The sequence below is a fragment of the Triticum urartu genome, chromosome 3A (assembly GCF_056163025.1).
Source record: "Triticum urartu cultivar PI428250 chromosome 3A, HENAU_Tu73, whole genome shotgun sequence".
NCBI classification, from domain to species: domain Eukaryota; kingdom Viridiplantae; phylum Streptophyta; class Magnoliopsida; order Poales; family Poaceae; genus Triticum; species Triticum urartu.
This window is the reverse complement of record NC_141875.1, coordinates 631,739,581-631,883,759: the sequence shown is the minus strand read 5'-3', so window position 1 is coordinate 631,883,759 and position 144,179 is coordinate 631,739,581.

Here is a 144,179-nt window from a genome sequence, read left to right as displayed (position 1 = left end):
ACCATCCATATTACACTTGTATCACCATCTCTTCGCCGAACTAGTGCACCTATACAATTTACCATTATATTGGGTGTGTTGGGGACACAAGAGACTCTTTGTTATTTGGTCGTTGGGTTATTTGAGAGAGACCATCTTCACACCTCCCACGGATTGATAAACCTTAGGTCATCCACTTGAGGGAAATTTGCTACTGTCCTACAAAACTCTGTGCTTGGAGGCCCAACACGAGTCTACAAGAAGAAGGTTGCGTAGTAAACATCAAGCTCTTTTCTGGCGTCATTGCCGGGGAGGTTAGTGCTTGAAGGTATATCTTTAGATCTTGCAATTGAATCTTTTAGTTTCTTGTGTTATCACTAGTTTATTCTATAAAAGAAAACTAAAAAATGGAACTGAGGTTGCCTCATATGCTTCATCTTTTTAATATCTTTCGTGAAAATGATGGAAAGGAAAATTGCGCTCATCAAGTGTTAGAAGAAGAAGTCTATAAAATGTTTGGCATAAAATCTTTGCATGATGAGCATGATTGCAATGTTGTTAGTATGAATTCTTTTAATATCCATGATTCTAAGGATATGCAAAGCCAGAAGCTTGGGGATGCTATGTTTAATGAAGATGATATTTTTAGTCCCCCATGTTTTGATGTGCAAATTTATTATGATGATAGCATGCCTCCTAATTATGATCATTGCAATATTTATGAAAGTGGTTTGGAAGAGTGTCAACTTTAGATAATAATTATCCCACTATTTTGGAGGGTGTTGAATCTTATTATAATGATAAAAGTGGATTTGGAAGGTCATGACTTTATTTAGTAATGATTCCACTATCTTGGAAGAGTTTTCAATTGATTTTGATGAGAACAAAGTTGCTACTTATGATGATTATTGTGTTGGCACTCATGTTATAAAAAGTAGTGATGATTATATTTATAAAACTTGTCATGATTATGATTACCCTTTTTCTGAACATTACACTTTTAATGTGGAAACAATTTATAGTATTCGAGTTTCTTATGATACTCCCATCATTCCGAATAAGAAGAGTTTTGCTTATGTGGAGAGTAGAAAAAATTCTATGCTTAGGAATCATGAAAGTAATGCTTTATGTGATGGTTATATTGTTGAATTCATTCATGATTCCACTGAAAATTATTATGAGAGAGGAACATATGCTTTTACATATTGCAATAATATCAAGTTTCCTCTCTATGTGTTGAAAATCTTGAAGTCATGCTTGTTTTGCCTTCCAATGCTAGTTCATTCTTGTTCCCATAAATTGTTTGCTCACAAAATCCCTATGCACAGAAAGTGGGTTAGACTTAAATGTGCTAGTCATATTCTTTACGATGCCCCCATTATGTTTTAATTCTTACCTTTTATGTGAGCATCATTGAAATCATCATGCCTAGCTAAAAAGGCATTAAAGAAAAGCGCTTGTTGGGAGACAACCCAACACCTTTACGTACTGTTTTTGTTTGTTCACATGATTATGCTACTGTAGTGATCATGTTTTATAGCTTTTGTTTCAGTAAAGGGCCAAGTAAGACCTTTGGGATGGCTTACAGTGATAGTTGATTTGATATTTGTGAAAAACAGAAACTTTTGCCCTGAGGAAAAAATTCTCATTTTCAACAGGAGTGTGATAAAATACTGATTATTTTTGCAGAAGATTAATAAACCAATTTCACAGGTTTTCCTATTTTTTCAGAATTTGTGGAGTTACAGAAGTATTCGATAGTTACAGATTACTGCAGACTGTTCTGTTTTTGACCTATTCTGTTTTCTATGTGTTGTTTGCTTATTTTGATGAATCCATGAGTAGTATCGGAGGGTATGAACCATGGAGAAGTTGGAATATAGTAGATATAACACCAATATAAACTTATAATGAGTTCACAACAGTACCAAAAGTGGTCATTTTATTTTCTTATACTAACGGAGCTTACGAATTTTTTGCTAAGTTTTGTGTTATGAAGTTTTCAAGTTTTGGGTGAAGTTTCGATGGACTACGGAATAAGGAGTGGAAAGAGCCTAAGCTTGGGGATGCCCAAGGCACCCAAGGTAATATTCAAGAACAACCAAGTATCTAAGCTTGGGGATGCCCCTGATGGCATCCCCTCTTTCATGTTCGTTCATCGGTAACCTTACTTGCAGCTATATTTTTATTCACCACATGATATGTGTTTTGCTTGGGGCGTCATTTTATTTTATTTTGTTTTGATTTCTGTTTGAGTAAAGTACCCAAGATCTGAAAAATTTTAAATGTTAGAGAGTCTTCACATAGTTACAAAATTATTCGACTACTCATTGATCTTCACTTATATCTTTTGGAGTAGTTTGCCATTTGCTCTAGTGCTTCACTTATATCTTTTTAGAGCACGATAGTGGTTTTATTTTTAGAAATTGATGAACTCTGATGCTTCACTTATATTATTTTGATCGTCTATAAATAGCATGGTAATTTGCTTTGGTTATGAATTTAGTCCTAATATGATGGGCATCCAAGAGGGTTATAATAAGTACATTCATATTAAGTGCATTGAATACTATGAGAAGTTTGATTCCTTATGATTGTTTTGAGATGTGAAGATGGTGATAGTAGAGTCATGCTAGTAAGTAATTGTGAATTTGAGAAATACTTGTGTTCAATTTTGTGATTCCCGTAGCATGCACGTATGGTGAACCGTTATGTGATGAAGTCGGAGCATCATTGATTTATTGATTGTCTTCCTTATGAGTGGCGGTCGGGGACGAGCAATAGTCTTTTCCTACCAATCTATCCCCCTAGGAGCTTGCGCGTAAGAATTCGTTTTGATAACTAATAGATTTTTGCAATAAGTATGTGAGTTCTTTATGAGTAATGTTGAGCCCATGGATTATACGCACTCTCACCCTTCCACCATTGCTAGCCTCTCTAGTGCCGCGCAACTTTCACCGGTACCATAAACCTACCATATACCTTCCTCGAAACAGCCACCATACCTACCTATTATGGCATTTCCATAGCCATTCCGAAATATATTGCCATGCAAATTCCACCGTTCTATTTATTATGACACGTTCCATCATTGTCATATTGCTTTGCATGATCATGTAGTTGACATCGTATTTGTGGCAAAGCCACCGTTCATAATTCCTTCATACATGTCACTCTTGATTCATTGCACATCCCAGTACAATGCCGGAGGCATTCATATAGTCATATTTTGCTATAAGAATCGATTTGTAATTCTTGAATTTGTATGTAAATAAAAGTGTGATGATCTTCATTATTTGAGCATTGTCCCATGTGAGGAAAGGATGATGGAGACTATGATTCCCCCACAAGTCGGGATGAGACTCCGGACGAAAAAAAGAGGCCAAAAAAAGGAGAGGGCCCCAAATAAACAAAAAAAGAGAGAAAATGAGAGAAGGGGCAATGCTAATAACCTTTTACCACAGTTGTGCTTCAAAGTAGCACCATGATCTTCATGATAGAGAGTCTTCTATGTTTTCACGTTCATATAAAAGTAGGAATTTTTCATTATAGAACTTGGCTTGTATATTCCAATGATGGGCTTCTTCAAATTGCAGATTACTCCAGACTGTTCTGTTTTTGACCTATTCTGTTTTCTATGTGTTGTTTGCTTATTTTGATGAATCCATGAGTAGTATCGGAGGGTATGAACCATGGAGAAGTTGGAATATAGTAGATATAACACCAATATAAATTTATAATGAGTTCACAACAATACCAAAAGTGGTCATTTTATTTTCTTATACTAACGGAGCTTACAAATTTTTTGTTGAGTTTTGTGTTATGAAGTTTTCAAGTTTTGGGTGAAGTTTCGATGGACTATGGAATAAGGAGTGGCAAGAGCCTAAGCTTGGGGATGCCCAAGGCACCCAAGGTAATATTCAAGAACAACCAAGTATCTAAGCTTAGGGATGCCCCTGATGGCATCCCCTCTTTCATGTTCGTTCATCGGTAACCTTACTTGCAGCTATATTTTTATTCACCACATGATATGTGTTTTGCTTATAGCGTCATTTTATTTTATATTGTTATGATTGTTGTTTGAATAAAGTACCCAAGATCTGAAAATATTAAAATGTTAGAGAGTCTTCACATAGTTACATAATAATTCGACTACTCGTTGATCTTCACTTATATCTTCTGGAGTAGTTTGTCATTTCCTCTAGTTTTGCATAATATGATAGGCATCCAACAGGGATATAATAAAAACTTTCACATAAAGTGCATTGAATACTATGAGAAGTTTGATTCCTTATGATTGTTTTGAGATATGAAGATGGTGATATTAGAGTCATGCTAGTAAGTAATTGTGAATTTGAGAAATACTTGTGTTAAAGTTTGTGATTCCCGTAGCATGCTTGTATTGTGAACCGTTATGTGATGAAGTCGGAGCATGATTTATTTATTGATTGTCTTCCTTATGAGTGGCGGTCGCGGACGAGTGATGGTCTTTTCCTACCAATCTATCCCCCTAGGAGCATGCATGTAGTACTTCATTTCGATAACTAATAGACTTTCGCAATAAGTATGTGACTTCTTTATGACTAATGTTGAGTCCATGGATTATACGCGCTCTCACCCTTCCACCATTGCTAGCCTCTCTAATGCTGCGCAACTTTCGCCGGTACCATAAACCCACCATATACCTTCCTCAAAACGGCCACCATACCTACCTATTATGGCATTTCCATAACCATTCCGAGATATATTGCCATGCAACTTCCACCGTTCTGTTTATTGTGACACGTTCCATCATTTTTGAGAACTGATGACAGTGAGATTCTCTCACTGTGTTTTATATTAATAAGACAAAATTAGGGGGGTTAGAATGTCCAGCACTGTATAAGTTACATAGAGAGGGGGGGTTAGGTAATTATCCTAACACAAACAGAAGGTAAAATCAAAGCAAGCTAACTATGGATAGAATGTAAGGGCCCTACTCTTGCTTTGATCTATGAACCAGCATGGCAAAGTCCTGCTTGAATCTGCTCCTCCAAGAATCAAACGAAGGTTGAATTCCTCTGAAATGTTTATCATTCCTCTCTTTCCAGATCCCCCAAGCTGCCACTTCAAAAACTTCTAAGAACATCGGCCTAGCCCATCTGGCCTTGCCCTCATGCAGCATTCTGACCCAGTCAGTGTCATTTGGCCATTGTATCCCCAAAGCATCCCAGCATCTCTGACTGATGTGGCAGACGAAGAAGAGGCGAACAATATCCTCCTCAGGCGGATGATGGCAGAGTAGGCAGTTGTAGTCATCATTTTGGACTCTAAAATGACTTCTCCGGAGCATATTTCTAGTGTTCAATCTGTCAGACAACAGCAACCACAAGAACACCTTCCATTGCATTGTACATTTGGTTTTCCAGATCCAGCCAAAAGCCTCATCCACTTGAATCTGGCTGAAACAATGGGCATAGTATTTTGAGGATCGAAACTCACCCACCCAAACACAAGACCACACATCCTTGCCATCAGCCAGTGAGGTATCCAAGGTCTCTGACTGCAGTCCAGCAACCTCACTCCTAGCCTCCAAAGATAGAGGCAGGTGGAACACATCACCCAATCTCTCAAAGGACAAGAGATGCCTCAGTGAGATATCTGGCTCCTTGGGAAAGGAAAAGGCTCTCGGGTACCTGTCTTGAAAAATTTCAGTAGTCCATTTATCTTTCCAAAATAGGATCATGTCCCCTGCCATTACCTCCGATTTTATGACCCCTCTATATATCAGATAGCTAGATGAGGTCTCTCCACCAGAAAGATCCACACGGATCAGAGGCATGCGGTATTTGTAGGTGTCCGAGACCAAGCTTACCCAAGGAACATCCCATTTGTTATAGAACTTGTGGAGCTGTTTCAATAGCAGCCCTTGGTTTTGGGTCTTAAGATCAATGACCCCCAGACCGCCCTTGCTCTTTGGTTTGCACACCATATCCCATGCTGCTAGCGAGCTGCCCCTATACCCATCGTCTGACTTTCTCACCCAAAGACATGACCTGCGCAGCTTATCAAGGTGCTCGATGATCTTTGGGTTTATCTTGATGGAGCACATGGCGTAAATAGCCAGGGAGGTGACCACCGATTTGAGCAGTGTTAGTTTGGAGCCGTAGTCCAGGAGCGACGCTGCTGCTGGGACCCTCCTCTGAACCGAGGTCACCAGCGGCATCAGGTCAGTCACACTCGAGCGCGTGGTGCCCATGGGCAGGACCAGGTACGTAAACGACATGTTGCCAATAGAGCAGCCAAAAATGGCTGCAATTTCCCCCGCCTGCACCGGATCAGTATTGATGGGAACCAATCTTGACTTGTGAAATTTGATCTTAAGACCCATCGACTTCGCATAATCAACCAGGATAGATTTCAACACTTGCGCTTGCGAGGTACAGGCAGGGAGGACAGCGATCGTGTTGTCATCATACTGAATTACAGGATAGTTACTATTAGAAGTGGGCAGGGGCAAATGTAGTAAACCTGTCCGACTGGCATCATTAATCGCTGACTGTAAAAGGTCCGCTGCAAGAACAAAGATCAAAGGCGACAGTGGATCTCCCTGTCGCACCCCACAAAGGCAGTCAAACTGTTTTCCTCGGGTTCCATTAAGCAGCACCGAGGAGCTTCCGGAGGAAAAAATACATTTGATCCACCCCAGCCACTTCTCATCAAAACCCATATGCTGCATAATCTCAATCATCGGTTCATGCTGGATGGTATCGAAAGCCTTCGCAAAGTCTAGCTTCAGGATACAACATGCTCTTCCAGATGCTTGCCATTGGTGAATGTACTCAAACGCCCAAGCCAAGCAGTCCTGGATTGATCTCCCTTTGAGGAATCCGTACTGGTTCCGATGAATGATCTTGAGCACAACTTTCTACAAAACGGTTAGCCAACAACTTAGTTATCAGCTTCAAACAACAATTAAGTAACGTGATGGGCCTGAAGTCATTGGCAGTCTCCGGCGACTGGGTTTTTGGATGAGTGTTATAAATCCTGAGTTTAGGCTCTGAAGATCAATGACACCTTCATAGAAATCTTTGCATACCCGATAGAAATCTTCTTTGATAATGTGCCAACATGATTTCAGAAAGCAGCCATTGAATCCATCGGGACCTGGGGCTCTATCCGATGGCATCTCGCAAACAACCCTGTCAATCTCATCGTGTGTGAATGGTGTGGTTAGCTCCTCTAGGCCTTCCACTTTTTTAATGATTCTAGACAAATCCAACTTCATTTCGTACTCCCCTTTCTTGCCCAATCTCTCCCTGTAAGTGCCAAACAGTTCTTTTGCTTTACCCATATGGTCAGTCACCACCGTACCATCCTGAAGTTTAAGCGAAGCTATGGAATTTTTATGGTATCTTTAGGATGCTGCAGAATGAAAAAATTTGGTGCTATCACCTGCACAAGTAAACTAACGGACTGTGTACCTCTTTTTCCAATGTTCTCGTTTGTAACCGAGGAGGGTAACCAGATCGTTTTTGAGAATCAACCAAAAGTTGGCTTCCAGTATTGTGAGAGGTCTTTTGTCTTCGTTATTGTCAAGTTCCAGAAGAGCCCAGTTGGAGTTATCGATACACAGATTCAGCCGAGAAATGTGTTTAGTCCACCATTTAAGAGCATATCTTAAGTTCTTAAACTTCTTGCACAAAAGTTTAGCCGAGTTTGGTGCATAGCAGTATTTCTCCCAGGTGGATTGCACCAGATCAAAGAATCCTGGGTGGGATATCCAGAAGTTTTCAAACCTAAACACCTTACTCTTAGGGACCAAGGTTTCAATCGAAATCATACATGGAGTGTGATCAGACACTCGCTTGGGAAGGGGTCCCACTGTGGTGTTAGGATAATTAGAAGTCCAGTTGGACGAGGTGAAGAACCAATCAATTTGTTCGAGCAAAGGATCAGTCTGCATGTTATTCCATGTGTACTGGCTACCCTTAATCGGTAGCTCAACAAGCGCCTGTGAGTGAATGAAATCGTTAAAAGTAAGCATCTCATTAGTATCACCCCCCGGTTTGTTTCGATTATCAGGCGCTCTAATGTAATTGAAATCACCACAAAGTAACCAGTCCTCATCATTAGGTATATCCAGATCAAACAGCCATGACATGAAGGCAATTCTGCCTGACCCAGTGCATGGCCCATAAACATTAACGAGTTTCCAAGACCTGGCTGTTTGCATAGAAGTAAAATGAATGCCCAAAGCAAAATATTCAGAGAAAAACACACTGCCCGAGAACACAGAGTTGTCCCACAGCACAATTAAACCACCAGAGGCCCCCTGAGAGGGCACCACCTCAAACTTATCGAATTTTTTGGGACATAAAAGTTTAACAAAAGCAGCATCAAAGGTAGCATGCTTAGTTTCTTGCAAACAAATAACTGAACAACAACTAATATTGATAGCATTATGCAACGCCAGTTGTTTCTTGTCCGAGTTGATCCCTTGGACATTCCAGTAGAGAACTTTCCACGCTTTAAGCTGCATCAGGATCCATGACATCGCTCTTCTGCCCACTCTGAATAGCAAGTAGATTCCCTACGCTTAATTGGCTCGGATGAACACCACACATATTAGCCCCAATGGACTGAATATCATGGATAGAAGTAGGAGGTGGGACAGCATCAGATACCTTGTCATGTCTCCCAGTGCTAGGTTTACCACCAATGGAGGGGCCAGGAAGAGATGGATCCCTCCGAGGCTTGACCTTGGATGTTGTAGCTCTCTTGTCAGTAATGGGAGGGACCCTGAACCCGTCGTATTTGTTTGAGCGGGCACTGCGACAAAGAAGAACAATATCCACATGGGCTGGCTCCTTGAGCATCATACGTCCGATCGGGCCCACAACACTATCAACACCCTCAGGCATATCCAGAGTCACTGGGGGGACAGGCATTGGTTCCTCCATAACTGGCATAACAGAGTTTGAATCTTCCAACACAGCAGACAGGACAAACACATTACCCACACTAAAAGCTGAACTGAAGATGCGTCCAAAAACATCAGTTTCCAGCCTCACTTGGGCGAGCAGAGCCATGCACACACGGTCAAGCTGAAACTGAATAACAGCGAAAGGGTTGAGTGGGAAACATGTTGTACTGGGAGACGCAACAGGTAATATATAGCGAGTATAGATCCTCTTGAGCATGCCACCCATCCACGAAAGCAAATCACTGCCAGTAGCAATGAACATAGCAGCTACTGAACCTCCCGCTCTGACAAAAGCATGAATAGCATAAGGAGCACCACTGATGAAATTGTCAGCCAAATCCTCCACATAAGAATATTCAGACCAAACATTAGACAAATTGTCCACCAGGTTGTGCTCTTGTGGCACACCATCCATCAGAGACGGTTCATCGTACTCAAAGTAAGTTCTGAAGCTGAAACCTGTGTAGGGAGGGAGTGAAACTGGCCATGCACTCTAGCCATTGTCTTTCACCTGACCCTGGGCTTGCTCATTGCCATTCCAAGAAGCCGCATTAGCCGCTTGCTGGGCCTCCAACTCATTAATCCTGGCCTGCTGCATGATAGTATAGTATGGCAAAGCATACGGATGCGGAGACACATTCAGAAGTGGTGGACTATCTTCAGTCCCTTGCAGACCCGACACTGTGTTTCTGCCGTTCAACACATATACAGGGATGGACCAAGAGCGACCCTGTCCTGGCAACATTCCACCTCTAGTGACAAGCAAACTATGAGCACTACAAAAAAATACACTTCCGTGATGATACATGTTCGTCACAGTAGGTCGCGTTTTCTGTCATGCATGTACATCCATGACAAATTTATGACAGAATCAAGATAGTCATACCTGTGCTGTCGTAGAAGTGTTCCATGACATTGCCAAAATTACCATCACGAAAGTGTCCACTTCCATGACGATAAATCACGCGTCACAGAAGTGCTTTCGTCAAGGGTGACCGACATGTGGCATCCACCGTAATGGAACGCCGTTAAGCTATCGGGTCGGATTTTGGTTCTGATAACCCGTTAACAGCCACCACCAATGCCGATTTCCACGTGTAAAATTCTCATTGGCTGATGGATCCACGCGTCAGCTCCGCGTTGGCATAGGTGTCACTCATCCAACGGCCGAGATGGGCCTATGATATGTTGACACGTGGACTAGCCCAAAAGTGGCCCACAAAGATTAAATGGGCCGACCCAACCGAAGACCCATAAGATTTAGCAGACCATAATGGGCCGGCCCAGCTAAAGGCCCCCAACATTTAGCGGACCATAATGGGCCGGCCCAGCTAAAGGCTCATACAATTTTGCCGACCATAATGGGCCGGCCTAGCTAAAGGCCCACAAGATTTTGTGGACCAAAATGGGCCGGCCCAGCTAAAGGCCCACTAGATTCTGCCGACCATAATGGGCCGGCCCAGCTAAAGGCCCAACATTCTTTGTCAAATCGGTCCGTCAACGGCGTGTCCTAAACTTGTCATCAACGCGGCCCATGGTCACTTCTGGCCCGTTAACAGTCCGCTAAGTAATTGGGCCGAATTACGGCCCGGTGTATTTCCGGCTTGTTAAAGGTCCGGCTTCATTTGGGCCCATTTACAGGCCATCAAAACTTTCGGCCCATAAATGACCGTGAAGGATTTGGGTCATATTCGGCCATGTCTGACATTCGGCCTGTTAGAGGCCCGCTATAGGTTTGGGCCACTTTCGGCATGTTGTCATTTCCGGCCTGTTAACGCCGGACGTAAACCATGGTCCATATGTGGCCCAACGTCATATCGGGCCCGTTAATGGCCCATATAAAAATGACGATAATCTATCCCGACCGAAGTTCCGGCCTGTTAAAGGTCCGTGTATTAGGTCGGCGCATTGACGGCCCGTCCGAGTTTCGGCCTGTTAAAGTCCAGTGGGTTATTTGGCACAATCAGGGCCCAATCTCACTTTCGGTCTATTAAAGGCCCCTGTATTTTATGGGCTCGAGATATTTACACCTGTAAACGGCCTATTTTTACTGAGGGCCCAAATTATGTTTAGGCCTGTTAAAGTCCCACTATGGGCACAGGCCTACAAGAAAAGTATGAAAGCTTATGCTGATTTAGGCCCAGATATTTTTAGTGGGCTACATGCCAATTTCGGCCCGTAATTGTTTTTATCACAATTGGAATGGGCCTGACGAATGTTGGCATGTTGGGCTCCTACGAAGGTTTCGGCCGAATACGTTACTAAGATAAACCTACACTATACAAAAATAGCGTCGTAATTACTGCAGCCTGAGGCAGCATCATAAATGTTGTATCACAACAAAATAAATTCCAACCATACAACAAAAGGCATGTTGGCATAAAGTTTATAGTCCTTCCAGATAAAAGCACCATCAGATGTATAGAAGCACAAATCATTTGACCTGAGTGCTAATGTTTCAGGCTATAGAATCTGATGGAGCAGCACGATCTCCACCTTTTGCCGCCATTGCTCTTGAACAATGAAGCGAATGTCTGATAGTCTGGTTTCAAAACCATTCATATCTTGACGACATTTCTCAACCACTATTCTTGTTTCCGAAACAACGTCCATTAGGTATTGGACTTGTGTCTGCAGCACAGATATATCACTCTTTCTAGCAAGAAGATTTTGTTCAGTAGGCGATTAGGGCAAGGTTACCTTGACAACCAACCCAGAATTACGCAGGAAGGTGCTTTTTGCACTGTTAGTGGAGAGATACTGACGCACTGCAGTAAGAGGTGACATTGTGCCTGTAGTAGCCTGGTCACCTTCAGGTGGTTGTGGCTATTCAATCATTTGTTCCATAGCTTCCTGAAATTTTGAACTTGTAGATTAGTGTACTAGATAAGTTACTAATGAGACAAAAACAAACAAAGTAGGTTAAACGTTTATACATAACTTATTTTGGTGAACTACTGTAATACATGAGCATGTATTGTAGCGCCAACTACATTATAAAATCACTTTCGGAACATATGTCCATGTAGCATGCCTAATGTATTGTCTATTTCCTCACATTCTTGACATCTAAGGATAAAGAGACATGGTTTAAAGTAGGATGAACATAGTATGACATCATTCATATCATGGGCAAATAGATATAAAACAAACATGTTATTTTATCGTTGTGTGCGCACGTGAACATAACAACTAGATTACAGATCAAGACCAAAAGAATATCCTTCATCTCTTTTAAACCATGTAAGGTGAAATGATACGTTAAGAAAACTGTGAATAAAAGTGAACAGAGTAACTGACATTGGCTGCAAACCAAGTAGTTAAATGAACACATCACAGTACCAATCAGTTCAAGGCAGGAGGAGTAAGGACTTACAACAGCGGCTTGAACTGGTGTGCTCATGCCCTTCATCTTGCTGGTGTGGCAATCCTTGAAGATTTGCACTGCATTCGGTTCAGGTTCTTTTTGGTCCGCATGGGATTTCCTCTGTATTTGGAACAAGTCAATATAGATACGATAATATGGCACAAAAATAAGAAGGAAGTAGCAGCTATTTACAAGAGCCTCGCAGTGTGCAATATAGCTACGAGATCCTGTGGTCTATTGGAATTTCACTTTAGAACGGTTGGTTTTGTTCTTCAAACAGTTAGCCTAGAAGAATATACACTTGTAAGGCACATACATAAATACAAGTTCAATATGTGGTCTGATCAAATACATATAGCCTACCTGATACTTTGGATCAGACCAGTGTTTAACGAGGGCTATCCAGTCTTCATCTGTCATATATTCCACTTGAGATGTTTGGGCGATTTCATTGTTAGCCTTGCCTTCAAAGTGAGATTTTCTAAGGTGGTACCGATACTGTCGCAGAGCAGACTGAAAAACATGCGTGCATGCTTGTCTAGTTGCATCATCTTTCGGATCAAACTTGAACCTCATCTGTTGAAAAAAGAATGTGAGTCTTATTACGAGGAAGCTAGAAAGTATGGGACAGAGAAAGACAATATTACTAATTGCGATGAATAACATTACTTACGGATAAATGGTCAAGGAAGGTGTTAAACTGGGTATTGTCTTTCTCATTCCTGTACTGGATCCATGTTGGGAGGATATGTGCATGACACCTAATGGCAACGGCTGCCTCTGATACTAACTTGGTGACTCTGTAGCATCACGTGGCCTTTTTAAACCTGCCTCAAAATGGATCTCCATTCTTCCACCTTTAGATTTTGTCAATCTGTCAAGCATTATCCCTGATGTCTGTTTCCGCTTGCGCCGTTGTGCTAGTTCAACAACGAATATGGAAAGTGTTAGTGTACATCAAACTGTGAGAGTGCATATAAAGGAGCATGCAACTTCAACTTGACTCGGTCAGGTACCGTCTTGGTGTTGATGCTCATGAGGTTCATATGATCTTGCCAAGTCCTGTTGTGTCAGCAGTGCTTTGGAAGTAGTGTTAGGTGTGAAGGAAGCTTGGGAACTGGCCAGTTCCGGAGCAAACGAACGAGTAACTGGTTGAGATGCTGGTACAGTTGAAGCAGATGCTACAGCTGGTGGATCAGGTGATACTGTGTTTGTAGATTTAGCCGGTGGACTTGGACCTTCTACTGCACTATAAGTAACAGCAGAATCTCGATGGCAGAACCTTTTCCCTTTCACCCGACGAGTAACATTACTCCCTACTATATTATTTTCCTTGCTCTTTTTTGACTTTGCCATGTCAAGCTGTACCCACAACACAAAAGAATAAAATCACTCTTCAGAACTCATTGATGCATGATACAGACAAGCAATACTTTGATGTAAGACAACCGTATGAGGATGGAATATGTAAGAAAAACAGGACGACGACATGATATATTCACAGCTACGATGTGCAAACTAAGCAGAAGGATTTTTAAGAAAATAGAAGTAATGCAAACTAGGCACCATATGAAAGATGCAACCAATATTACTCTGCCATGTTAAAAGTGTCTTGTCATAAGTGGCAATTCGAAAAATTAGAAGCAGTACAACGTAGAAATCAATGCAAGATGCAACTACTATCAAACTGCCATGTTAAAAGCGTCCAATCATGAGTGACTGATGCGGGATACAGAACAGCAGTACTTTGATGTAAGAACATGGTATGATAGATAGATGCAGTGTATTCTAGAAACAGAAAGCCATGTCATATGCACATGTATAACGTATAAAGTTAGCAGGTGAAATTTAATCAAAATGGAAGAAATACAGGCTAGACAACATATGCAACATGAAACCAATTATCACACTATGAACTTAGAGCAAGCAGCTGCGATGGTGGAGTACGGGAGATGAACTCATCACGTAGACTTGGGACTTCAACTTCATTAGCAGTAGTAGTGGCAAATCTAGAGAGTCTCTGTTTGTGTCGGTGCGGAGGACCACAAACATCCCCTAACTTACTCTTTTCCTTCCTATTTTCTGATATTGCCTTATGAAGTCAAAACCACAAGAAGATGAATAAAATTAGCTCTGCATAACTGGTTGATGCATGATACAGACGAACACTACTTGGATGTAAGGCAAGCGCAGGATAGGAGGATGGAATATGTATGAAAAAACAGTAAGAGGAAGGCATTTCAACAAAATTAGAAGAAATGAAAGCTAGGCACCATATGAACATGCAACCAATATCACTCTATCAGGTAAAAAGTGTCTCGTCGTAAGCGCCATTTCAAGAAATTCGAAGCAGTACAAGCTAGTAGACAATGCAAGATGCAACCTACATCACAGTCCCAAGTGATCATTGGAGGTATAAGTTGTAAGCTACACAGATGCAATTCAACATAATCAGAAGCAATACAAACTAGACATCATACGGAAAACGCAACCACGTATAACAGTTCCAAGTAAGAGTAAGCACCTGTGATGGTGGAGTAGGGGAGATGTGCTCATCATGTACACGTATGTTCTAGAAACAGGAACATGTGTCATATTCATAGGCATTATGTGTAAAGTAAGAAGATGCAATTCAAGTTAGAAGCAATACAAGCTAGACATCATACGAAACATGCAACCACATATAATAGTGTCAAGTTAGAGCAAGCACCTGTGATGGTGGAGTAGGGGAGATGTGCTCATCATCTACACAACTACGTTGACTGTCCAGCCTTGTGTTGTCTTGCGAATCTTGTTGGGAGGATGGCGGAGTAGAATCTGTAGAGACCCCCTGTTTGAGTTGCTCCGAAGGACCACCATCATCCACTGCCGGACTAATTTCCTTCAGCTATAATGATTTTGCATTGTGAAGTCAAAACGATAAGAAAAAGGAATAAAATTCACTCTTCAGAACTCATTCATGCATGATACTGACGAACACTACTCAGATGAAAGGCAAACACATGATGCGAGGATGGAATATGTATGAAAAACAGGATGGTGTGACATATTCACACCTATGATGTGGTAACTAAGTAGAAGGCATTTCAACAAATTAGAAGCACTACAAGCTAGACACCATATGAAAGATGCAACCAATATCACTCTGCCAAGTTCAAACTGTATGGCGTTTCAACAAATTAGAAGCAGTACATACTAGAAATCATATGCAAGACACAACCAATATCACAGTGGTGACTTAAAGGTGCCTTATCATAAGATATAGTATGTACCAAAAACAGGAAAGCGTGTCATATTCACATGTATCATGTGTAAGCTAAGTAGATGCAGTTTACACTAATTAGGAGCAATACGAGCTAGACACCATATGCAACATGCAACCAGATATCACACTGCCAAGTTAGAGCAAGCACCTTGGATGGTGGAGTAGGGGAGCGGAGACTTGGACCTTGTAATGCACTATCATAACAAGGAGAATCGGTACAGATGCTCCATTTACGTTGCTGCAGAGGACCACCATCATTGCCTTTCTTACTCTTTTCCTTCCTCTTTCTTGATTTTGCCTTGTCAAGTCAAACCCACAAGAAAAAGGAATAAAATTTGCTCTTCAGAACTCATTGATGCATGCTACTGACGAACACTACTTTCATGTAAGACGAACACTACATATCACACTGCCAAGTAAGAGCAAGCACCTGCGATGGTGGTGTGGGGGAATTGCGGTGATCAACTAGAGAGCTACGTTGACTATCTTCATTTAGCCTTGTTGTTTCTTGAGAATCATGTGGGGAGGATGACACTGCACTCTATAAACGAGTATGGCGTCTCACAGAAACCCACCCGGGTGACTGTCTCATCATAAGTGATTGACGAGGGATACAAAAGAGAATTAGTTTGATGTACGAACATGGTTAATAGACATATGTATGTATCAAAAAACGGAAGGAATGTCATTATCAAAGGTATAATGTGTAAAGTAAGCAGATGCAATTTAACCAAATTGGAAGCAATACAAGCTAGACACCATATGCAACATGCAACCACATTTGACAGCGTGAAGTTAAAGCAAGCACCTGGGATGGTTGTGTGTGGCAATTGAGATCATCAACTGCAGAGCTAAGTTTACTGTCTCCAACTGCTGACACTGCACCCGTTAGAGCGCTGGAACGCTTAGTGCTTATATTTGAATTACACTGGAGCGACTTCTGTCTTTTCATTTCTGCATTCATCAACACTGCGTTAGAGTCTGAAATACCCATGCATAAAAAAACAATAGTGTGAGTATGGGTGAAGTGTGTGCACAATTAGTACAGTGTAAAGGTAGCAGATAGCAGGTCGGTGAGAAATAAATGACGGGAGACATATGATAGCTCTACAACATGCATGGCACACTAAATTACTACAGGATTCTATGAAAATAACAGTCGACTGAAAGCAAATAGGTGAGTCCATTTTTTCTGCACCGTCCGTTGTACAAAGAACGGGAAGATCGCCTTCATCTACCTCCAGCGAGTAAGTGTTGACGATCTTCCTCGAAACACCAACGACCACCAGCCCAGTATTCCTCCCCTGCCTGTGCCCTCTCCTCGACCTCACCGCCGTGCTTGGCACCGCCCCCGGCCATCCATTCAAGCCCCGCCGACCTCCAGATCAGGCGCAAGCAGCTCCTGCGCCCCACACCCCTATGATAGACACCGATGCGCCGCTTCCCCGGGGAACAGGCTGACTAGGTGCTCCAAGCGCCTAAGCGGGTGCTGCTTCTTTTAATTGCAGTTTGACTGACCCTGAATTGAAATCCAGGTGGGCTACTGACCTCTAGCAAAGGTGAAATAGTAAAAGGGAGGAAACCTTGTGCATTTAGTATCACGAAGAAGATGCAGTAAGAAGCGATCAACTAGTTTCTTTCGTGGGATGGATATGGTGTGAGCGGAGACGTAAGATTTGCACGAATAAGGGAAGAGGAGTACCTCTTTCTGCTGGCAGTGTTGTGTCCTCCTTCTGTTTTTCCGACGATCTTCTTGTTGTTCGCCGGAAACCAGAAGTTGTGGAGGACGGTGCAGCCTTGGACGAACCCATGGCCAACTTGTTGAGGGTGGTGCGGTGGCCGTCTGTCGGCGGCGGGGAAGCAGATCCGAGGCGGCGAACGACAGCGTAGCGGGAACAGCTCTGGTGCGGTGGATGGTTGCGACAGTGGAGCCGTAGCAGTGAGGCGTAGGACGGCGTGGTCGGAGTGGTTCTGGTATGGCGCACGTCGGCGTCGGTGTCGTGGAGGCAGCTCTACCTCGGCTTCAGCTGTTAAGTCCTTGAGGGCATTGCGGTTGCGGTTGCATTGGACGACGACGTCGGGGTACCGGCTCCAGCGTGATGGAGGAGGGCGGTGGTGGATTGGCCGCTATGGGGTGAAGGACGGAGGAGGCTGGGGTTTCACGGCTGGTGGAGAGGGCGTTTTCACGCCCATGGAGTATGAATGGGGAAACGGAGGGAGGCAGGGAACTTAGGGGGAACAATGTTTCGGTTTGAGACGCGCTTGTTTGAAATTTGGGGAAAGTTACAAACTTTCCCCCCATCTAAAATTTTGGACATATTGCGGGTTGGGGGTAGGACAGTCATGTCAGGTATCCCAAATGTGGGCGGGATAGATTTCGGCCGAGCGCATGGGTAGGCGCCCATGGCGTATGAATGCTTCTCTGGCGTCTTGGTGAAGTTACAAACCTACCCTGATTTAGACCTTTGGACATCGGGCCGATAGGCTACACGGGCCAGAGTCAGGACAGTAATTTCCTACCACCAAAACATTAGTCTCGCGCGGTTTCGGGTGACCAGAGGCCTATTTGGCACTTCTTTCAATATTTGGGAGCAGAAGCATTAGGCTAGACTCAATGGATTTTTGTAGGAATTCTATAGGATAGGATTTGCAAAGGAATTCTATGTAGGATAGGAATCAATCCTTCACGTTTTGGAGGAAAAAACATTAGCCTAGACTCAATGGAAAAAATCCTATCCTATGCACCAAATGACATATCTTTCTCTATAGGAATTGACATGCATGTCATCTCGCTTCCTATGATTTTTCTATTCCTATCAAATTCCTATTCTATGAGCCAAAGAAGGCCTTAACGTTTTCGGTTCTCTTGAATTGAATTTTTAGGATTTGTCAAACTTCACAAATCTTTAATCTTGAAAATCCTAAAGCTACGATTATTTTGGAATGGAGGGGGTACATTTGAATATACATTGTACACGAGTATATATTAAAAAATATGCAACTTACCTCAGTTCATGCATGGTTCTAGATATAATCTCCTTGGTTGCAAAAAAAGTTAGATATGCGTATGAATATATATAGCATGTTCAAACTCACAACAAAGATTGATGCCCCCTTTTACATCGGATTTACAAATGCCATTATCTCGGGTTCAAATAGATGAATGCACTTCCTATGAATTCGAATCTTCGAAACACCCTTTATGTTGAATTCGACATGTATTCTATTTCATAGCTAGCAATTTTGAATGTATCCATGCAAGTGACAAATGTATAAAGTGCTTCACACTAACAACATGGAGTGCACTAATTAATGTTTATATATGAATTGCAAAAGAATCCATTGCCTGTATTTCAAACCGCTCTCACTCTATGGATCGATAATATGAAATAAACACATGCACATGCTAGAATTCAATTGCAGTTGAAGAAAGAGCCTACTACTGGTACTGTATATTAGTCATAGGGGTGTGTACAAAGTACACGTGAATACCAGGCATTGTGCGTGTGTATACTATCGACGAACTAGCCCCCAAGCTTGTATAACATACTAAGGGCCTAGGGTTACAAATCATATATAGTCGGCTTATCACAAGTGGGGATAGAGTCTCCGCGACTCTGGTAGCTTCGTGTTGTACGCCGAGTCCTCCACATGGGTCTTCGTATAACACGTCTCGGTCCAACCTATATGTGGCGCAGGATGGAACCGACCCATGAGTCTTCATGTTGACCCACCATAACTAGAAATGATGTGCCCACCACACCACACACGCAATCGGCCACTAAGAAAATAAGCATATACAATAGTACAACGGTATCTAGCTCACGATACGTCTCCATATTTTGTTGATGACACTGACGGACTTTGCATTTGATGCGTGCTCCGTATTTTGTTGACGACACTTACGGTCATTGTATTTGAAGCGAAAGCACGATATGGTCACTGGACTTCAGAATAAGCTCATCACGGTCACCACATACATTTTGTCGTGCTAACCAACATGTGGTTGGATGGTTAGAGGACAGTGATTTCTCGAGCCCACCAAGGTTAAAGTCCCGGTGCTTGCATTTATCTTGTGTTAATTTAAGTATTTTCCGGCGACGTACGTTCAGTGGGAGGAGACATTCCACTCGACTACGAGGCACCTATGGTGACTTTGTAAAATCTCAAGATCATATATGCTGGCGCACTCTCTCGAAGGTGCTCATAGGGGTAGGGTTCGCGTGTGTGCGCTTATAGCGGTGAGTGCTTGCGCGTATATATGAGCCCTTGCGTCTTTACCGTGTTAAACAAATACATATCATGATTATACGGTCATTGGCTTACCCATACAACTCCGTATTTTGTTGATGACACAGTCAATTGACCAGTCAAACGTTCCACGCAGTGCAACTAGTGTTGCACCATCGGGGCGCGTAACCGTGGGGCCCACCTGTCAGCCCGTATAAGAAAGAAAGAAATGGTAGTTTGAGTTTGTACTATGTTAATAAAATAGGAGGACATTTTAGGGTGATCATACGGTCACTGGCTCACCATACAGCTCTGTAATTTGTTGATAATACGATCAATTGACCAGTCAAATGGTCCACATTCAGCAGCGCACATTACCATAGGGCCCACCCATCAGCGTGTATATGAAGGACATAAATGGTAATAAATTAGTGATCGGTGGGTATTCGAAGTTGTGAGACCTCTGGTTGGCAGTCACCGGCGGTTGGGGGGCGTTCATTGGGCGATGGGGTGGGGATCCTCGGAGAAAAAGCTCGGTGGGGGGGGGGGGCTAGAGGGATGGCCGGTGTGGCGGCGGACTGGTGCTGGGGAGTGGTTTCGGGGAGGGCGGGCCGGCCGCGGGCGGCGGGGGCTGGCGGTTCGGCCGGTGGTGGCTGGCAGCTCAGGGGGGTTGGAGTTTGATGATAAACTGGAGGCCCTTGATTTCGTATCCAACGGCTGGAAAACTAATGACCAGAGATGAAAAAGTCAGTCGACTGACGTGTAACCTCACCCCGCACGTACACATGCACGCACGCAAGACACGCATGCCTGTAGGCGTGCAACACTGACACGTACACACGCACGCATGCTGGCGTGCAACACTGACACGTACACATGCACTCACGAACACACGCACGTACACACCCATGCATGCAACACTAAAATGTACCCTTGCACGCACGCAACACTCGCACGCCTGCATGCACACATCACACGACGCAAGACACACGTTCAACCTATATGTGCATGCACCCTTTGTTAAGGACATGGATTGTTACGGGTATTAATCAATCTTATCTGTGATAAGCAGAACATTGATGTATCGAACGGGCTATCAACATAGTAGGTTTATCTACATGAAAAACATGACGTCACACTCAATGAACAATCATCGGTTTATGAAATGCCCGCTTCTGACCGCCCTGGCCCACCAAAGGTTCCCCTGATGTGCGCTGCCTGCGTTGGGTCACTGACATGCATGCCATGCACCCAAAGAGCCCACATGTCAGTGGAAGAACGGCGCGGTGTCCTAGGTCAAAGTCGAGGGCGCCACTCGCGGCACGCCCGGCTGAACACGCCTCCGTGCCGCATTCAAACGCCTCCATGAAACCCGCCCGTGTGGAAGCCGAGAAACCCACTCTGGACACACGTTCGTTCATGACCGGGCCGCTCCCCTATCTCCTCCACCATTTTGTCCACTCTTACAATGGCTTACAAAGAGTAGTCATTCCGCATCCAAGCCGGCTAGGTAGCCTGCCAGATACGAGCTATGCAGCTCGCTGATCCACCTCCCTCCCCTCGCCCGACAGAGCGAGTTGCCGCCCCAAGCCGGCGCGCGGTTCAGCAACTCGCCGCTCTAGGCCAGCTCCACGAGGAGCGGTGCACGGGCGTCGTTGCTGCCATCCACGCCGCCGCCTCATACCGCGTCTCCCGTTTCTATGGCCGAGACTCCCATGCCGGCGGCCGCGCCATGCAAGCAGCGACAGAAGCCGAGTGCACGGAGAGCAACGAGTTGGTGGCCAGCGCCTCCGCGTCCGCCGCCATCATCGAGGAGAAGTAGAACACGGGAGGCCGCCGCCGCTTGGGTCCCATGAAGGCCACCGCAGAGGCGCCGCCGCCGTACACAGCAAGTGTCTTGCTGGATCCTTTTTTTGCGAGGACCTTCGTCGACCCCACATGGGCTCCACGGAAGAGGGGAATGTTAGGATGAACTCGAGCCGGTGCCGGCCATGGAGAAGTAGTGGCCGGTGATGAAATCGAACTGGTGCCGGCCACCATCATCTTTGGCACCAACCAATGATATCAGTTGGGTAGTGGGGAAGCGAGCCGTCCTTTTGCGCTGAAGCATATACCTTCGGGGCTCCCGGCAGTGCGGTGATCGTACTGCCGGACATGAGGAACACAAATCGATCGGCGGGCGACCATTTAGGCCACGTATTATATACCTGTGCTGTCCAGAACTAGCACTGCATAGTTGATTTGAATGTAATGAAATCCGTCATGGTTGTATGAAAATCCGGCATTTTATATGATTTCCGTCTTTTTTTATATGAAATATCAGTTTGTCTATGTGTTTGCGTGAATTTCGTCCAGTTGGTTGAGTTGCTGTCATAATGTGTGCGGCTACGGTTGGATGGCGTAATTTGCGGGTCGCCGGTCGGTCTGCGGCCGGCTCGGGCGGCGTTGTGGGAAAAAAACACAGCTCGTGCGAGCTCGTCTCCAACGTGCGCGCTGGAGGATGCATGACAGCATGAGCACCCGAGCCATTCCTCGTTCATCGGTGGCAAAGGCACCGGTGGACAAAAGGGTCGCCAATATTTTGGCTACCCCGGGCAGGATCCAAACAACCCCTCCCAATATATTCAAATCCCTTGTTTGCCGTGGAATTTTGCCATGTGTTGTTTTCATGGACTAGCAAGATGCCCGTGCATTGCACGGAACATCAAGATGCATTTTTTTTACAAACTCTCGCATGCATGCAAGGGATAATTAATGTCCTCCTTTGCTAGTACCACGAGGCAAACACCATTAATATTGCATCGATTAGTGTTAGTGGCCTTGTATATCTGCAAATTGTAATTTTGATAGTGGCCCCTTGTATATAAAAATGGAGGGAGAAAGATGAGAGATAAGGTGAGGAGGAGTGGGGCGTGGTGGTGACTGGTGGTCGGACTAGGCGGAGGCATGGGGATGGACGGCGCATTATGTCTAGGTTTGTATCTCTCTCACACACACCCACGTAGGTGGGGGACGTGCACGAAGAGAAGAGGTGCACGCACGGCGCACGTACTCCCATCTCTTTACCAATCACACCCGCGCGGGTACACGGTGGAGCTCATTTCTGTACGAAAAAGGCAGCCCACGTGGTAATTTGGCACGTGTACTGGTTGTCCACTTGGTGGAGGGAGGATCGTCTACCACGGGTGAACAAACAAATTGTGACTTGATGCGTTATGTTAAATTAAAAAAAGAGGCAAACCATGTGGGGCCTACCTTAGAGGCAAGGCTCTATACACTGGAGTACTTTTGATATGTCCCGTCAACTCGCAGAACGAGAGAAGCTTGCTTAGTATGCCATCTCCGCCGCCCACGTGCGCGGTGGCTCGCAGGATGAGGTGAAGCTTGCTTACTACACTTTGCGCCCGCCACCTCGCCCACGCGCGCGGTGGCTCACAGCACGAGGAGAAAATTTTACTACTCCCTCCGTTTACTCCTCGTCCCTACTACGTACTTTGGTTAGTACTCCCTCCATTTACTTATACAAGGCCACTATAAAAAATACATTTTGCATCTATACAAGGCCACAAATAGTAATCGAGACAAAAGTTACTACTCCCTCCTTTCCAGTTTATGGCTCAATTTCAAAATCTCTCCAACCAAGGTAGACGGTGAGTGGTCGAATTAATTTCGTATTTTTCACAAGTAATTAGTACGCTCGTTTTTCTCAAGAAGTTATGTTTACCGAGGCATTAATTAGAATGAATGCATGAATGACCACTAAATTTCCATGAACTTGTACATGCATTGGTTAGTTTCCTCTTGACACTACTTGCGTCGGGTGATCTAACGCACCTCAAAATCCAACATGTAATGGTACTACTACTAGTATAGTAGAATTGAGACTTATCCAACGGAAAAATGAATGTTTTTTAGATGAGACCTATAAACCCTAGTGGGTACGTACTCCGTAAAAACAGATTTTTCCAAAACTAAGTCGCTCCCTTTCATGAATTCTGTAGTATACTCCTCCGCCGACGCTCCCTTTCATGAATTCCGTACTTCCTGTCGCCGACATGTGGGACATATAGCAACCGGGTCGACGTGTCAAGCACCAAATAACAGTGCAGAATAGCAGGGGGGACGCACCCCACTCGTACCGGCCCAGTAGTAGTAATGAGCAATGAGACATCAAATCACAATGCCGCACTTCCCCAGACGGACGAAGGAACCATTATTTCTCACTTCGGTTCGCCATAATCTCAAACCACGTACTAGTATTGCTTCTGCCTTAAGAGGGACACGCGCATCGCCTTGGTACATCATGACACGTGGGACCGCATGACAGGCCATGCTCCCCCGCCGATCGCTCGGTAAAATCACCTCATTTTTACTATACTTCCTCTGTATCGGTTTACTACATGGCATGCACATCGTTCTAGGTTGAGAATTTAACTGGCTATATATGTGATGAACAGTACTCTAGCCTTTTAAAAAATGTATACTTTTGTACAGTAGTACTATCGATGGATTGCGGCATGGAGCAAAAATTGAAATTAAAAAAAGTGGTACATATAGAGAGCACTCGTCGCCAAATTATGCATATAGTACTATTAAAAAGGCTAGTCACAATAATGGTGTCCAGCACAACCCACCCCTCAAATAAAACTAAGAGGGTGCTTGGATACGTTTTAGTCCCATGACTAAAAGTAGTGGGACTAAAACATGCTAGCCTCACCCATGCTTGGATCCAAATATTAAAAAGGCTAAAATCAAGTTAATGAGCATTTATTATCCTCCAAACCCTCCAATCTAGAACTCGCCTGTGTTAAAGGAGAGGAGTTAAATGAGTAGAGAGAGGACTAATCCACATTTTAGTAGAGGTACCCCTGACTAAAAAAATTTAGTCTCAAGACTAGTTTTAGCCCCTCTTTAGTCAGGGGTGCTTGGAACTTTAGCCTTTTAAAGAGTCTATTTTTAGTCAGACTAAAATAAGTCCCTTGGATACAAGCACCCTCTAAGCATCCTGGAATTGTTTGACAAAACTAAGCACCCTGAAATTCTTTGACAACTAAACTGCTGGTTATATGATGTTGGCCATATATATTGTACGTATATAATGTGAAGAAACGAGTGGTAGTACTATACCAACTAAAAGATGAAATGTAAGAAATACTAGTATGTACGTACTGAAGAGTTAAAGTAACGAGAAGAAACATAACATAGTTCTGCTGGGGGCTCAGCACAACACACCCCTCAAATTAAATTAAGCACACCTGAAATTAAACTTTGCAACTATTCTGATAGACACTGCATTAGAACCACCATAAGCAATGACACTGCCACCTTACTCGGAGTCCTCGTCCACGTCCTCGACTTCGTCCTTGTCCCACTTCCTCTTGGCCGATACTTCTTTGCTTGAACCGCACACTTGGCTATTGCTCTTCCTCCAACCCTTGTAGATATTGAAGCAAAGGTAGCCATCCATTGCAGCGTAGTGGATGTGGTCTATGTCTAGTACATTCCGCTGCCATGCATGAAGATGAAACGTGTAATGAGGTTTCTCCAATTTAGCGTACGAAGGATGAACCATGGCTCCTGCCAGGGTTAGCATTGAAGGCTGACGATAGGACACCAGCCGATTCTTCTGGAGGTCGAAGGTATTGCCAACAACGAGGCCTATCCGACGCAGGACTTCTTTGTCGTTACCAAAGTCTACAGTAACGAATTTCACTGTTTTGTCCTTGAGGAAGTTCTTAAAATCCTGGCACTCAATGTCGGCATGGCATATGTGGTAGACCAAGCAAACGTTATGTACGCAAACCTGCATCACGGCGGGCTTCTTCCTCTCTTCATCCTTTATATCCTTCTCTCGTCCCAGGACTGTGGTGTACTCAACATCTAGCCCAGCGACCCACTCATCATCTGAGTTTTCGAACATGCGGCTGAAGCGAGAAAGGCATCGTTTCACCATCGTGGAAGAATGGGTGTAGATGACGTCGAACTCATCGTCGGTGATGGTTCTAACCTTGTACTCACCGCCGATCGTGGAGATTTGGGACGCCGTGGATTTGGGAGGAGGGTTAGGATTAGTGGAACTGCCGTAATGTGAATGGACGGGACGACTAGGAGCGAACCGCCGTAGTATTGAAGGACGTGCGGGGACGAGTAGGAGTGAACTGCCAGCGTGCGAATGACAGGGTAGTGGCTTTCCATTCTCCCATGATACGGGCTTCCGAGAGCCCTTGGATCTGAGATCGAATGGTTGCATGGCATGATTCTAGACCTATGGGTGAATATCCTATCCTGGAGGGTTATTCTGCAAATTATCAGCAACTTAGCATGCGACCGTTTGATCTCAGATCCAAGGGCTGCCAGCAGCCCGTATCATGGTCGCGCCTACCACGACCGTCGCATCGCTCGCGCGGTCGCGCCCTTGGAGATTTAACGCGGTGCGTTAGGCTATCTGATGTTGGCATGTCATGCATAGTCATCACTTAGTCACTCATACTACAACAAGGTTGGCTATAAGTGTATTTTTCTTACTCCTCTCTATCTCTTTCTTCGTACTCAAGGAAGAAATGGTGCTAAGCGCGTGTATTCATTGCATTTGCCAAGGAGTGACCTCTTCCAATGAAATGGTGTTGCTAAGTTTGCTTCATTTAATTAGCTATAGATTCAAAATTGTCTTTTCACCTAGGTACACGCGCTTAGCACCGTTTCTTCCTTGGGTCACCAAACTAGTCTCTCTCTTCTTGATTAAATTGCCAGATCAGACTTTATGCCTATGTGGCAAGCTTAAGCACTTGTAGGAGCAAGTAAAAGTAAGTACAATAGTGCGCTTTACATCGCATTTTTGCATATGTGGAGGAAAGAGAGGCAAGGAAAAAGTGGAGAAGTGGGCTCTCATGCAAGAGTCAGCCTCTACTACATGGTGGAGCATTGGGAGAGGCACCTGTATGGAGGTGGTCAGGAATCTGGGAGACTCACGCCGGTCGTAGCGCCGCAGTTAAAATGATAATGGCAAGTCAAATCACGGGGCCCCACCTATCCAGCAGTAACTCGATGTCAAATCACACAGCCCTACGTTTGCAGCAGCCTACTCCCTCGTCTTCTCGCGTCTCTGTCGAACCGACTAGGCCGAACTGCCCCGCCGCCTACCGCGCACAAAAAGCCCCGCCCTCGACTTTTAAATACAACTACATCTGCTTAAGAATCCAATGATATACTTTTTGTGGCATAGTAACTCATATTTAGTTAGTCAAATGGATGACCTAGAACTATGTGCATGCCCTATAAACCGAGACGCCTAAAAATAAAAAAACCGAGACGCAGAGGGTAGTTCAGCACGTATCTTTTTAGATCAATATAGTCGGGATTCACCAAGGAGCAAAACCAAGTGGTAGGCTGCTCCTGTCGTGTTGGCGTAGCAAGTCAAGCAGGGTCAGTCCGCACACGAAATGGCGACACACTTACCAGGACCCCTTTGGCCGACATGTGGCTCATCCACCGTATTGTTCCAGATGCGATGCACCAAATTATAGTTCGGAGCAGCGGTTCGAATTGGAGGCACCCCGGTCGTAGCGCCGCAGTAGTAGAAAATGAGCGATGAGGGGTCAAATCACAAAGCCCCACCTTTCCTGCATTAAGCTGGACGGACGAAGCAACCATCATTTCATTCTAGGGCGCAGGAGCATAAAGAAAAGAGAACAATGATGCGTGCGGCAGCTACCTAGGGCACCCTAGGGTAGGGGTCTCCATTGCAGATCCTTTTTTTAAAGCGTCTCCACCACAAATCGGCTTCTCCCTCGTCCTCTTGAAGAAAACCGATGATGAGTGCGGCGGTAGGGTTTGTAGGAGTACTATAGCGTGCGGGGCCACGTCGTAGTAAACGGGTTCGAGCCGACGCCTTAAATATGTGTGGGCTGCTTGGTTTTACGGGAATGAGGCAGCATTTTGGGTTCGGGGACCAGTGGAGATATAGTACGTACAAAAATATTATGGACGTAGGTTCGACCAAAAGGCAATGATGCATGGGCCCTGCATTTTGATATACCAGGGCCGCGTGAAATTTGCTACTCTACTCAAAACTAGTAAGGTACACATGTATTGAACGCATGAGATTTCGAAACCAAATTATGAATAAATACACACTATAGGATGTAAAGCTTTGAGTCATATATGCATGATGTATATGTTCGTTTAGTTCTTATAGTTCATCTCATTCAAAATTAATAAGTTCTATAAAAATGTTAAGATTCATGGGGTTGTGCATTGTACTCCCTCCGTTCCAAAATAGATGACCCAACTTTGCACTAACTTTGTACAGAGTTTGTGCAAAGTTGGGTCATCTATTTTGGAACGGAGGGAGTAAATCGTAAAGTAAAAAACAAATAATGGCAATTCATTTAGAATCTTCTGTATCAATTATGATACAGAAGATTCTAGAACAAAGGAGAAGTGCTTGTGTTTTGAGGTTTGTGCATTATGCTTAAGTTCAACCATGGAGTCTTCTAAATTGTACATGTGGCAGATCTGGTGGAATGTTGATGATATCCAACGGCCAGTAGTGCTCGGATTTGCCTATCTCTGAACTGTCGGGTTAGCTTCATCCAGCAACCATCTTGCAAAGCTATTGGCACACTATATAGTTCTTGTGCCATAGTTGCATGTTTTGGAAAAAAGCTACTAGTGGGTTGTACTATCTATTTAGGAATAGAAGATGTATACATGGAAGTTGTAGGGAAAGAGATGACATGGAGCATCTCAATTCCTATGAGTAGGGATTAGAAAAGAGATGTCATTTGGTTCACATCATAGGAACTTTTCTATTGAATATAGAGATGACATGTTTTTCAATTCCTATGAGGAGGGATTAGAAAAGAGATGTAATTTGGTTCATATCATAGGAACTTTTCTATTGAATATATGCTAATGTTTATTTTCCTTTGAAATTAAGGGAGTATATGAATCCATTCATATGAACCAAGTGGCTCTAAAGCTATAGAAATGATATCATGTTTATTTCCTTTGAAATGTGGAGTATATGAATCTATTCCTATGAACCAATTGGCTCTAAAGGAAAAAAATCCTATAAAAATCATATCATATAGAGTTCCTATGACATTCCTCGACACTAAAGGATGCTTGAAATTGCTGTGGGTAATACGATGGTCTTTCTTTGTAGACTCCTCACCCAACTTTATAGTTACCTCTCGAAGATGAATGAAATGATATATACATGGTATTCTACATGTGCAATTTGGTACACGAAAACTCGATAAAAGTTTGCGAGGTTCGAATTTTCAATAAAGCTATATGCACTGCCTTTTGGAACGGAGGGTGCATACGGCAGTTGCTAACACTCGCGTGGAAGATTTGTGTGTAGAAGGAGTGGCTGTTCTGTTAAATGACATGGCAAAACTGACACTGTCGGATGCCGATCTAACGGTCCTTACGGCGTTCGTCAGGAAAAGGCTTGTGGCAAACGTTTGTCGGATAATGATTTACGGACACATGCATTGCATTGATATGTGCGCCCCTCTCTCTCACGCACATGCACCCTCACGAGTCACGACTCTCCCGAGTCCTCTTGCAGACTCGCATGTCGCACCCACCGTCTATTTGCAGGTAGACGTCACGCACATATGTGCTCTTCACACCCTACCCTTAGAACTTCTAAAAAACAAAAGACGGCGCGCACATTTTATTTTAGCTCACACGTCACACACTTGTACTATTACTCTTGCGGTGAACATTCTTTGGGCATAGTATATTGTACTCTCACGAAGAGAAGCGGTGCACGCACGCGCTAGTTCTCTCACACCCACTCGCGGGTACACGTAGGAGCGCATTTTTTTGAAGCTGGTACAACAAAATCACTCCACTATATATAAAAGCAGGAGCCTTAGCGCTTGCTTTACTAGGGTTCCTCTCGTTCACTCTCTCATGCTCTCCAGATCTAAGCAACACATAGGTGGCCACACTCTCTCTCAGATCACGGCTAGTCACAAATCCGGTCGGACAACCTCGACCGGGGCAGGGGTGTATGTGCATCATTCACGCCGTCGTCGGCGGCGAGGGAGGAGACCAACGGCTGCCCGCGCGTCCCGATCGGCGGCTGTGCCGTTCTCTCCGAGAGAGCGCCGACTTGGGAGGGCCTCCGACCCCTTCTTCCTCCCTGTGGTATTGTGGCCAAGATGCGGCCTCCCGACGCCGTCTTTGCGACATGCCGACGACCCTCAGGTATATATTCCTTCGAAACCTGCCTTGCTCTACTGCCCCAGCTCCCTTCGTGTGGATCCTTTTCTACTTCCGTCCGCTGTTCCAAAGCCACCTAGACTTCTACTAAGGCACGTGCTTTGCACGTATGTTCTGTATGATAGATACTCATATACCTTCTTTTTAGAGAGAGAAATGGGTACTCGTATCTTGAGTAGATATCATAGTGTGTTTGTTTGCATGATCTAAGGACTATTCTGAAATAAGAAGCAAATCACTTGCACAAATCAAACTGAGTTCCAAGTAAGAATTTGATTACAAGATAAAAGTTGTAGTTTTATTATATGTTGTTTCCTGGGTTCCACTGATGTATAGTTCCATAGTTGTTTGACGGTTTACATGCATGTTTATGGACTATTTTGTGAAACTAAATAAGTCATTTAGGTCTGACAGACACTCATGTCCTGTATTAGCTTGAGGTATAGCTTATGTATGACTGAAATAAAATATTACACTTTTTCTGCGAATAATAAAAATATTACATTTCTCGATGAAGAAGAATAAAACTTTAGCTAGAATCAGCCATGCAATGTTATGTTATGTGAACAGTGTAAACTTTGCAGTATAGCGGCATCTAAAAAATCCATTTTTAAAGTAATCTCAAAAAATAAGTTAGTAGTAGAGTGTTTATTTCCCAGGTGACAACGGGGAACCAAAATGTGCTAGCTATTTGCCAACTTGTCGTACTTGCATGTGAGGAGGTGGCAGCAGTTTCTAGACATTTCTCAACTTTAGTAGGTGCAATCCAGATTCAATGGGGACTTCTTTATTTGTTTACTTGGAGAGCAGAGTCGGCCATGTGCACAAGGAGCGGGAGTGAATCCGGCAGCTCTTAGCCGTCAGATCATGTCATCCTTTGTTTGATGGACGACAGTGATATGCATGAGAGGGGAAATGAACGATGGATTTTGAGCCAATTCTTGTTTGGACGGGAGAACCGAAGATGGAGTGGTAAATCCAATTTCAAAACTGCCGCATTATAGTAGTAGTAGATTAGAAGTAAAGCTATTTCATACAGTCGACTCAAAGCGTTGGTTCAAACAGGGAAGAAAGTGGGGAAGCTGTAGCATGAATCTAGGACTTGGTTCTAAGAGGAAACGAGGGAAAGTAGTAATCTCTATCACTGTTTAAATAACCATATATCTTATTTGCGCAAACAGGGATGTCTGTCTCCATATCGTTTCGGGATGTCTGTCTCCGTATCGTTTCTATCCGCGCAATCGAAAGCACACACCTCAGTTTTAGTACAACTGCGCAATATGAGATGGCTATCCCTCGCTGCTGCCGTCTAACCTCCCGTCTTCAAGGTATCCCTACATTGGTAGTAACTAAGGTAGAATGACCAACGCAATCTGAAAGAAGTTGATTCGTACGTTTTACTTCCTGATTGCAGTGCAGGGACGAGCGAAAACAACTGCATCCTAGTCCGGAATGCACTTTCTACCAGTTCATCCATGGACCAAGGACTAGCTGGCACGGCTGCACGGCAGTTTTTTGGACAGGTGCATGGACAAGAGGCATTGTGGTCTGCTTATTTCTGCAAATAGCGGTGCTTAAATTTAGTGGAATGCACAAGCATTTCAGCTGGTCAGTACACTGCATGGTTCAGTTCAGCATTCCAGCTGATACCACAATTATAATTGGTTATTCTGGAATGAGAGAACCTAACCCTAAATGGTGGCAACAAGAAAAAACCAGAGTGAACTCCAGGAAATTTAAGCCTGCCGGGAGGCCCTTTGCTCAGAGAGAAGCCTTGCTTGTTTTTTCCTGATTTGTAAACCTTCTCACAACTTTGTCTTTTGCTGTGAACTAGTATATGTTTGTTATGTTCTATGAATCATTGAGATGTATAAAATTGCTTAACTAATGCTTTTCAAGTTTTTTATGAAGACGAGTTTAATGTGAGTGTTCCACATGAGCGCTGGACTAGCGTGTGAACGTTTGGAATTTATTACATTGTGGCCTCAATTAACTGCATGAACCACTGTAACAAGATACATAGTTGCTTATATGTCAGACAACAGATTGTTGATTGTTAGCTAGTCGATAGCCTAGTGTTGAAGCGAGCTGAGCCAATGTGTCGTGTTTTGCACAACTGCTTACAAGTGGGGTAGCACCAACAGTGTTTACAAGTACTTATGCATATGCCGGCGCACGGTTCTCGAACGAGTGCTCTATTTCATCAAAACACACAATGCTTGTATGATAAACCGTGACAACTTATGTCTTACCATGCCATATTCATGAAAAAACTAGTGAGGACGCATCTGTTTCGGCAAAAATTATGATGGTTCTCACATGATTCACGGGCACACAAAAGTAGCAGAAATTCCCATAGATGGATTCAAACAGAGTACTAGCCCTAGAGGGGTCGATAACAGGCAAGGTTCGGATAATTAGACACAATCCAAACTACTATTAAACACTAGCTGGGGTAACTATTTCATGCCTCGATCTAATTTGGGATGGACACAAGACGGACCTTGCCATGAACATCATCGAGGACCTCCCGCGGCAGCTCAATCCTGTGAACCTTCATGAAGACAACCTTGTGGCCTTGCCACTGATAAACTTGTTTGTGGAGGCATGCCACGTCATCTTCCTGTGTAAGCTTGACAAGAATAGTATTCCTCAAAAATGAAGGAGTAGCTTTGAACTTCTTGTGATTTACTACACCCTGGAAAACACGCCTGACAATAGTGAGGCTGGAATACAACTCTTCATTGGTATAACCGCAAATGGCTTCCAGGATCCAACAGCCTAAGAACTCTGTTTTCCCAGTGCGTATATTCAGGTTGTCCGCCTCATAGCGAGTGACATGTACAACCACACAATCCTTGTCTGCATCAGGGCTCTAATTGAAACATAAACAAATTCTGAATTACTTTTCAGTATAAGAAACACAAGTTATTTAAACCACTACGTATACCATGGCATCGAAGCTAATAAAATTTTGCATTATTAGTCACCACATACTTCCTTTTCTAAAAAAATCACCACATACTTAGATGAAAAACCACAACCGAGATCGGCAAAGAAGGAAATCACCTTGGGCAGCTCAGCGGGGGGGGGGGGGGCGACACATCCTCGAAGGGGGAAAACTACTCCTGCAGTGCCACGGGGGCTGTAACCTCAAACGGGGCGTTGACCATCTCAGTATCTGGGGTCGCCTCGGTGGTTGCCTCCATCTTCTTGGAGCTCCCTGTCTCGTGGGGATCAGCCTCCCGCGTCTGCTCCAATATCGGCAGATCTTTGCTTGGTTCTCCTTGGTCCATCATGAAACTGACGAATACTAGGAGTCCACTGAAAGGAAAACACAATCGCAATGACAATGAAACAAAAAAGAGAGTCAGGATCGGTTACTCCTTTGCAAAAGTTCTTTTTTTCCCTGAACGAAAATATACCAACATCACGGATCCGCTTACCTTCCCTTCGTTCGGAGAGAAGAACAGTGTCAGATGCAAGTGCTGCCTTTCTTGAAGACGGTGATGGAGAAGGGGATTCAGCGAAGAGTGAAATGATGGTCGCTTCGTCCGTCAAACTTAGACTGTGGGGAGGTGGGGTTTTGTGATACGATGGCTCGTTACTACCGCGCTACAACCGGGGTGACTCTCCGCCTACATACTGCCTTCTAATTTGGTGGATGGCATTTGGGCCCGCGCGCTGCATGGCCCGCATGTTGGTGAACAAAAGTATAACAACATTCAGTAGAGGGAGACGTTTCAATGACCTAGGAGGAGCCAGAAGCGGTAGAGTGTCTCCACTGTACTAGTAGTAATTGTTTTTCTGGGTAGCTGTAGAGTGTCTCCACTGTACTAGTAGTAATTGTTTCTCGGGTCCCAAGACAAAACAGCCCATCCACACTAGTAAATAGTAAAATCAATTCAAAAACATGGGTGCTCTTCTTCCTCCTCACTCCCACCCACCTCACGTCAGCTCGCTCCACTCGTACCCCCAAATTCCTCACCTCACTCCTACAGAAAACCCCCGCTCCCCTTCTTCCTCACTCCTACAGAAAACCCACAGCTCCCCTTCTTCTTCCCTCGCACTACAACTAGGCTCGTCATTCATTACTCTGCTCAAATCTGTGAGCGCGACACGACGCCCTCGAGGAAAATGGAGTCGGCTGACCCCAGCGCCTAGAAGATGAGGCTCCCGCTAGCGGCAACGCCTGTTGTAGATCCCGCACCCGGCAGCGCGGGGAGAAGCGGCGGCCCTGCCCCCACCAGATCCCAGGAACCCGTAGAATCTTGGGTGGACCGCATCAGCGATCTCCCGGATGCCATCCTTGGGGAGATCATCTCGCTTCTCCCCACCAAGGATTGCTGCCGCACCCAAGTCCTCTCAATTCGGTGGCGCCCTCTATGGCGCGTCGTTCCCCTTAATCTCGGCTGTCGTCAGCTATCTCTCTTCAATGATTTTGAAATCCCCAGAGCCATCATCTCCTCCCACTAGGGCTCCATTCAAAGCCTCTTCATCCCGTCATGCTACCTGAGCAAGCATACCATGCCCTGCACGGTGGACGCCTGGCTGGAATCCCCTGAATTCACAGAACTACAGCTGCTTGAGTTCTACTATTCCCCTGGAAATCACATACCACATACCGAACGCCATGAACTTGTGCCCCCAGCACTGATGTCCATCTCGGGGTTTTCGTCCTCTCTCCACACCGCCACCTTTGCGCAGTGCTACCTACCAGACAATCTGGTACTAAACCTTTGACTCCCATTTCTCAAGAAACTTTCACTTGTGCAGGTTCGTATATCGGAGGCCTCATTGCACAGCATCGTCCACTCCAGTTGCCCTGCGCTAGAGTGCTTGGTGCTTGTTTTCACAGTTAGAATTGGTTGTCTCCAAATAAAGTCGCCTAACCTTGTAAGAATTGGAATTTCTTTTGACGGAAGGCAACTCATCATCCAAGATGCCCCTTCACTTAAAAGGTTGATCCTTGATTCTAGTTATGCACCGTTGCAAATAACCGTCCTCTCTGCGCCTAAACTGGAGACCTTGGGTGTAATACATGATCTCTGTGCTCATTTCAGTATGGTGTTTGGCTCCACAGTTCTTCAGGTACTTTATATTATCATCTACACTTGTAACCATAAGCTGCATTTTAAATTTCTGCGCATAATTTATATATCATCTTGGAGTACACATTTTGTACTAATATTATGTTCTATGCTCAATGAAGAGTTTCTCCATGGATGGCCTATCAATGGTGCTAGATTCTGTCAAGATCTTATATATCCAAATGAATAGTTTTGATCTGAACAAGATTATTGGCTTGCTGCAATGCTTTCCATGTCTGGAGAAGTTGTATATAAAGGTGATAATTTCACACACATTGGAAGCCCGCATATAGTGTACTAGAATTAATCGTTCAGCTGTTGCTCTTTCGACACTCTTCTTTTAGACCTTAACTGTTTTCAATCTTCATGTCTATTTAGGCAACAGGACGGGGTAAGAAAGTTATAACCAATTGGTGGATTCGTAAGCATCGGGATTTTCTCACTTGTCATGAGATTTGATTGAAGACAATAACGCTAGAACGATATGTAGCCAACCGTGCAAACACAAGATTTGTCACATTCTTCCTGCTGAATGCGAGGTTACTATTGTCCATCAGGCTTAAGTTTATCACCAGCATGGTTTTGACAGATGGGTATGTCGAAGAGGAAAAAAAGGAGTTTCAGTTGGGCAAAAGAGCTTCTGAATGTGCCGGGCTTCTATTTACAACATATTGTGGTCATAATCCAGTAAATTTTACGACCCAGGATGTTCATTCTATGGACCCGACCGATCCATTTGACTGTGACTGCCGAAAACAGTGCTGGAGTTAGATGTTGTTGCCCTTTTCAATCTGGTTTTTTTGTAAACCTGATGAACAATTAACCCTCGTGCTTTTGTACAGTTTGTAAGCTGGAGTTAGATGTTCCTGCCCTTTTCAACTCGGTTGTGACTGTCATATTTTCTTTGAAACAAGGCAAATGGCTTGCCGTTCGTTTAATTTAGAGTGAAATATTGTAACAAATCCAAACCAAGGGAAATAACATCACTCTCGCCGGCTGCTTGAGCTCACTGTGCATTACAGAAGCCAAGTGATTAGCCCCCACCAGCACCCACAAACTTATTTCTAACTAGCACATCAAATGGGCTGTAAATTTTCATAGGAAAGGCTGCATGACCGTGACAGATTTGGATAATGACATTTGGGACCTGCGAGGAAATAGCCTATCCAAGGTGGTGTCGACTTACTAGCCAGTCAACAAACGATTCTGCCTACCAGCCGTTGGATTGACATCCAACATCTGTCGTGTGTCTTCTATCTCTTGTCTTCTTCTTCCTCCAATCGCCCAAACCAAACCACCCCGTCGGCTCCGCCTGCTCCCGCCTCCCATGGCTGGCTGCGCCTCCGCCGCCCTACCGTACGTACCCTCCAACGTTGACCAGTCCCTCCCTCTATTCCCCCACACGTCCTGTTATTCTCCGGCGACGTCAGCCCCAACAAACAACTGTGCCCGAACCAGTCAACCCTCGTACTCCCATCTGCCTGTGACTGGATGGACACATTTTCAACGGCTCCTGTTCGTTCCGTCCAAGGCCTCGCCGTCGTCCTCCACCTTGCGGCCTTGGTTCGCTCGCTGTGTGCGGTGCCGCCCTCTTGCGTTGTCAACGTCGTCAACAACCGAGAGAAACAAGGAGATGACTGTACGTGGAGAGGATGACAGTAGGGACCCACCAGCGTCATGGCAGTACGCAAGCAAGTGCCTCTATAGTATGAGCCCAAAAATATGGTTCCTCCTAATGGTTGGACATCTGGGGCTCACGCCATTGTCAACATAGTCAATAAACGAGAGAATTACACTACGAGCGGCTGACACCAGGGACCCAGCAAGTCGCACAGTTTTTTTAGGAACAAGCAGTTGTTATTTATACTAGTTTTAGCGACAGATCAGGGTAACAGTGGGGCTGTGCGGGGGCTGTGGCCCGTCTAGCCAGGGTTTTATTTATATTTACCACATCATGAGCCCAGTTGTGTTTTTTTCTTGCTAAAAATGGCTAGCCCGGTTCTATTTTTTAAAAGAAATACCCAAACAAGGCCTACTTGCTTTATCGGCCCTGCTGGGCTGCAAATATTTCAAGACGAGGAGAGTTTCATTCGGTTTGCCCAAAAATGGGCTGTACATTTTTAAAACACATCAAACCACGAATTAGTTTCAATTTTTTTCATTACAAGATCTTAAATTCCATTGATTTTTATGCGTGGACAATTATTTGGATTTTATGTTTATATAAATTATTTTTCAAAATAGTTTGAATGTGAATCGATATTTCTGGATTAAAAACAGTTGACCGCACCGAAATATGCAAAATTTCGTATACTTTTTAACCGTGGCGACAATATGGGGTGTGATGCTAACAAAAAGAAGATGGGCTCCAAAAAAATTCTTAAGAATTAGCAAATGGGATGTACATTGTTAGAAATAATGGCAGATGGGATGTATGTTGTTTTCCACAGATTTGAGGCTGACTTGTGCGCCTACTATAGGTTGACACATATGCTTTCATAAAAAAAGGTTGACGCACACGCAATGCCCTGTCTCAACACACGAGAGCAATGACTGTTGGATGTCCATCCAACGGCTGTCCTGCTTCTTCAATCTCTGCTCTTCATGCTCAAGCCACTCAAACAAGCGCCGGTGGGACTGCCTGCTCCCTCCTCCCACAGCCGGCTATGCTGCCGCGCAGGCCTCACGGCCCCACCGTACTCCCATCGCTGGCCTAGCCATCCCTCTACTCACTCACACATGCTTTTATTCTCCGGCGATGGCAGACAAACCAGTAAACCCTCGTACTCCTCCGCATGGGAAACAACTGCCGAGTATTCCTTGGCTCTGTGTCGTTCCCTTCCTAGGCCTCGCCGTCGTCCACTGCCCTGGTGCTCTCGACGCGGCCTGGTCAACATGCTCAATGAATGACATCCATCGGAAGTGGACTGTACGTGGAGAGGCTGACAGCTGGGTCCTCGGCCGCACGCAAGGAAATGCCTCCTTATTACACGCAAAATAATGATTCATCCACCTGACAGCTAGGAGCCATAGGAAGGGCCTCTGTATTTCACGAAAAAAACGTTCCCCCCGCTGACAGGTCAGACCCACCAGCTATATCTTCGCACGCAAGGAAGTGCCTCCTTATTATGCCCAAAAAAATGAATACCGCCCTGCTAGCTGGGACCCACCATATTGTTGGACTGACTTGTCGGCCTAAGTTGACAGGGACAGAGAGCTTTGTCAACTTAGTCAATACTCCAGTGACCGTCTGATGTCTATCCAATGGCCATAGTGCTTCTTCAACCTCTGGTCTTGTTGCTCCAGCCGCCCAAAGCAGCGCCGGTCGTGCCACCTACTCCTGCCTCCCATGGCCGGTTGTGCTACTGCGGAGGCCTTACCGCCCCCATACTACTCCCACCACTGGCCAGGCCATCCCTCCAATCACCCACACCCCCTGTTATTCTGCGGTGATGGTAGCCTCACACCGCAGCCGAACCAGTGAACGCTCGTACTCCTCTCCGCGTGGGCATCCACTGCCGTGTCTTGCACGGCTCCGCGTCATCCCCTTCCTAGGCCTCGCCGTCGTCCATCGCCGTGGTGCTCTCGGCGCGGCGTGGTCAATGTGGTCAACGACCGACTTCCATCGGAATAGTACTATACGTGGAGAGGCTGACAGCTGGGTCCACGGCAGCCGCAAGGAAGTGCCTCCTTATTACGCGGAAAATAATTATTCCTCCACCTGACAGCGGGGACCCACTGGACGGGCCACCAGTATTTTGCGAAAAAAATTGTTTCCCCCTGACTGTTGGGACCCACCGGACGGGCCACCGTATTTTGCAAAAAAAAAACGTTCCCCCGCTGTCAGCTCGGACCCACCGGAAGTGCCTCCTTATTACGCACAAAAAATGAATACTCCCCCGGCTAGCTGGGACCCACCTTGCTGGGAGGCTGACTTGTGGGCCTACTAAGTTGACGGGGACGAAGGGCTTTGTCAACTTAGTCAATATGAACGATTATAGCTCCAGTGACCGTACGATGTCCATCCAACGGCCGTAGTGCTTCTTCAACCTCTGGTCTTCTTACTCCTGCCTCCCAAAGCAGCGTCGGTCGTGCCGCTTGCTCCTGCCTCCCGTGGCCGGCTGTGCTGCCGCAGAGGCCTCACCGCCCCCTACTATTCCCACCGCTGGCCAGGCCCTGCGGCGAAGGCAGCCTCACACCGCAACCGAACCAGTGAACCCTCATAGTCCTCTCCGCGCGGGCTTCCACTGCCGCGTCGTCCCCTTCCTAGGCCTCGCCGTCGTCCACCATCGTGGTGCTCTCCGCATGGCGTGGTCAACGTGGTCAAGGAACGACTTCCATCGGAAGAGTACTGTACGTGGAGAGGCTGACAACTGGGTCCATGGCCACAGCCCAGTTTTTTTGTGATTTGCCAAGTAAGTCGCTTTGTCAGGCCTGTTGGGCTGCAAATCTTTCAAGACGAGGAGAGCTTTCATTTGGCTGGCCGAGAAAATGGCCCATCAGTAATGAGAAATGGGTTGTACATTTTTAAAACACATCAAACCAGCAATTAGTTTCAAATATATTTTTTTCATTTCAAGATTTTAAATTACATTAATTTTTATGCATGGAGAATTTGTTGGATTTTATATTGATATACATTTATTTTTAAAATCAGTTTGAATGTGAGTCGAAATTTCGGGATTCAAAATAGTTCGGACCGCACCAAAATATGCAAAAATTCATATAATTTTTTAACTGTTGCCACAATATGGGCTGTAATGCTAAAAAAAGAATATGGGCTTCAAAAAAACCTTAAGAATTAGCAAATGGGTTGTAAATTATTAGAAATAATGGCAGATGGGTTGTATGCTATTTTCCACAGATTTGAGGCTTTCCTAAAAAAAGGTTGACGCACAAGCACTGACTGTTGGATGTCCATCCAATGGCCGTCGCGCTTCTTCAATCTCTGCTCTTCCTGCTCCAGTCGCTCAAACAAGCGCCGGCGGGACTGCCTGCTCCGTCCTCCTCGCGGACGGCTGTGCTGCCGCGCAGGCCTCACCGCCCGACCGTACTCCCATCGCTGGCCTAGCCATCCCTCTACTCACCCACACCTGCTGTTATTCTCCGGCGATGGCAGATGAACCAGTAAACCCTCATACAGTCGTACTCCCCTCCGCGTGGGAAACAACTGTCGAGTCTTCCCTGCCTCCGTGTCGTCCCCTTCCTAGGCCTCGCCGTCGTCCACCGCCATGGTGCTCTCGGTGCGGCCTGGTCAACGTGGTCAACGACTGACATGCATCTGAAGTGGACTTTACGTGGAGAGGCCGACAGCTGGGTCCACGGCCGCACGCAAGGAAATGCCTCCTTATTACGCGCAAAATAATGATTCCTCCACCTGACATCAGAGACCCACCGAAAGGGCCTTTGTATTTCACGAAAAAAATGTTACCGCCGTTGACAGCTCGGACCCACCAGCTATATCTTTGCACGCAAGGAAGTGCCTCCTTATTACGCACAAAAAAATAAATACTCCCCCTGTTAGCTGGGACCTAGTATAGTGGCAGGCTGACTTGTGGGCCTACTAAGTTGACGGGGACGAAGGGCTTTGTCAACTTAGTCAATATGCACGATTCTAGCTCCAGTGACCGTACGATGTCCATCCAACGGCCGTAGTGCTTCTTCAACCTCTGCTCTTCTTGCTCCAGCCGCCCAAACCAGCGCCAGTCGTGCCTCGTGCTCTTGCCTGTCGTGGCCGGCTGCGATGCGACGGAGGCCTCACCGCCCCCTACTACTCCCACCGCTGGCCAGGCCATCCCTCTACTCACCCACACCCCCTGTTATTCCGCGGCGACGACAGCCTCACACCGCAGCGAACCAGTGAACCCTCGTACTCCTCTACGCATGGGCATCCACTCCCGCGTCTTCCCCGGCTCCGCATCGTCCCCTTCCTAGGCCTCATCGTCGTCCACCGCCCCGGTGCTCTCGGCGCGGCGTGGTCAACGTGGTCAAGTAACGGCTTACATCGGACGTGGACTGTACGTGGAGAGGCTGACAGCTAGGTCCACGGCCGCAGCAAGGAAGTGCCTCCTTATTACGTGCAAAATAATTATTCCTCCACCTGACAGCGGGACCCACCGGATAGGCCATCGTATTTCACCCCCCTGACTGCTGGGACCCACCAGCTACATCTTCGCACGCAAGGAAGTGCCTGATAGTCGGGACCCACCTGGTCGAAGCATACGTGGCGTTGTCATTCTGGTCACGAACGTGTACGTACATATATACTGGTCAATGTAGAGGCACGCACGTGTCGTAGTAGAGGCGGCCAGGGTGCAAGAATGAAAATACGGCCACGTATGTGTACATACAGGCGGGGTCTCGAACGCCTACTCGCGCATACGTACGGCCAGGGCTCGTGTACATGGCTGGGTCGGAACGGAGAAACAGCGTTGTCGTCGTGTTCATGGGGAGGCAACGGAATGCGTCGTGTTCATGGGGAGGCAACGGAATTCTCGTGTTCATGGGGAGGCAACGAAATGCGTCGTGTTCATCGGGAGGGCTTGGACAGAACAAGTGATGGAAACGAGGCCTGGCGTACCGCAGAACGGAGGAAACGGCCTTGTGTTCGACCGGCCATGTTCGAAACGGGATCCTGTTCATCGGGAGGGGTCTGGCGTACCGCAAAACGGAGGAAACAGACCTCCTACGGTCGAAACGGGGGTCCTGTTGATCGGGAGGGGTGTGGTGTACCGCAAAACGGACGAAACGGACTTGTGTTGGAGCGCTACGGTCGAAACGGGGGTCCTGTTCATCGGGAGAGGTGTGGCGTACCGCAAAACGGGACTCCATGGGATACTGTGCATCTCCCCCGTCGACCCCCTCCAGCCTCCACGAGCTACTATTCATCCACCGTCGACCTCCTCCAGCCTCCACCTACGAATGTTCATCCACGGGCTCCTGTTCATCCAGCCTCCACCGCGCGCTACTCCGCCGGCTACTGTTCAACCAGCCCTCTCCACGGGCTCCTGTTCAACCACCCCTCCACGGGCTACTGTTCATCCTGCCCTCCACCATCTACTGTTCATCCTGCCCTCCACGGGGTGGTCCTGTTCATCCAGCCCTCCACGGGGTCCTGTTCATCCAGCCCCAACCGGCTCGATCGATTGGGGTCCTGTTCATTGAGAGGCAACACCACGGGGTCCTGTTCATCCACCCCCACCGGGAACTGTTCATCCACCCCCCCCCCCCGCAACGCTCACTGTTCATCCAAAGGCAGCATCGATCGGCTTCAGTTAGCAGCAGTAGTGAAGGAATCGCTCGAGCGGGTTCAGTTAACAGCCATCAATCGATCGCTCGGGTTCAGTAACGCGTAGCCTGCAGTGCAATCGCTCGGGTTCAGTTAGAGCCCAACGCCTCACTCGGGTTCAGTTAGAGCCAACGCCTCGCACACACGCGCGCACGTGTACGAGAGAAACGTGCATCGCTCGGCCCTCGACCTCCCATCGTAACCGGGAACTCCCCGAAATTTTCCTCCCCCTCGCTTCTACCACGGTTTTTTCCGTCATGGACGGCCCAAAGAATGTCATACAGGTGCGTCTCCGGCCGGCCCAGGACGAAAAGCCCATTTTCTTTCATGATTTTTTGTCATAGAAGTAGGAGCCCACCACATCTATGATGATACCGGGTTTTGTCACAATTATCGTCATAGAAGTGTCATATGTATGATAGAAATTTTTTTCGTTCGGCCCAAAATGTCACGGATGTGTCGTTTTTGTAGTGGAGGAACTTCCGCAATATCTTTGATGTGACATTAACAAGAACTCTAGCATTGTTCTCGTTCAGTCTTGGCCAAGCCAGCAGTTTACCAAACCTAGAAACCGCCTTATGAACATAATGTTCAGTCATGCAATCCATAGGGAAAGCAAGCATCAAAATCCAAACTTCATACTCAAAAGCAGGCATTCTCATGTTAATCCCTTCATCATGGGGGATTAAAGTAAAATAAGAATCCTCAGATAAAGCATGCGGCCCCTCTCTAATGGCGTCATCTCTGCTCTAAACATCAAGAAAAGCAACACAACCTACTGCAATCGAATAGACAAACTCATCCCCAATCTGATACTCCAGATCCTCCCTAATGATCCGACAGACTTCCTCTAACCAAAACCTCGTCTGATGATCTGGCACTGGGGGTGATCTCAATCACAGTGTACCTTTCGTGGTTCATCGACGGCTCATCCACCACCATAGTGCTCCTCTTCAGCCGATGATCTGGCCCGCGCTCAATGTGTGCTCTGACGGGGGTGAAGGCGAAAGGGCTGACAGAAAAGTTTGCCATGGCGGCACCACTAGGGTTTTTCTAGGGCTCCGGGCTTGGAGCAGAGGAGGGCGAGGCAAGAACAGAGCTGGTAGGGAAGGTGCACGAAACTGGGAGGATGGCTTCTGATTGGGCCCCCAGGGCGGTGGAGTTGACAGCTGCGGGGGGAGGGAGTCGTATCGACAAGCAATGAGGGCTAGCCACATCACTTGTACACGGGATTTTTTGTTTCACTTTCCAGAACCGATCCTCATTTTTACCGTGTGTATCCCTCCATCCTGGGTGGCTGATATCTTTCCATTCCCCCAAAAAAGGCAAAGTTTGTTTGAAGCTCATGGGCCGCCAACAATAAATTGGCCCATTCCAACCCCCATGGAAAGAATTATGTCCCAATAAGCTACAAAATCTACACCTCTTAAGCCCAAGACAACTAGTTATATAATGGTCATTTTGTATACACGCTAGGCAGGTAGATAGCTTACGGCCCAGTATGCATGTATCTATCCGATCATACTGGTAGTCAGGACATAAACATTGATCGATGAGACGAATGCAACGTTGGAAAAATGTACCTGGGCAGTCTAAGGCAAGGTGGCCATGACGTGTGCAATTTAAGCATTTCAGTAAATGAGAATCAATATATTCCTGAGTTGGCACATCTTTGATCTGGACCATAGAGGAGACCTCAGCATCAGAATAACCCGCTTGCCAACCATCCATAATATGATATAGATGTTCATCTGAGATGGAATTCCAGTAGGACTCCCTGAAATGAGAACCCTTAAAAGAAGGCATGACTAAGTGCAAATTATCCTGTTGCGAACAAATAAAATCCCCCAGCCGGATATTCAGCTCCGGATCTGAAATGATCGGAAATTTGAACTTTCACAAAGAGATGCCTTCAGCGGCCAGACTCGGGCTCAACTCCGGTGCGGAAATTTGATCATCACACCTCCAAGGCACCAGGAGTTGAACACCCAATCTCTGCTGATCAATATTGCTCTTCTGATCTTCAAGCCATTTAGGTTTAACAACTATAGGACGAAAACCCACCTCAGGAAGAACACTATCCATGTGCCAACCAATCTCCGAACGAACACAACCAGATTCAATTTGTCCATGAAAGAGATGGAAATGACAAATGAAATCTGTCCAAATCCGATCCTTAAGGCCATAGATAAAGTGTCCCACATGATTTGAGGCTACCGAGAACCGAAAACGGTGATCACTTAGCTGCAAAACCCTAAACCTCGAACTAAGACCACCGATGGAAGATTGGAGCGCGAGGGCCACTGATTCCTCTGTCAAAGTGAATGATGCCGAAGAGAACGAGACGACAAGGAAGAATTCCTTGGAGGATCTAGGGTTGGCCGAGGAGAAGTGCACCATGGATCCAAACTTGTCACGTACCTGAGATTCAATCGCCAAGCCCGGAGAGAAGTCCCAATGGAGGAGACTCTCCATGACTATGTGGTGGCTGCCACTGCTGGAGTGGCCAGTGGCAGGGGGTGTGGCCGCCGGGGCCGGAGTGGCCACCGGTGGTGGTCGCCTAGGAGAGGGAGTCGCCTATGTCACAAAAAGTATATCATTCATATTGCTTTGCATGATCATGTAGTTGACATCGTATTTTTGACAAAGCCACCATTCATAATTCTTTCATACATGTCACTCTTGATTCATTCCACATCTGGGTACTCCGCCGAAGGCATTCATATAGAGTCATATTTTGTTATAAGAATCGAGTTCTAATTCTTGAGTTATTGTAAGTAAATAAAAGTGTGATGATCTTCATTATTAGAGCATTGTCCCATGTGAGGAAAGGATGATGGAGACTATGATACCCCCACAAGTCGGGATGAGACTCTGGCCAAAAAAAGAGAGGGCCCAAAAAAACAAAACAAAACAAAGCAAATGGAAGAAAAGGAGAGAAGGGGCAATGCTAATAACATTTTACCACACTTGTGCTTCAAAGTAGCACCATGATCTTCATGATAGAGAGTCTTATATGTTGTCACTTTCATATACCAGTGGGAATTTTTCATTATAGAACTTGGCTTGTATATTCCAATGATGGGCTTCTTCAAATTGTGCTAGGTCTTCGTGAGCAAGCGAGTTGGATGCACACCCACTTAGTTTCTTTTTGAACTTTCATAAACTTATAGCTCTAGTGCATACGTTGCATGGCAATCCCTACTCACTCACATTGATATCTATTGATGGGCATCTCCATAGCCTGTTGACATTCCTAGTTGATGTGAGACTATCTCCTTCTTGTCTTCTCCACAACCACCTTCTATTCCACCTATAGTGCTATATCCATGGCTCACGCTCATGTATTGCGTGAAAGTTGAAAAAGTTTGAGAACATTAATAGTATGAAATGATTGTTTGGCTTGTCATCGGGGTTGTGCATGATTTGAATATTTTGTGTGATGAAGATGGAGCATAGCCAGATTATATGATTTTGTAGGGATAAGCTTTCTTTGGCCATGCTATTTTGAGAAGACATAATTGCTTTGTTAGTATGCTTGAAGTATTAATGTTTTTATGTCAATTTTAAACTTTTGTTTTGAATCTTTTGGATCTGAATAGTCTTGCCACAATAAATAAGATTACATTGATAAATATGTTAGGTAGCATTCCACATCAAAAATTCTGTTTTTATCATTTACCTACTCGAGGATGAGAAGGAATTAAGCTTGGGGATGCTTGATACGTCTCCAACATATCTATAACTTTTTATTGTTCCATGCTATTATATTATCCATCTTGGATGTTTTATATGCATTTATATGCTATTTTATATGATTTTCGGGACTAACCTAAAACCTAGAGCCGAGTGCCAGTTTCTGCTTTTTGCCTTGTTTTTGAGTTTCGCAGAAAAGCAATATGAAACAGAGTCCAATTGACCTGAAAATTTATGGAGAATATTTTTGGAAAATATAAAAAATAGTGGAACGAAAAGTTATCGGAGAGGAGTCCCGAGGCCACAAAGGGGGTATTGGATTAGGGGGTCCCTAGATGTTCGGGCTATATGACATGGGCCGGATTGGTGGGCCGTGAAGATACAGGATAGAAGGCTTCCCCCGTGTCCGGATGGGACTCTCCTTGGCGTGGAAGGCAAGCTTGGCGTTCGGATATGAAGATTCCTTTATTTGTAAACTGACTCTGTACAAACTCTAGCCCCCTCTGGTATTTATATAAACCAGAGGGTTTAGTCCGTAGAGGCAGTCGCAATCATACAGGCTAGACATTGATACGTCTCCAACGTATCTATAATTTTTGATTGCTCCATGCTATATTATCTACTGTTTTGGAAATTATTGGGCTTTATTATCCACTTTTATATTATTTTTGGGACTAACCTATTAACCGGAGGCCCAACCCAGAATTGCTTTTTTTTGCCTATTTTAGGGTTTCGAAGAAAAGGAATATCAAACGGAGTCCAAACGGAATGAAACCTTCGGGAACGTGATTTTCTCAACAAACAAGATCAGGGAGACTTGGACCCTACGTCAAGAAAGAAAAGAGGAGGCCACGAGGTAGGGGGCGCGCCTACCCCCCCCCCCCAGGCGTGCCCTCCACCCTCGTGGGCCCCCTGTTGCTCCATCGACATACTCCTTCCTCCTATATATACCTACGTACCCCCAAACAATCAGATATTGAGCCAAAAACCTAATTCCACTGCCGCACTTTCTGTATCCACGAGAACCCATCTTGGGGCCTGTTTCGGAGCTCCGCCGGAGGGGGCATCGATCACGAAGGGCTTCTACATCAACACCATAGCCCCTCCAATGAAGTGTGAGTAGTTTACTTCAGACCTATGGGTCCATAGTTAGTAGCTAGATGGCTTCTTCTCTCTTTTTGGATCTCAATACAATGTTCTCCCCCTCTCTTGTGGAGAATTATTCGATGTAATCTTCTTTTTGCGGTGCATTTGTTGAGACCGATGAATTGTGGGTTTATGATCAAGTCTATAAATGAATCATATTTGAATCTTCTCTGAATTCTTTTATGTATGATTGGTTATCTTTGCAAGTCTCTTCGAATTATCAGTTTGGTTTGGCCTACTAGATTGGTCTTTCTTGCAATGGGAGAAGTACTTAGCTTTGGGTTCAATCTTGCAGTGTCCTTTCCCAGTGACAGTAGGGGCAGCAAGGCACGTATTTTATTGTTGCCATCGAGGATAACAAGATGGGGTTTTCTTCATATTGCATGAGTCTATCCCTCTACATCATGTCATCTTGCTTAAGACGTTACTCTGTTTTTAACTTAATACTCTAGATGCATGCTGATTATTTTCTGCAAAGAAATGCACCCTGTAAATTTACTTTTCTGCACTTTTACAGGAGTCAGTGTGCACTTCTATGAATCATATTTGCAGAAAAACGCACCGCCGCTATCCACCCTATAAAAGTGCACACTGACTCCTTCCTGCATCTACTACTATTACTCCACTTATCGACCGCTATCCAACATGCATCTAGAGTATTAAGTTAAAAACAGAGTAACGCCTTAAGCAAGATGACATGATGTAGAGGGATAGACTCATGCAATATGAAGAAAACCCCATCTTGTTATCCTCAATGGCAACAATACAATACGTGCCTTGCTGCCCTTACTGTCACCGGGAAAGGACACCGCAAGATTGAACCCAAAGCCAAGCACTTATCCCATTGCAAGAAAGATCAATCTAGTAGGCCAAACCAAACAGATAATTCGAAGAGACTTGCAAAGGTAATCAATCATACATAAAAGAATTCAGAGAAGATTCAAATATTATTCATAGATAGAGTTGATCATAAACCCACAATTCATCGGTCTCAACAAACACACCGCAAAAAGAAGATTACCTCGGATTGATCTCCACAAGAGAGGGGGAGAAAATTGTATTGAGATCCAAAAAGAGAGAAGAAGCCATCTAGCTACTAACTATGGACCCGTAGGTCTGAGGTGAACTACTCACACTTCATCGAAGGGGCTATGGTGTTGATGTAGAAGCCCTCCGTGATCGATGCCCCCTCCGGCGAAGCTCCGAAACAGGCCCCAAGATGGGATCTCATGGATACAGGAAGTTACGGCAGTGGAATTTGGGTTTTGGCTCTTGTTCTAATCGTTTGGGGGTACGTGGATATATATAGGAGGAAGAAGTACGTTGGTGGAGCAATAGGGGGCCCACAAGGGTGGGGGCGCGCCTGGTGGGGGTGGGCGCGCCCCCTACCTCGTGGCCTCCTGTTACGTGCCTTGACATAGGGCCCAAGTCTCCCGGGTCTTATCTGTTGAGAAAATCATGTTCCCGAAGGTTTCATTCCATTTGGACTCCGTTTGATACTCCTTTTCTTCGAAACCCTAAAACAGGCAAAAAAACAGCAATTCTGGGTTGGGCCTCCGTTTAATAGGTTAGTCCCAAAAATAATATAAAAGTGGATAACAATAGATACATTGGAGACGTATCAAGCATCCCCAAGCTTAATTCATGCTCGTCCTCGAGTAGGTAAATGATAAAAACAGAATTTTTGATGCGGAGTGCTACTTGGCATAATTTTAATGTAATTCTTCTTAATTGTGGTATGAATATTCAGATCCGAAAAATTCAAGACAAAAGTTCATATTGACATAAAAATAATAATACTTCAAGCATACTAACAAAGCAATTATGCCTTCTCAAAATAACATGGCCAAAGAAAGTTCATCCCTACAAAATCATATGGTTTAGTCATGTTTCATTTTCGTCACACAAGAATGCTCTCATCATGCAAAACCCCGATGACAAGCCAAGCAATTGTTTCATACTTTAGTAATCTCAAACCTATAAACTTTCACGCAATATATGAGCGCGAGCCATGGACATAACACTATAGGTGGAATAGAATATAATGAGGGGGATTATGTGGAGAAGACAAAAGAGGAGAAAGTCTCACATCAACGAGGCTAATCAATGGGCTATGGAGATGCCCACCGATTGATGTTAATGCAAGGATTAGGGAGTGCCATGCAACGGATGCACTAGAGCTATAAATGTATGAAAGCTCAACAAAAGAAACTAGTGGGTGTGCATCCAACTTACTTGCTCACGAAGACCTAGGGCACTTGTGGAGGCCCATTGTTGGAATATACAAGCCAAGTTCTATAATGAAAATTCGCACTAGTATATGAAAGTGACAAAACAAGAGACTCTCTATCATGAAGATTATGGTGCTACTTTGAAGCACAAGTGTGGCAAAGGATAGTAACATTGTCCCTTCTCTCTTTTTCTCCCATTTTTTTGGGCCCCTTTTTTATGGCCTTTCTCTTTTTTTGGGCCTTCTCTTTTTTATGGCCTTTCTCTTTTTTATGGCCTTTCTCTTTTTTTATATATTCCTCACTTGGGACAATGCTCTAGAAAATGGTGATCATCACATTTTTATTTATTTACAACTCAATGATTACAACTCGATACTAGAACAAAGTATGACTCTATATGAATGCCTCCGGCGGTGTACCGGGATATGCAATGGACCAAGAGCGACATGTATGAAAGAATTATGAGTGGTGGCTTTGCCACAAATACTATGTCAACTACATGATCATGCTAAGCAATATGACAATGATGAATGTGTCATGCTGAACGGAATGGTGGAAAGTTGCATGGCAATATATCTCGGAATGGCTATGGAAATGTCATAATAGGTAGGCATGGTGGCTGTTTTGAGGAAGATATAAGGAGGTTTATGTGTGAAAGAGTGTATCATATCACGGGTTTGGATGCACCGGCGAAGTTTGTGCCAACTCTCAATGTGAGAAAGGGCAATGCACGGTACCGAAGAGGCTAGCAAGGATGGAAGGGTGAGAGTGCATATAATCCATGGACTGAACATTAGTCATAAAGAACTCACATACTTATTGCAAATATCTACAAGTCATCAAAAACCTCGGTACTACGTGCATGCTCCTAGGGGGATAGATTGGTAGGAAAAGACCATCGCTCGTCCCCGACCGCCACTCATAAGGAACACAATCAAATAACACGTCATGTTTCAAATTTGTTGCATAACGTTTACCATACGTGCATGCTATGGGACTTGAAAACTTCAACAAAAGAATTTCTCAATTTCACAACTACTCAACTAGCACGACTTTGATATTATTACCTCCATATCTCAAAACAATCATCAAGCATCAAACTTCTCTTAGTATTCAAAACACTCTTAAGAAAATTTTACTAATCTTGAATACCTAGCATATTAGGATTTTAAGAAAATTACCATGCTATTAAGACTCTCAAAATAATCTAAGTGAAGCATGAGAGATCAATAGTTTCTATAAAACAAATCCACCACCGTGCTCTAAAAGATATAAGTGAAGTACTAGAGCAAAATTATGTAACTCAAAGGATATAAGCGAAGCACATAGAGTATTCTAAAAAAGTCCAAATCATGTATGGCTCTCTCAAAAGGTCTGTACAGAAAGGATGATTGTGGTAAACTAACAAGCAAAGACTCAAATCATACAAGACGCTCGAAGCAAAACACATATCATGTGGCGAATAAAAATATAGCTCCAAGTAAAGTTATCGATAGAAGTGGACGAAAGAGGGGATGCCTTCCGGGGCATCCCCAAGCTTTGGCTTTTAGGTGTACTTAGATTATCTTGGGGGTGCCATGGGCATCCCCAAGCTTAGCCTCTTTCCACTCCTTGTTCCATAATCCATCAAATCTTTACCCAAAACTTGAAAACTTCACAACACAAAACTTAAAGTAGAAAATCTCGTGAGCTCCATTAGCGAAAGAAAATAAAAGATCACTTCAAGGTACTGTAATGAACTCATTCTTTATTTATATTGGTGTTATACCTACTGTATTCCGACTTCTCTATGGTTTATAAACTATTTTACTAGCCATAGATTCATCAAAATAAGCAAACAACACATGAAAAACAGAATCTGTCAAAAACAGAACAGTCTGTAGTAATCTGTAGCTAGCGCAAGATCTGGAACCCCAAAAATTCTAAAATAAATTTCTGGACGTGAGGAATTTATCTATTAATCATCTTAGAAAGAATTAACTAAATATCACTCTCCAAATAAAAATGACAGCAGTTCTCGTGAGCGCTAAAGTCTCTGTTTTTACAGCAAGTTCAACAAGACTTTCCCCAAGTCTTCCCCACGGTTCTACTTGGAACAAACACTAATTAAACACAAAAAACGCAACCAAAACAGAGGCTAGATAAATTATTTATTACTAAACAGGATCAAAAAGCAAGGAATAAAACATAAAATTAGGTTGCCTCCCAACAAGCGCTATCGTTTAACGCCCCTAGCTAGGCATAACAAGCAAGAATAGATCTAGGTATTGCCATCTTTGGTAGGCAATCCATAAGTGGATCTCATAATAGATTCATATGGTAATTTAATATTCTTTGTAGTAAAGTGTTCCATGCCTTTTGTCGGTGTCAAAACCGGCGGATCTCGGGTAGGGGGTCCCGAACTGTGCGTCTAGGCCGAATGGTAACAGGAGGCAGGGGACACAATGTTTTACCCAGGTTCGGGCCCTCTTGATGGAGGTAAAACCCTACGTCCTGCTTGATTAATATTGATGATATGGGTAGTACAAGAGTAGATCTACCATGAGATCGGAGAGGCTAAACCCTAGAAGCTAGCCTATGGTATGATTTTATGTTGTAGTTGTTCTGTCCTACGGATTAAAACTCTCCGGTTTATATAGACACCGAAGAGGGTTAGGGTTACACAAGGTTGGTTACAAAGGAGGAGATATCCATATCCGTATTGCCTAGCTTGCCTTCCACACTAATTAGAGTCCCATCTGGACATGAGACGAAGTCTTCAATCGTGTATCTTCATAGTCCAACAGTCCGGGCAAGGGATATAGTCCGGCTGTCCGGAGACCCCCTAATCCAGGACTCCCTCAGTAGCCCCTGAACCAGGCTTCAATGATGATGAGTCCGGCATGCAGTATTGTCTTCGGCATTGCAAGGCGGGTTCCTCCTCCGAATACACCACGGAAGAATTTGAATACAAGGATAGTGTCCGACCCTGCAAAATAAGTTCCACATACCACCGTAGAGAGAATAGTATTTTCGCAAATATAATTTGCTGACTTGTTTTGGCAGCATGATGTTATGTCATGGCTCGGTGATTATTCGAACCGTTTCCTTTAACTAGCCCCGCACATAATGCGAGGCAGTTTTTTGACACGTCTTGTCAAAGGAGAGATCATGTCCCCTTATTACGGGATTCTCATCAATACGGGCGTCGGTAACCCAACCGTGTCTAGGACTCCTAGATTATAGGCAAGCCCCAAACGACTACGGAGAGGACGCTTGATATTCACCCTCTTTATAAAGGGACAAGGCTTTTACTTTTTTTTCCCTCCCGTGTTCAATCGAATCCTTCCCCCGCCTCGAGTTCTAACACCCAAAGCCCAGGTCAGGTGCTCTGGATCTTCAATCATGTCCGGATCTAGCCTTCAAGGCCGATGGATTCCCTCCTCCATTACAGAAGAAGACATCAAGAAGTTGAGGGAGGCCAGATACCTGACCGCCGAGGTTTCGCATCGGCTGCCTGCCCGAGGGCAGGTCATCCCTACTCCTGAACCCAACGAAGATGTCGTGTTCATCTCCCACTTCCTCCGAGGACTAGGCCTCACTCTGGATCCCTTCGTTAGGGGGTTGATGTTTTATTACGGGCTAGTTTTCCACAATCTAGCCCCGGACTCCCTTCTCCACATCTTGACATTCATTGTCGTGTGCGAGGCCTTCCTCCGCATTACCCCTCACTTTGGCCTGTGGCTCAAGACCTTTGACGTGAAGCCGAAGACGGTCGAGGGGCAGTATGCAGCGTACGGAGGCGCATTAATAAGCAAGATAGCAGGAGCTCCGTGGCCCAAAGGTTCCTTTCCATAGGTGTCCGGATTATGGCAACAGGAGTGGTTTTACATCACAGCTCCTAGAAGTGCCAAGTGGGTGGCTGCCCCTGCTTTCCACTCAGGCCCTACACCACAACTGATGTCATGGATTAGCAGAGGGCTGAGCTGGGCTCCTGCCAAGGACGTGCCTGTACTGCAAAGCTTCATCCAAAATCTCTTCGAAGGAGATTTCAGTTTGATTATGGTGGCGCAAGTCATGCTGGTTCGTCGAGTCCAGCCTTGCAAATGTCGGCCCCTCCGCATGTGGGAGTTCAACCCAGAAGGGTCGCATACTATTTAGAATTTCCTTGGCCTGACACACGAGGAGATGTACAAATCATTCTTCGGACCCCAAATAGAGTGTCCGAATACTACCGAGGACGTGGGCCTGAGCAGCAACCACTCCGTCAACCAAGTAAGTTATCCTCTAGCCGAACACATTGTCTTTCATTTATCATGACGTTATTCTGAGAAATCGCTCTTTGACCAGGACTGGATAACAAAGGCGAAGATGATTCGGTGTTCGGGCCCCCTTCCTGAGGGTTTGGAAAATCCGGTACTGGAAAAGATGCTCGAGCTAGCACCTTGCCCGGAGCCCTCAAAGGAAGACAAAGGGGGGAATAATGAGGGCGAAAGCGGGCCTCCATCGCTACCTATTCCGACCGAGGGAACGAGCGCCTCCGTGAGGGAGGATAACCGAGGGGAGGAATCGAACATTCTCTCACCCCGGGGAAGGAAGAGGACTACCTCTGAAGATCCGGAAACCAAGGTTTCCAAGCGGGAGAAGAAATCTCCACCAGAGGGTCCCGCCTTGGAGGGTGCTCTTGCCTCACAAAGTCCGCGCGGGGATCAGCCCTCCAATGAGCTGTAAGTAATCAAAAAGTACTTTAATAGTGGAGATATACGACCTTACCTCTGAGGAAAATAACCAAAGTATTTATTGTAGTTCGGATCTTAGCCCTTCTCAGCAGAGCTCGTCTTCAGGGGATCTTCTTCCGGAGATGATGGAGAGCAAAGCGCCTCCCCCGGACTCCTCCGCTCAAGAAGCAGGCGACCTTGAAGTGTCGTCACGGAGGGCCTCTCCAGATCCGGTGAGGCTAGAAGATAATCCTATAGTCACCCAAAGTCCCCAGCGTCTGGCTCTCGAAGAGAGCAAACAGAAGAGTCCAGCACCGTTTGGTATGCGGTCGGACGTACTGAGAGAGCTGTTGGATCGAGCGGACATCTCATAAGAACACCGTACATTGATGGGTACGGTGATGGAAAGGATCTCATCCGCCGAAAGTGGGTTGCATGATGATTTTATGAATCTACTAACGGGCTTTGAGGTACGTAAAATGATATACATTTGTGATGGTACCGCACATTTTTAGGTGTTCCCTCTGTAGATAGTAGCCCCTGAGACTCTGGTTGTCGCCGAAAATGACGGCAAACAGAGGATCGTAGTCCTAGGTAATAACCATACCGCTTTAATGTGCAGGTAGTGGGAGCTCCGGTGGCTAGCCGGACTCATGAATTTGCCGAACTGAAGCGGCAACTGGATGCGGCGGATGCCGACATCGAGCTTGTTAACAAGATCCTTGACGAGGCACAAGGTAAGTGTTATTTTCTGGTGAATGTCACATAGTAAGAGCAGCATGATGCCAGTATCTTTAATATGTTGTGACTGTAGATGGAGCTGCCACCGTGGAAACCTTGCGGGCGGAACTTGCCCGAGCCAAAGAACAAGCAAGGATTAGTAATGCGGCTACTTTGAAGGTGGCCAAAGAGTTGAAAGCCGAGAAGGCCGCGCATTGCGAGAGCAAAGAGAAGATGGCCAAGATGGCCGTAGAATTAAAATACACTGCTGAGCGTTGCCAGTTCCTTGAAAAAGAAAACCGAGCGAAGGCAACGGACCTTGAGAAGGCCACGATGGCGAACAAAGACACCCGCTCTGCTATGAGAGCGAAGAAGGAGGAGCTGCATGAAGCCGGGGATATTGCGGTTGGGAAGCCCTTCATGCTACGGAGGAAGTTCGGAGATCCACGGTATGCCCCTCTGGATCGGCTGTGGAGTTCGGAAGACGCATATATGGACTTGGCGGCGAGCGCTGCCGATGCGGCCAAATACTTCCAAGGTCAAACAGATCGTGAAGTGGACAAGCTGTTCTGGTCACAATTCAACGTTCCAGAGCGTCCGCTTCCATTGACTGATCATCTAGCCGAATGGGCCGAACTAAATAGGTTGTCCGGACTCGCCATGAGGTCTGTCGTGGATCAGCTGTGGCCGGAAAAGCCGAAGCCGAACAACTATTTCAGCTTAGTGCAGCAGTTCCTTGGTGTGGTGTCGCGCATCAATGCGATGAAGAGGTCGGCGTGCATAGAAGGCTCGCGGATGGCCTTTGCCCGTGTCAAGGCATACTGGGCAGAGATGGATGCTACCACTGTTGCGGCGCAAGGTTCGGCCATAGGCCGAGTAGCTGCCGAGCACTATTTTGAAGAAGTTCTCGAGGGCGCTCGTTTGATAGAGGCCCAGTGCTCGAAGAATATTATGTTTGAGTGACATGTATTCCCATTGTAAACACAATGTTTTTATGAAATTTATTAAGGCTGTATTTATACTTTTGCCCGAAAGTAATATGATGCCTCCTGTGCGGCCGTTTATGTATACATGTGTATAACCTGAAAGATTGCAGTCGTCGGCTTCAGCCCCCACGCATATAATGCGGGGGTGTTCACAGAAAACGCGTATTCACACTTAACCCAATGTCTTGGTCCTAATAAGGAGGTGATGACACAGCGAACGAGGCAACCAGACTATAAGCATTAACACTTTCACTTAGCCATAGGAGTTTGACAGTGGGGCTACTAGATAGCCCCTGGTGGCTCCGCACTCTCCCGATATCGGGGTGCGTACATGCCTGGCTAGAAAACGGCCCTTCGTTAAGGCGAAGGAATTCTAACATTCCGATAGATCATCGAGTGGTTGACTAGTCTCACGCTATATCATGACAGTCGGTTTTCGGCTTTCTCTACTGAGGTGCTCGTCCGGATGAACCAGGGCACAATCGCAGTAGTTCTCCTGGTGCTGCCTTAGCCGATAGAGCGGAACGTAGGGCACCAAAACACAGGAGCCAAGCAAACCCAATATTTGACCAAAGACAATGATTCGAAGCTAATGCATATAAGGCCAAACTCGCGACGCCGAACACTCCCTAAGGTATTCGGTCTTTATGGTATAAACCGGGCCTAAATAGTGCCCTTTGTAAGAAGCCCCTTGTGTCCAGGTACGTGCATTATTCTGACGTGGCCACATGCCAAGACGTCAGCATCCTTCTCAATTGTGCTGAGAATTCGAGGGATGTGTATCAACAAGAGATAGTAAAAAAAGTTTACGCAGGGTCTTAATCTAAAAAGAATCCTTGGAGCGGGTCCCTGCTGCACGTCTGCGCCTGTGTCTCCGTTGTGCCGTATCCTGGACGGGTGTAGCACGATGGTCATCTATAAAATAGAGGAACTTAGGTGAAAAAGTTGTCATGCAAAAAGGTAGGTTGTAATAAAGAAACCATGTACAATTCAAGATGAGTAAAAATTGCCACTTGTCTGCGCGCGTTGAGCCCCTTGTATTTGTAATAGGGGTGTGGCCCTCAATCCGGTATGAATTGCATATAGCTGCGCCGGACTCGTCTAACCGTGTCCGTGGCCTTGACGACCTATCGAATGCTTTTGTTGGTGAGGCCATTTTTATTGTGCGGCTGCCAAGGCAGTCGCACTCTCTTCGGCGCGCAAGGATCGCTCAATTTTTCCATTCAGTGTAATGATGCCACGTGGACCGGGTATCTTAAGCGTGAGGGAAGCGTAATGCGGTATTGCATTAAAGCGAGCGAAAGCTTTGCGTCCAAGTAGTGCTTGATAGCCACTTTGGAACGGAGCAATGTGGAAGGTTAAATTTTCGCTACGGAAGTTATTGGGGAAGCCGAATATAACCTCTAGTAGCAGGGAGCCCGTGCAATGAGCCCCTGGGCCTGGCGTTACTCCTTTAAAGGTAGTATTGTTGTGGCAAATTTTTGTTGGGTCTATCCCCATTTTGCGGATTGTGTCCTGATATATCAGGTTTAGACTGTTGCCACCGTCCATCAGGACTCGTGTGAAGTGGTATCCATCAATTATTGGGTCTAATACCAAGGCAGCCCATCCTGCACGCCGGATACTTGCTGAGTAATCCCGATGGTCGAAAGTGATCGGTTGAGACGACCAGTGGCAGGACTCCGCGGTGATAGGCCCTTGGGCATATTTCTCTGGGAGTGCCGCTTTGTTTCTCCCCTTGATCACGTGTAACACGTTTACTGTTTTGACTTCTGGTGGAAACTTCTTTTGTTCCCCAGTGTCTTGCTTGAGAGGCTCGTCCTCGTCTTTGCTTGGTGTATCCTCCCCCTTGTGTACGGCGTTGAGCTTGCCGGACTGCTTGAAGACCCAACATTCTCTGTGGGTATGATTAGCGGGTTTACCAGGGGTGCTATGGATCTGACATACTTGGTCCAGAATTTTGTTTAGGCTGGACAGTTCGTCTCTGGCGCCTTTAGAGGGCGGCTTTTGCTGTCTTGGCCGAGAGCTTTTGAATGCGGCGTTTACTGCCGTGCTCTTCGTGTTGTCTTCTTTATTCCGGTGTTTGTTATTGTTGTTGCGCCGAGATTTCCCATTTCCATCTCTAACTTCGGATGTACTTGGGTCGCTGGTGCTGCATCTGGCTAGCCAGCTGTCCTCACCCGCGCAAAAGCGGGTCATGAGGCTTGTTAATGCTGCCATTGTTCTCGGCTTTTCTTGGCCGAGGTGTCTGGCAAGCCATTCGTCACGGACGCTATGCTTAAAAGCTGCCAAGGCTTCGGCGTCCGGACAGTCAACTATTTGGTTCTTTTTAGTAAGAAACCTGTTCCAAAGCTTTCAGGCTGACTCTCCGAGCTGTTGCGTTATATGACTCAAATCGTCCGCGTCCGGAGGTCGGACATAAGTCCCTTGAAAATTTGCCCGAAAAGCGTCTTCGAGCTCTTCCCAGCTTCCAATGGAGCTTTTGGGGAGGCTTTTGAGCCAGTGCCGAGTTGTCCCTTTGAGTTTGAGGGGTAAATACTTCATGGCGTGGAGATCATCTCCTCGAGCCATATGGATGTGGAGGATATAGTCCTCAATCCAGACCCCAGGGTATGTTGTTCCACGTATGCCTCTATGTTTACGGGTTTGAATCCCTCTGGAAATTCATGGTCCAGCACCTCATCGATGAAACATAGGGGGTGTGCGGCACCCCTGTATCTGGGTGTACCATGGTGTTCTGATGCTTGTTGTGTTGCATCGTATGCTGGAGCGCGCTTGCGTGGTCCATAGATGGATTTGGTTGCGCCGTCCTTTTGATGCGAGCCCTCGCGTGGATCGCGTACTAGCTTGTGTGCGGTGTTGTTTCCCGCTTTGTGTTGGCCGTGAGGTCGTCTATCCGGCCAGATGGCCGTTTTAATCCTTGGTTGCGGGGGATCTAAGGCCTCCTCATCGAATTCGTGTAGCAACTTCCATTTCGGGTAGCTCTTGGTGTGGCGATTACCGCCGTACTTCGCTGCTGTGTTGAGTACTTTACTCCATTTGATTTGGAGTGTGTCTTGCGCAGCCTTGAGCCTTTGCTTCTGCTTTTTTAGACTCCTCGCGGTGGCAACAAGCCTTTAATGGGCATTCTGTTGCTCCGGGTGTTTGTCCGGTGTGATATCGTCCGGACTATGATCTTTGACACAGTCGGGTTGTTTGGTTTGATTCCCCGTGTTGCCGTGGTCCGGCAATGGTTCGCCCTGCTCTAACGCTGGGTCTATATGATCATCATTTCCGTCAAGGCAGGATTTGGGGCGGCACTTACGCCGCCGCTTTGACTGCTTCTCGAGGGAAAAGCCCTTCATTGCGTCCTTCCGTTCCTCGTCGTCGTTTTTGTTTGGTGTGTCCACCATGTATACGTCATGTGATGAGGTGGACGTCCAATGCCCTGTGGGCGGTGGTTCCTCTTCGCCTCCCGCATTGTCGTCCATACCGTCGATGTCTCCGGAGTCGAAGTCGAGCATGTCGGTTAAGTCATCGACAGTGGCTACTAAGTGGGTGATGGGTGGGCCATGAATTTCTTTGTCGTCCGCATCCCAGTCCTGACGGACATAGTTCGGCCAGGATCCTCCTGACAAGGAGAGAGACCTTAATGAGTTCATTACGTCGCCAAAGGGCGAGTGCTGAAAAATATCCGCGGAGGTAAACTCCATGATCGGCGCCCAATCGGATTCGATAGGAACGGGCGCAGGTGGTTCGGCGTCCATGGCCGGAGAAGGATCCGGCAGTTTAACAACACTGCTCTCGTGCAAGGTAAGGTCGATGTTCGGGTAAGGCCTCCGTGGCGGGGTCCATCCACCCGTCCACGGAAGGCGCAACTGGCTCCGAATTGAGGGTCGGAGCCGGTGCCGGTGCGATCTCCTTAACACTGTCCGATGGGAGAGCTAAGTCATACTCATCGTGACCGCGTGGCGCACAAGGCAGAGACTCGAATCCGTCGAAGATCAAATCTCCACGGATATCGGCCGTGTAGTTTAAGCTTCCAAACCTGACCTGGTGGCCAGGGGCGTAACTTTCAATCTGCTCCAGATGGCCAAGCAAATTGGCCCGCAGTGCAAAGCCGCCGAACATGAAGATCTGTCCGGGGAGAAAAGTCTCACCCTGGACTGCATCGCTATCGATGATAGTGGGAGCCATCAAGACTAATGGCGACGACACAGAGGAACTCTCAATGAAGGCACCAATGTCGGTGTCAAAACCGGCGGATCTCGTGTAGCGTGTCCGAACTGTGCGTCTAGGCCGGATGGTAACAGGAGGCAGGGGACACAATGTTTTACCCAGGTTCGGGCCCTCTTGATGGAGGTAAAATCCTACGTCCTGCTTGATTAATATTGATGATATGGGTAGTACAAGAGTAGATCTACCAGGAGATCGGAGAGGCTAAACCCTAGAAGCTAGCCTATGGTATGATTGTATGTTGTAGTTGTTGTGTCCTACGGACTAAAACTCTCCGGTTTATATAGACACCGGAGAGGGTTACGGTTACACAAGTTACAAAGGAGGAGATATCCATATCAGTATTGCCTAGCTTGCCTTCCACGCTAAGTAGAGTCCCATCCGGACACGAGACGAAGTCTTCAATCGTGTATCTTCATAGTCCAACAGTCCGGCCAAGGGATATAGTCCAGCTGTCCGGAGACCCCCTAATATAGGACTCCCTCACCTTTCCTTAATGGAAATTGGAATCGAATATTTCCTTCCTTCATATCAATAATTGCACTAATCGTTCTAAGGAAAGGTCTACCAAGAATAATGGGACACGAAGGATTGCAATCTATGTCAAGAACAATAAAATTTACAGGCACATAATTCCTATTTGCAACAATAAGAACATCATTAATTCTTCCCATATGTTTCTTAATAGTGGAATCCGCAAGGTGCAAGTATAGAGAGCAATCATCAAAATCACGGAAACCTAACAAATCACACAAAGTCTTTGGAATCGTGGAAACACTAGCATCCAAATCACATAAAGCATAGCATTCATGATCTTTAATTTTAATTTTAATAGTTGGTTCCCACTCATCATAAAGTTTTCTAGGGATAGTAACTTCCAATTCAAGTTTTTCTTCATAAGATTGCATCAAGGCATCAACGATATGTTTAGTAAATGATTTATTTTGACTATAAGCATGAGGAGAATTTAGCACGGATTGCAACAAGGAAATACAATCAATCAAAGAGCAGTTTTCATAGTTAAATTCCTTGAAATCCATAATAGTGGGTTTAGCAACATCTAGGATTTTAATTTCTTCAATCCCACTTTTATCAAATTTAGCATCAAGATCAACAAATTCCGAATTCTTGGAACGCCTTCTAGGTAAAGGTGGATCATATTCAGTCCCATCGTTATCAAGATTCATATTGCAAAACAAATATTTAATAGGGGACACATCAATAACTTTTAGATCATCATCTTTATTTTCATAGGAACTAGAAGAACACGCTCTTATAAAGGCATCTTTTTTAGCACGCATCCTAGCGGTTCTTTCTTTGCACTCATCAATGGAAATTCCCATGGCTTTGAGAGACTCATTGATATCATGCTTAGGTGGAATAGATCTAATTTTCAAAGAATCAACATCAAGAGCAATTCTATCAACGTTCCTAGCCAAATCATCAATCTTAAGCAATTTTTCTTCAATCATAGCATTAAAATTCTTTTGCAAAGTAATAAATTCTTTAATATTATATTCAAAATCAGATGGCATCTTATTATAATTTCCATAAGAATTGTTGTAGGAATTACCATAATTATTAGATGGATTACTAGTGTAAGGCCTAGGATTGAAATTTCCTCTATATGCGTTGTTACCAAAATTGTTCCTACCAACAAAATTCACATCCATAGATTCATTATTGTTCTCAATCAAAGTAGACAAGGGCATATCATTAGGATCAGAAGAAACACTTTTATTAGCAAATAATTTCATAAGTTCATCCATCTTTCCACTCAAAACATTAATTTCTTCTATCGCATGCACTTTCTTATTAGTCGATCTTTCAGTGTGCCATTGAGAATAATTAACCATAATATTATCTAGGACTTTAGTAGCTTCTCCTAAAATGATTTCCATAAAAGTGCCTCCCGTGGTCGAATCTAAAAGATTTCTAGAAGCAAAATTCAATCTGGCATAAAAATTTTGTATAATCATCCACAAATTTAAACCATGAGTAGGGCAATTATGTATCATTAATTTCATTCTCTCCCAAGCTTGTGCAAAATGTTCATGATCAAGTTGCTTAGAATTCATAATATCGTTTCTAAGAGAGATGATCTTAGCGGGAGGAAAATACTTAGAGATAAAAGCATCTTTGCACTTGTTCCATGAATCAATACTATTTTTAGGCAAAGACGAAAACCAAGCTTTAGCACGATCTCTAAGCGAAAAAGGAAATAGCTTCAATTTAACAATATCATTATCCACATCTTTCTTCTTTTGCATGTCACACAAATCAACGAAGCTATTAAGATGGGTAGCGGCATATTCACTAGGAAGGCCGGAAAACGGATCTTTCATGACAAGATTCAGCAAAGCAGCATTAATTTCACAAGATTCAGCATCGGCAAGAGGAGCAATCGGAGTGCTAATAAAATCATTATTGTTGGTATTGGTGAAGTCACACAATTTAATATTATCTTGAGCCATCGTGACAAGCAAGCAAACTAACACACAAGCAAGCGAACAAAAAGAGGCAAATAGAGAAAGAGAGGGAGGATAGAGAGAGAGGGAGAATAAAACGGCAAGGGTGAAGTGGGGGAGAGGAAAACGAGAGGCAAATGGAAAATAATGTAATGCGGGAGATAAGGGTATGTGATGGGTACTTGGTATGTTGACTTTTGTGTAGACCTTCCCGGCAACGGCGCCAGAAATCCTTCTTGCTACCTCTTGAGCACTGCGTTGGTTTTCCCCGAAGAGGAAGGGATGATGCAGCAAAGTAGCGTAAGTATTTCCCTCAGTTTTTGAGAACCAAGGTATCAATCTAGTAGGAGGCTACGCGCGAGTCCCTCGCACTTGCACAAAACAAATAAATCCTCACAACCAATGCAAATAGGGGTTGTCAATCCCTATAGGGCCACTTACGAGAGTGAGATCTGATAGATATGATAAGATAATATTTTTGGTATTTTTATGATAAAGATGCAAAGTAAAATAAAGGCAAAGTAAATATCAAAGGAAATAACTAAGTAGTAGGACATCAATATGATAAAGATAGACCCGGGGGCCATAGGTTTCACTAGTGGCTTCTCTCAAGAGCATAAGTATTCTACGGTGGGTGAACAAATTACTGTTGATCAATTGACAGAATTGAGCATAGTTATGAGAATATCTAGGTATGATCATGTATATAGGCATCACGTCCGAGACAAGTAGACCGACTCCTGCCTGCATCTACTAGTATTACTCCACTCATTGACCGCTCTCCAGCATGCATCTAGAGTATTAAGTTAAAAACAGAGTAACGCCTTAAGCAAGATGACATGATGTACAGGGATAGACTCATGCAATATGAAGAAAACCCCATCTTGTTATCCTCGATGGCAACGATACAATGCGTGCCTTGCTGCCCTTACTGTCACCGGGAAAGGACACCGCAAGATTGAGCCCAAAGCTAAGCACTTCTCCCATTGCAAGAAAGATCAATCTAGTAGGCCAAACCAAACTGATAATTGGATGAGACTTGCAAAGATAACCAATCATACATAAAAGAATTCAGAGAAGATTCAAATATTATTCATAGATAGAATTGATCATAAACCAACAATTCATCGGTCTCAACAAACACACCGCAAAAAGAAGATTACATCGAATAGATCTCCACAAGAGATGGGGAGAACATTATATTGAGATCCAAAAAGAGAGAAGAAGCCATCTACCTACTAACTATGGACCCATAGGTCTGAGGTGAACTACTCACACTTCATCGGAGGGGCTATGGTGTTGATGTAGAAGCCCTCCGTGATCGATGCCCCCTCTAGTGGAGCTCCGGAACAGGCCCCAAGATGGGATCTTGTGGATACAGAAAGTTACGGCGGTGGAATTAGGGTTTTGGCTCCTGTTCTGATCGTTTGGGGGTACGTGGATATATATAGGAGGAAGAAGTACGTCGGTGGAGCAACAGGGGGCCCACGCGGGTGGGGGCGCGCCTGGTGGGGGTGGGCGTGCCCCCTAGCTCATGGCCTCCTGTTGCGTGCCTTGACGTAGGGTCCAAGTCTCCCGGGTTTTATCTGTTGAGTAAATCACGTTCCCGAAGGTTTCATTCCGTTTGGACTCCGTTTGATATTCCTTTTCTTCGAAACCCTAAAACAGGCAAAAAACAGCAATTCTGGGCTGGGCCTCCAGTTAATAGGATAGTCCCAAAAATAATATAAAAGTTGATAATAAAGCCCAATAATGTCCAAAACGGTAGATAATATAGCATGGAGCAATCAAAAATTATAGATACGTTGGAGACGTATCAGGAAGATGGTCATCAGGCCTGGTGCGACAAGCACAATCTCGCCCGGGCCGAAAACCGCATTCGGACTTCCTTCGAACTACGTCGCGACGCGGCCCCATACAGAGGCGCCGCACACCCCCTATGCTTAACCGATGAAGTAATGAAACATCAGTTCCCAGAAGGGTTTAAACCCATTAACATCGAATCATACGACGGCACGACAGATCCCGCAGTGCAGATAGAAGATTTTCTTCTCCATATTCACATGGCTCGTGGTGATGATCTACATGCCATCAAGTACCTCCCACTGAAATTAAAGGGACCAGCTCGGCACTGGTTAAATAGCCTCCTAGGGAATTCTATTGGCACCTAGGAAGATCTGGAAGATGCCTTTAGAGCCAACTTCCAGGGTACCTATGTATGGCCCCCAGACGCCGATGTCCTCAGTCACATAGTTCAGCAACCTGGAGAGTCAGCCCGGAAACTATGGTAAAGGTTCTTAACTAAAAAGAACCAAATTGTCGATTGTCCGGACGCTGTAGACCTAGCAGCCTTTAAACACAGCATCCGGGACGAATGGCTCACCCGACACCTCTACCAAGAGAAGCCAAAGTCCACGGCAGCCCTTACAGCACTCATGACCCACTTTTGCGCGGGAGAGGATAGTTGTTTAGCTCGCAACAACAATGGTACCAGCGACGCAGGTACCTCCGAAACCAGAAACGGCAACAGCAGGCCCCGACGCAACAAACACAAGCGTCGAAGAAACAATGATAATACCGAAGACACAGCGGTCAACGCAGGATTTAGTGGCTCCAAATCCAGTCAATGGAAGAGGCCATTCAAAATCAATAAAGGAGGTTCATCTAACTTTGACCAAATACTCGATTGACCTTGCCAGATTCATGGCACCCCAGACAAGCCTACCAACAATACCCACAGAAGCTGTTGGGTCTTCAAATAGGCCGGTAAGCTGAATATCGAACATAAGGAGAAGGGGTCACCTAGCGAGGACGACGACGAACCTCATCTGCCAAATACAGGGGGATAGAAGAAATTTCCCCTCGAAGTCAAAATGGTGAATATGATATACATTATTCATATCCCCAAACAGGAGCGCATGCGCGCTCTGAGGGACGTCTACGCTATAGAGCCAGCCGCCCCAAAATTCAGCCCATGGTCAGCCTGCCCGATCACTTTCGATCGCAGAGACCATCCGACTAGTATCCGTCACGGAGGCTCGGTCGCATTGGTCCTCGACCCAATTATTGATGGATTCCACCTTAAGCGAGTCCTCATGGCGGTGGTAGCAGTCTTAACTTACTCTATCAAGACACGATCCGTAAAATGGGTATTGATTCATCAAGAATTAAACCCACCAAAACTACCTTTGTAGGAGTAATACCTGGAGTAGAAGCCCATTGCACGGGCTCAATCACATTGGAAGTCGTCTTCGGCTCGCCAGACAACTTCTGAAGCGAAGACTTGATCTTCGACATCGTCCCCTTCCATAGTGGCTATCATGCACTGCTCATACGAACCGCGTTCGCTCGCTTCAATGCGATCCCGCACTATGCCAACCTCAAACTCAAGATGCCCGGATCCCGCAGTGTCATAACAGTAAATGAAAACATGGAGCGCTCCCTCCATACTGAGGAGCACACCGGGGCCCTTGCAAGGGAACTCTGGAATGGCCTTATCAAGCCAAATACTACATCGCCAGTCAAGCCCCCGGACACTGTTAAATGCGTCCGGACTACCCTGCAGAGCGACGATCAAGACCGCCAGGATCTCGATTAGCAAATCGGCCTCCATCTCAGCCCCAACCGCATCTCGGCATATGTACCACGCGTACATAGCTACGCACTGAACATACCATGGGAAAAGACAGAGGCATATTAAAAATAAAATCCACAATATGGCTCCAACCTATGCGGCCATATCATTTCTTTTTCCTTATTTTTTCTTTTTCAAGTTCCTTAAACCCACGTCAACTTTTTATGGTACCAAGGGCAGCGTTTCCAGTCCCTTTATGAAAAACCAATCGTTGATCCTCTTGAAGGATCACACACCAAGGAGCAACGCGGCCCAGATGTGACACTCCAAAATTTTAATTTTGGTTTTTATAAAAAAAAACCTTGTTGGATTTTTAAAAGAGAGCTTTTAAAAATTTCTTTTCCAGAAATCCTTCCTCTTAAAAACTTCCTTTCCTTTGGCAAGGATTTTCTTTTTCCCTTTCAAATTTGGTGTTGAAGTTTTTGGGAGCTTTTCCTTCTGGTTGTTACCCTCTCAAACTTATTTATTTTCAAAAAGAAAATAAAGAAACCCTAGGAGTTTTGGGACTTCTTTCTTTTTGAATCCACCCATGGTTTTACCATGTCTCCGATAGTAAAACTTCTCAAAACCCCTCCCTCCACCTTTGGACAATCTAACTTCTCTATCTCAACAAGTCCAAACAAGTTTTTGGATTTTATTTCAATTATTTTTATCTCCCAAAACTTTTCTGCCATTCATTTTGAGCCTAAGTGATTTTCAAAGCAAGTACCATTTTGCCTTTGAGTTTTTGTCCCAAACCAACTTCCCTGGATTGTCTTTAGTACCCACAACCTAGAACCATCTTGATCCACTCTTCTTCTTTTTAAAAATTTCAAATTTCACTCACTGCAAGTTTGGACCAGATTTGCCAAATTTGGTGAAATTCATATCTACACTCCTCCAAAAATTCCACCAAAAATCATGCAGCCTACTGGAGCAATGAGAAGCCACTCCACCAAATTTCAGCTCTAGGAAAAATCCCTAGATGCCAGGAGCATTCTGTCGAACACCTGAGCTGCACTGTTCTTTGCATTTTCAGTAAAGTTCAGTAAAATTCAGTTTTACAGTGTCGTTTTCTTCAGAGTTCAGTCACAAGCTCACAGTGCGCTTGGCTCGATTCTCGCAGCCCCTCCCTCTTGTCCGGAGCTTCACACGCGTGCGTGGAGCCTTCCTGGCGTCGGTGGCGCGCTGGCCCGCCCTCGTCGGCGTCTTCTGCAGCGTCGGGACCTCCTGTGGCGGCCGACAGAAGGCACACCACGGCAGAATGCCGTTCAGCGCCGCCCAAGCCATCTGGTAGCTCCGCGTGGCCGTCTCCCTTGCCAGCGCGCGCGTGCAGCACCGCCGCCGTGGCCTGGCACGCGCAGGGCGCGCTCCCTGCCGCCGACGTGCCGCACGGCCGTTCCGTTGGGACAGGCCGTAAAACCCCCTCCCGTGCTGAGCTGGACCCTGGAATGGCACCACTACTCCACCTAGGCGATACCCAAGCTCCTAATCCCACTGTCCAACCGCAGCGCCGCCGTAATCGCTCGCCGGACTTATCCCGTTCGCGGCAACCGCCTCGGGCCGGCTATATATAACGCCCCCAAGCTCCCTCTCGCCCCCGCACAGCTCCAGCACCTCACTGGACCCCGACCAGCAACTAGAAGAGCCTCGAGGGGCCCTTCTTCCTCGACTCCGGCCGCCTCGCTCCGCCTCGGCCTCCAGCTCGATTCACTCCGGTGAGGACACCTCCGGTGCCCAAACCTCGTCCGTAGCCTTCTCTAGCACCCAGAGAGCTAACCCTCTCCTCAATTTAATCCTTGCAGCCCTCCTCGGCGAGTTCCATCAACGCCCGAAACACCGTCCGCCGGAGTTGAGGCCACCGTCGACGTGGTGCTCACCGGCGACCAACACCACCACCCACCGTTGCGGAAGGACACGGTGAGCACATTGGTAACCTCCGATCCCCTTACCTCGCCGTGGATCGCCGCCGGCGACCACCGCAGCCCTCGGGCGCCGACGAGCCTCGTCCCTCCCATTTGAATGTTTAAACATGACATGTGGGACCCGCTGTCAGCCTCTCTGTCCTTTCTAAACAAAGCGTTTTCTGAAAACGCCTTCTGCCAAATGCGCTTTCCCTTTGGGCTGGCGTAGTTTCTACCGAAGCGTTTTCTGTTTTTATAAGCTAGCCCCTGGAAACTTTCGGTTTCATTACAAATGAGTCCCTAGACAAAAACCTTTATAACTTTTAAACAAAATAGTATTTTTGATTGATTCTTTTTCTGTCCTCTTCAGAAATTTGTCTAGTTTTTTATCATATTTATTTGAAAAATATTTGGTATAACTTTCTGTGCACCTCTTGGTATTTACAATAGCGCATGTATTTCTTTATACCGTAGATACCGAAGGAGGTAACGGAGCCGCGAACTTCACCGAGCTAGGCTCCGACTACTCCGAACCAGGCAAGCATGTTTGAACTTTGATATGATGAGTGTCTTGGCATGTTTTGCATTTTAGTTAGTCTCATGGCATGTTGATGAGCATACCGATGAACGTTATTTCCATGCATCGTTGAGGTAAGTGAGTTCGATGATCCATAAGTGGATGGATGCGAATATGAATGGCCATGTGTTGGCATGAGGATGGGTAAGATGGCAGTGTTGTAGCATGCCAGTCTTATGCCAGACTATGTGACTGCAGTGTCAAACCGTATCGGTCCAGTTCCTCCCATTTCTTTCCCTGTACTACCACATGTTTTCCGCAAGGAATATGGCTTAGTAAGTTGCAAACCGCTTTCCTGGTACACACCAAAAGGAGAGGCCGGGATGATGGTTCCATGGCCCTAGATTAAAGCCAGTCATCCGGTCAAGGGGCATGGGTGTTTCCGGTTGGGACCGAGAGGGGGGCACCCCTTAGAGCGCGCGTATATAAATTTGATCCCATGCTATTCGAGATTGTGATCTCCCCGTCTCAAAAGTTTTTCTTGGACGATGTCTAGGGTGATTCCTAGCATCGAGAGGTAGGATGGGTGTGTACTGGTTAGCTGTGTTTTCCTCCGAAAAACCGTAAACGAAACTAGTCCTTCGTGACTACGGAAATCCGTTGACTGTGGGAAAAATTTTGTACAAACTCTGCAGAGTCATACATTCCTTTGAATCATCTATTCCATATCCAAATTCGTATTATCTTGTCCTAACAGTGCCAGTTTGATGACAGAGACTTCGGTGAATCCCATGAGTGCTAAGTCCGGCTAAATGTTATTCCTGTGGATGGACTAACCTGTTTATTATCATGAATTGAATATTTATTATGAGTATTATTTACCTGTGAATAAAGCCCTTTCTGCGATGTCGCTCAGACGTCCGACTTTGGCATTTCTTTTAAAAGCCCTTTCTGCGATGTCGCTCAGACGTCCGACTGTGGCATTTCTTTTAAAGCCCTTTCTGTGATGTCGCCCCGACGTCCGAATGTGGCATTTCTTTTAAAGCCCTCTCTGTGATGTCGCCCCGACATCCGACTGTGGCATTTCTTTTAAAGCCCTTTCTGTGACGTCGCCCCGACGTCCGACTGTGGCATTTCTTTTAAAGCCCTTTCTGTGATGTCGCCCAGACGTCCGACTGTGGCATTTCTTTTAAAGCCCTTTATGTGGTGTCGCTAAGACGCCCGACTGTGGCACCTTTTCTTTTATCTGTTCACCTTTCGAGGCGTCGCTTCAGACACCCGATCGGTTTTCATTTATGTTTTGTTGGGATTTCAGGCGGACTACCGCCGTTTCCCTTTTACTTCTTTCGTCATGCTAATTTTTTTGAATGTCCAGTTGGTGAATTAATCATGACGCATTCATGCATGCATTTGTTATATCTTACGTCCGAACTGTCTTGCGAGTACTTTCAAAGTACTCACTGGCTTGTTGATTTGGCCAGATGCTGACGAAGGCGATCTCATGGATGAAGAGTTCGATAGCGAGTCCGACGCCTAGAGGAATCCCAGTCAGTCTCGTGCGACCCTGGATTTGGTCACTATATTATATCCGCTTCTGCTACCAAATAAATTCATTGAGCCTCACCTTGACGCTCGATGAGATGCTAGTTTTAGAGTCATGTATCTCACTCCCCGCTGTGTTTTTCCACCACCGCCCTATCCTCGAGTCAGTAGTATTCCTCCACACCACTGTGTCATGTCCGCCTTTATGTATAATTATTGGCGTGCTTGTAATAATTTGGTTGAGCTGCCGTAGCTCGACCCTGTAATATATTTTATGCTACTGGCTTATTGTATCAAGAAATTGTCCACCGGTAAGGAGAATTTTTTTTTCTCATACGGGACTCAAAAGATTGGTTTCTCAATAAATATTTTATTGGAAAACCGGTCGTGACAGGCTTGGTACCAGAGCCAGGCTGACTGTAGGAAGCCACTAGGTGCGATCGCTAATTGGTTATTAGCATGATAGAGCTAATTTATATTTTTGCTATTGTAGTCATTTTCTGACTGTCAGCATAAATTTATGATCTGACCATTCAGAATTTTTGCTTACCTTTGTAGATGGCTGACAACAGCTGCGAGTCTCAGACCTTCGCCAACGTGCCCGATGGGTTCGTCAAGCTTCTCTCCTTCATCGTTCAGGTCGCGATGGGGCCGTCTGTGCGCCCAGTCTTCACACTCTACCAGCACAAGGTCAACGACAGTCTGACCATGCACCAGGCCACGGTGCAGTTCAGGGGAGGGCGTGGTGAGTTACGTCGCTTCCAGTTCGTGGGAAGAGCCATGCCTACGGAAAGGCATGCTATGCAGATGGCAGCCCGTGAGGCGATAGCTCGCCTCAGGGATGTCCTTCCCGCGATGAAGACTCGTCGCTACCGCTATCTTCCATGCCATGTGCCTTACACCTGTCACTACGCATTCTCCTGCCCCAGAGGAGAACGAGATGAGGCTTTTGAGATGCTTATTGAGTATCTCCGGGCTCTGGAGGCAGCCTTCGACAACCTGGTGGACGACTTCGTAGCTGCCCGCATGGACTCAGTCCATGGCTGTGCCGCCAACAGGAGGGAGCTCCTGCCCGCCGCACCGCCACTGACTTTTGTCTCGTCATCAGCATCTTATGCACCTACTCGTCGCCTGCCTACCACCGAAGAGTTCAACCAGGCCATTGCGCCCACTCCAGCGCGCACTGCACCACCCGTTGTGCCTACTCCTATTCGTGTTGCTCCGCCCCTGGCACCCGCTCCATCTACCCGACGCAGCTCTTCACGTCTGGAGCCTATTAGTGAGGAGGAGGTCGAGTCCCCAACCTCACTGCGCCTCACCCTTGGCAGGGCCAAGGAGATCATCAACATTTCCGGCTGAGTACGCTTGCCCGTCATACGATGTACCGCTTGTAAGATATGTACATAGGTTGTGAGGAGTAGCTTGTTTGCGCATCATGTAGGAACTGGAGAAGTGCACTAGCCTAAATAACATGTCAGGATTATGTACGCATATCCTGAGTGATGTATTGTATAATTATCGCCCGCGTGTAAGATGTGTAATGAGCAGTCCTTCTCCGTGCGCAAATCAATTTGTTTTCTTAAGCGACCTTGGTCATTTAAATTATTTGCCATCCTTGTGCGATTTTCTTGGATTTGTTTTACGACCATTTTCGCTTTTCTTATGAGTTTTGCAAAATATATCCCCATAGTGAAAAATGTCTCGTCCTTGGACTCGCTCCATGCCTACTCCGCCAGAGGGAGATTATGACACTCAACCAGGCAACAATTTCACACAAGGGCAGTCAAGTCAGCAGAACAGTGAAACGGCACTCTCCCAAATGTGCCGCCTTTATGAACAGAGTCAGCAACAACATCGTGAAATGATGAACCAAGTCATCAACATGGGGAGTCACCATGGACAGTATCAGCAGCAATCCAAGTTATCTGAGCTTCAGAAGACACGCCCCCAAACATTTTCTCATACAGACAAACCTCTTGAGGCCGAGGATTGGCTTCGAGATATGGAGAGGAAATTAATTATTGCAAAATGTTCAGATCTCGAGAAAGTATTATATGCTCCGCACTATCTTACAGGAGCAGCTGCATCATGGTGGGAGAATTTTCTGCACATGCATCCCAACGAAAATGACATAACCTGGGATGATTTCAAGGAAGGTTTCCGTGGTGCACACATTCCTAAGAGTATTATGAAAATCAGGAAGAGAGAGCTCGATGACCTCAAGCAAAGGAACATGACAGTGTCAGATTACAACAGTCAATTTACTCTATTGTCCCGCTACGCCAATGAAGAGCGTATGACTGAAAGCAAGAAGATGGAGAAATTCCTTGACGGTCTAGCACCCGCGCTTAAATGCCAACTGGTCGTGCACACTTTTCCTGATTTTAAAACACTGGTGGACAAAGCCATCACTCTGGAAAATGAGAGACGCAGCCTGGAGGATATCCGCAAGCGGAAAAGGGACCAGACTAACCATGCTCGCAACCACCGAAGCAGGACAGATTTTCAGAAAGGTGGGACACACAAGCCTACGACAAACATCTCACGCTCAACCAAGAATTTCCATGCAAGGGACAAAGAGTTCACGTATCGCCCAGGCGTTACTTGCTACGCTTGTGGAGAAGAAGGGCACTACGCCAAACAGTGCCCCAAGCCAAGGAACTCGACCCCGAAGCCAAACAATGGTGGAAATAATTCAGCGCCCAAGCGCAACAATTTCAACCCCAACAACAACCACAGGAAGGGTCATCTAAACCACGTGACCAAAGAAGAAGCACAAAACGCTCCGGATATCGTACTCGGTACGTTTCCTGTCAACACAATACCTGCAATGGTTTTGTTTGATTCTGGAGCTTCTCACTCATTCATTTGGAAAAGTTTTGCTTCGCAAAATAATTTTTCGATGTTTCCCTTGGAAAAATCCATGATCATCAAGTCCCCTGGGATTCAGCAAGTTACTCAGAATTACTGCCAGAATGTGGTCATTGAGTTCGAAGGATTGGAGTTTCACGCAAATCTCATTGTGTTGGAAAATAAAGGACTGGATGTCATCCTAGGGATGGACTGGCTAACCACCAACAAGGGTTTTATCGACTGTTTCAACAGGACCGTAATTCTCACACATCACCACGGGAAGACAATAAAAGTGTCAGCCAAGGAGGGAAGGATACCCCGGCAACCGAGATTGAATAAGGTGGACGTTTCTGAGCTAAACAAGGTTCCAGTAGTGTGTGAATTTCCAGACGTATTCCCTGAAGAGCTACCCGGCATGCCACCAGACCGAGAGATAGAATTCAGCATTGAGCTCGCACCAGGAACCACCCCCATATACAAGAAATCGTACCGAATGGCACCATCTGAATTAATTGAGCTGAAGAAACAAATAAAAGAATTGCTAGACAAAGGATACATTCGAGCCAGCTCCTCACCCTGGGGATCACCAATTTTATTTGCCAAAAAGAAAGATGGAACACTGAGATTGTGCATAGACTACCGAGCACTTAACATGGTCACAGTCAAGAACAAATACCCGATGCCACGAATAAATGATTTATTTGATCAGCTCGCTCAGGCCAAGGTATTCTCAAAGATTGACTTAAGGTCAGGATATCATCAATTAAAAGTACGAACAGAAGATATCCCCAAAACTGCCTTCACCTCCAGATATGGGCTATATGAGTTCATAGTTATGCCTTTTGGACTAACTAATGCCCCTGCATATTTTGTTCACCTCATGAACAAAGTATTTATGAAGTTTATGGACAAGTTCGTTGTGGTATTCATCGACGATATTCTAGTATACTCCAAGACACCAGAAGAGCACGCGGAACATCTCAGGATTGTGCTAGGAGAACTCAGAAAACACCAATTGTATGCCAAGTTCAGCAAGTGCGAATTTTGTCTAAGACAAGTAGGCTTTCTGGGCCACGTGCTGACCCAAGACGGTATCGCAGTGGACCCGGAAAAAGTCAGGGCCATACTTGACTGGAAGGCACCAGCCAGCGTAACTGACGTACGAAGTTTCTTGGGAATGGCAGGGTATTACCGCAGATTTATTGAAGGATTCTCCACCCTAGCCAAGCCAATGACACAGTTACTCAAGAAAGACAAGAAGTTTGAATGGACAGAAGCCTGCGAAAAAAGTTTCCAGGAGTTAAAACGGAAATTAACTACAGCACCGTTATTAATTGTACCCGACATACACAAGAATTTTGAAGTGTATTGTGACGCGTACAGAAAGGGTCTCGGATGCGTGTTGATGCAAGAAGGCAAGGTTTTCACATACGCTTCACGGCAACTTCACAAGCATGAGGAAAATTACCCCACTCATGACTTAGAAATGGCAGCGGTTATTCATGCACTCAAGGAATGGAGGCATTTCTTACTTGGGAATCGATGTGAAATATATACGGATCACAAAAGTCTCAAATATATTTTCACACAGCCAGAACTAAACTTACGGCAACGATGTTGGTTGGAATTGGTAAAGGATTATGATGTTGGTATCCATTACCATCCAGGGAAGGCAAATGTAGTGGCTGATGCTCTTAGTCGGAATCCCAACTCCGACGAAAACAATCTGCACAGCTTGAGGCCCAAATTCCAACAAGAATTTGCCAAGCTCAACTTGATGATGGTAGCAGAAGGCACCATATCAAACTTGGAAATAAAGCCCGACCTTGTGGAGAGGATTAAAGAAGCTCAGCCTGGTCACCCCAGTATTGAAGGAATTAAAAGAAAGGTGAGTATGGGCAAGGCCTCGGAGTTCATCATAGGTGATGATGGAATATTACGGTACGAAAACAGACTCTGTGTGCCAAACATAGAAGACCTCAAACAGCAAATACTAGCTGAAGCACACACCACTCCATATTCAATCCACCCTGGAGGAACCAAAATGTATAAGGATATTCAGGAAAGATTTTGGTGGCACGGTATGAAGAGGGACATAGCCACATTCGTTGCATGTTGCGATTCCTGTCAACGCAAGAAACCTGAGCATCAGAGACCAGCCGGACTACTGCAACCAAACAAAATACCTGAGTGGAAATGGGATGAAATAGGGATGGATTTTATTGTCGGAGTACCTCGGTCACGACACGGGAATGATGCCATATGGGTCATCACCGATAGATTAACCAAGGTGGCACATTTTATTCCAGTGAAGACAACCTACAACACTCAGAAGCTTGCCAGGATTTATCTTTCCCGTATAGTTTGTCTGCATGGAGTCCCGAAGACTATAATATCTGACCGAGGCACTCAATTTGTCTCAAAATTCTGGGATCATTTACAACAGGCTCTGGGAACTCAATTAGCCTTCAGTACAGCCTACCATCCTTAGACTGATGGACAGACTGAACGCGTAAACCAAATTTTAGAAGACATGCTGAGAGCATGTGTCCTCACCTATGGAACCAGTTGGGAGGAAAGTCTGCCATATGCCGAGTTCGCATACAACAACAGCTACTAGGCCAACCTGCGAATGGCACCTTTTGAAGCCCTATACGGACGAAGGTGTCGTACCCCGTTAAATTGGTTAGAGACCGGAGACAGCCATATCTTCGGCCCAGACATGCTCAAAGAAGCCGAGGAAAAAGTCAAGCTAATCAGGGACCGACTCAAGACCGCTCAAAGCCGACAGAAGAGCTATTACGATCAGAAACATCGTGGGGTCAGTTTTGAACCTGGTGAATTTGTGTACCTACGAGTATCACCCATGAGGGGACTGCAACGGTTTAAGATTAAAGGAAAGTTAGCACCAAGATTCATTGGACCATTCTGCATAGTGGCACGAAGAGGCACTGTAGCCTACCAGCTAGACTTACCCGAAGACTTGTCCGACATTCACGACGTGTTCCACGTCTCCCAATTAAGGAAGTGCGTAAGCAAACCAGAGAAGCAAGTATCCCATGAAAACATTGACGTGCAGCCAGACCTCACTTATCGGGAACGCCCAGTAAAAATATTAGATGAGTCTGAAAGGAGAACCCGACAGAAGACCATCAAGTTTTTCAGAATTCAGTGGAGCAATCACACCAAAAGTGAAGCAACTTGGGAAAGAGAGGATTTTCTTCGGACAGAACATCCATACTTATTTAAGGATCAGCTGAAATCTCGGGGACGAGATTTTTCCTAAGGGGGTAGGTGTTGTGACACTCCAAAATTTTAATTTTGGTTTTTATCAAAAAAAAACCTTGTTGGATTTTTAAAAGAGAGCTTTTAAAAATTTCTTTTCCAGAAATCCTTCCTCTTAAAAACTTCCTTTCCTTTGGCAAGGATTTTCTTTTTCCCTTTCAAATTTGGTGTTGAAGTTTTTGGGAGCTTTTCCTTCTGGTTGTTACCCTCTCAAACTTATTTATTTTCAAAAAGAAAATAAAGAAACCCTAGGAGTTTTGGGACTTCTTTCTTTTTGAATCCACCCATGGTTTTACCATGTCTCCTATAGTAAAACTTCTCAAAACCCCTCCCTCCACCTTTGGACAATCTAACTTCTCTATCTCAACAAGTCCAAACAAGTTTTTGGATTTTATTTCAATTATTTTTATCTCCCAAAACTTTTCTGCCATTCATTTTGAGCCTAAGTGATTTTCAAAGCAAGTACCATTTTGCCTTTGAGTTTTTGTCCCAAACCAACTTCCCTGGATTGTCTTTAGTACCCACAACCTAGAACCATCTTGATCCACTCTTCTTCTTTTTAAAAATTTCAAATTTCACTCACTGCAAGTTTGGACCAGATTTGCCAAATTTGGTGAAATTCATATCTACACTCCTCCAAAAATTCCACCAAAAATCATGCAGCCTACTGGAGCAATGAGAAGCCACTCCACCAAATTTCAGCTCTAGGAAAAATCCCTAGATGCCAGGAGCATTCTGTCGAACACCTGAGCTGCACTGTTCTTTGCATTTTCAGTAAAGTTCAGTAAAATTCAGTTTTACAGTGTCGTTTTCTTCAGAGTTTAGTCACAAGATCACAGTGCGCTTGGCTCGATGCTCGCAGCCCATCCCTCTTGTCCGGAGCTTCACACGCATGCGTGGAGCCTTCCTGGCGTCGGTGGCGCGCTGGCCCGCCCTCGCCGGCGTCTTCTGCGGCGTCGGGACCTCCCGTGGCGGCCGACAGAAGGCACACCAAGGCAGAACGCCGTTCAGCGCCGCCCAAGCCATCTGGTAGCTCCGCGTGGCCGTCTCCCTTGCCAGCGCACGCGTGCAGCACCGCCGCCGTGGCCTGGAACGACAGGGCGCGCTCCCTGCCGCCGACGTGCTGCACGGCCGTTCCATTGGGACAGGCCTCTCTGTCCTTTCTAAACGAAGCGTTTTCTGAAAATGCCTTCTGCCAAATGCGCTTTCCCTTTGGGCTGGCGTAGTTTCTGCCGAAGCGTTTTCTGTTTTTATAAGCTAGCCCCTGGAAACTTTCGGTTTCATTACAAATGAGTCCCTGGACAAAAACCTTTATAACTTTTAAACAGAATAGTATTTTTGATTGATTGTTTTTCTGTCCTCTTCAGAATTTTGTCTAGTTTTTTATCATATTTATTTGAAAAATATTTGGTATAACTTTCTGTGCACCTCTTGGTATTTACGATAGCGCATGTATTTCTTTATACCGTAGATACCGAAGGAGGTAACGGAGCCGCGAACTTCACCGAGCTAGGCTCCGACTACTCCGAACCAGGCAAGCATGTTTGAACTTTGATATGATGAGTGTCTTGGCATGTTTTGCATTTTAGTTAGTCTCATGGCATGTTGATGAGCATACCGATTAACGTTATTTCCATGCATCGTTGAGGTAAGTGAGTTCGATGATCCATAAGTGGATGGATGCGAATATGAATGGCCATGTATTGGCATGAGGATGGGTAAGATGGCAGTGTTGTAGCATGCCAGTCTTATGCCAGACTATGTGACTGCAGTGTCAAACCGTATCGGTCCAGTTCCTCCCATTTCCTTCCCTGTACTACCACATGTTTTCCGCAAGGAATATGGCTTAGTAAGTTGCAAACCGCTTTCCTGGTACACACCAAAAGGAGAGGCCGGGATGATGGTTCCATGGCCCTGGATTAAAGCCAGTCATCCGGTCAGGGGGCATGGGTGTTTCCGGTTGGGACCGAGAGGGGGGCACCCCTTAGAGCGCGCGTATATAAATTTGATCCCATGCTATTCGAGATTGTGATCTCCCCGTCTCATAAGTTTTTCTTGGACGATGTCTAGGGTGATTCCTAGCATCGAGAGGTAGGATGGGTGTGTACTGGTTAGCCGTGTTTTCCTCCGAAAAACCGTAAACGGAACTAGTCCTTCGTGACTACGGAAATCCGTTGACTGTGGGAAAAATTTTGTACAAACTCTACAGAGTCATACATTCCTTTGAATCATCTATTCCATATCCAAATTCGTATTATCTTGTCCTAACAGTGCCAGTTTGATGACAGAGACTCCGGTGAATCCCATGAGTGCTAAGTCCAGCTAAATGTTATTCCTATGGATGGACTAACCTGTTTATTATCATGAATTGAATATTTATTATGAGTATTATTTACCTGTGAATAAAGCCCTTTCTGCGATGTCGCTCAGACGTCCGACTTTGGCATTTCTTTTAAAAGCCCTTTCTGCGATGTCGCTCAGACGTCCGACTGTGGCATTTCTTTTAAAGCCCTTTATGTGATGTCGCCCCGACGTCCGACTGTGGCATTTCTTTTAAAGCCCTCTCTGTGATGTCGCCCCGACGTCCGACTGTGGCATTTCTTTTAAAGCCCTTTCTGTGACGTCGCCCCGACGTCCGACTGTGGCATTTCTTTTAAAGCCCTTTCTGTGATGTCGCCCAGACGTCCGACTGTGGCATTTCTTTTAAAGCCCTTTATGTGGTGTCGCTAAGACGCCCGACTGTGGCACCTTTTCTTTTATCTGTTCACCTTTCGAGGCGTCGCTTCAGACACCCGATCGGTTTTCATTTATGTTTTGTTGGGATTTCAGGCGGACTACCGCTGTTTCCCTTTTACTTCTTTCATCATGCTAATTTTTTTGAATGTCCAGTTGGTGAATTAATCATGACGCATTCATGCATGCATTTGTTATATCTTACGTCCGAACTGTCTTGCGAGTACTTTCAAAGTACTCACTGGCTTGTTTATTTGGCCAGATGCTGACGAAGGCGATCTCATGGATGAAGAGTTCGATAGCGAGTCCGACGCCTAGAGGAATCCCAGTCAGTCTCGTGCGACCCTGGATTTGGTCACTATATTATATCCGCTTCGGCTACCAAATAAATTCATTGAGCCTCACCTTGACGCTCGATGAGATGCCAGTTTTAGAGTCATGTATCTCACTCCCCGCTGTGTTTTTCCACAACCGCCCTATCCTCGAGTCAGTAGTATGCCTCCACACCACTGTTTCATGTCCGCCTTTATGTATAATTATTGGCGTGCTTGTAATAATTTGGTTGAGCTGCCGTAGCTCGACCCTGTAATATATTTTATGCTACTGGCTTATTGTATCAAGAAATTGTCCACCGGTAAGGAGAATTTTTTTTCTCATACGGGACTCAAAAGATTGGTTTCTCAATAAATATTTTATTGGAAAACCGGTCGTGACACCAGACGTGTTGCAGAGTATTTAAAGGATCTTTAAAGATCGGCTCTTTGTATTTAGGACCCGTACACAGCTTTCCCTGGTATTCAGCATGTAAAATAGCCTTGATGCTTGTCACATCATTTGTAAAAATACATTTTGATGTATCAATCAGATTATAATGGAAACAGTCTTTCACCCAATGTACTTGGTACTGGCTTATTTCCTAATATCTATTCCTTTTATTCTCTCTCTTCTGATTGCCATGTACACCTTGGTACGACCTAAATCGCCAGGGGCTCCATTCGGCCACGTACATGTCTTAAAAATAAAATAAGTCTGAAACACTTTTACAGTGCAAATTCGGCGTCATGAATATAGCATTATATGCATCGGCTTCGAATCATGTCTTTGGTCAATAGTTGGGTTGCCCGGCTCCTGTGGTTATTGCCTTATGTTCGGCTTGTTCGGCTAAGGCAATAAAGGGAGAACTACTATGATTGTGTTTTTGGCTCATCCGGATAAACACCTCAGTAGAGAAAGCCGAAAACTGACCGTCATGGTGCGGCGAGAGTTGGTCTACTATTCGGCGACTAACTACAAATCTCTTGCAATTTTCCCCGCATTATGCGAAGGACCGGTCTATGCCCAGTCAGGCGTCTACAGCGCCCAAGTTCGGATAATCGAGCAACACCAGGGGCTGCACCTATAACCTCATTATCAAACTCCTATGGATAAGTGAGAGCGATAAAGCCACATGGTCTGATTGCCTGGTTCGCCGCACTAACACCTCCTCCAAGGACCATGCTGGTTGGGTCAAGTGTGTCCAGGTGCCATTCCGAACACCCCCATACTACCTACGTGGGGGCTGAAGCCGACGACTGACCAACTCTCAGATACCATAAACGGCTGCACAGGAGGAAAGGATTTCAAAGTAAAACAAGCAACCCATTATACATAAGCCTTGTTTTATAATACAAAGTATGGGCATTAGAGGTACATTCATTCGAAAATAGAATCCTTCAAACACTGGCCCTCTACAATGTGGGAACCCTCCAAGACTTCATCGAAATATCGCTCCGGTGTGCGGTGCTCTTTTCCCACGGGCGGTCCCTCGGTTGCCAGCTTGATGGCATTCATGTTCGCCCACTGCACCTTGACACGGGCGAAGGCTATCCGGGCACCTTTGATACAGGCCGACCGCTTTATGGCATCAAGCCAGGGGCAGGCGCTGACGAGCCGCTTCACAAGCCCGAATTAACTGCCGGGTATGGGTTCGACTGGCCAAAGTCGGACTATAACATCCTTCATGGCCAGTTCGACCACCCTATGCAGCTCGGTTAGCTGCTTCAGCTAATCACTGAAGGGCACTGGATGCTCTGGTGCAAGGTACTGCGACTAGAACAGCTTCTCTGTTGAACTCCCCTCTTCGTCTCGGAAGAACTCCATAGCATCGGCAATACTCCGGGGTAGATCCACAAACGCCCCTGGAGAACTCCAAACACGGGTCAGTAATATGTACCTCCTCCTTACAAATTTGCTTTGCATGTTAAAGTCCTTACCTGCCGAGATTTGCTTTGCTTCCTGGATCTCCCGGCAGGCACCTTGGGCTTCAACCCGGGTTGCCTTCATGCTTTGGAGGGCCTCAGCAAGTTCGGAATCTCGATCCGAAAGCTTGCGCTCTACGGACTCACATTTTCTTATGGCATCCTTGAGCTCTTGCTGTACTTCCTCCACCCGTGATTCATGCTTTTGGCGGGCGGCCCATTCCCCCTCTGCCTCCTTCTTGGCCTTGGAAAGCGCATTCTTGAGGGCCTTGACCTCAGACGTGTCAATTGTGAGCATAATTATAAAACTCGGCAAGATAGCACAACAACAAGCCATATCATATCAAATGTGATCGCACACCTTGCTTCTCTGCCAATAGTTTGTTCGTGTGGATGTGGTCTTCATCGGCCCGCTCCAGCCACCGCTTTAGTTCGGAAACTTCATCGGCATGGGCGGCTGCCTCTAACTTTGACGCATGTTTGTTCAAATACACGTGTATGTTAATCTCCTGCGAAGACTATTTGATTGTCTCTTTGGCCTTTCTTAAACGAATGCCAAACAGAGTCCCTGGGGCTACTGACTATACACATGCATTCTTTTTATAGTTAAAAAATATTACATCATGTACCTCAAAGTCTGTCAGAAGGCTAGTGTAGGCCTTGTTCAATCCGCTTTTAGCAGACCGAACCTTTTCAACCGCCGCACCCATAAGGGTACGATGTTCCTCAACAATGGAGGCGCTCTGAAGTGCTTCCATCAGAGTGTCCAGCGCCTCCATATTAACAGAGGTCGCCGGTGGAGTCGACGCACCCCCTTCTTTCGAAGGAGGCTGCTCGCCTGATTCCGGAGCTGTATCGGGCTCCGGAATGATATTCGAAGGAGGCTTCCCTCACCTATCCATGGCCTGGAAAGGTCCCTCGGGGCAACACTTCGGTGTTGTCCGTAGTAGTGGGTGGGGACGCCGGCAGAGGTGACTCGCTCTCCATCATGTGTGAGCCCAGCGAATTCCCAGAAGACGATGCTTGCCGGGGGAGATCGCGGGCCGGACTACAATACGTGATTCTGTGTGTTAGGATCACAAGGCATAAAGTCGGATACATACATTATCCTTAAATACTTATGATTCGGCCGAAGGTTTCGGCCTAGGGTTCCATTCGGGGACGGCTTTAGCGTCCGATTCTAAATCGTCTGAAAGGGAAAGTTTCCCCTTCTTGGACGTTTCCGCCTCTAGATCTGCAGAAGCTCCCCTTTCCTTATTTCCCTCCTTAAGGGGAGAATTGTTCTCCTCCACTTCCTTCTCGTCTTCATCATGGCAGGAGAGAGCTCTAGTATCTTCGGATGATATGTCCAAAGTACCTCTGCGGGGAAGGCCACTTCGGGCCTCCTTGCTCTTCTTCTCGTCCTTCTTTTCTGGTGCCTGGTACGGTGCCGGAACCAGCATCTTCATTAGAATAGGAATAGCTGGTTCTTTGGGCAGGGGAGCCGGACACTTGATCCACTCTGCCTTCTTCGTCCAGCCCTGGGGCGCAAGGGGAAGGTTTAAACTTACTCTTTGGATCCACAAATCAAAGATATGATTAGAAATCTGAAAAACTTACTGGTGTCGCTGGATGAGCGCAGTCGTGGCTGAGGTCATCAGTCATTGGCGACCACGTCTTTTGGGTCTTAAAAGGCAGCTTCCATATATCTTCGTGCTCCATGCCAAAGAACCACTGCAAGGTCCGGGGACTTGCCGGATCAAACTCCCACATATGGAGAGTTCGGCGTTGGTAGGGGAGAATCCAGCGAAATATCATCACCTGGATTACGCTGGCAAGGCTGGTGTTCTTCTTCACCATGCTCTTAATGCACTTTTGCACCATCATCACCTCGTCGGATGACGCCCAATATAGACCCTTCTTGAGCCATGATGTGAGCCGCATTGGCGGACCGGTTTTAAACTCAGGAGTGGCGGCCCATGTGGCGTCATGAGGTTCCGTAACATAGAACCACTCCTGGTGCCACCCCTTCACGGTCTCTATGAAGGTCCCCTTGGGCCAGGTGACATTAGGAAGCTTGCTCACCCATGGCGCCACCGCACTCCGCATGTTGACCCTCGACCACCTTCGGCTTCACATTGAAGACCTTGACCCATATGCCGAAGTGGGGGGATGCGGAGGAACACCTCGCACACGATGATAAACGCCGAGATGTTGAGGAATGAATTTGGGGCTTGATCATGGAAATCTAGCCCGTAATAGTACATGAGTCCATGGAAGAAAGGGTGGAGAGGAAACCATAGCCCGCGAAGGAAGTGGGGAATGAATACTACCCTCTCATTGGGCTCTGGTGTGGGAATGATCTGCTTTTTGGCAGGGAGCCGATGGGCGATTTCCTTGGCTAAATACCCCGCCTCCCGGAGTTCTTTGATGCGATCCTTCGTGATGGAGGAGGCCATCCACTTGCCCTGTGCTCCAGATCCGGACATGGTTGGAGCGTTTGCTAGGGACGGAAAGGGTTGAATCCGGGGCGTTGGAGCTCGAGAGCAGATGGGCTGAGGAGGAAGAGGGTTGTCGGATTTCGGGTTCCGCCAGACCCATGATGTTCGAACACTGGGGTGCGCACGGAGATCTCTCCCCTACCAATATACGCCCAATCTCCTCGCGTGATCTAAGGTTTATACTGGTTCGGGCCACCGTTGTGGTGTAATACCCTACTCCAGTGTGTGGTGTGGTGGATTGCCTCAGGGGCTGATGATGAATAGTACAAGGGAAGAACAGCCTCGCGAGAGGTGTTCTTGAGATGGTGCGATGAACTGCTGGGGTGAGTTCAGTCGCCTCTCTCTCTCGCTGCTAGGGCTCTATCATATCTCTAGATGTCTAGGTGTGTCGATCCCCCCCACTCTGTGGTGGCTAGCTCTATTTATAGAGGCCCTGGGCCTCTCCCCAAATAATGAGCGGGAAGGGCGCAAACAATTGGCCATTTTTAAGGGGAACATCTAGTACAAGTTATCCTGACCAAAGGTGGTCTTCGGCTACCAAAAGCACTGGTGGTGACGCCGTCTTGGGCTCCACGGTGACCTCCGTCCTGCCGCTCTGTTGGTCTTGGTCTCGTTGCACCGGAATGGTAACCTTTGCCCGATGCCTTGGCCTGTGCTTGCCCCCTTTGCACCAAAGGGGAAACAAGGCCACTGCGCAGGCCGGCGCCCGCCTGGTCTCGATCGTCATGGCTTGCGTCACGGGCTCCTCGCGAGGTACCCCTGCCTTGATCTCTCTACCTCCTCGCAAGCCTGCCTGATGAGGCTGCCTCTGAGGAAGCTTCTTGTCGTCTACCCCGCGAGGCATGGCCCCTCGCGAGGGTCTTGAGCTTGAGCTGATGAAGATGGGCCACGCTAGGCCCCCACTTGAGCCACGCCGCGGGCCGCAGGCAGGCAAGTCTGGGGACCCCCGTTTCCAGAACGCCGACAGTAGCCCCCGGGCCCAAGGCGCGCCCGGGCTTGGCCTAGCAGGGAAGCGAAGAGGCAAGCGCGAAGCACCGCGGGCCCAAAAAGCCTGCGGCCTCGGGCGCCGCGTGGCGATTGATTGGACGTGGGCGTCTGCGCTTCCCCACGACGCCTTGTTGTGCGCCCGGCTAAGCGGACCTGCAGTTGCACATAGTTGTTCCTCCTTTCCACTGCTCGCCCGCCTCCTACCTTTCCTTCCTCTTCGAGCTCCAGCCTTCGCCGTCAACCCGGCTCGAGTTCTTCCCTCTCTTCACCGCCATGGCGCCGACGAAGAAAGGAAGAGGAAAGAAGCCCGCGCCTTCGCCCCGCACACCTCCAGCGGCGGGCCCCGCCATTGCTCGGTTGATCATACTCAATCCAGAAGCTTTGAACAAGGTCCGCTCCGCCCTTGCCACGATCTTCAATGAGTGCGGCAGGACCAAGTCTAGCCTGCGTCCCATGCCTCCCTTGATAGAATCATCACGGAGGTCCGATTCTTTGCCGATGCCCTATGGGCAGGTCTGATTCCCCCCTTTTCCGCTTTCTTCAATGCGGTGCTCTCCCATTATCAGATCCGCATGATGCACCTTGGGCCGGAGTCCATTACTCTCCTGGCTATCTTTAGTTTTGTTTGCGAGGCGATGAAAGGCATTCCTCCTTCCATTGCCCTGCTGCGCCACTTCTTTTCCTTGTGCCTGAGCGACCCCACTCAGTGCTCAGGGTGTGTGAGCTTCTTCGTCGTGCCAGAGACGGCCGCTTCAGGGATCGACTTCGGCCTTCCTCCTCCTGAGGCCAGGTTCAGAGAGCGGTGTTGTACGTGGACGTCGGAGTGCCCAACCCTTTGATCTCGCACCCGACCTCACCTGTTGTTCCCAACCCAGGCTGGGATCATTTGGTGCTCGCGAGCCCCCGGCTCGCCTTCGTCTCGCGCCGCTTTCAGAGTTTGAGGGCGCTCAATGTGTTAGCGCCCAAGGTGGTGAAGGAGTTCCTCCAATGTCGCATTGCTCCTCTCCAGCACCACTCTCGCCGGATGTGGGACTTTGTGGGGCATAGAGACCGCATGCGGCTTCAGGAGGAGGACTTGGCGCCTGAAGTGCTGCGGACGGTGCTCAGGGTCTTGACTGGCGATCCTTCCCCAGGCAGCCTTCGGAGCAATGGTGTCCTCTTGAATCTTTGTTCCGGCAGGGCCGATTTCGTCAAGCAGATGCCCAGCTTCGAAGAGTGGGGACTACGCCCGGCTGGCTTCATCGGGCACCGCGAGAACCCAGCCGTGGTGGTTGATTCCCCTGCCGCCCACAACGATCCTTCCTCAAGCGACAGGGCGGGGAGACGAGAACCGGCAGAAGTTGAGGCGACCAATGTCGAGGTGCCGACGCCGCGAGAAGCCTCGAAGGCGGTGTCTCCCGAGGCCCGCCCTGGAGGGCGGCAGGTGCGGAGTCGCGGCCTGTGGTTCCTGAGGCCGGGGCTCCCGAGGCCCCAACCGTTCCTCGCGAGGCGACGCCTGGCGGCGCCCCCCAGGCTGACTCCTCTAGCGCCGATCATCTTGACACTTCTTTCGCACCAGAGGCCGACCCCTGCGCCGAGTGCTTAGGTAGGTTCCGCGTAGACTTCGTGGCCCTCCGCAAGAGAAAGGAGGCCTTGGGTGGCAACGACCGCCCTTGCCGCTTGTTGAAGCGGAGGAACTACTTTGCCATGGACGAGTAAGTCTTCTTCTTTCTCTGCTCATTTACTTTGCTATCCCTGCGACTGATGGTGGCCCTTTTAGGCCCTGCCCCGCGAAACTCGCCGAGTCAGCCCAGGAGCCATCCCCCCAAGCCTCGCCTTCTCCGCTGGCCCTGGGTTCACCGAGCTCGAGCGGCACCCCTGCTGCCAGACCGGTTGGTGGAGTGGTCCGTTCCATAGGGCACCTCGAGCCTGCGTGCCCGCTGCCCTTTCTTCATGAGTCCTCCTGGGGCTCATCTGGCTTGCCCCGCGTTCCTCCTCTGATCATAGATGGTGAATGGTTGAAGTCTGTCTTTGGCTCCTCCTCCGTGGGTGGACCGATGCCATGCCGGATTCCCAGAGAGGTCCGTTCAGCAATGGCTAAGGCGCCAGCCCCCAGCTCCGCACCGGGAGGGGGCTTGTCGCCTTGGGGCCCTCCGCATGCTCCGGTGGAAGAGGGTGATGCGGATGACGTGCTCAGGCGCGTCCGGGAGTGACGCGCCCTTCACGAAGAGTTCCTCCAGAGGGCGGCGGATGCGGTGAGCCGGATCACGGCAGAGCTTGCTGACGAGGATGCGCGCCTCGAGGCCGAAGGTTTGCGCCTTGCTGAGGAGAGGCGCAAACTAAAGGTAGCCGTCGCCCTCGCGCGTCACCAACGTGATCTCGACAATGCGAAGGCTGAAGCGTCGCTGGTAGCTTTGCAGGAGGCCTGCTCCCAGGCCGTTGAGGAGGCTCGGGAGGCAGACCGACGGTGCAAGGATGCGAAGGAGCGCGCATGGGAGCTCCAAGCCTGGAGCAACTCCCTGGAGCAGCAAGTGGAACTGCGCCAGGTGGCCCTTGAGTCGATGGGGGGCCTCTATTGACCGGGCGGAGCTTCTGAAGCGCGAGGAGGCGCTGATGCTAGAGGCCGCCGAGCGCAATCTTGACCTTGAGCGGTTGGAGACGAGGGAGCGCCTTGTGGCTCGGGCGGAGGATGACGTTGCCGCGCGCGAAGCCTGGGCCCAAGCAGAAGTCGATCACCGCGCGGTGGAAGCTCACTTGGCCCTTGAGCGCGAATACAAGACGAGGTTGGGGCTGATCAAGGCCGAGGCTGAGGGTAGGACCGCAGCCCTCGGGGCCAAACTGACTGAAGTGACGCGGCGTGCGGACTCCTCCGCAGCCGCCCTCGGTGCAGCACAGGCGAAGCTGTCCTCTTCCCGGGCCGAGCAGCTTCTTCTCCAACAGAGGGTTGATGACGCCGAGGCCGTCGCGCAGCGGAATGAAAATGAGATCCGTCGGCGGCAGGTTCTAGAGCGTGAGCATGCCCCCATGCTTCAAACGCTCAGAGAAAGGGCCAACATAGCTTTGGGCAACATCTGCGAGGCTGCCGCTAAGGAGCCGCACGAGGTCAACTATGCCGGCAACCTCCAGTTTTTCACCGATGTGGTGACGCTTCTGGAGAACCGCTCCGAAAGGTCATGTTGGCTTGTCGAAGAGAGGAGCCGAGCCTTGCTCGGGCGTGCATTCTCCCGCGTCTTTAGCTATCTTCTGGGCAGGGACCCCCACTTCGACTTCGACGCTGCCATCGCACCCGTGCCCATAGCCGTCCGGGGCGACCTGGCGCGATGGGTGGAGGACAATGTGGACGCCCTCGTCAGGGCCTTTGCGTCTAATAATGACGGCGTGGTCCTGGCCCCCAATGAAGGCGGTGTTTTGGATGAGCCTGGCGCTGACAGAGATGCTGGCAGCGGCGGCAGTGTCAACGACGCCAGTGATGCCTCTGAGGATGCCCATGAAGACGCGGTGAGTGATATGTCCGACTGACCGCATGTCACTGCTGTTTATCCTGCACGAAGAAGGTTCGGGCTTGGCCCTGAAGAACGTAAGAGCATTTTGGGAGGGGAGGCCCCTCATGTAAAGGTTTGCAATTAGTACCCTGGTAAGCATAATGTTGCGTGTGAACTTAGTCGTTGGCCCGGTGATGGGTCAGCTGACTTGTGTACCTTCCGACCCCGACGAGTCCCGAGCGGGCCTGCGGGGGCCGCCGCACCTCGGGTGTCTTCTGATTAACTAGTAGATTCCGCGATGAAAACCTTCGGGAAGGGTGTGGTAACAGCGGTCCTGGTTGTAAACGTGCCTGTCCCAGCTCGCGAGGGGGGCATCCTATGCTAACTTTGGACACAAAGCCGAAACCAGAACGCGAGAGATTGCTCGAACGAGACTAAACACCCCTTCCCCCAAACACACGCAAGCATCAAGCTCAAATCCAACTTAAATCCAAATCGAAGAACTTTGTCAACAAGGAAAGGCCAAAGCAAAAGGCCGCGTCCGGCACCTAGTCTAGTCTTCGACGTCTTCTCACCAGCGCAGAGCTAAGTGCTGCCACTTGGCGTGGGCGGGAGCCCCCGAGGCCCGAGGGCGGCTCTCCGGAGACTCCGGGCCGTGTACAGCCCCACTCATTATTACATGAGAGTGTCACGGGCAGCGAGCTTCATAGGCACTGGGCCTTCTTCACAGGTACCGACCTTGCTTCATATCACTAGACGAGGGCCCCGCCTTGCGCCTCACTCTGCCGCCATCGACGGCGACCGGAAACCAAGGATGACGCCAATGGGCCAGAGTGGTCGCCAGCGGTTCCCCCGACGACCACAGGTCCCCTGCCGGGGGCAGGCCTTGGGGCACCTCCCCGGCAGGGGGCCTACCTCCTGAGAACGCCTTGCTCCGACCGTCGCGGGGACGAACCCAAATCTCGACCCCTCTCCTGCAGCCCCCTGTGCCCTCCTCCTGAGGGGTATGAGGCTGCAGAATTGGGGCAGCCACCTGATGCGGCGACCTGTATCTCCTACGACCAATGGTTAGCATAAGCTTGCTCCTTAGGGATGAGTGGTACCCGATAGTTGCCGCCGCCGGTGCGGTTGTCGAGGCTCTCCTGGGGTTCCTGAAAGAGCTCAACTCCTGGCGTCTCCTCGCCCCAGCCTGGCCCAAGGAATGAGCCATGATCTTCTTCCAGTGTGCACCCCTGATCCACCATGCGGGGCACGTAAGCTTCTGGGGCCACTGCCCCGTGCGCCTCGCCGTAGCGCCCCGCATGCCACGCAGCCTGGCTTGGAGCGCCGTCTTGGGGATGATGGTGCAGCGGTCCGCGGGGGCCGAAGGCCGCGGCGTGCACCCCTTCGCAGGCCTGAGAAGAGGCCGGCGTGACTTGTCGCCCGGTGCCGGCGGAGGTGTTGACGCTGAACGGGCCCTGGAGTCCGCTGGAAGTTGCGTGCGCGCGCACGACGCCGCCATACGGCCCGCCTGGGATCTGGGGTGGCAGCTGGACGCAGAAAGGAGGTGTTCCCGAGGCGGCGGCGTACAGGAGCTCGGCTACTCGCTCCAGCAAGACGTCGCGGCCGCCCTCTAGCAGGCGGCACCGTAGCAGCGCTCGGGACACCGGTGAGCGCGGCCATGGAGTTCACTTGCTCCCGTCGAGTGTACGGCGCCGTGGCCGCAGCATGGTTCGACGCCCTCGCTGCGGCCCGCACCTATCGTGATGTGAGGGAAGGCGGCATCTGGCTGCGTTGCCCGCGCCCTGCAGTGCCCTGCGGAGTGCGGGCTGCCTGAGGCGCAAGGTTGAGGTCGCCCTGGGCCGGTGACACGGAGTGGGTGGGCCATGCTGCCCAGCGGTCGGCATTGGCGGCCAGGTCGCTTGACATCTGAATGGGGAGGCGACGGAACGCGATGCGGAGGAAGAAGGATTCCGGTGCACCCCTACCTGGCGCGCCAAATGTCGGATTTCGGGTTCCGGCAGACCCTTGAGGTTCAAACACTAGGGTGCGTGTGGAGATCTCTCCCCTACCGATCTACGCCCAATCTCCTCACGTGATCTAAGCTGGAAACAACGAACAACACAAGGGACACGAGGTTTATACTGGTTCGGGCCACCGTTGTGGTGTAATAACCTACTCTAGTGTGTGGTGTGGTGGATTGCCTCAGGGGCTGATGATGAACAGTACAAGGGAAGAACAGCCTCGCGAGAGGTGTTCTTGAGCTGGTGCGATGAACTGCTGGGGTGAGTTTAGTCGCCTCTCTCTCTGTTAGGGCTCTATCAGATCTCTAGATGTCTAGGTGTGTCGATCCCCCCCCCCCACTCTGTGGTGGCTATCTCTATTTATAGAGGCCCTGGGCCTCTCCCCAAATAATGAGTGGAAGGGCGCCAACAATTGGCCATTTTGAAGGGGAACATCTAGTACAAGTTATCCTGACCAAAGGTGGTCTTCGGCTGCCAAAAGCACTGGTGGTGACGCCGTCTTGGGCTCCACGGTGACCTCTGTCCTGCCGCTCTGTTGGTCTTGGTCTCGTTGCACCGGAATGGTAACCTTTGCCCGATGCCTTGGCCTGTGCTTGCCCCCTTTGCACCAAAGGGGAAACAAGGACACTGCGCAGGCCGGCGCCCGCGTGGTCTCGATCGTCATGGCTTGCATCACGGGCTCCTCGCGAGGTACCCCTGCCTTGATCTCTCCGCCTCCTCGCGAGCCTGCCTGATGAGGCTGCCTCTGAGGAAGCTTCCTGTCATCCGCCCCGCGAGGCTTGGACCCTCGCGAGGGTCTTGAGCTTGAGCTGATGAAGATGGGCCGCGCTAGACCCCCACTTGAGCCACGCCGCAGGCCGCAGGCAGGCAAGTCTGGGGACCCCCGTTTCCAGAACGCCGACAGTAGCCCCCGGGCCCAAGGCGCGCCCGGGCTTGGCCTAGCAGGGAAGCAAAGAGACAAGCGCGAAGCGCCGCGGGCCCAAAAAGCCTGTGGCCTCGGGCGCCGCGTGGCGATTGATTGGACGTGGGCGTCTGCGCTTCCCTGCTAGGCCGATTTCGGGGGTCCCCAGACAAAGGCGTGGGGTAAAAAGGTGGATCCTTATATCCTTAGAAAGGCAGTGAATATCACTCCCCAGGAGTCGTGCGAGTGACATAGTTGGATTACCCAATTCCGTATTGATGAGAATCCTGCAATAAGGGGACACGATCTCTGCTTTGACAAGACGTGTCAATGAATACCGTGTCTCGAAACACGAAACGGGAGGCTGTAAAATGGTTCGAAATAATTATAAGCCCGAAACACAATACCTCGCCGAAAAAGTTGTCAGAAGACATAACCTATTTTTGTTTAAAGTGTTTTGCCCTCGTGGCCCAGGGTTGTAACTATTGTACAAAGCCGAATATAGTTCTTTTGGTCAACTACTTTGGAGTATTCGGAGGAGGAACCCGCCTTGCAATGCCGAAGTCAATCCGTGCACCGGACACATCGTCATTGAAGCCTGGTTCAGGGGCTACCGAGGGAGTCCTGGATTAGGGGGTCCCCGGGCGTTCAAACGTGGGCCGGACTGGTGGGCTGTGAAGATACAAGATAGAAGGCTTCCCCCTGTGTCCAGATGGGACTCTCCTTGGCATGGAAGGCAAGCTTGGCGTTCAGATATGAAGATTCCTTTCTCTGTAAACCGACTCTGTACAAACCCTAGCCCCCTCTGGTATCTATATAAACTGGAGGGTTTAGTCCGTAACGGCAGTCATAATCATACAGGCTACACATCTAGGGTTTAGCCATTATGATCTCGTGGTAGATCAACTCTTGTAACCCCTATACTCATCAAAGTCAATCAAGCAGGACATACGGTTTTACCTCCATCACGAGGGCCCGAACCTAGGTAAACATCGTGTTCTGCCTCATGTTACCTTCGATCCTTAGACGCACAGTTCAGGACCCCCTACCCGAGATCTGCCGGTTTTGACACCGATAGCCACCAAAAGGATGGAGGGTGCGCCCCCGTCCTTGTCGTCGCCTCGTGGGCCCCCCTGACTTGTTCCCAATGCCAACACCTCTTATAAATCCCAATAACCCCAGAACAGAACCGAGATCGGGAGTTCCGCCGCTGCAAGCCTCTGTAGCCATGAAAAACCAATCGGGAGCCCGTTTTGGGACCCTGCCGGAGGGGGAAACCATCACCGGTGGCCATCTTCATCATCCCGGTGGTCTCCATGACGAGGAGGGAGTAGTTCACCCTCGGGGCTGAGGGTATGTACCAGTAGCATTGTGTTTGATCTCTCTCTCTCTCTCTCTCTCTCTTTCTCTCTCGTGTTCTTGATTTTGCATGATCTTGATGTACCGCGAGCTTTGCTATTATAGATGGATCTTATGATGTTTCTCCCCCTCTACCTTCTTGTAATGGATTGAGTTGTACCTTTGAAGTAATATTATTGGATTGAGTCTTTAAGGATTTGAGAACACTTGATGTATGTCTTGCATGTGCTTCTCTATGGTGACAATGGGATATTCATGTTGATCTACTTGATGTATGTTTTGGTGATCAACTTGCGGGTTCTGTGGCCTTGTGAACTTATGCATAGGGGTTGGCACACATTTTCGTCTTGACTCTCCGGTAGAAACTTTGGGGCACTCTTTGAAGTTCTTTGTGTTGGCTTAAATAGATGAATCTGAGATTGTGTGATGCATATCGTATAATCAAACCCGCGGATACTTATGGTGACATTGGAGTATCTATGTGACATTAGGGTTTTGGTTGATGTGTCTCTTAAGGTGTTATTTTAGTACGAACTCTAGGGCTCTTTGTGACACTTATAGGAATAGCCCAATAGATCGATCAGAAAGAATAACTTTGAGGCAGTTTCGTACCTGACAATAATCTATTTGTTTATTCTCCGCTATTAGTGACTTTCGAGTGACTCTTTGTTGCACGTTGAGGGATTGTCATATGATCTAATTATGTTATCATTGTTGAGAGAACTTGCACTAGTGAAAGTATGAACCCTAGGCCTTGTTTTCAAGCATTGCAATACCGTTTTCACTCACTTTTACTACTAGTTACCTTGCTGTTTTTATATTTTCAGATTACAAAACCTGTATCTACCATCCATATTACACTTGTATCGCCATCTCTTTCACCGAACTAGTGCACCTATACAATTTACCATTGTATTGGGTGTGTTGGGGACACAAGATACTCTCTTTGCTATTTGGCTGCAGGGTTGTTTGAGAGAGACCATCTTCATCCCACGCCTCCCAAAGATTGATAAACCTTAGGTCATCCACTTGAGGAAAATTTGCTACTGTCCTACAAAACTCTGCGCTTGGAGGCCCAACACGAGTCTACAAGAAGAAGGTTGCGTAGTAGACATCAAGGTGGTAAAATGACCCAGGAATCTTTGTATCCTGAAGGCAATCCTAAGAGAGTTGAGAAAGATTCTCAAGGAACTAATACTGATGCACCTAGTCCTTGTAAATAAAAGAAAAAGAAAACCGATAGGACTTTGCATGATTCTACTGAACCTGTTATAGATACACCTGAGAATCCCAATGATATTTCTATTTCTGATGCTGAGACACAATCTGATGATGAACATGAACCTAATGATAATGTTAATAATGATGTTCATGTTGATGCTCAACCTAGTAATGATAATGATGTAGAGATTGAACCTGTTGTTGATCTTGATAACCCACAATCAAAGAATCAACGTTATGATAAGCGAGACTTCGTTGCTAGGAAACATGGTAAAGAGAGAGAACCATGGGTTCAGAAATCCATGCCCTTTCCTCCTAAGCCATTCGAGAAAAAGGATGATGAGGATTTTGAGTGCTTTGCTGAAATGATTAGACCTATCTTTTTGCGTATGCATTTGACTGATATGCTTAAAATGCCTCCTTATGCTAAGCATGTGAAAGATATGGTTACTAAAAAAAGAAAGATACCGGAAGCTGGAATTTCCACCATTCTTGCTAATTATACTTTTAAGGGTGGAATATCAAAGAAACTTGGAGACCCAGGAGTACCAACTATACCATGCTCGATTAAAAGAAACTATGTTAAAACTGCTTTATGTGATCTTGGAGCTGGTGTTAGTGTTATGCCTTTCTCTTTATATCGTAGACCTGAATTGAATAAGTTGACACCTAGTGAAATCTCTTTGCAAATGGCTGATAAATCAACTGCTATACCCATCGGTATTTGTGAAGATGTGCTTGTTGTGGTTGCAAACATTACTATCTTAACGGACTTTGTTATTCTTGATATTCCCGAGGACAATAGTATGTCGATCATCCTTGGTAGACCCGTTTTGAATATTGTAGGGGCCGTTTTGATTGCAACAAAGGCAATGTCACTTTTCATGTTAATGGTAATGAGCATACAGTACACTTTCCGAAGAAACAACCTCAAGATCATAGTATCAATTCTACTGGAAAATTTTCAACTATTACTATTGGAGGTTTTGAATTCCCTCTTCCTACTGTCAAAAAGAAATATGATATTCTTATTGTTGGGGATAGGCATATCCCCGTTTAGGTAACCTAGTGTTATTCGAAAATTCTCCGGTTTCATGTCATTCGGAAGAAGTTTGTTAATAAGACTTTATCAACCTTGTTAATGGATTCGTTTTGATGGGCTTGAGATGGATGAATTTAGAAGGCACAACTCTATGTACCCATCTTTTACTTTCTATTATTGATACGTCTCCAACGTATCTATAATTTTTGACTATTCCATGCTATTATGTTATCTGTTTTGGATGTTAATGGGCTTTATTTTACACTTTTATATTATTTTTGGGACTAACCTATTAACCCAAGGCCCAATGCAAATTGCGGTCTTTTTGCCTATTTCAGTGTTTTGCAGAAAATGAATATCAAACGGAGTCCAAACGGAATGAAACCTTCGGGAGCATGATTTTTGGAACAAACGTGATCCAGAGGACTTGGAGTGGACGTTAAGAAACAGACGAGGAGTCCATGAGGCAGGGGGCGCTCCTACCCCCTGGGCGCGCCCTCCCCCTCATGGGCCCCTCGTGGCTCAACCGACCTACTTATTCCTCCTATATATGTTCACATACACCGAAAACATCCAGGAGCACCACGAAACCCTATTTCCACCACCGCAACCTTCTGTACCCAAGAGATCCCATCTTGGGGCCTTTTCCGGAGCTGCGCCGGAGAGGGCATCGATCACGGAGGGCCTCTACATCAACTCCATGGCCTCTCGGATGATGTGAGAGTAGTTTACTTCAGACCTTCGGGTCCATAGTTATTAGCTACATGGCTTCTTCTCTCTTTGTGAATATCAATATAAATTTCTCCTCGATCTTCTTGGAGATCTATTCGATGTAACTCTTTTTGCGGTGTCTTTATCGAGATCCAATGAATTGTAGGTTCATGATCAAGTCTATCTATGAACAATATTTGATTCTTCTCTGAAATCTTTTATGCATGATTGGTTATCTTTGCAAGTCTCTTCAAATTATCAGTTTGGTTTGGCCTACTAGATTGATCTTTCTTGCAATGGGAAGTGCTTAGCTTTGGGTTCAATCTTGCGGTGCTCGATCCCAGTGACAGAAAGGGAAACAACACGTATTGTATTGTTGCCATCAAGGATAAAAAGATGGGGTTTATATCATATTGCTTGAGTTTATCCCTCTACATCATGTCATCTTACCTAATGCATTAGTCTGTTCTTATGAACTTAATACTTTAGATGCATGCTGGATAGCGATCGATGTGTGGAGTAATAGTAGTAGATGCAGGCAGGAGTCGGTCTACTTGTCGTGGACATGATGCCTATATACATGATCATGCCTAGATATTCTCATAATTATTCGCTTTTCTATCAATTGATCGACTATAATTTGTTCACCCACCGTAATACTTATGCTATCTTGAGAGAAGCCACTAGTGAAACCTATGGCCCCCGGGTCTATTTTCCATCATATAAGTTTCCAATCTATTTTACTTTGCTATCTTTACTTTCAATCTATATCATAAAAATACCAAAAAATATTTATCTTATTATTATTATCTCTATCATATCTCACTCTCGTAAGTGACCGTGAAGGGATTGACAACCCCTTTATCGCGTTGGTTGCGAGGTTCTTATTTGTTTGTGTAGGTATGAGGTACTTGCATGTGGCCTCCTACTGGATTGATACCTTGGTTCTCAAAAACTGAGGAAATACTTATGTTACTTTGTTGCGTCACCCTTTCCTCTTCAAGGGAAAACCAATGCAGTGCTCAAGAGGTAGCAAGAAGGATTTCTGGCGCCGTTGCCGGGGAGTCTACGCACAAGTCAAGACATACCAAGTACCCATCAAAAACTCTTATCCCTCGCATTACATTATTTGCTATTTGCCTCTCGTTTTCCTCTCCCCCACTTCACCCTTGCCATTTTATTCGCCCTCTTTTTCCGTTCCCCTTCTCTTTTCTAGTCCGTGTATTTTTTGCTTTCTTCTTGTTTGCTTGTGTGTTGGATTGCTTGTTTGCCGCGATGGCCCTACCAAAAGGTTTTGATCCTCACCTAAGAAGGTTGGAAGAAATTGAAAACAATGTTAGAAGTTTTATGACCTTGCAGTTTGAGCATAATAATTTCTTCAGAAACGAGCTTAAATAACAAAAAAGTTTTATGGGGTACATGATAAAGAGCTCGATGATATGTCTGAATAATTTTATGGTTTGAAATCTCAGTTTGCTCATCTTGAAAACTTGATAGCCCAAATTTCGGATAAGCAGGCCACCTTAGTTAATAAGATGGCCGCCAAACCGGAAGAACTTGATGATAATAAAGATGAAGATCTAAAAGTTATTGATGTGTCCCCTATTAAATCTTTATTTTTCAATATGAATCTTGATAATGATGGGACTGGAGATGAGTCAACTTTAGTTAGAAGGTGTCCCAAGGATTTGGAGTTTTTAGATCTTGATGCAAAAATTGATAAAAGTGGGATGGAAGAGGTTAAAACTTACATAGCAATGAACCCACTATCTTGGATTTCAAGGAATTTAATTATGATAATTGCTCTTTGATAGATTGTGTTTCCTTGTTGCAATCTGTGCTAAATTCTCCGCATGCTTATAGTCAAAATAAAGATTTTACTAAACATATCATTGATGCTTTAATGGAATCTTATGAAGAAAAGCTTGAATTGGAATTTTCTATCCCTAGAAAACTTCATGATGAGTGGAAATCTACTATTAAAATTAAGATTAAAGATCATGAATGCCTTGCTTTATGTGATTTGGGTGCTAGTGTTTCCACGAGTCCTAAAGCTTTGTGTGATTTGCTAGGTTTCAGTGAATTTGCTGATTGTTCTTTAAACTTGCATCTTGCGGATTCCACCATTAAGAAACCTATGGGAAGAATTAATGATGTTCTTATTGTTGCAAATAGGAATTATGTGCCCTTAGATTTCATTGTCCTTGATATATATTGCAATCCTACATCTCCTATTATTCTTGGTAGACATTTCCTTAGAACGACTGGTGCAATTATTGATATGAAGGAAGGGAATATTAGATTCCAATTTCCGTTAAGGAAGGGCATGGAACACTTTCCTAGAAAGAAAATTAAATTAACTTATGAATCTATTATGAGAGCCACTTATGGATTGCATACCAAAGATGATAATACCTAGATCTATCCTTGCTTTTATGCCTAGCTAGGGGCGTTAAACGATAGCGCTTGTTGGGAGGCAACCCAATTTTATTTTTGTTTCTTGCTTTTTGATTCTTGATTTTTGATTCTGTTTAGTAATAAATAATTCATCTAGCCTCTGTTTAGATGTGGTTTTATTCTTTTAATTAGTGTTTGTGCCAAGTAGAACCTTTGGGAAGAATTGGGGAAAGTCTTTGCGATCTTGCTGTAAAAAACAGAAACTTTAGCATTCACGAGATTTGCTGCCATTTTTTACTGGAGAGTGGTATTTAGTTAATTCCTTTTGCAGATGATTAATAGATAAATTACTCACGTCCATAAATTTATTTTAGAATTTTTTGGGTTCCATAAGTATTCGAAACCTACATATTACTACAGACTGTTCTGTTTTTGACAGATTCTGTTTTTCGTGTGTTGTTTGCTTATTTTGATGAATCTATGGCTAGTAATAGAGTTTATGAACCATAGAAAAATTGGAATACAGTAGGTTTAACACCAATATAAATAAATAATGAGTTCACTACAGTACCTTGAAGTGGTGGTTTGTTTTCTTTTACTAACGGAGCTCACAAGATTTTCTTTTAAATTTTGTGTTCTGAAGTTTTCAAGATTTGGGTAAAGATTTCATGGATTATGGAACAAGGAGTGGCAAGAGCCTAAGCTTGGGTATGCCCAAGGCACCCCAAGGTAAAATCCAAGGACAACCAAAAGCCTAAGCTTGGGGATGCCCCGGAAGGCATCCCCTCTTTCGTCTTCGTCCATCGGTAGCTTTACTTGGAGCTATATTTTTATTCGCCACATGATATGTGTTTTGCTTGGACCGTCTTGTATGATTTGAGTCTTTGCTTTTTAGTTTACCACAATCATCCTTGCTGTACACACCTTTTGGGAGAGACACACATGAATTGGAATTTATTATAATACTCTATGTGCTTCACTTATATCTTTTGAGATGGATAATATTTGCTCTAGTGCTTCGCGTATATCTTTTAGAGCAAGGCGGTGGTTCTATTTTATAGAAATAATTGATATCTCATGCTTCACTTATATCATTTTGAGAGTCCTTTAGAACAGCATGGTAATTTACTTTGGTTATAAATTTTAAATGCTAAGAAAAGTTGGATGCTTGATAGTTGTTTTGAGATATAAAGGTGGTAATATTAGAGGTGTGCTAGTCGAGTAATTGTGAAATTGATGAATACTTGTGTTGAAGTTGGCAAATCCCGTAGCATGCACGTATGGTAAACATTATGTGACAAATTTGAAGCATGGGGTGTTATTTGATTGCTTTCCTTATGAGTGGCAGTCGGGGACGAGCGATGGTCTTTTCCTACCAATCTATCCCCCTAGGAGCATCCACGTAGTGCTTGGTTTTGATGACTTGTAGATTTTTGCAATAAGTATGTGAGTTCTTTATGACTAATGTTGAGTCCATGGATTATAAGCACTCTCACCCTTCCATCATTGCTAGCCTCTTCGGTACCGTGCATTGCCCTTTCTCACCTTGAGAGTTGGTGCAAACTTCGCCGGTGCATCCAAACCCCGTGATATGATACGCTCTATCACACATAAGCCTCCTTATATCTTCCTCAAAACAGCCACCATACCTACCTATTATGGCATTTCCATAGCCATTCCGAGATATATTGCCATGCAACTTTCCACCCTTCCTTTTATTATGACACACATCATCATTGTCATATTGCTTTGCATGATCATGTAGTTGACATCGTATTTGTGGCAAAGCCACCATGCTTAATTTTTCATACATGTCACTCTTGATCCATCGCAATCCCGGTACACCGTCGGAGGCATTCACATAGAGTCATATTTTTTTCTAAGTATCAAGTTGTAATTTTTGAGTTGTAAGTAAATAAAAGTGTAATGATCATGATTAGAGCATTGTCCCATGTGAGGAAAGGATGATGGAGACTATGATTCCCCCACAAGTCGGGATGAGACTCCGGACGGAAAATAAAAATGAAATAAAAAAGAGGCCATAAAAAAGGCCAAAACAAAAAAAAGAGAAAAAGAGAGAAGGGACAATGTTACTATCCTTTTTCCACACTTGTGCTTCAAAGTAGCACCATGATCTTCATGATAGAGAGTCTCTTATTTTGTCACTTTCATATACTAGTGGGAATTTTTCATTATAGAACATGGCTTGTATATTCCAATGATGGGCTTCCTCAAATGCCCTAGGTCTTCGTGAGCAAGCAAGTTGGATGCACACCCACTTAGTTTCTTTGATGAGCTTTCATATATTTATAGCTCTAGTACATCTGTTGCATGGCAATCCCTACTCCTTGCATTGACAAGGATCGGTGGGCATCTCCATAGCCCATTGATTAGCCACGTAAATGTGAGACTTTCTCCCTTTTTGTCTTGCCACACAACCTCAATCATCGTATTCTATTCCACCCATAGTGCTATGTCCATGGCTCGCGCTCATATATTGCGTAAAAGTTGAAAGAGTTTGAAAAGGCTAAGTATGAAACAATTGCTTGGCTTGTCATCAGGGTTGTGCAAGATGAGAGCATTTTTGTGTGACAAAAATGAAGCATGGCCAAACTATATGATTTTGTAGGGATAAGTTTTCTTTGGCTATATTATTTTGATAAGACATAATTGCTTGATTAGCATACTTGGAGTATTACTATTTTTATGTCAACAATAAAATTTTATCTTGAATCTTTCGGATCTGAACACTCATGCCACAATAGAGAAAAATAAATTGAAGAACATGCTAGAGAGCATTCCACATCAAAAGTTCTTTTTTATCATTTACCCACTCGAGGACGAGAAGGAATTAAGCTTGGGGATGCTTGATACGTCTCCAACGTATCTATAATTTTTGATTGTTCCATGCTATTATATTATCTGTTTTGGATGTTAATGGGCTTTATTTTACACTTTTATATTATTTTTGGGACTAACCTATTAACCCAAGGCCCAATGCAAATTGCTGTTTTTTTGCCTATTTCAGTGTTCCGCAGAAAATGAATATCAAACGGAGTCCAAACGGAATGAAACCATCGGGAGCGTGATTTTTGGAACAAACATGATCCAGAGGACTTGGAGTGGACGTTAAGAAACAGACGAGGAGTCCACGAGGCAGGGGGCGCACCTACCCCCCTGGGCGCGCCATCCCCCTCATGGGCCCCTCGTGGCTCAACCGACCTACTTCCTCCTCCTATATATGTTCACATACCCCAAAAACATCCAGGAGCACCACGAAACCCTATTTCCACCACCGCAACCTTATGTACCCAAGAGATCTGAGGGAGTCCTGGATTAGGGGGTGTTCGGACAGCCGGACTATACCTTCAGCCGGACTCCTGGACTATGAAGATACAAGATTGAAGACTTCGTCCCGTGTCCGGAAGGGACTTTCCTTGGCGTGGAAGGCAAGCTTGGCGATACGGATATTTAGATCTCCTACCATTGTAACCGACTCTATGTAACCCTAACCCAATCCGGTGTCTATATAAACCGGAGGGTTTTAGTCCGTAGGACAACATACACATCAACAATCATACCATAGGCTAGCTTCTAGGTTTAGCCTCCTCGATCTCGTGGTAGATATACTCTTGTACTACCCATATCATCAATATTAATCAAGCAGGACGTAGGGTTTTACCTCCATCGAGAGGGCCCGAACCTGGGTAAAACTTCGTGTCCCTTGCCTCCTGTTACCATCCAGCCTAGACGCACAGTTCGGGACCCCCTACCCGAGATCCGCCGGTTTTGACACCGACATTGGTGCTTTCATTGAGAGTTCCTCTGTGCCATTGCCGTCAGGCTCGATGGCTCCTACGATCATCAATGGCGATGCAGTCCAGGGTGAGACCTTTCTCCCCGGATAGATCTTCGTCCTCGGCGGCTTCGCACTGCGGGCCAATTCACTTGGCCGTCTGGAGCAGATCGAAAGCTACGCCCCTGGCCGTCAGGTCAGATTTGGAAGTTTAAACTACATGGCTGACATCTGCGGAGACTTGATCTTCGACGGATTTGAACCACTGCCGAGCGTGCCGCACTGTCCCGACGAGCATGATTTAGCTCTGCCGCCGAACAGTGCCCTGGAGGCTGCACTCGCATCGGCTCCGATCCCTAATTCGGAGCCAACAGCGCCGATCGAGGATGTGCGGTTGGACGCCACCTCGGGAGCTGCGACCCTAACGGCGATTGAGCCGAACACCAGCCCCGTACGCTGCGAGACTCGTGACTCCAAGGAGCCGGACTCCTCTCCGGACTCCGAACCCTCCGCACCCCTACCGACCGAATCCGGTTGGGCGCCGATCATGGAGTTCACTGCCGCGGACATCTTTCTGCACTCGCCTTTGGGCGATATCCTGAAGTCACTGAAGTCTCTCTCTTTATCAGGAGAGCCCCAGCCGGACTACGGTCAGCAAAGTTGGGGTACGGACGATGAAGAAATTCAAAGCCCACCCACCACCCACTTTGTAGCCACTGTCGACGATTTAACCGACATGCTCGACTTCGACTCCGAAGACATCGACGGTATGGACACCGATGAAGGAGACGTTGAGGAACCATCGCCCATTGGGCCCTGGAACGCCACCTCGTCATATGACGTATACATGGTGGACGCACCAAAAGATGACGCCGAGGAACGGAAGGACGCACCGAAGGCTTGTTCCCTCGAAAAGCAGTCAAAGCGGCGACGCAAGTGCCGCCCCAAATCCCGCCTCGACAGAAATAGCAATCACACAGACCCAGCGCTGGAGCAGGGCGGACCGCTGCCAGACAACGGCAATCCGGATAATCAAACCGAACAAACAAATCCTATCAAGGATAATGGCCCGGACGACGTAACGCCGGACAGATACCCGGAGCAGCAGACTGCCCATAAAAGGCTTGTTGCCACCGCCAGGAGCCTGAAAAGACAGAAGCAAAGGCTCAAGGCCGCGCAAGACACACTCCAATTTAGATGGAGTAAAATACTCAGCACAGCAGCAAGGTACGGTGACAATCGCCCCTCCAAGAGCTACCCAAAGCGGAAGCTGCTGCCCGAATTCGATGAGGAGGCCTCAGAACCTCAACAAGCAAGTATCAAAGTAGCCACCTGGTCGGATAGACGACCCCTCTACCAACACGGAGCGGCATACAACGCCACTCACAATACAATACGCGACCCATGCGAGGGCTCGCACCCAAAGGACGGCGCAACAAGATCCATCTATGGACCACGCAAGCGCGCCCCAGCATACAACGCAACACAACAAACATCCGAAGAACGTGGTACATGCAGCTACAGGGGTGCCGCACACCCCCTATGTTTCACTGATGAGGTGCTGGACCATGAATTTCCAGAGGGATTCAGGCCCGTAAACACAGAGGCATATGACGGAACAACGGACCCTGGGGTCTGGATTGAGGACTACATCCTCCATATCCATATGGCTCGAGGAGATGACCTCCACGCCATCAAGTACTTGCCCCTCAAGCTCAAAGGGCCAGCTTGTCACTGGCTCAAAGGCCTCCCCGAAAGCTCCATTGGAAGTTGGGAGGAGCTCGAAGACACCTTTCGGGCAATTTTTCAAGGGACTTATGTCCGACCTCCGGATGCGGACGATTTGAGTCATATAACTCAACAGCTCGGAGAGTCAGCCCGAAAGCTTTGGAACAGGTTTCTTACAAAAAAGAACCAGATTGTCGACTGTCCGGACGCCGAAGCCTTGGCAGCTTTTAAGCATAGCATCCGTGACGAATGGGTCGCCAGACACCTCGGCCAAAATAAGCCGAGAACGATGGCTGCATTAACAAATCTCATGACCCGCTTTTGCGCGGGTGAGGACAGCTGGCTAGCTAGATGCAGCACCAGCGACCCCAGTTCATCTGAAGTTAGAGATGGAAACGGGAAATCACGGCGCAGCAACAATAACAAACGCCGGATTAAAGAAGATAGCATGAAGGGCACAGCAGTAAATGCCGGACTCAAAAACTCTCGGCTAGGTCAAAAGCCGCCCCCTAAAGGCACCAGGGATGAACTGTCCAACCTCAACAAAATTCTGGACCAAGTATGCCAGATCCACAGCACCCCCGGTAAACCCGCTAATCTTACCCACAGAGAATGTTGGGTCTTCAAGCAGTCCGGCAAGCTCAACAACGTACACAAGGGGGAGGATACACCAAGTGAAGACGAAGACGAGCCCCCCAAGCAAGACACGGGGGAACAAAGGAAATTTCCACCCGAAGTCAAAATAGTAAACGTGTTACACGCGATCAAGGGAAAACGCAATGCGGCACTCCCAGGAAAATATACCCAAGTGCCTGTCCCCGTGGAGTCCTGCCACTGGTCGTCTCAACCGATCACATTCGACCATCGCGATTACTCAACAATTATCCGACACGCAGGATGGGCTGCCCTGGTATTAGACCCAGTAATTGGCGGACATCACTTCACACGAGTCTTCATGGACGGCGGCAGTAGCCTAAACCTAATATACCAGGATACAATCCGTGGGATAGGGTTAGACCCAACACAAATTCACCATAGCAATACTACCTTTAAAGGAGTAACGCCAGGCCCAGGGGCTCGTTGTACGGGCTCCCTCCTACTACAAGTTATATTCGGCTCCCCCGATAACCTCCGTAGCAAGCATTTAACCTTCCACATCGCTCCATTTCAAAGTGGCTATCAAGCACTGCTCGGGCGCGAAGCTTTCGCTCGCTTTAATGCAATACCACACTATGCCTCCCTCACACTCAAGATGCCCGGTCCACGCGGCATCATTTCAGTGCACGGAAATATCAAGCGATCTCTGCGAGTGAGGTTGCCTTGGCAGCCACACACTAAAGGCGCCCGGACTAGCCAAAACGCCCCACAGGTCGTCAAGACCTCAGACACACCCCTAGTCATTAATACAAGGGGCTCAACGCGCGCAGACATGTGGCCATTCCTCCTCATCTTGAATTATGCATAGTTTCTTTAACTATCTTTTTGCACGACAACCTTTTTCACCTAAATTCCTCTCTTTTATAGATGATCATCGTGCCACACCCGTCCAGGATACGGCACAACAGAGACACAGGCGCAGACGTGCAGCAGGGACCCGCTCCAAGGATTCTTTTTAGATTAAGACCCTGCGTAAACCTTTTTTACTGTCTCTTGTTGATACATATCCACCGTTGAGAAGGATGCTGACGTCTTGGCATGTGGCCACGCCAGAACAATGCACGTACCTGGACACAAGGGGCTTCTTACAAAGGCCACTATTTAGGCCCGGTTTATACCACAAAGACCGAATACCTTAGGGAGTGTTCGACATCGCGAGTTTGGCCCTATATGCATCAGCTCCGAATCATTGTCTTTGGTCAAATGTTGGGTTTGACCGGCTCCTGTGTTTTGGTGCCTTATGTTCCGCCTTGCCGGCTAAGGTAGCACCAGGAGAACTACTGCGATTGTGCCCTGGTTCATCCGGACGAGCACCTTAGTAGAGAAAGCCGAAAACTGACTGTCATGATATAGCGTGAGACTGGTCAACCACTCGATGACCCATGGGAATGTTAGAATTCCTCCGCCTTAACGAAGGGCCGTTTTCCGGCCAGGCAGGTGTGCACCCCGGAATCGGGAGCGTGCGGAGCCACCAGCGGCTATCTAGTAGCCCCACTGTCAAACTCCTATGCCTAAGTGAAAGTGCTAAAGCATTATAGTCTGGTTGCCTCGCTCACTCTGCTATCACCTCCTTAATAGGACCAAGACGTTGGGTTAAGTGTGAATGCGTGTTTCTGTGAACACCTCCGCATTATATGTGTGGGGGTTGAAGCCGACGACTGCAATCTTTTAGGTTATACACATGTATACATAAACGGCCGCCCAGGAGGCATCACAATACTTTCAGGCAAAAGTATAAAAGTAGCCTTATGAAAATTTATAAAAGCATTTCGCTTACAATGAGATTACATATCACTCAAACATAATATTTTTTGAGCACTGGGTCTCTATCAAACGGGAACCCTCAAGAACTTCTTCAAAGTAGTGCTCAGCAGCCTTTCAACCTATGGCCGAATCCCGCGCTGCAACATTGGTAGCATCCATCTCCGCCCAGTATGCCTTGACACGGGCAAAGGCCATCCGTGCGCCCTCTATGCACGCCGACCTCTTCATCGCATTAATGCGCGGCACCACGTCCAGGAACTGCTGCACCAAGCTGAAATAGCTGTTCGGTTTCGACCTTTCCGGCCATAGCTGATCCACAAGGGACCTCATGGCGAGTCCGGACAACCTATTTAGTTCGGCCCATTCGGCTAATTGGTCAGTAAATGAAAGTGGACGCTCGGGAGTATGGAATTGTCTCCAAAATAGCTGGTCTACTCCATGGTCCATTTGACCCTGGAAGTACTTGGCCGCATCGGCAGCGCTCACCGCCAAATCCATATACACATCCTCCGAGCTCCACAGACGATTCAGAGGGGCATACCGTGGATCTTCGAACTTCCTCCGCAACATAAAGGATTTCCCAGCTACAATATCCCCGGCTTCCCGCATCTCCTCCTTCTTTGCCCTCATAGCAGAGCGGAGGTCTTTTCTCGTCGCAGCAGCCTTCTCAAGGTCCGATGCCTTCGCCTGGTTTTCCTTTTCAAGAACCCGACAATGGTCGGCGGTGGCTTTTAATTCTATGGCCATCTTGGCCATCTTGTCTCGGCTTTCGCCATGTGCGGCCTTCTCGGCTTGCAACTCTTCGGCCACCTTCAAAGCAGCCGCATTACCCAACCTCGCTTGTTCCTTGGCTCGGGCAAGTTCTGCCTGCAAGGCTTCAACAGTGGCAGCTCCATCTGCAGTCACAACATATTAAAGATACTGGCATTATGCTGCTCTTCCTATGTGACGTTTACCAGATAAAGACACTTACCCTGTGCCTCGTCAAGCCTTCTGTTAACAAGCTCGATGTCGGCGTCTGCCGCATCCAACTGTCTTTCTAAATGGGCAAACTCGCTAGTCCGGCTAGCCACCGGAGCTTCCATCACCTGCACATAGAGGCGGTATGGTTATTACCTGGGAATTTGATCCTCTGTTCGTCGTCGTTTCCGACGACAACCAGAGTCTCAGGGGCTACTATCTACACAGGGCACACCTAGCATGTGTAGGACTATCATGCATTCTTTTATGTACCTCAAAGCCTGTCAGTAGACTCATAAAAGCTTCATGCAATCCGCTTTCGGCGGACGATATTCTCTCCATCACCATATTCATCAGCACACGCTGTTCATCTGAGATGGCCGCTCGCCCCACCAACTCCCTCAGAACATCCGATCGCACACTAGGCGGTGCCGGACTCTTTTGTCTGCTCTCTTCGGGAGCCGGACGCTGGGAGCTTCAGGGGTCAATGGGATTATCTTCTGGCCTCACCGGAGTCGGAGAGGCCCTCCGCGACGACACTTCAGGGTCGCCCGCTTCCGGAGCGGAGGAAGCGTTTCGCTCTCCATCATCTCTGGAAGAAGATCCCCCGAAGGCGAGCTCATTTGAGAGGGGATAAGGCGCGAACTGCTAAGATATATGTGGTGGTTATTTTCTCAGAAGAAAAAGATGGCATATATGTACTGTTAAAAGTATTCCGGGTTACTTACGACTCGCGGGAGAATTGATCCCCCCGCGGACTTTGTGCGGCAATAGCACCCCCCAAGGTAGTACCCTCGGTGGGAGACTTCTTCTCCTGTTTTGGAAGCTTCGGCTTCCGAATCCCCGGGCGCGGTCCTTCTCCTCTTCCAGTCGTCTTCCTTCATGGAGACGCCCGCTCCCTCGGTTAGAATGGGCAGCGTTGGGGGCCCACGTCCGCCCTTACTGTCCTCCGCAGTATCTTCCTTCAAGGGCTCCGGGCAAGGTGTGATCTGGAGCATCTTTTCCAGGACCGGATTTTCCAAACCCTTAGGGAGGGGGGCCGAACACCGAATCAACTTTGCCTTTGCTAGCCAGTCTTAATCAAAAAGCGAACTCTCAGAAATAACTTCGTAACAAATGAGAGATAGTATGTTCGGCCAAAAGATTCCTTACCTGTTCGGCGGTGCGGGTACTGCTCAGGCCCACGTCCTCGGTGATTTCCGGACACTCTACCTGAGGTCCGAAGAATGACTTGTACATCTCCTCGTGCGTCAAACCGAGGAAATTTTGAATGACACGTGGTCCCTTGGGATTGAACTCCCACAAGCAAAGGGGGCGGCGTTTGCAAGGCTGGACTTGGCGAACCAGCATAACTTGTGCTACCGCAACCAAACGAAAGTCTCCATTGAAGAGATCTCGAATGCGGCTTTGCAGTATAGGCACGTCCTTGGCTGGAGCCCAGCTCAGACCCCTAGTGATCCATGACATCAGTTGTGGTGGAGGGCCCGAGCGGAAAATAGGGGCGGCCGCCCACTTGGCGCTTCTAGGAGCCGTGATATAGAACCACTCCTGTTGCCACAATTCAGACACCTCCGGGATGGAACCTTTGGGCCACGGAGCTCCCGTCATCTTGCGTATTGAGGCACCTCCACACACTGCATGTTGCCCCTCGATCATCTTCGTCTTCACTTCAAAGGTCTTGAGCCATAGGCCAAAGTGAGGGGTAACCCGGAGAAAGGCCTCGCACACGACGATAAATGTCGTGATATGAAGAAAGGAGTCCGGAGCTAGATCATGGAAGTCTAGCCCGTAATAAAACATCAAACCCCTGACGAAAGGATCCAGAGCAAGGCCTAGACCTCGGAGGAAGTGGGAGACGAACACGATGTTCTCGTTGGGTTCGGGGGTAGGGACGGCCTGCCCTCGGGGAGGCAGCCAATGCGGAATTTCGGCGGTCAGATATCTGGCCTCCCTCAACTTTTTGATGTCTTCTTCCGTGACGGAGGAAGGCATCCATCGGCCTTGAAGGCTAGATCCGGACATGACTGGAGGTTCGGAGCACCTGACCTGAACTTCGGGCGTTTGAGCTTGAGGTGGGGGAAGGATTCGATTGAGCACGGGAGGGAAAAATAAGAGCCTTGTCCCCTTTATAAAGAGGGTGAATATCAAGCATCCCCTCCGTGTTCGCCTGGACTTGCCTATAATCAAGGAGTCCTAGAAGCGGTTGGGTTACCCACACCCGTATTGATGAGTATCCCGGAATAAGGGGACACGATCTCTGCTTTAACAAGACGTGCCAAGGAAACAGCCTCGCATAACGCGCTGAGATGGGACAGTAAAATGGTTCGAATAAAAGCTTGGCCGTGGTGTGATGTCACACTACAGAATATGTCAGCAGATTAGATTTGTGTAAATATTACTCTATCTATGGCAATATGTGGAAACTTATTTTGCAGAGCCGGACACTATCTTTGTGTTAAAAATCTTCTATGAAGTACTTGGAGGAGGAACCCGCCTTGCAATGCCAAAGACAATATGCGCGCCGAACTCATAGTCATTGAAGCCTGGTTCAGGGGCTACTGAGGGAGTCCTGGATTAGGGGGTGTTTGGATAGCCGGACTATACCTTCAGCCGGACTCCTGGACTATGAAGATACAAGATTGAAGACTTCGTCCCGTGTCTGGGAGGGACTTTCCTTGGCGTGGAAGGCAAGCTTGGCGATACGGATATTTAGATCTCCTACCATTGTAACCGACTCTATGTAACCCTAACCCTATCCAGTGTCTATATAAACCGGAGGGTTTTAGTCCGTAGGACAACATACACATCAACAATCATACCATAGGCTAGCTTCTAGGGCTTAGCCTCCTCGATCTCGTGGTAGATCTACTCTTGTACTACCCATATCATCAATATTAATCAAGTAGGACGTAGGGTTTTACCTCCATCAAGAGGGCCCGAACCTGGGTAAAACTTCGTGTCCCTTGCCTTCTGTTACCATCCAGCCTAGACGCACAGTTCGAGACCCCCTACCCAAGATCCGCCGGTTTTGACACCGAGAAGATCCCATCTTGGGGCCTTTTTCGGAGCTTCGCCGGAGAGGGCGTCAATCACGGAGGGCCCCTACATCAACTCCATGGCCCCTCCGATGATGTGTGAGTAGTTTACTTCAGACCTTCGGGTCCATAGTTATTAGCTAGATGGCTTCTTCTCTCTCTTTGAATCTCCATACAAAGTTCTCCTCGATCTTCTTGGATATCTATTTGATGTAACTCTTTTTTTGGTGTGTTTGTCGAGATCCGATGAATTGTGGGTTTATGATCAAGTCTATCTATGAAAAATATTTGATTCTTCTCTGAAATCTTTTATGCATGATTGGTTATCTTTGCAAGTCTCTTCAAATTATCAGTTTGGTTTGGCCTACTAGATTGATCTTTCTTGCAATGGGAAGTGCTTAGCTTTGGGTTCAATCTTGCGGTGCTCGATCCCAGTGACAGAAAGGGAAACGACACGTATTGTATTGTTGCCATCGAGGATAAAAAGATGGGGCTTATATCATATTGCTTGAATTTATCCCTCTACATCATGTCATCTTACCTAATGCGTTACTTTGTTCTTTTGAACTTAATACTCTAGATGCATGCTGGATAGCGATCGATGTGTGGAGTAATAGTAGTAGATGCAGGCAGGAGTCGGTCTACTTGTCGCGGACGTGATGCCTATATACATGATCATCCCTAGATATTCTCATAATTATTCGCTTTTCTATCAATTGCTCGACTGTAATTTGTTCACCCACCATAATTCTTATGCTATCTTGAGGAAGCCACTAGTGAAACCTATGGCCCCAGGGTCTATTTTCCATCAGATAAGTTTCCAATCTATTTTACTTTGCTATCTTTACTTTCAATCTATATCATAAAAATACCAAAAAAATATTTATCTTATTATTATTATCTCTATCAGATCTCACTCTCGTAAGTGACCGTGAAGGGATTGACAACCCCTTTATCGCGTTGGTTGCGAGGTTTTTATTTGTTTGTGTAGGTACAAGGGACTTGCGTGTGGCCTCCTACTGGATTGATACCTTGTTCTCAAAAACTGAGGTAAATACTTACGTTACTTTGCTGCATCACCCTTTCCTCTTCAAGGGTAAACCAACGCAGTGCTCAAGAGGTATCAATTATTAGATTAAATAAAGAAAAATAGTATTTTCTCTCTGTTTTCTCAATTATCCGTGCAATAAAAAATGTCCCGAAAATAAAAGTTCTCCAAATGCCCTGAAAATTCAGTATGATTTTTTATAGAATATTTGAGAATTTCTGGCACTAAGAACACGGCAGGGGAGCTCACCAGTAGGCCACAAGGGTGGAGGGCGCCCCCTGCCTTGTGGGTCCCACGTGGGTCCCCTCCACTTATTCTAGCACACATCCACTTCGTCCTCCTCCAAAAAATATCATCCCATATCTCAAACCCGTGTTCTTGCTCATTTTGCTGTCATTTTCGATCTCCTTGCTCAAAGCTCCATTTACAAAACTGCTTTGGGGGATTGTTCTTCGGTAGGTGACTCCTCCAATGGTCCAATTAGTTTTTGTTCTAGTTCTTTATTTATTTCAAATTTTAGTTGTTGTGGTGACCTTGTTCTTGAGCTTCCATGTCAAATCTATTTGGTCCAAAGTAGTTTTAATGCATGATATAGCCTCTAGGCACTTGTAGGAGTAGTTGCTATAAATTTTGTTGAGTTTAGTTCACTTTTATTTTGAGTCACTAAAAATTTCAGAAATTTTTCAGAGGAAGAAAAATGTCTAGGAAAATGTACCAAGTTGGTTCTTTGACGAAGCAAGCACCGAGGCTCGCGATACGTGAGTCGGACCTTGAAGAACCAAGGGAAGCTCAAGTGGGGCCTTGTGAATGGTCGTCGGATGAATTTATGGTTCATGCAGGCTTCAAGGATGAATTTGATGTGTATCTATGGAATGTTGATCTTGAGGACTTCGTATCAGATAAGTGCCGACAATACTATTACCTCACCGATTCCTTTGTGCGGAGGTTTGAATTTTCATCTAAGCGCAATACTCATACTGTCATGTTTGATCTCTATGATAAATCTTATACCATGGACTTAGAAGATTTTAGTGATGCATGCAAAATTCCACAATGGGGTATTCTTAGTGAGCCTCACAAATCTGAATACAATGATTTCCTTGCTAGCATCACCATGGGAGAAACTAGAAATGTCACACAAGCCACCATAGAGAGCATTCACTTTCCTGCCATACATTATTTTGCTCTCTTTATAGGCAGATGCATTAACGGTAAACATGATCACTGCCACCTTTGCATTCCAGATCTTAGTATCCTCAAGTGTGCGGTGTTAGGTGATAAGAAATATAACTTGGGGGCTATTATTGCGAGGAGGTTACATCTTAATGCTAAAGAGGGAGATTTATTTGGTGGGATTTATGCAACTCGTGTAGCTAATTATGTTGGTGTACCCATTAGAGGGAATGACATAGAGTTGCCACCTGCTTTTCTTGATTATAATGCTATGGTACGCTACCAGTTTCTTGAGAGAAACGAACAGTTCCTCCGGTACCGATTAATCTTTGACAGACGGCGTGCCATCCATATTGCCCTTCCTGCTCCTGCCTTCTTTAACTTTCAGGTAAATGGGAGATATTTTATAACTAGAGAGGACGCAAACGAATATGAGAGAGCAGCGGAGGCCACTCGACTCTAGGAGGCAGCTTACCAAGTGGTAGCTGCTGCAGCATAATATGACCCCAACTATGATTTCCGATATCATCCGGGCCAGTGGTGGCCCTAGACCAACTAAGGCCAAAAGCCTAAGCTTGGAGGAGTACGCATTTCTCACTGACATTACACTCATCTTCACACGCTCATTTCAGTTGTCGGTGTTCATACTTTTTCATTGTATTATCCATGTTAGTTTATTTCTTTTTCTCACTTTCTTCTTGTGTGTTCGAAAAACCTTAAGAAAAAACAAAAAAAATAGTTGTAGTTTATTTCCTTTATATGCATGCTTAGTAGTATTAAAAGAAAACCCAAAAAGATTTCTCGTTCTTCTTTTGCTTGTTGGGAGCTTTCCCGTGTAAATAGTTTTTCTCGTTCTTGTTTTACTTTCTTCATAAAAACAAAAACTCCAAAAACATTTCAGTGTTTTTCTTTGAAATACTTTTCTTTTATTTGGGGGTCGAGAGAAGACCACGATGAAAATATTGAGTGGCTCTCATATGCATTATTGTTGATCTAACAAAGGGCCCATATTACCTTGTCTTCTCCTTTGAATGAATGTTTGTAGATTCCAGCTTAATTATCCAATGCACGTGCACTATTATTATTATTATCCACACCGTTCGATCATGCAAGTGAAAGGAAATAATGACGATATATGATGAAATGATTGAGATGAGAAAATGTTGGTATGAACTCGACCTATCTTGTTTTTGTAAATATGATTAGTTCATGGTTCCTGATTCAGCCTATTATGAATGAAACATGTTTGCAATGACAATTAGAGATTATAGTTACTCATGCCAGGCTTAATTAGCTAGGAGTTTATAATGGTTTACCTTGCATGCCAACATGCTTTTAAAATGATTGTGATGTAGTATGATAGGATGGTATCCTCCCTTGAATGATTCGAGTGGCTTGACCTGGCACATGTTCACGCATCTAGTTGAAACAAAATCAACATAGCCTCCAAGATATTTATGTTCATGGTGATTTATATCCTACTCATGCTTGCACTCAATGTTGGTTAATCTCAATGCATGTTTATGAATGTTGTCGCTCTCTAGTTGGTCGCTCCCCAGTCTTTTTCTAGTCTTCACTTGTACTGAGCGGGATTACTGCTTGTGCATCCACTTCCATAAACCCAAAGTTGTTCCATATGAGTCCACCATACCTACTTATATGCGGTATTTACCTGCCGTTCCAAGTAAATTTGCATGTGCCAAACTCTAAACCTTCAAATGATAATTTGTTTGTATGCTCGAATCGCTCATGTAGCAACTAGGGTTGTAAATATCTTCCATGCTAGGTGGGTTATTCTCACGATGAGTGGACCCCGCTCATTATTCACGAGAAAATGGCTGGTAATCGGGATGTCTAGTCCCATGCTCAAATCAAATCAAAATATAATTGCAAACAAAACTCCCCCAGAACTGTTGTTACTTGGATGGTACACGTTGTTTCGGACTAGCCGTGGAGTGTGCTTGTTGGTGGTGGGGGAGTATAAACTTTGCCATTCTTTTTGGGAACTGCCTATAATGTGTCTAGTATGGAAGATACCGAGATCTCTTGGTTGTTATATTGACAATGAAAGCATGTCGCTCAAAATATTATTCCTCTCTATTTCAAAAATGCGAGCTCTAGCACCTCTACAAATCCATGCTTCCCTCTGTGAAGGGCCTATCTATTTACTTTTATGTTGAGTCATCATCCTCTTATTAAAAAGCACCAGTTGGAGAGCACCGCTGTCATTCGCATGCATTGCTATTAATTTACATTGAGTATGATTGTGACTGGATCTCTTTTACCATGAATTACAATGTTTATTCAGTCCTTAATCTTCAGGGGTGCTCTGCATTTATGTTTTGCGGTCTCAGAAAGGGCTAGGGAGATACCATCTTGCTATAGCATACGATGATTATTTTGAGAAAGTGTTGTCATCCGAGATTTATTATTATTGCTTGCTAGTTGATTATGCCATTGATATGAGTAAATATGAGACCAAAATGTTATTGTGAATATGGTTAGTTCATAATCTTTGCTGAAAAATTGAATGTTGGCTTTACATATTTGCAACAACAAGATCAAACAGAGTTTGTAAATGTTTTTGTTTATCACTTTCAGTTTGTCAACTGAATTGCTTGAGGACAAGCAAAGGTTTTAGCTTGGGGGAGTTGATACGTCTCCAACGTATCTACTTTTCCAAACACTTTTGCCCTTGTTTTGGACTCTAATTTGCATGATTTGAATGGAACTAACCCGGATTGACGCTATTTTCAGCAGAATTGCCATGGTGTTATTTTTGTGCAGAAATAAAAGTTCTCGGAATGACCTGAAACTTCATGGAGATCATTTTTGGAATGAATAAATAAATATTGGTGAAAGAATCAACTGAAGGGGACCCACACCCTGTCCACAAGGGTGGAGGGCGCGCAACCCCCCTGGGGCGCACCCTCTGTCCTTGTGGGTCCCACAGACCTCCACCGACCTCAACTCCAACTCCATATATTCACGTTCGGGGAGAAAAAATCAGAGAGAAGGATTCATTGCGTCTTACGATACGGAGTCGCTGCCACCTCCTGTTCTTCCTCGGAGGGCAGATCTGGAGTCCGTTTTGGGCTCCGGAGAGGGGAAATCATCGCCATCATCATCATCAACCATCCTCCATCACCAATTTCATGATGCTCACCGCCGTGCGTGAGTAATCCCATCCTAGGCTTGCTGGACGGTGATCGGTTGGATGAGATTTACCATGTAATCGAGTTAGTTTTGTCAGGGTTTGATCCCTAGTATCCAGTATGTTCTAAGATTGATGTTGCTATGACTTTGCTATGCCTAATGCTTGTCACTAGGGCTAGAGTGCCATGATTTCAGATCTAAACCTATTTTGTTTTATGAATATATTTGTGTTCTTGATCCTATCTTGCAAGTTATAGTCACCTACTACGTGTTATGATCCGGCAACACCGGAGTGACAATAGTCGGGACACTTCCCGGTGATGGCCGTAGTTCGAGGAGTTCATGTATTCACTAAGTGCTAATGTTTTGGTTCGGTACTCTATTAAAAGGAGGCCTTAATATCCCTTAGTTTCCAATAGGACCCCGCTGCCACGGGAGGGGAGGACAAAAGATGTTATGCAAATTCTTTTCCATAAACATGTATGTAACATCCCAAATTTTAAATTTAGAATGTTATACATAGGTCATCATATGCATATCTTATTTTATTGCATTTTGTTTTTGATCCTGGAAATCCTAAACAACTCAAGGACCCACGGAGAGAGTTGGGGATTTCACTATTTTCATATTTGATTTTTTCTCAAATTTGAAAAGAGGATCATTTTGGTTTTCATATTTTCCTCTCCAAAATATTTCCAATATAAAAATAAAAGAGAGGAGATAAAATGACTTCTCAAAAGTAAAAAAGAAATATTGGAGGAAAAATATTAAAATCAAATAAATAATTTATTTGGATTTTATTGCTATTTTATTTGAATTAGAAAATATGCATTATTTAAAAAAATACATTTTAGGCCAGAAAAATGTCCACTCTGTTCTAAATATTTTATTTAGACGATGAAAATTGTTTTGGGCATTTTTAGAATTTTTTTATATTTTTTTAGGATTTTTCCTTTTTGGCGGAATTTATTTAAAAAAGTTTCCCGAACCGAACTGGGCCAAAGGCCGAGCCGGCCCGCTGCGCTCCCCTTCCCCGCCGAGCGCCGCCATGCCCGCGGCGGACTCTGCTCGGAGTCCGGCTCCGAGCCGCCCCGTCACCTCCTGCCCCAAGCCACCACCCACCCGGGCCCCTTTAAAACCCCAGGCGCCGCCGCCCCTCGTCCCCCACACTGCCCCACACCACCACCGCCGCCGCCGCAGCCCGCGCCCCGCGCTGCTGCTGCTCCGCTGCCACCGCCGCCTCGCCGAGCCACCGTGCGCCGGAGCCGCCGCCACGCCCGTCGGATCGTGTCGTCTCGCCGCCGCCATTGACCTCGTCGTCGCCGCCGGTTTTTTTGATTTAGGTATAAAACCGTTCGGTTTTTATAAACCCTAGTTTCGTTTTTTCATCGCCACCGTCTTCCACCTCGGGAGCCGATCACCGCCGCCGTCGATTCACCGCCGTTCGCGCCTCCCCGAGCCTGCTGAGACCGTCAACGACCTCTATGTGAGACCCTGCTTCGAACCCCTCTACTCCCCCATGCGTTTGCACCCTCTAGGCCATATTTCCACCATGACCGAAGCTCGCCTCCGCTCGAGCTTATTGCCAGCGACGCTTCGGCAACCATTTTGTCATCCCGCGCTACCCAACATGCTTACCGCACCGCGTAGTGCCTTGCTAGCGCCTTAGTTCACGTGTTTGCACGCCGCAGCCCCAACCCCGCCGGCGAAACTCCGGTGGCTGACATGGCACCATTAGTTAAGGTACTAATCGCGTTTAGTTAGTGTCCCATGTTGTTGACATATGGGCCCCATGCCCTTAACTAACCATGGTTTAACCCCTGTTTAGTTTAAGTTAATCATAGTGGCCCCACACATCAGCGTTGACCTCGCTGACGTGGCCATTGACCGGACCCACATGTGTGTGTCACTAACTGACACTGGGTCACTGACCTATGGGTCCCACTGGTCAGGTTTGACCTGGACCGAGTCAGTTGACCTACTGAGGTCATCATCATGCAATGCTGATGCAGTAATAGGCTTTTCTAGATTTATTCTTATTCAGGAAATTCCAGGAAATAGTGCTAACTTCTAAAAATCATAGAAATTAATCTGTAACTCCAAATGCAAAGATTTATTTATGAAAAATGATCAGAAAAATCCAATCTATCCATCTGTACTGGTTTCATGCATGTTAAAGCAACTTAACCCTGCTGTTTATATCAAAACATGATAAAGCACTATTTAAATTCATAAGATGAGTTTGGGGTTGAACCATTGGTTTAAAATGGCTCAAACCCATCTGGTTGTAGTTGCATTATCCCAACACACTCATTTTGCCATGTCATGTGCATGCATCATATTGTTGCATATCGCCATGTATTGTTTGTGTTACCGGTGTAATCTCCGTGGTAGGTTCTGCTCCCGAGGATATTCACGAGTATCCAATTGAAGGGCAGTACCCTCGACCCCTCTGCCAGGCAAGCAAAACCCCCTTGTTCATTTCGATACAATCCCACTCTGTCGCTCCTGCTCTCTTTTACTGCATTAGGACAACAATGATTCAACTTTTACATGTTGCGGTAGTTGAACCCCTTTTCCTCTGCATGACCTGTCATTGCCACAGTAAATAGATGAAACCCACTAGCATGAGTAGGAGTTGTTTGAGCCCTGATGTGCCTACTCATTCATCCTTGTTTGTCATGTCTGCTACTGCTTAGAGTTGAGTCAGGTCTGATTCATCAGGAATGAATTGGAATGGTGATGAACATGTCCTACTGTGTGCGAGCAAATGTGTGAACAGATTAGGTAAAGGTAGCAGTGAGAGGCCATGTAGGAGTACATGGTGGGTTGTCTCATTAAAACCGTCCTCGGGAACTGAGTTCTATGTTCGTGATACATGAATAACTACTACCACATGTTGGGCCCTGAAATGTGACCCCGCTCGACTTATTAACCGCCCATGTCCTCTGTCCAGGAGTTGCAACTAGTTTAGGTGTTTGTAGGATATGTGTTGGAGGTCGTGCTGAAGGAAATATGCCCTAGAGGCAGTAATAAAGTTATTATTTATTTCCTTATATCCTGATAAATGTTTATTATTCATGCTAGAATTGTATTAACCGGAAACATAATACATGTGTGAATACATAGACAAACAGAGTGTCACTAGTATGCCTCTACTTGACTAGCTCGTTGATCGAAGATGGTTATGTTTCCTAGCCATAGACATGAGTTGTCATTTGATTAACGGGATCACATCATTAGGAGAATGATGTGATTGACTTGACCCATTCCATAAGCTTAGCACTTGATCATTTAGTTTGTTCCTATTGCTTTCTTCATAACTTATACATGTTCCTATGACTATGAGATTATGCAACTCCCGTTTACCGGAGGAACACTTTGTGTGCTACCAAACGTCACAACGTAACTAGGTGATTATAAAGGTGCTCTACAGGTACTTGTTGGGTTGGCGTATTTCGAGATTAGGATTTGTCACTCCGACTGTCGAAGAGGTATCTCTGGGCCCTCTCGGTAATGCACATCACTTAAACCTTGCAAGCATTCCAACTAATGAGTTAGTTGCGGGATGATGTATTACAGAACGAGTAAAGAGACTTGCCGGTAACGAGATTGAACTAGGTATTGAGATACCGATGATCGAATCTCGGGCAAGTAACATACCGATGACAAAGGGAACAATGTATGTTGTTATGCGGTCTGACCAATAAAGTTCTTTGTAGAAAATGTAGGAGCCAATATGAGCATCCAGGTTCCGCTATTGGTTATTGACCAAAGACATGTCTCGGTCATGTCTACATTATTCTCGAACCCGTAGGGTCCGCACACTTAACGTTACGATGACAGTTTCATTATGAGTTTATATATTTTGATGTACCGAAGGTTGTTTGGAGTCCCGGATATCATCACGGACATGACGAGGAGTCTCCAAATGGTCGAGACATGAAGATTGATATATTGGAAGCCTATGTTTGGACATCGGAAGTGTTCCGGGTGAAATCGGCATTTTACCGGAGTACCGGGAGGTTACCGGAACCCCCCGGTAACCTAATGGGCCTTAATGGGCCTAGTGGAGGAAGTGGAGAGAAGGCCAAGGGGCAGCCGCGCGGCCCTTCCCCCCTCAGTCCGAATTGGAAAAGGAGGGGGGTCGGCGCCCCCCCCCCCTTTCCTTTTCCCTCTCTCTCCTTCCCCCCAAGTCCTAGTCCAACATGGAAAGGGGGGGGTCCTACTCCCAGGAGGAGTAGGACTCCTCCTGGCGCGCCCCTTGCCTGGCCGCACCTCCTCCCCCTTGCTCCTTTATATACAGGGGCAGGGGGGCACCCCAGAGACAACAGTTGATCATTGATCTCTTAGCCGTGTGCGGTGCCCCCCTCCACCATAGTCCTCGATAATATTGTAGTGGTGCTTAGGCGAAGCCCTACGACAGTTGAACATCAAGATCGTCACCACACCGTCGTGCTAACGGAACTCTTCCCCGACATTCTGCTGGATCGGAGTCCGGGGATCATCATCGAGCTAAACGTGTGCTAGAACTCGGAGGTGTCGTAGTTTCGGTGCTTGATCGGTCGGGCCGTGAAGATGTATGACTACATCAACCGCTTTGTGCTAACGCTTCCGCTTTCGGTCTACGAGGGTATGTGGACAACACTCTCCCCTCTCATTGCTATGTATCACCATGATCTTGCATGTGCATAGGAAAATTTTTGAAATTACTACGTTCCCCAACAGTGGCATTCGAGCCAGGTTTTATGCATTGATGTAATATGCACAAGTAGAACACAAGTGAGTTGTGGGTGATATAAGTCATACTGCTTACCAGCATGTCATACTTTGGTTCGGCGGTATTGTTGGATGAAGTGGCCCGGACCAACATTACGCGTACGCTTACGCGAGACTGGTTCTACCGACGTGCTTTGCACACAGGTGGCTGGCGGGTGTCAGTTTCTCCAACTTTAGTTGAACCAAGTGTGGCTACGCCCGGTCCTTGCGAAGGTTAAAACAACACCAACTTGACAAACTATCGTTGTGGTTTTGATGCGTAGGTAAGAACTGTTCTTGCTAAAGCCCGTAGCAGCCACGTAAAACTTGCAACAACAAAGTAGAGGACGTCTAACTTGTTTTTGCAGGGCATGTTGTGATGTGATATGGTCAAGACATGATGCTAAATTTTATTGTATGAGATGATCATGTTTTGTAACCGAGTTATCGGCAACTGGCAGGAGCCATATGGTTGTCGCTTTATTGTATGCAATGCAATTGCGCTGTAATGCTTTACTTTATCACTAAGCGGTAGCGATAGTCGTGGAAGCATAAGATTGGCGAGACGACAACGATGCTACGATGGTGATCAAGGTGTCGCACCGGTGATGATGGTGATCATGACGGTGCTTCAGAGATGGAGATCATAAGCACAAGATGATGATGGCCATATCATATCACTTATATTGATTGCATGTGATGTTTATCTTTTATGCATCTTATCTTACTTTGATTGACGGTAGCATTATAAGATGATCTCTCACTAAATTTCAAGATAAAAGTGTTCTCCCTGAGTATGCACCGTTGCCAAAGTTCGTCGTGCCCAGACACCATGTGATGATCGGGTGTGATAAGCTCTACGTCCATCTACAATGGGTGCAAGCCAGTTTTGCACACGCAGAATACTCAGGTTAAACTTGATGAGCCTAGCATATGCAGATATGGCCTCGAAACACTGAGACCGAAAGGTCGTGCGTGAATCATATAGTAGATATGATCAACATATTGATGTTCACCATTGAAAACTACTCCATTTCACGTGATGATCGGTTATGGTTTAGTTGATTTGGATCACGTGATCACTTAGAAGATTAGAGGGATGTCTTTCTAAGTGGGAGTTCTTAAGTAATATGATTAATTGAACTTAAATTTATCATGAACTTAGTACCTGATAGTATCTTGCTTGTCTATGTTTGATTGTAGATAGATGGCCCGTGCTGTTGTTCCGTTGAATTTTAATGCGTTTCTTGAGAAAGCAAAGTTGAAAGATGATGGTAGCAATTACACGGACTGGGTCCGTAACTTGAGGATTATCCTCACTGCTGCACAGAAGAATTACGTCCTGGAAGCACCGCTAGGTGCTAGGCCTGCTGCTGGAGCAACACCAGATGTTATGAACGTCAGGCGGAGCAAAGCTGATGACTACTCGATAGTTCAGTGTGCCATACTTTACGGCTTAGAATCGGGACTTCAACGATGTTTTGAACGTCATGGAGCATATGAGATGTTCCAGGAGTTGAAGTTAATATTTCAAGCAAATGCCCGGATTGAGAGATATGAAGTCTCCAATAAATTCTATAGCTGCAAGATGGAGGAGAATAGTTCTGTCAGTGAACATATACTCAAAATGTCTGGGTATCATAATCACTTGACTCAACTGGGAGTTAATCTTCCTGTTGATAGTGTCATTGACAGAGTTCTTCAATCACTGCCACCAAGCTACAAGAGATTTGTGATGAACTATAACATGCAAGGGATGGATAAGACAATTCCCGAGCTCTTCGCAATGCTAAAGGCTGCGGAGGTAGAGATCAAGAAGGAGCATCAAGTGTTGATGGTCAACAAGACCGCCAGTTTCAAGAAAAAGAGCAAAGGGAAGAAGAAGGGGAACTTCAAGAAGAACACTAAGCAAGTTACTGCTCAGGAGAAGAAACCCAAATCTGGACCAAAGCCTGAAACTGAGTGCTTCTACTGCAAGCAGACTGGACACCGGAAGCGGAACTGCCCCAAGTATTTGGCGGATAAGAAGGATGGCAAGGTGAACAAAGGTATATGTGATATACATGTTATTGATGTGTACCTTACTAGAGCTCGCAGTAGCACCTGGGTATTTGATACTGGTTCTGTTGCTAACATTTGCAACTCGAAACAGGGACTATGGATTAAGCGAACACTGGCAAAGGACGAGGTGACGATGCGCGCGGCAAATGGTTCCAAAGTCGACGTGATTGCGGTCGGCACGCTACCTCTACATCTACCTTCAGGATTAATTTTAGACCTAAATAATTGTTATTTGGTGCCAGCGTTAAGCATGAACATTATATCTGGATCTTGTTTGATGCGAGACGGTTATTCATTTAAATCAGAGAATAATGGTTGTTCTATTTATATGAGTAATATCTTTTATGGTCAGGCACCCTTGAAGAGTGGTCTATTTTTGATGAATCTTGATAGTAGTGATACACATATTCATAATGTTGAAGCCAAAAGATGCAGAGTTGATAATGATAGTGCAACCTATTTGTTGCACTGCCGTTTAGGTCATATCGGTGTAAAGCGCATGAAGAAACTCCATACTGATGGACTTTTGGAATCACTTGATTACGAATCACTTGGTACTTGCGAACCATGCCTCATGGGCAAGTTGACTAAAACGCCGTTCTCCGGTACTATGGAGAGAGCAACGGATTTGTTGGAAATCATACATACAGATGTATGTGGTCCGATGAATATTGAGGATCGTGGCGGATATCGTCATTTTCTCACATTCATAGATGATTTAAGCAGATATGGGTATATCTACTTAATGAAACATAAGTCTGAAACATTTGAAAAGTTCAAAGAATTTCAGAGTGATGTTGAAAATCATCGTAACAACAAAATAAAGTTTCTATGATCTGATCGTGGAGGAGAATATTTGAGTTACGAGTTTGGTCTACATTTGAAACAATGCGGAATAGTTTCGCAACTCACGCCACTTGGAACACCACAGCGTAATGGTGTGTCCGAACGTTGTAATCGTACTTTACTAGATATTGTGCGATCTATGATGTCTCTTACGGATTTACCGCTATCATTTTGGGGTTGTGCTTTAGAGACGGTTGCATTCACGTTAAATAGGGCACCATCAAAATCCGTTGAGACGAAGCCTTACGAACTGTGGTTTGGCAAGAAACCAAAGTTGTCATTTCTGAAAGTTTGGGGCTGCGATGCTTATGTGAAAAAGCTTCAACCTGATAAGCTCGAACCCAAATCGGAGAAATGTGTCTTCATAGGATACCCAAAGGAAACTATTGAGTAAACCTTCTATCACAGATCCGAAGGCAAGACTTTCGTTGCTAAGAATGGATCCTTTCTAGAGAAGGAGTTTCTCTCGAAAGAAGTGAGTGGGAGGAAAGTAGAACTTGATGAGGTAACTATACCTGCTCCCTTGTTGGAAAGTAGTACATCACAGAAACCGGTTTCTGTGACACCTACACCAATTAGTGAGGAAGCTAATGATAATGATAATGAAACTTCAGATCAAGTTACTACCAAACCTCGGAGATCAACCAGAATAAGATCTGCACCAGAGTGGTACGGTAATCTTGTTCTGGAAGTCATGCTACTACATCATGATGAACCTACGAACTATGAAGAAGCAATGGAGAGCCCAGATTCCGCAAAATGGCTTGAAGCCAGGAAATATGAGATGGGATCCATGTATGAGAACAAAGTGTGGACTTTGGTTAACTTGCCCGTTGATCGACAAGCAATTGAGAATAAATGGATCTTCAAGAAGAAGACTGACGCTGGCGGTAATGTTACTGTCTACAAAGCTCGACTTGTTGCAAAAGGTTTTCGACAAGTTCAAGGGATTGACTACGATGAGACCTTCTCACCCGTAGCGATGCTTAAGTCTGTCCGAATCATGTTAGCAATTGCCGCATTTTATGATTATGAAATTTGGCAAATGGATGTTAAAACAGCATTCCTGAATGGATTTCTAGAAGAAGAGTTGTATATGATGCAGCCAGAAGGTTTTGTCGATCGAAAGGGAGCAAACAAAGTGTGCCAGCTCCAGCGATCCATTTATGGACTGGTGCAAGCCTCTCGGAGTTGGAATAAATGCTTTGATAGTGTGATCAAAGCATTTGGTTTTGTACAGACTTTTGGAGAAGCCTGTATTTACAAGAAAGTGAGTGGGAGCTCTGTAGCATTTCTGATATTATATGTGGATGACATATTATTGATTGGAAATGATATAGAATTTTTGGATAGCATAAAGGGATATTTGAATAAGAGTTTTTCAATGAAAGACCACGGTGAAGCTGCTTACATATTGGGCATTAAGATCTATAGAGATAGATCAAGACGCTTAATTGGACTTTCACAAAGCACATACCTTGACAAAGTTTTGAAGAAGTTCAAAATGGATCAGGCAAAGAAAGGGTTCTTGCCTGTGTTACGAGGTGTGAAGTTGATTAAGACTCAATGTTCGACCACCACCGAAGATAGAGAGAAAATGAAAGATGTTCCCTATGCTTCAGCCATAGGCTCTATCATGTATGCAATGCTGTGTACCAGACCTGATGTGTGCCTTGCTATAAGTCTAGCAGGGAGGTACCAAAGTAATCCTGGAGTGGATCACTAGACAGCGATCAAGAAAATCCTAAAGTACCTAAAAAGGACTAAGGATATGTTTCTCGTATATGGAGGTGACAAAGAGCTCATCATAAATGGTTATGTTGATGCAAGCTTTGACACTAATCCGGACGATTCTAAATCGCAAACCGGATACGTGTTTATATTGAACAGTGGAGCTGTCAGTTGGTGCAGTTCTAAACAAAGCGTCGTGGCGGGATCTACATGTGAAGCGGAGTACATAGCTGCTTTGGAAGCAGCAAAAGAAGGAGTCTGGATGAAGGAGTTCATATCCGATCTAGGTGTCATACCTAGTGCATTGGGTCCAATGAAAATCTTTTGTGACAATACTGGTGCAATTGCCTTGGCAAAGGAATCCAGATTTCACAAGAGAACCAAGCACATCAAGAGACGCTTCAATTCCATTCGGGATTTAGTCCAAGTGGGAGACATAGAAATTTGCAAGATACATACGGATCTGAATGTTGCAGACCCGCTGACTAAGCCTCTTCCACGAGCAAAACATGATCAGCACCAAGGCTCCATGGGTGTTAGAATCATTACCGTGTAATCTAGATTATTGACTCTAGTGCAAGTGGGAGACTGGAGGAAATATGCCCTAGAGGCAATAATAAAGTTATTATTTATTTCCTTATATCATGATAAATGTTTATTATTCATGCTAGAATTGTATTAACCGGAAACATAATACATGTGTGAATACATAGACAAACAGAGTGTCACTAGTATGCCTCTACTTGACTAGCTCGTTGATCGAAGATGGTTATGTTTCCTAGCCATAGACATGAGTTGCCATTTGATTAACGGGATCACATCATTAGGAGAATGATGTGATTGACTTGACCCATTCCATAAGCTTAGCACTTGATCGTTTAGTTTGTTGCTATTTCTTTCTTCATAACTTATACATGTTCCTATGACTATGAGATTATGCAACTCCCGTTTACCGGAGGAACACTTTGTGTGCTACCAAACGTCACAACGTAACTGGGTAATTATAAAGGTGCTCTACAGGTGTCTCCGAAGGTACTTGTTGGGTTGGCGTATTTCGAGATTAGGATTTGTCACTCCAACTGTCGGAGAGATATCTCTGGTCCCTCTTAGTAATGCACATCACTTAAGCCTTGCAAGCATTGCAACTAATGAGTTAGTTGCTGGATGATGTATTACGGAACGATTAAATAGACTTCCCGGTAATGAGATTGAACTAGGTATTGAGATACCGACGATCAAATCTCGGGCAAGTAACATACCGATAACAAAGGGAACAACGTATGTTGTTATGCGGTCTGACCGATAAAAATCTTCGTAGAAAATGTAGGAGCCAATATGAGCATCCAGGTTCCGCTATTGGTTATTGACCAAAGACATGTCTCGGTCATGTCTACATTGTTCTCGAACCCGTAGGTTCCACACGCTTAACGTTACGATGACAGTTTCATTATGAGTTTATATATTTTGATGTACCGAAGGTTGTTCGGAGTCCCGGATATGATCACGGACATGACGAGGAGTCTCGAAATGGTCGAGACATGAAGATTGATATATTGGAAGCCTATGTTTGGACATCGAAAGTGTTCCGGGTGAAATCGGCATTTTATCGGAGTACCGGGAGGTTACCGGAACCCCCCGGTAACCTAATGGGCCTTAATGGCCCTAGTGGAGGAAGTGGAGAGGAGGCCAAGGGGCAGCCGCGCGCCCCTTCTCCCCTCAGTCTGAATTGGAGAAGGAGGGGGGTCGGCGCCCCCCCCCTTTCCTTTTCCCTCTCTCTCCTTCCCCCCCATGTCCTAGTCCAACATGGAAAGGGGGGAGTCCTACTCCCAGGAGGAGTAGGACTCCTCCTGGCGCGCCCCTTGCCTGGACGCACCTCCTCCCCCTTGCTCCTTTATATACAGGGGCAGGGGGCACCCCAGAGACAACAGTTGATCATTGATCTCTTAGCCGTGTGCGGTGCCCCCCTCCACCATAGTCCTCGCTAATATTGTAGTGGTGCTGAGGCGAAGCCCTGCGACAGTAGAACATCAAGATCGTCACCACACCGTCGTGCTGACGGAACTCTTCCCCAACATTCTGCTGGATCGGAGTCCGGGGATCGTCATCGATATGAACGTGTGCTAGAACTCGGAGGTGTCATAGTTTCGGTGCTTGATCGGTCGGGCCGTGAAGACGTACGACTACATCAACCGCGTTGTGCTAACGCTTCCGCTTTCGGTCTACGAGGGTATGTGGACAACACTCCCCCCTCTCGTTGCTATGCATCACCATGATCTCGTGTCTGCATAGGAAATTTTTTGAAATTACTACGTTCCCCAACAGTGGCATCCGAGCCAGGTTTTATGCGTTGATGTAATATGCACGAGTAGAACACAAGTGAGTTGTGGGCGATATAAGTCATACTGCTTACTAGCTTGTCATACTTTGGTTCGGCGGTATTGTTGGATGAAGCGGCCCGGACCAACATTACGTGTACGCTTACGTGAGACTGGTTCTACCGACGTGCTTTGCACACAGGTGGCTGGCGGGTGTCAGTTTCTCCAACTTTAGTTGAACCAAGTGTGGCTATGCCCGGTCCTTGCGAAGGTTAAAACAGCACCAACTTGACAAACTATCATTGTGGTTTTGATGCGTAGGTAAGAATGGTTCTTGCTAAAGCCCATAGCAGCCACGTAAAACTTGCAACAACAAAGTACAGGGCGTCTAACTTGTTTTTGCAGGGCATGTTGTGATGTGATATGGTCAAGACATGATGCTAAATTTTATTGTATGAGATGATCATGTCTTGTAACCGAGTTATCGGGAACTGGCAGGAGCCATATGGTTGTCGCTTTATTGTATGCAATGCAATTGCGCTGTAATGCTTTACTTTATCACTAAGCGGTAGCGATAGTCGTGGAAGCATAAGATTGGCGAGACGACAATGATGCTACGATGGTGATCAAGGTGTCGCGCCGGTGACGATGGTGATCATGACGGTGCTTCGGAGATGGAGATCATAAGCACAAGATGATGATGGCCATATCATATCACTTATATTGATTGCATGTGATGTTTATCTTTTATGCATCATATCTTGCTTTGATTGACGGTAGCATTATAAGATGATCTCTCACTAAATTTCAAGATAAAAGTGTTCTCCCTGAGTATGCACCGTTGCCAAAGTTCGTCGTGCCCAGACACCATGTGATGATCGGGTGTGATAAGCTCTACGTCCATCTACAATGGGTGCAAGCCAGTTTTGCACACGCAGAATAATCAGGTTAAACTTGACGAGCCTAGCATATGCAGATATGGCGTCGGAACACTGAGACCGAAAGGTCGTGCGTGAATCATATAGTAGATATGATCAACATATTGATGTTCACCATTGAAAACTACTCCATTTCACGTGATGATCGGTTATGGTTTAGTTGATTTGGATCACATGATCACTTAGAAGATTAGAGGGATCTCTTTCTAAGTGGGAGTTCTTAAGTAATATGATTAATTGAACTTAAATTTATCATGAACTTAGTACCTGATAGTATCTTGCTTGTCTATGTTTGATTGTAGATAGATGGCCCGTGTTGTTGTTCCGTTGAATTTTAATGCATTTCTTAGAAAGCAAAGTTGAAAGATGATGGTAGCAATTACACGGACTGGGTCCGTAACTTGAGGATTATCCTCATTGCTGCACAGAAGAATTACGTCCTGGAAGCACCGCTAGGTGCTAGGCCTGCTGCTGGAGCAACACCAGATGTTATGAACGTCAGGCGGAGCAAAGCTGATGACTACTCGATAGTTCAGTGTGCCATACTTTACGGCTTAGAATCGAGACTTCAACGACGTTTTGAACGTCATGGAGCATATGAGATGTTCCAGGAGTTGAAGTTAATATTTCAAGCAAATGCCCGGATTGAGAGATATGAAGTCTCCAATAAATTCTATAGCTGCAAGATGGAGGAGAATAGTTCTGTCAGTGAACATATACTCAAAATGTCTGGGTATCATAATCACTTGACTCAACTGGGAGTTAATCTTCCTGTTGATAGTGTCATTGACAGAGTTCTTCAATCACTACCACCAAGCTACAAGAGCTTCATGATGAACTATAACATGCAAGGGATGGATAAGACAATTCCCGAGCTCTTCGCAATGCTAAAGGCTGCGGAGGTAGAAATCAAGAAGGAGCATCAAGTGTTCATGGTCAACAAGACCGCCAGTTTCACGAAAAAGAGCAAAGGGAAGAAGAAGGGGAACTTCAAGAAGAACACTAAGCAAGTTACTGCTCAGGAGAAGAAACCCAAATCTGGCCCTAAGCCTGAAACTGGGTGCTTCTACTACAAGCAGACTGGACACTGGAAGCGGAACTGCCCCAAGTATTTGGCGGATAAGAAGGATGGCAAGGTGAACAAAGGTATATGTGATATACATGTTATTGATGTTTACCTTAGTAGAGCTTGCAGTAGCACCTGGGTATTTGATACTGGTTCTGTTGCTAACATTTGCAACTCAAAACAGGGACTACGGATTAAGCAAACACTGGCAAAGGACGAGGTGACAATGCGCGCGGGAAATGGTTCCAAAGTCGATGTGATCGCGGTCAGCACGCTACCTCTACATCTACCTTCAGGATTAGTTTTAGACCTAAATAATTGTTATTTGTGCCAGCGTTAAGCATGAACATTATATCTGGATCTTGTTTGATGCGAGATGGTTATTCATTTAAATCAGAGAATAATGGTTGTTCTATTTATATGAGTAATATCTTTTATGGTCATGCACCCTTGAAGAGTGGTCTATTTTTGATGAATCTTGATAGTAGTGATACACATATTCATAATGTTGAAGCCAAAAGATGCAGAGTTGATAATGATAGTGCAACCTATTTGTTGCACTGTCGTTTAGGTCATATTTGTGTAAAGCGCATGAAGAGACTCCATACTGATGGACTTTTGGAATCACTTGATTATGAATCACTTGGTACTTGCGAACCGTGCCTCATGGGCAAGATGACTAAAACGCCATTCTCCGGTACTATGGAGAGAGCAACGATTTGTTGGAAATCATACATACAGATGTATGTGGTCCGATGAATATTGAGGATCGTGGCGGATATCGTTATTTTCTCACATTCATAGATGATTTAAGCAGATATGGGTATATCTACTTAATGAAACATAAGTCTGAAACATTTGAAAAGTTCAAAGAATTTCAGAGTGAAGTTGAAAATCATCGTAACAAGAAAATAAAGTTTCTACGATCTGATCGTGGAGGAGAATATTTGAGTTACGAGTTTGATCTACATTTGAAACAATGCGGAATAGTTTCGCAACTCACGCCACCCGGAACACCACAGCGTAATGGTGTGTCCGAACGTTGTAATCGTACTTTACTAGATATGGTGCGATCTATGATGTCTCTTACTGATTTACCGCTATCATTTTGGGGTTGTGCTTTAGAGACGGCTGCATTCATGTTAAATAGGGCACCATCGAAATCCGTTGAGACGACGCCTTACGAACTGTGGTTTGGCAAGAAACCAAAGTTGTCATTTCTGAAAGTTTGGGGCTGCGATGCTTATGTGAAAAAGCTTCAACCTGATAAGATCGAACCCAAATCGAAGAAATGTGTCTTCATAGGATACCCAAAGGAAACTATTGAGTACACCTTCTATCACAGATCCGAAGGCAAGACTTTCGTTGCTAAGAATGGATCCTTTCTAGAGAAGGAGTTTCTCTCGAAAGAAGTGAGTGGGAGGAAAGTAGAACTTGATGAGGTAATTGTACCTGCTCCCTTGTTGGAAAGTAGTACATCACAGAAACCGGTTTCTGTGACACCTACACCAATTAGTGAGGAAGCTAATGATAATGATCATGAAACTTCAGATCAAGTTACTACCGAACCTCGTAGATCAACCAGAATAAGATCCGCACCAGAGTGGTACGGTAATCCTGTTTTGGAACTCATGCTACTAGATCATGATGAACCTACGAACTATGAAGAAGCAATGGTGAGCCCAGATTCCGCAAAATGGCTAGAAGCCAGGAAATCTGAGATGGGATCCATGTATGAGAACAAAGTGTGGACTTTGGTTGACTTGCCCGTTGATCGACAAGAAATTGAGAATAAATGGATCTTCAAGAAGAAGACTGGCGCTGACGGTAATGTTACTGTCTACAAAGCTCGACTTGTTGGAAAAGGTTTTCGACAAGTTCAAGGGATTGACTACGATGAGACCTTCTCACCTGTAGCGATGTTTAAGTCTGTCTGAATCATGTTAGCAATTGCCGCATTTTATGATTATGAAATTTGGCAAATGGATGTTAAAACAGCATTCTTGAATGGATTTCTGGAAGAAGAGTTGTATATGATGCAGCCAGAAGGTTTTGTCGATCCAAAGGGAGCTAACAAAGTGTGCAAGCTCCAGCGATCCATTTATGGACTGGTGCAAGCCTCTCAGAGTTGGAATAAATGCTTTGATAGTGTGATCAAAGCATTTGGTTTTGTACAGACTTTTGGAGAAGCCTGTATTTACAAGAAAGTGAGTGGGAGCTCTGTAGCATTTCTGATATTATATGTGGATGACATATTATTGATTGGAAATGATATAGAATTTTTGGATAGCATAAAGGGATATTTGAATAAGAGTTTTTCAATGAAAGACCACGGTGAAGCTGCTTACATATTGGGCATTAAGATCTATAGAGATAGATCAAGACGCTTAATTGGACTTTCACAAAGCACATACCTTGACAAAGTTTTGAAGAAGTTCAAAATGGATCAGGCAAAGAAAGGGTTCTTGCCTGTGTTACAAGGTGTGAAGTTGAGTAAGACTCAATGTCCGACCACCGCCGAAGATAGAGAGAAAATGAAAGATGTTCCCTATGCTTCAGCCATAGGCTCTATCATGTATGCAATGGTGTGTACCAGACCTGATGTGTGCCTTGCTATAAGTCTAGCAGGGAGGTACCAAAGTAATCCTGGAGTGGATCACTGGACAGCGATCAAGAAAATCCTAAAGTACCTGAAAAGGACTAAGGATATGTTTCTCGTATATGGAGGTGACAAAGAGCTCATCATAAATGGTTACGTTGATGCTAGCTTTGACACTAATCCGGACGATTCTAAATCGCAAACCGGATACGTGTTTATATTGAACGGTGGAGCTGTCAGTTGGTGCAGTTCTAAACAAAGCATCGTGGCGGGATCTACATGTGAAGCGGAGTACATAGCTGCTTCGGAAGCAGCAAAAGAAGGAGTCTGGATGAAGGAGTTCATATCCGATCTAGGTGTCATACCTAGTGCATTGGGTCCAATGAAAATCTTTTGTGACAATACTACTGCAATTGCCTTGGCGAAGGAATCCAGATTTCACAAGAGAACCAAGCACATCAAGAGACGCTTCAATTCCATTCGGGATTTAGTCCAAGTGGGAGACATAGAAATTTGCAAGATACATACGGATCTGAATGTTGCAGACCCGCTGACTAAGCCTCTTCCACGAGCAAAATATGATCAGCACCAAGGCTCCATGGGTGTTAGAATCATTACTGTGTAATCTAGATTATTGACTCTAGTGCAAGTGGGAGACTGAAGGAAATATGCCCTAGAGGCAATAATAAAGTTATTATTTATGTCCTTATATCATGATAAATGTTTATTATTCATGCTAGAATTGTATTAACCGGAAACATAATACATGTGTGAATACATAGACAAACAGAGTGTCACTAGTATGCCTCTACTTGACTAGCTCGTTGATCGAAGATGGTTATGTTTCCTAGCCATAGACATGAGTTGTCATTTGATTAACGGGATCACATCATTAGGAGAATGATGTGATTGACTTGACCCATTCCATAACCTTAGCACTTGATCGTTTAGTTTGTTGCTATTGCTCTCTTCATAACTTATACATGTTCCTATGACTATGAGATTATGCAACTCCCGTTTACCGGAGGAACACTTTGTGTGCTACCAAATGTCACAACGTAACTGGGTGATTATAAAGGTGCTCTACAAGTGTCTCCGAAGGTACTTGTTGGGTTGGCGTATTTCGAGATTAGGATTTGTCACTCCGACTGTCGGAGAGGTATCTCTGGTCCCTCTCGGTAATGCACATCACTTAAGCCTTGCAAGCATTGCAACTAATGAGTTAGTTGCGGGATGATGTATTACGAAACGAGTAAAGAGACTTGCCGGTAACGAGATTGAACTAGGTATTGAGATACCGACGATCGAATCTCGGGCAAGTAACATACCGATGACAAAGGGAACAACGTATGTTGTTATGCGGTCTGACCGATAAAGATCTCCATAGAAAATGTAGGATCCAATATGAGCATCCAGATTCCGCTATTGGTTATTGACCAGAGACATGTCTCGGTCATGTCTACATTGTTCTCGAACCCGTAGGGTTCGCACGCTTAACGTTACGATGACAGTTTCATTATGAGTTTATATATTTTGATGTACCGAAGGTTGTTCGGAGTCCCGGATATCATCACGGACATGACGAGGAGTCTCAAAATGGTCGAGACATGAAGATTGATATATTGGAAGCCTATGTTTGGACATCGGAAGTGTTCCAGGTGAAATCGGCATTTTACCGGAGTACCGGGAGGTTACCGGAACCCCCCGGTAACCTAATGGGCCTTAATGGGCCTAGTGGAGGAACTGGAGAGGAGGCCAAGGGTCAGCCACGTGCCCCTTCCCCCCTCAGTCCGAATTGGACAAGGAGGGGGGTCGGCGCCCCCCCCCTTTCCTTTTCCCTCTCTCTCCTTCCCCCCAAGTCCTAGTCCAACATGGAAAGGGGGGAGTCCTACTCCCAGTAGGAGTAGGACTCCTCCTGGAGCGCCCCTTGCCTGGCCGCACCTCCTCCCCCTTGCTCCTTTATATACAGGGGCAGGGGGGCACCCCAGAGACAACAGTTGATCATTGATCTCTTAGTCGTGTGCGGTGCCCCCCTCCACCATAGTCCTCGATAATATTGTAGTGGTGCTTAGGCGAAGACCTGCGACAGTAGAACATCAAGATCGTCACCACACCGTCGTGCTGACGGAACTCTTCCCCGACATTCTGCTGGATCGGAGTCCGGGGATCGTCATCGAGCTGAACATGTGCTAGAACTCGGAGGTGCCGTAGTTTCGGTGCTTGATCGGTCGGGCCGTAAAGACGTTCGACTACATCAACCGCGTTGTGCTAACGCTTCCGCTTTCGTTCTACGAGGGTACGTGGACAACACTCTCCCTTCTCGTTGCTATGCATCACCATGATCTTGCGTGTGCATAGGAAATTTTTTGAAATTACTACGTTCCCCAACACGTGCGTAGCACTGACCCTAGGGGTGGGCTATGATGCGGTAGATACACCGTGGCACGGTGTACCGGGCGCCCGTTTGGTGTCTCGGGAACCCTGCACACATCGTTTGGGGCTGTGAGCGAAACCCCGACCGGATCTCCTCACGGATGGAACCCGAATAGGCGATAAACCTGGACTAGAGACTTGTGTGGTTAGTCAGGTCGTGGTCTACACCCACGTCGGCTTTTGCTTGAAGTCTGTCGAGCACATGTCGTGTGCAGACGCTAAGTCGTGGAAATATGTGTGAAGAAGTACACCCCTGCAGGGTTATAAATGATCTATTCGAATAGTCGCGTCCGTGGTAAAGGACTTATGGGTTGCATGTACAGTTCATAGACAAGTGGAAGTGGATACTCTAAAATGCGCAAGATAAGCGTGAGTGCTATGGATGGCGTTCTCGTAGGGACACGGGAGCGGATCCATAGTGGTGTATTGTTATGGTGAATATGTGGACTCGTGTGCGCCACCTCAAAAGAGTTACTTGCAGTCATAGTTTAGGATAGCCACCGAGTCAAAGCTGGCTTGCTGCAGTTAAACTCCACCACCCCCTTTGTTTCTACCGATGCATATGTAGCTAGTTCTGATGTAAGTCTTGCTGGGTACATTTGTACTCATGTTTGCTCAATTTATGTTTTGTAGAGAGACTTCTGTCTCGCTAGTAGTTCCGCGTGGACTTCAACGTTTAGCTTGTTACCTCAGCTACGATCTTGTGCCCTCGGTAGGGTCTTGTAGATAGTCAGGCTTCTCAGCCTTTTTCATTTGTAGTTGTCTGTACTAAGACAAGTTAAGCTTCCGCATGTTCTTGTTGCTTGTATGCTCTGTATGTTGGGTCATGAGACCCATGTTTGTAATATCTGGCTCTTCGGAGCCTAATGAATCAATATTTTTGAGTTGTAGAGTTTTGTTGTGATTCCATGTTGTATTTACACATATCGGGCATATTGTGTGTATGATTGAAATGTTTGGTATGTGTGGGATCCGACAACCTAGTTGTTTATCCTTGGTAGCCTCTCTTATGGGGAAATGTAGTCTAGTGCTTCCACTGAGCCATGGTAGTCTGCTACAGCCCAGTTTACCAGAGTCCTGCTAGCCCAGTTACTACTGCTCCAGAACACCTAGACTGGTCGGCATGTGTCCCACTTCGTTCCTGTGTCTGTCCTTTTGGGGAAATGTCACGCGGTGACTTTCGGAGTCCTGCTAGCCTGCTACAACTCGGGTTCCTGGAGTCCTGTTAGCCCAGTTGCTACAGCCCGGATTCACACGCTGATGACCGACACGTTTCATGCTGGTTCATGTATGCCTGTCCCTGTAAGTTAGTGCCACTTTGGGTTCACGACTAATCATGTCGGCCCGGCTTCTTTGTCATATGGATGCTAGCGGCACTATCATATATGTGAGCCAAAAGGCGCAAACGGTCTCAAGCCAGGTAAGGTGGCACCCGTTGGAATACCGTGCGTGAGGCCACAAAGTGATATGATGTGTTACATGCTAGATCGGTGTGACTTAGGATCGGGGTCCTGACAATTAGCTACAATCCTCAAACATTGCATGAGTAGGATCCTTTAACATGTGGGTTTTGGGAAGTAGATGATGAGGTAGAACCTATTGCCCTTTTATTATCAAACCCTTGGGAGTTACTTCTACGTTATGCTTAGGTTGCCATGCTATGCTCATAGACGTGGTTTGGTTTGAGTGATCCATGATAGATGTGAGATTGTTAATTAATGGTTAACTTAAGATGGCTACTTAAATACACATCTGGGTGGATTGGTTGCGGGAACCTGGGGATATACCAGTGTTGTCTTTTGGTTCGCCATCCAGGCTCAAAGGGATCATAAGATTATTCATGCTACAAACATCTGTGTGCAGCCACAAGCTATTATGGGCTCTAGCATAGTTGAGTATGTTGCATGACCTCTTTTAGTGGTGGGCTAGCAGATGTAGGGGAAAGTAGGTGTAACTGTCCACCCAGAGTAAAGAGTTAATGTTTCTGAAAGGTTGTGTCTCGGTCATCCATTTCTCAAACACCCTGTAGTGCGAGAAATCCAATGGAGGAGATCGAGTCTTGTGGGGAAAAGTGTGCAAACCTCTGTAGAGTGTACAAACTAATCATGGTTAGCCGTGTCCCCGGTTATGGACATCTTGAGTATCTGGTTCTTGGATTATCATGTTGATCTCATCACTCTAAATTAATTTGTTGGGTTGTTAATTACTACTTAATTGGGATTGAGATGGGGTTACCATTCTCAATGTTTATCAACTACCATGATAGTTAAACAAAATATATTCCTTTGTTGTATGGAAAAATTGGCTTTTCGCAAAAACATTATAACCATAGAGCCTCCACCACCCATATATGCATGTAGTGATAGCATTTACTTGTTCATTGCTCTGTTGTGTTATCTTGCCAGCATATTCCATGTGCTGACCCGTTTTGGGCTGCAACATATCATGTTGCAGACTTTTCAGACGAAGAGTAAGGTGTGCTAGGTCGTTTGTCATGCACTCATCTATGCGTTGGAGTTGATGGACTCACTTTATCTTCCAAGCCTTCCATTGTTATCTTATTTAGATGGCCTTAAGCTATATTATTGTATTGAGTTCTCTCTTAAGACTATCGATGTAATAAGTGTGTGATTGCTACTCTATTATAAATCCTTCGAAGTATTGTGTGTGTCAGCATTACCAATCTAGGGATTACACTTATGCACAGAGATTTGACTATTTGAGGTCAGATCGCTACAAGATGGTATCAGAGCACACGTTGAATGTAGGACACAACCACTAAGATAAGCCATAGGTCACTATTCTCTACCCATTTCTGACTCCACTCCCTTTTTCCACTCTATAGGATGGCGGACTCAAGGAACAATTTTGCACAACCGGATGAAGACACACCTTTTGGGAGACACTTGAAGGAAGTCACTAGTTACCTGAACATTGGAATACCAAGCTTCACCAGGACTTACACCACCACTTTTCCAGAAGAGGAGCGTTGGATGATTCACGTTCAAGTTCCAGGAAGGACATTCACGCCAGTTAATGAGCCCATAGAGTTTTCCTTTGATGCACCAACCTGGAGTCTAGGAAAGAGCATGGCAGCCCACATCGCCATGGGACGCATCGACGAAGTTTATCAGAAGGATCTTAAGGACACCATCTACCAGATATGTGGGCACCGAGATGAGCAATGGGAGGTGATCAGCACTAAGAGGGGCAGATCCATTGCAGCTTTCATCCAGGAGTTAAACCAGCACATTCGTTGCCAGGAGAACCAGATGTGCGCAAGCATGATAGATCTAAAGAAGTTGATGACTAGGAACATGGAGCTTGAAGAGGAACTCAAGTCTACATGCGACAGATATGAGGAGGAAATCACAATACTAGTGGAGAAGAATGACGACCTGACAAGGAAGCTAGAAGTATTCATGGGAGACCCCGCGCAAGGAGGAGATGACGACCATCCCAAGGACTACATCATCATCGACGACACCGACTCCGACCCCGACAGTAGTGATGATGATTACGAAGATGAAGCTGGAGCGGATATCATGGAGTCTTCCAACGATAAAAATTTCTAGATGACCACCATATTATCAGTAGTATTCCCCCATGTATATAGTAGTAGTCCGAGCACTTTTGTAACGATAGTTAGATCAATTGTATGCCCTTGTTTGAATTGATTGGTGTGATATGAATGTGTTTGTCTCATGTGCATATGGGTAGTGTTTTCTCACTAGACCTCACTCTGTTCTAATCTCTCCCCTCTAAACCCATCAGATGCCTTCGAGACGTGACCCCAGATTTGTCTTCCCACTGGAGCTCACTCAATTGATCCAACAGCAGAATACCCTGATGCAGTTGCTAGTCCAGAATCAAGGCAACAACAACAACCCACCGCCACCACCCCAAGTTGACAACTTAGCTCGTTTTCTGAGGTTGCAACCACCGGTGTTTTCTAGTAGCACCGAGCCAATAGTTGCTGATGACTGGCTCCGTAGAGTTGGATGGGAGTTGACCACCGCAGGTTGCACAGATGTAGAGAAGGTGCATTTTGCCGCACATAAATTGGATGGACCCGCAGCCTCATGGTGGGAGAATTACACAGCCACTTTCCCCATAGCCAATGTCACTTGGGAGCAGTTTCAGCCAGCATTCCGCATTGCACATATCTCAACTGGAGATATGAGCCAGGGAAACCATACTGTGGGGTAGTACGTGGATGAGTTCAGTAAGTTAGCCCGCTATGCCCCAGATGATGTGGCCACAGATGCCGCAAAGCAGGAGAAGTTTATGGAAGGGCTGAATGATGAGATGAGTATGCAGTTAATGGTAGCAACATTTAACAACTACCAGGAGTTGGTAGACAAGTGATACGTCTCCGTCGTATCTACTTTTCCAAACACTTTTGCCCATGTTTTGGACTCTAACTTGCATGATTTGAATGGAACTAACCCGGACTGACGCTGTTTTCAGCAGAATTACCATGGTGTTATTTATGTGCAGAAACAAAAGTTCTCGGAATGACCTGAAACTTCACGGAATGTCTTTTCCGAAATAATAAAAAATCATTGCAAAAGATGAAGACCAGGGGCCCACACACTAGCCACGAGGGTGGGGGCGCGCCTGCCCCCTAGGGCATGCCCCCTACCTCGTGGGCCCCCTGGAGCTCCTCCGACCTCAACTCCAACTCTATATATTTGGTTTTGGAGAGAAAAAATCAAAGAGAAGAATTCATCGCGTTTCATAATACATAGCCGCCGCCAAGCCCTATAACCTCTCGGGAGGGCTGATCTGGAGTCAGTTCGGGGCTCCGGAGAGGGGAATCCGTCGCCATCGTCATCATCAACCATCCTCCATCACCAATTTCATGATGCTCACCGCCATGCCTGAGTAATTCCATCGTAGGCTTGCTGGACGGTGATGGGTTGGATGATATCTATCATGTAATCGAGTTAGTTTTGTTAGGGTTTGATCCCTAGTATCCACTATGTTCTGAGATTGATGTTGCTATGACTTTGCTATGCTTAATGCTTGTCACTAGGGCCCGAGTGCCATGATTTCGGATCTGAACCTATTATGTTTTCATCAATATATGAGAGTTCTTGATCCTATCTTGCAAGTCTATAGTCACCTGTGTTATGATCCGTTAACCCCAAAGTGACAATAATCGGGATACTTACCGATGATGACCATAGTTTGAGGAGTTCATGTATTCACTATGTGCTAATGCTTTGTTCCGTTACTCTATTAAAAGGAGGCCTTAATATCCCTTAGTTTCCATTAGGACCCCGCTGCCAGGGGAGGGTAGGACAAAAGATGTCATGCAAGTTCTTTTCCATAAGCACGTATGACTATATTCGGAATACATGCCTACATTACATTGATGAATTGGAGCTAGTTCTGTGTCACCCTAGGTTATGACTGTTACATGATGAACCAAATCCGGCATAATTCTCTATCACCGGTCCATTGCCTACAAGCTTTCCATATATTGTTCTTTGCTTATTTATTTTTCCGTTGCTATTGCTATCATCACTACAAAATACCAAAAATATTACTTTTGCTACCGTTACCTTTTACTACCGTTACCACAACTATCATATTACTTTGCTACTAACTACTTTGCTGCAGATATTAAGTTTCCAGGTGTGGTTGAATTGACAACTCAGCTGCTAATACTTGAGAATATTCTTTGGCTCCCCTTGTGTCGAATCAATAAATTTGGGTTGAATACTCTACCCTCGAAAATTTTTGCGGTCCCCTATACTCGTGGGTTATCAACAAGGCTCTTATGATTGAAGGGAAGCAACAGCAGATTGAGAGCCGCAAAAGGAAGTATGGACAAGGGAAGTACAATTCAGCAGCTCAGTAGAAGCCTCGTTTTACTCCGAACTCGGGAGGATATACCCATAACCATGGAGGCCACACGCACAATGGAGGAAGTTCGCATAACCACAGTGGTTCCAAGAATGGAAATGGGAATGGAGCAGGTAGCAACCAGAACCGCTCTAACCGAGCCACACCCGCCAAGAAGGATCAAAGTCACAATACTTGTTTCAAGTGCAGGAAGACTGGACACTATGCCAATGAGTGTTCTGAAGCAAAGAATGGAAATGGCAATGGAAGCTCTGGGAAGAAGCCCAACCCTTTCAACAGGGCACAAGTGAACCACGTGAACGGAGAGGAGGTTGAAGAGCAGCCAGATGCAGTTATAGGTAAGTTTTTGGTAAAGTCATTTACTGCAATCGTTCTTTTTGATACTGGTGCATCACATTCATACATATCAAGGGGATTTGTGGATAAGTATAAGTTTCCCACTAAAGTTCTTAGGACACCTATGTTAGTAAACTCGCCAGGAGCGGAGTATATGGCAAGCCAAGGATGTTTTCAGGTGCCATTGAGCATAGATAGGCATGTTTTCCCCTCAGACTTAATAATTCTAGAGTCGCAAGGATTGGATGTAATACTAGGAATGGATTGGCTATCGATGTATGGAGGAAACATCGATTGTGCCAGTAAGTCAATTCTACTCACCACCCCGGAGGGAAAAAGGATTAAGTATGTATCTAGGCATGCGCCTAGGAGGACCCAAGTAAATTCCCTCTCAGGAGTTGTTCAGGAGGAAGTACCTGTTGTGAAGGATTACCCGGATGTATTTCCAGAGGAATTACCAGGCATGCCACCAGATCGAGACATTGAGTTTTTGATAGAGTTGTTGCGAGGCACCGGACCAATATTGAGTTTTTTGATAGAGTTTTTGATATAGGCTCTAGGCACTTGTAGGAGTAGTGGCTATCAATTTTGTTGAGTTTGGTTTACTTTTACTTTGAAGTTACTAAAAATTTCAGAATTTTTTAGAAAATAATGAAGATATTTTTGAGGGGCTCATCGAGCCGAAGCTCGAAGGAAAAGCAAAATGGAAAGGCAGCGAAGCCCAAGTATAATCTGCCTCACACCGTGGAGGTTCGGCCGTGTGAATGGCCTTCCGATGAATTATTGAGAGCAGTCGGGATTTATGATGATTTTTATGAATTGGCTGAGAATGCAGGCTTCACCGCTTTCCTCCACGACCAACGCGACCAGTATCTCTTACTCACAAATATCTTTGTGCAAAACTTTCATTTCCATTCTAGGAGCTCATCACATACGGTGGAGTTTTATTTATATGATGAGCATAAGGAGATGTCACTTTATGATTTTTGTCGGTTTTGTTTGGTCCCTTTCGAGGGCACGACAGAGGAACCACATCACGGCGATGTGGATGGGTTTATTGATACCATCACTATAGGGGAAACGAGGCAGGTTTCCGATGCACGAATCACTAGCATACATTTTCCTGTTTTACGCTACTTTGCAATATTTGCTAGTCATTGCTTAATCGGTCGTGGAAACTGTGGTAACCTTAGTGTTCCTGATATTATTATTTTTTTCCACGGTTTATTCAGTGATAACTCTATTAGTATGGGCGGTATTATTGCTAAACGGGTAAGTCTGAACCATACAAAGGGCCCCATCTTTGGAGGCATCTATGCTTCACGCCTAGCTGCACATTTTAACATACCTATTAGGCATTATGAGAAGGAAGAAAAATTGTTGCCCCGTGTTTATTTAGATTATAAGAGTATGGTGGCACACGATTTTATTGTTAAGAATAGGGAAGGGGAGCTTAAATACAAATTGTTCTTTGATAAACATCATCCTGAGAATATTACCCTGCCTGCTCCTTCCTTGTTTGATTTATCTTCAGGCCAGTACCTTGTTCCGTTAGAGGCTATTCACGCCTACCGGAACCCTACATCAGCCACAGAGCCAGAGTCGGAACCACAAGTTGATCCTCCACGGCAGTCTAATTACCATTGGGATCCGGAGATGATTGCCAACCAGTGGCAATCAGAGTCTTCTTCATCGCAGTACGACCCCAATAATTATTATGGATATCTGTTAGGCCAACCGTGGCCATAGACCAACTTAGGCCAAAAGCCTAAGCTTGGGGGAATACGCATTTCTCACCGACATTACATTCATGTTCACACACTCATTGCTAGATGTCGGTGCTCATACTTTTTCATTGTATCATCCATGCTAGTTTATTTTCCTTTTTATGCTTTCTTCTTGTGTGTTTAATAAACCTTAAGAAAAAAATAGTTGTAGCTTTTAATTAGTTTAATTTCCATGCTTGTAGTAGTAATTAAAAAGAAACCCCAAAAAGATTGCATGTTCTTCTTTTACTTGTTGGGAGCTTTCCCGTGTAAATAGTTTTATTTCTTTTCTTTTCTTTGGGGGTCGATAGGAGAAGACCATGATTAAATTGTTGAAGTAGCTCTTATATGCATTATTGTTGATCTGACAAAAGATCCCATATTGCATTGTCTTCTCCTATTTATTGAATGCTTGCAGATTCCAGCTTAGTCCAATGCACGTGCACTATTATTATTATTCACATCGTTCGGTCGTTCAAGTGAAAGGCAATTATGACAATATATGATGGACTAATTGAGATGAGAAAAGCTAGTATGCACTCGGCCTCTCTTGTTTTTGTAAATATGATTAGTTCATCGTTCCTGATTCAGCCTATTATGAATAAACATGTTTGCAATGACAACTAGAGACCATAGTTTCTTGTGCCATGCTTGATTAGCTAGGAGCTTATAATGGTTTACCTTGTGTGCCAACATGCTGTTAAAATGGTTGTGATGTGGTATGATAGGGTGGTATCCTCCTCTAAATGATTTAAGTGACTTGACTTGGCGCATGTTCACGCATGTAGTTGAAACAAAATCAACATAGCCTTCACGATATTTATCTTCATGGTGGATTATATCCTACTCATGCTTGCATTCGGTGTTGATTAATTTTAATGCATGTTCATGACTGTTGTCGCTCTCTAGCTGGTCGCTTCCCAGTCTTTTGCTAGCCTTCACCTGTACTAAGCAGGAATACTGCTTGTGCATCCAACTCCATAAACCCCAAAGCTATTCCATATGAGTCCACCATACCTACCTATATATGGTATCTACCTGCCGTTCCAAGTAAATTTGTATGTGCCAAACTCTAAACCTTCAAATAAATATCATGTTTTGTATGCTCGAATAGCTCATGTATCAACTAGGGATGTCTGTATCTTCCATGTTAGGTGGGTTATTCTCAAGAGGAGTGGACTCCGCTCCTCACTCACGAGAAAGTGGTTGGTCACCGGGATGCCCAGTCCCATGCTTTATGCAAATCAAATCAAAATAATTGCAAACAAAACTCCCCCTGGGACTCTTGTTAGTTGGAGGCACTCATTGTTTCGAGCAAGCCATGGATTGATGCTTGTTGGTGGAGGGGGAGTATAAACTTTACCATTCTGTTTGGGAACCGCCTATAATGTGTGTAGCATGGAAGATATTGCCATCTCTTGGTTGTTATGTTGACAATGAAAGTATACTGCTCAAAATATTATTCATCTATATTTCAAAACCGAGCTCTGGTACCTCTACAAATCCCTACTTCCCTCTGTGAAGGGCCTATCTATTTACTTTCATGTTGAGTCATCATCTTCTTATTAAAAAGCACCAGTTGGAGAGCACCACTGTCGTCATTTGCATTCATTAATGTAGTTTACATTGAGTATGACTGGATCTCTTTTACCATGAATTACAATGTCTAGTCAGTCCTTGATCTTTAAAGGTGCTCTGCATTTATGTTTTGCGGTCTCAGAAAGGGCTAGCGAGATACCATCTTGTTATATCATATTATGATTGTTTTGAGGAAGTGTTGTCATCCGAGATTTATTATTATTGCTCGCTAGTTGATTATGCCATTGATATGAGTAAACATGAGACCTATGCATCATTGTGAATATGGTTAGTTTATAATCTTTGCTGAAAACTTGAATGCTGGCTTTACATATTTACAACAACAAGAGCAAACAGAGTTTGTAAAAGTTTTTCTTTATCACTTTCAGTTTATCAACTGAATTGCTTGAGGACAAGCAAAGGTTTAAGCTTGGGGGAGATGATACGTCGCCGTCGTATCTACTTTTCCAAACACTGTTGCCCTTGTTTTGGACTCTAACTTGCATGAATTGAATGGAACTAACCCGGACTGACGTTGTTTTCAACAGAATTACCATGGTGTTATTTATGTGTAGAAACAAAAGTTCTCAGAATGACCTGAAACTTCACGGAACGTCTTTTCGGAAATAAAAAAACCTGGGAAAAGATGAAGACCAGGGGGCCCACACCCTAGCCACGAGGGTGGGGGCACGCCTGCCCCCCTAGGGTGCCCCCTACCTCGTGGGCCCACTGG